The following is a 144,179-nucleotide window of genomic DNA, read 5'->3' as shown; positions in this document are numbered from 1 at the left end:
GTATTATCCACCTTGCCATTGTCAATTACAGGAAGAGCCATCTTAGAACAGTTTTTGGAACTGGGAAAGAGCCTAGTTTCAGGTTTCAGAAGAAAAATGACATATTGAACTAGGTATTTCTCCAATGCTGTTATGCTGAGGTTACTTTGCAAATGCAGGAAATCCATTTTAATTATGTAGACTGCCCTTGTCTACACAATCAGCCTGTCAAATTCTTAGTGTAGATGTATTTAGAGAGCTTGTAGAGCTACTCTGACAACCAACTTAACCTGAAAGAAACTGCTTGCTGCACAGTGACAGTACACTGCTCTTCAGCCATCAGCTTTCTATAGTAGAGTCGCGTACATAAGGCTTTAAGGTTATAAAGTTCCACCGAAGGCAACAGATGATTACAGTGTTTTGCATAGTAAAGAACGTAAGAAACATGCTTGTGATGCATCAGTAACAACTAAATCTTTTTACCCTGTCTTTATGTGCAAAACAACCAATAATTATTACTCTTTCTATTCAGGATCCACTGAAATCAGTACATTGAATTAATACATCAAAATTTAAGAGAAATTTAACTTTACAGAATAGCAATTGTAAAGCAACAACATTCCATCATATTACAAAAGAAGGACTTCCTGCTAGAAAAGTACATTTATCAAACTTAGAAGTACTATAAAGATCACAACAGGACTGGACACTAGAGGTGATGAACATTAATAATATTTTTCTGACTCAAAGCTGAGAAAAATAACATTTGACCCTGAGAAACTTGCTGTATTAAAACTTAGAAAGCTAAAAAAGATTTTGAAACTAAAAATCTATCCAAGAAAAGGGAAAGAGGAAAAAAAAAAAGAAAAATCAGAATCTGAAAGAATCAAGGCTCAGCCAGTTTCATTTCAGATTCTCACACTGTTAGGCTTTGGAAGAAAAAAAAAAGTTTGACATCTTAACAGAAATTATAAGACATATTTTCAATTAAAAAACCAAACATTTTAGGGTATCCATACTTTTGTATAATTTCATTCTCTTCAAGGCTTTCAACTAAAATTTAGCTTTTCAAGCTACATTTGAGACAAATAAAAAATTAAAAAATTGAGGTGGTTGAAAAAAAATTAAAGCTTAGATGTCTTTCATTCCCCAAATCATCTAGAAAACATAGTTATAGAAGCTAGCTTGTCATCCTTTATGACTAGAGAAGCTCTAGGCAAGTCCTTCATTCTCACACCAGTTAAACAATTCTCTAAAATATGGATTAAAATCAAAATAATGTCCAAAAAATACAATGCTTTCCAACATAGGATCTTGTTTAGATTATTATTTTAACAACTTAAATATTTAGGAAGGTTTAGGAACAGCAAAAGGAAATAAGTAGATGGAGACATAAGAAAACCTTAAAGATCTGGACAAAGAGAGAAAAAAAATCATCTGGGGGTTTTGGTACTACAGGTATGGAAACATATCGGAAGAGTTTCTACAAAAACTTGAGAGAAAAATTACCAATTACTGTGTCAGGCTGTTGATTTCAGGTCAGCTTATTTTCTACACTTATGTATGTGTTAAGGGCAAGAAAACAGTCCTTTCTTCAGTAGTCTGTTCCTTTCTACTAAGTGTAAACAAGATTCATTGAAATCATATGACCTAAAGTTTTTTGATATAAACTTCCACATTATTTTTATTCTGTACTGATAAAGCAGCATTCATATGCTATAATTTAAACTATTATCTAATTCCTCTTCCTAATGTTTTCACACCGTCATCAACTTCAGCCTACTCTGGTTTTGCCCTCTCCAACAACTTTACAAAAAAGTTATGTAGCTGGACCAGCTCCTTGGGCCAGCTTGACACACAACCACATAAGCACGAGCACTGAGCCAACAACGGGAGGAAGCAGGACTAGCTGACAACCCAAGTTTACGTCAATATGAACTGCTTTGGAACCACACCTTTTGAAGTGTCAATTCAAACCCAAGCATATTAAACATGAAGTGAAGCAGTAAAAAATGCAGTCTATTTTCTTTCCCTCTCCTGAAAGCTGTTGCTCAATGGCAGTGATGGCTGAGCAGAAGAAGAAACAATCCCAGTTCACAATTTCAAATATTGAGTGAAATAATGGGTGCCAAACTGGAATTTTATTATTACATCAGGCTTTAAAGAGATGTGAAAGCAGTTCCATACTACTCCTGACCTTGTCAGCAGTAGCTGAACTTCAGCCTTCAGGGGAAGCAGAGAATGGACAGCTACCAGCAGGAACTGATTCTATCACTCACGTGGAATCTGCTTGTGTCCTTAAGCATATATGAATTCAGGGTGCTGGTTTTACGTACAGAATCTTGCACAAAGATGGCTCCTCACATCCAGATGCATCTCAAGTCCTTTGAGACTCAAGTCCCTAGATCTGCCCTGCCAGGATGCAATGCTTATTGGCAAAAGAAAGGATATGTGACCAGACATCCGTAAACCAAAATAAGAAAACATCTGCCACCTTTAGTGATTTTGAAAGAAACACGTATGAAGTCTACAGAACACAGCACTCTCCTTTAGGAAAACACTAGAGTGAGTAAATACCTGAAAACCACCTCATGATACAAAGGACCAAATAAAGATCCAAGTTAAAATTTTTTTAAGCACTACTGAGACAAGACTCAAAAGGATGTAAGACTCCAGACTCCACTTGGGAAAATCCACCCACCCGATACTAAACATATATTCCTCCCCAAACATGAAGGACACTAAGATGAATAACACGAGCCTTTTTTCTTAGTATTTGTTGCTATCAAGATAAAGTCTATAAATGTGAGATGGGTAAGAGAAGAGACTAAGCGTAGATTTAAAAAGGGCCAACTAGAGAAACAGGGCTGAAGCTGCCCACTAGCACTGCCTGATATAGTCTGGATGCCTCCATGTCATGAGATATGTTCGCACAGCTCCACCTTCCCACCAAGCTCCCCTCAAACCTGTTCTGTAGGATCTCTGCTATGACCTTGGCCAACCTGCATTTTCTGTAAAACTGCAATTACTCTGCACTCTTGTAAATTCTTAGGAAATAGGCAAATGCTTTATTGTAAACCCTCCTAGCTTTATGAGGGCCAAGAAGACTTAAACTTGGTCTCATAAAGAACCTTTGTACAAAAGAATCTAAACAAAAAGGTCATAAGTAGCATTTAAAATAACCTATATTTAATATCTAAAAAATATAATCTTCTGCATAGAATAAAGAAAAGTGCAGCTACACCATAACATTCCATACCACAAGAAATGGCTAATTTACGAGTGGTATACAATTAACTGTTGTCTCTCATCACCGAGACTGCAGCAAATAAAGACATGTTTATTGGGAAAATCACATTTAAAAAAGGGATTAGGTTGTTTCATTATGTCTGTAAAGCAAGTGCAAACATTTAAAATTCTTTTTAAAATAAAGCAAAGCTGATAAATCATTTTTGAAAGTTAATTTTCTCTTGATATTGCTTGGAAAGATGAAATAGCCTTTGTTCTTTTAGAATTCAAATTAAAAATAAGTCCCCATTTGGCATCCGTTTTATGCGAAAAAAAAAATTTAGAAAGTTTGTAAATGTGCAAGCTTTATCTGTTCTATAAAAGTTGGATGTTTATAGGGTTATAACTCTTCATTCCCTTCTAACTTTTGTACTCTAATCCCCCTGGTAATCAAGCACAGAATAGTATTGAATAAGCCTGGGAGATTGATTTCCACTGCTCAGAGGAATAGAGAAAAGGCCTAAGAAGTGGAGAATCAGGAATTTTAGGAAAATGAAAGCCAAAAAACTATTGTCCACTTTTGATAGGAAGTAACTTTTAAATGTCTTTCTACTTCTCATATTTGCATGCCTAAATGCGAGAAAGAAAAGCGTATACCTAATCAGTTGTTAAAACATCTTCAATTTTGTTTTCTAATAAAAATCAGCTTACTTTATTGGCTATAACTTGGTACTACAATTTGGTAAATGAGACGTTTAAAATAAATAAAAATAAATATTGTATATATGTATCAAGATTTCTTGTTTCTATGATGAATTAGAGTCTGTATTATTAGATTTCATTTTGCTTAGCCTTCTTCAAGCTTTGTCGCCACTTACGAATGGCAGTTCCAGAACTACTAGCTACTACACAAAGGGCACCACCCACAGTCCACCAAGTTGGTAGATGATTGAGAAAAAGAATTTGTAAAATAAAAGCAAACACCACATCCATTGTTCTCATTATGGATACAGGTCCAGCTTTTTCGATCTGTAATGCTTTTGTGAGAAATATCTGACCTCCTAATCCTAATAAGCCTATTAATATTAGAAGAACCCTATCTTTACCACAATATGGTAAACGCCATTCATTCATAACGAACATTGCTATAACACATCCAATTAAACCAATGACTGCATAATACCAAATTGACAAGAAATAATGCACAGATTTTCCCATCTTCCTTAGTATAATAAAAGTCGAAGCTGCAGACACTGTGCTTGTAATTGCTGCTATAGTTCCTTTAAGGTGATCTGTGTAACTTCCTTCAACCTCTGTAACGCTTGACCCAAACAGAAAAGGTGGTCTGGCAATAAGAACCACTCCAATGATTGCAAAGAGGGTAAACAGAAGATCCCAAAGGCTGTATTTCTCTTTGAGAAAGATCCATGCCAGAAACGAAGTAAAAACAGGACTGCTAAAAGTTATAACAGTGGCATCAGCTAGTGGCATGACTTGGAACGCATAGTAGAGAAGAACCATTGCGAAAGAGCCAAGGAATCCTCGGAAGAAAAGAAAAATTCTTGTACCTTTTGGTCCCAAAAACCCTGTTCTGAAAAAAGAAATGTCACATTAATGTCACTGGCTTTCATGACCAATATCCAATCACATTTAATTGTGCACACCTCTCTAGATGAGGGACTGATCTCAAATGTTTTTAATTGATATAAATATAAATTAAATATTAATTGATAAATATTTTTAATTGATCACAGACCAATTTATTCCCATCACCACCCTAATCACATTGAGAGTCTGGAACCTATTCTTGTAGTTATTAATTTTTTGCTTGCAAAATAACCCAAGAGTAGCTACAAATTACCTTCTATTTTTTTCTAAGACCACCACTTCACAGATGAACATCAAAACATTTGATGTAATCCCTGTAGAAACTTTTACAATTCAGGGAGTTAAAAGATTTTCAGTTTTCTTAATTGTATTAAGAAACTATCAAGTAATCCAAAACAATGCAGTTATGCAATTGAAGTCTGAATTAAAATAATATTGCTATCTGATTTAAGTGAGTGGTAATTCCAGATCTATTTTTAAGAAATCACCTTAAAGTTAAACATTTGCTACACTTACTTGTAGTATATTAAACCAGGAAGAACGAATGCCATTTGGAAAACACATCGAAATGCACTCACTTCCACTGAATGTACACCTTCTATTTTTTTAAGAAATAAAGAAGCCACTGAGAAAAGGAAGGCAGACAGTACAGTATAAAACAGACCAAGTCCTGGACAGGCAGGTTTCTTCTTTGTTCCTGCAACAGAAAAACTCCAGTTAATAATGATCTATTAGATTTGTCAGGTCAGGCAGCCCTACATCCTGCAGTGTTCCATACATTTGTAGCTATTCTGTGCCAGAGGACAGAGGAAGGAAAAGAAACAAATGCAAATACAAATACCACGTGTATTTACCAGACCTACCTTGAACATATGTTTCACTGACCATCGTGGCTCTCCTTTTTTTCTTAAGACAGGATATATGAGATGAACTCTAACACTTTGGGTACAAAATAATTCCTAGACTTCTCAGAGTTATACGTAAGACTAGTTTGGGTGATTCACTATAGGATTAGTTGTATGATTCTGGCCACTGCCCAAGGACTAATAAATACAACTGACTGCAAAATGGTCCATGGTCAGATTCTGAAACACTGAAACTTATTACCTGGGAATCATCTGATTATTGAGTAAGTTAATTAAGGTTCCTAAGCAACAATTTAATTTCCTTTCTTGTAAACACACATGTAAAAATTGTGCACAGAACCTCACTTCTGTTATGTCTCATGTTTATTTTGCAGTTAAATCACGCTAAATTTGATCTAGACCTACAGAAGTCTTACATAATGTTTTTATCATGCTGCAAGAATATTTTCTTCAAATAAACATTTTTAAGCAGAAGAAATTTGACTGATTTTAAACATTATAGGCTTGTTTAAAGTACTGATACCTATCACAGTTCCATGCAGACCTTAGTTTCACCTTAGTTTATCAGACTTTCTCTTCCTGAAGTAGTTTCCCAAGTCTAATGGTTTCTATTCAAGCTTTCCCATTGCCTTAGGCCCTCTTCAGTGACATGGTCTTCCTCCTTCCTTGTTCCACTCATCTTCTCCACCCTCAACTATTAAAAAAAAGGAACGCAAACAGAGAGGGTGAACTGCTGAACTCAGGACTGTCTCCAAATAAATCAGCCTTTTTTGTTATTGCATTGCTGCATAAAAGGAACAGTTTTTCCACTGAATCTAGAGGTGAATACCACAGAAAAGAGAACCCATGAGAAATCTGAGTGGGATGTTACCTCACTATCTCTTTTTTTCTGTCCACATAAAACATTGGGAGTTACCTTTTCTTCTACAACACCCTCTAAAGATAACAGCAAGAAGTCCATGTCCCTGAGGCAGTGTTTTGGTAAAAGGGTGCCTCATGTCATGTTAGTGTGGGAGTGGAACGCCATGAGCCTTTTGCATCCTCTAAAACATAATCAGCAGGGCACTTCTGTGAGTTGCTTAGCAACTAAGTATGGTTTTGAGGGGAGGTTTGTTTTGTTTTGGGTGTGGGTTTTTTTTTAATGTAACAAAACTTGTCACAAACCATTTTGATCCTTCTTGAGATCTGCACTCAAGGCTGAGAAACTACTTACTACCTAAGAGCTGAGACTGTGGACTGATACAGAGTGTATAGCATTGGTTCTGGCTTTAACAGTTCCAGAGACCCAGGCTTTACAACTGAAATCAGAATTTAAGCAGGCAGAAGGCCTGCTTTTCAAGGAATCCGGCCACACTACAGCTGAAAAGGAATTACAGTTTCTACTAGAAGTATTTCTATTTAGCAACAGCCACTTACATAAAAGTGACTACAAAAACTACCAACAACCAACGCTGGACCAGGACATCTACCAACTATGAAACAGAGTGGATGTAAAAAATGTTCATGAATTATGCAATGCCCTAATCCACATAGTCACACAACAGAAGTACAAAATCAACCATGTCTCTAATACTAAAGCAAGAGGAATCAGTCTGGCCTATAACTGAAATGGGAAATCCAAACCCAGGCTGGCTTATGGATGAACACAGCACAAACAGAACTACTAACTTTTATTTCAGGCATGATAGCTTGCCCGATTACTTCAGAACAAAGCAAATGTAAATAATGAAAGTGTTGAAATGGAAAACCAATCAAACTAAAGCAAAGCAAGCTGAAAGGATCTTATACCCAGAACTAAGCTTTGGATTTGAAGGAACAAAGGAAAACCAGAAGGAACTCCTTTTTGTAAGCTACCTAATATACCAAGCCTATCAGAAACAATATCTTGTAATACTAGAATTTAAACTATCAACAGTTTATATTGCCAAAGCATGTACTCAGTGCAATGAGAAAGTATTTTATTTCCTTTTAAAAATAAAATGGTACAAGCTCTTCCACCAACAACAAGAATTGCAGTACTCTGAAGAGTACTTATTTCAAAATATGTTGGGAGGACAAGTTAGGTTAAGATAACATTTCCATCCCACAAAATATTAAGCCTCCAAACACTAGCCCAATGCCATCAAAATACTCAAGCACTCATGCTTTTTTGGAGTATAGCAGTGTGAAAATAAGAAAGTTTCAAGCAGCACCCAAGTTCTCTTTTCTGAGTGGCTACTGATTTGATATTCGGTTTTCCAATTTTATTCCCTGGCCATCTCCACACATAAGGCTTTCAAACAATCTTCCACTCCTGTTTTAAGTCCTAGTCAAATGCCTCCCATTGCACACCATTTCCTGTGTAAATTCTTTTTGTTTGCATTTTAATGCCAGGCTTTCTTGCAAACAGTTTTTATACTTGCAAAATGCATACAGGGTAGAAAATGACACTTCTCACATACATGCACCTTGAGAATAGTAGCAGAGGAAGAAGAGTACTGGCTATGGGGAAGGTGATCAGTAATAAGATGATTCTCCCAGACCTTCAGGAAAACCAGAAGAGGCTGATCCATTCTTCACACCATAAGAAGCGAAAGAACAGCGTGCTCTCAGACTTCAGGACAGCATTGGTAGCACAACAGCCTGCACACAAACTAACCATGGTCATGCAGACAAGATCTAGGTATGATTCATAAAGTTCAGCCATTGACTCAATTAACATTTTGCTAGACAGACTACCAAAAAAAAAAAAGAAAGAATTTTTTTGTGAATTCTTTGGTGGCAAGTTTCTTAGCATTTCAAATATTGGGTTTCTTTCCCAAGCTTTGCCTCAGAAGTAATACTAATGTGAATCTCACAGGTGAAGTACACCATCCCTTGGCCTTTCCACAACTCACCAGCTAACAAAAACTACTGTTTTATCCAGTAAACTTTTCTGCTGAAAAGTCAATTATAGTCCATATTTAATGCCAAACACATTGCCAGTGAAGTTGTTTAAAAGTGACGCATGCTGAAGTACTTCAGATAACAACTCCAAAAACTATTTTAAGATGGCATTTACGTTTTGAAAGGAAGGCACACTAAACTTACAAAGACACGTTGCGTGTTTCAGAGTAAGTTTATGGCTTTAAGAACTCAAAATGACCAAGAAGTGAAGCACAGATTAAGACAAAATAAAGAGTACACTGACACGAAAGCAAGACAAGGATTACCAAGGAAGCCATAGCTGCAAATACACGGACTTGTTGAAGAGCGCTCATGACCGTTCTCAACCTACTTACAGAGCCAGAAGTTCACACTGCTGGAAGGCACCTCGATTTACCCAAAACTGTCGAGTCTTACTTTAAAACTCTGACAGCAGAAGTGCTGTTTCCCCGAGGGATAAACGCTACCGAAGCTCTCACAGCCCTACGTGTAGAAGCCGCCGAGCAGCAGCCCGGCCCCCGGGCATGGGAGCGGGCGGCGCGCAGCCGGAGCGGCCCCGAGCGCTCTGCCCGCTCCCGGCGGGTCGCGGGGAGCGCGGGGGCCCGGCCCGGCGCACAAGCACACGGAGGAGGTCGTGCCCGCCACCGCACTTTCTTCACCAGGGGCCGACTTGTCCGGTGAAGAGGAGGGAGAGGAAGAGGGTGAGGCTGAATAGGCTCGCAGGGGGTCGGGTGTCGCCCGCCGGGCAGCAGGTGTGAGCCGCCACACCCGCGGACGGCTCGGAGGCTGCGAGGCTCCAGCTCGTCGCCCGCGGACAGCCGGCGGCGGGGCCGGCACCGGTGCCGGGCGCCCTCTGCGGCCGCCAAGCTCGCTCCGCGCCCCGCCGCCGGGCGCGGCGAGCCCCGGTGCCCTCGGGGCCGCTTCTTCTTCCTCCGCCCCTCCGGCAATGTCACCCCGAGAGCAGGTAGCCCAGCCAGGAGGGCGCTGCCCCCCCTGCCCCGCCTGCCAGACTCCCCCTCCTCACCGGGTGCCTTGCAGCAGCACGGCCAGGGCAAGCGCGAGCAGCAGCCACAAACGCGGCGCTCTTCGGCGCCCGTCGCCTCCACGCCGGGCTCCGGGCACAGGCACGGCTGCCCCGTACCCACATCGTCCTCCCGGCTCAGCGGCACCTCCGGCTCCTTCCCGTCCGCGGCCGGAACAGCGGCGGCCTCGCCGCCCTGACACAGCACCATGAGGACGCCGGGCTGCCCGCGATGCTACCGGCGCCTCCCGAGCCGGCAGGCACCTGGCCTCCTGCGCATGCGGTGCCACCGCCCAGCGCCGCCCGGCTCCCTCCCCCCGGCCCCGGCGCGCCGTTCTCCCGCGGGGCGTGGGGGCTGTACCGGGTCGCGCCGTCCGCCGCCCGAGGCAGGGTACCGCCTGGAACGAGCCGGCTTGCCAGTCCCCCTCCCACGGCAGATACCTGGCGAACAACCCGAAGGGAGCCAGACGCCCCTGCCGGGCAGCGCCCTGCCAGTTCCTCCCCCGGGTCCGCTCAGCCCGCGGTGGCCCGGGTGAGGGCCACGGCGCGGGCGGCGGGGAGCTCTGCCCGGTCGAGGGGCCTGGGCCGCGCCGGGGCTGGGCGGGGAGGAGCGAGGCTGCGGCGCCTCGGGAGGGGGAGCTCTCATCTCGCGGAGAGCGGAGCGGGGCTGGCGCGGCCGGTGCCGCCGGCCGGGGGGTGCTCGGTGGCCCGCGCGGTGCGGGGCCGCGCAGGCCGCGGCCGCTGCTGACCAGCTTTCTGAGGCGGGGCGCTTGGAAGGAAATAAAACTGGTAAACGATGGAGCAGAGTTATTTTGGGGGCGTTTTTGCGTCGTCTGAGCGCCTGAAATAGAAGTATATGGCTTTGACCGTACACGAGACGGATGGCTCACAGCATCGGCTCATCAGCCGGCAGGATCCGCGCAGAGATAATTGAGCTTTTATTACAGCTTCTCCATCTTCTGTGTGTCGCCGGTTGAAATCCTACTGGTCCAATCTCCGCACCGATTTAAATAGCTCGGCTTTCCTTCAGCGGGCCATTAACATTTAATTGCCCTGTCAGTGAGCAGTGGCGGCGGCATCATCATCATCATCATCTCTCTGTGGAAGAGCTGCTGCCTGCAACAGCCCCGTTCGCAGAGGAGAAGATGGAGCTGGGAACCTGGCGGGCGATTTAGTCATTCTGTGTGCATAGGATTGTTAGTAGGGTACAAAAATCATTTAACCACCTCGTATGTTTTCCTCAAAAAAAAACCAAACAATGCCGCCTGTGTCTTTGGGGGGAGCTGGCGCTAAGAAATAGAGGGTAGCCCCTTTTCCTTACCCATCAAAGAGTGCAGAGCAACAGAAGCAGAATAAATACCAAATGCTAAAATTCTTCCCTTTTGAGCAAGTTGAGCTGTTACCAGTGATTAAAATAGGGGGGAATTTCTATTCAAAGAATAGATTTATGCTCACACTTAATTTTTTAGCTGCATAAATTAATGCGTGTTTATTTCTTTATTCTTAACAAAGGGAAATGTAACCTATAGCTTTAGCAAAATGAGTACTAAATGGTAAATACAAGCTGTTTCACACAAACTATTTCAAGCTTTCCCTCAAGCTACCTCATAAAAGCTATTCCAAGCTTTCATTGTCTCTGATTTAGCACATTTTATAGTCCATGCTAACCCACCAGAGGCCATTTCATTATCTTGGAGCTAGCATTTGATTAATATGACCAGAATTATATCACAAATTATTCTTAACTAAAAATTAGATGTGTTCTATCAATTATTTAAAAAGAGAAATCAATTAAAAAGTTTGTGTTGAAATCAGGATTAATTCGTTCTAAAGATTTACATTATCTGAACTCCTCTTCCTATAAACCAAGAAAAGAAGGAGATATCTGCTGCACTAGATACAAAGTACTTTTATTAAAGCTCCTTTCAGCATAGTCCTCTACGAAGTCTATGTTGAAAGCTATACTACATTTTTCCTCTGTGGAGATGCATGTCCCACAAAGGAAAGAATCAGGTCAGCAAAATTTCCCAGACAGACACCCTTGATGAAGTTACTTTTGGCTGATGCTCTTCCCTCTCTCTCAGATTTTGGTTTAATTTAGAGAGGGAGGTGCAAATACACAAAGCCCACTGCTTTCCCAGGAAATTTACACTTCTCCCTACTCCAAGGCAGCTTTTACAGGTCACTGTTTCATGAAACGCCAACACGAAGTTAGAGCTGTCCTTCCCCAGAGAAGTTTTGGTGAAAGACAGCAGTGGAGGTTCTGCCTCTCACCAGCCATCCTGGGATGGCACTCCCACAGGTCTGTAGGAGGAGGATCCAGCAGGTGCCCTGGCCAGCGAGCATGAAGCAGGCTTGCAGAGTGCACACACCCACAAAAAGGCCTATCTTTGTGGTCACTAGATGGGTTACCTTTAGCCAACAACAGCAGCAGCAGCTGGTTAACTTGAGTCTTCAGTGAAGAAAACCAGAGCCTAAACATTTAATGCATAGTACAGACACAGAAGAAAAATTAGTGAGTTCCTATGACTTCTGGCTATTTGTTGATACACTTTGTTAAAATATGCAGCTTAATATATTTAGCTTATAATACTGCCACTATGAAACCCAAAGTAAAATTTTTAAGTGCCAGATACTGCGCTGTAGAGAGTTTGAAAGAGAATCTGCAGCAACCCCCTCTGCACCCCCCCGCGTCTGGCTTTGAAAGGGAACATCTAAGGGCAGTGTTTGTTTATGCCAAGATACATAAAGTGTTCTGTTTGCTCCTGGTCAAACTGCCAGGCTTGTCTCAGCTTGAGAGCTTCCAAGTTGTGTTTGTGAAGTACAACCCTCTTCTCTGAGTAAGGAGCACTTTCAAAATGACAGAGCAGTTACAGCTGCCCAAACTAACCAGTAGGCAAATGTAATTTGCAGTCACGCTGCCCTAGATTGGAAAATGAAATAGCTGTGTAAATGTGACAGGTCAACGTTTTATGTAGCGCTTTCAAGTACAGATTAAGCCTCCCCTGTGTAATACTGTGCTCAGAGCTGGCTGTTCCTTTCTCCAGCATGTTGCCAGCTTGCAACCAACAGTAGAGCAGTAAGGACCTCCTATAGTATCTTCCATGAGTGCAAAGTCCATAAGAAAAAGCTTTAGTGAACTTGGGCAATTTGACCATTGAAAATTAATCTGCAGCACCACCTAGAACGGCATTTGTCTGATTTCCATAATATTGTAAGTGCAGAGAGGGAGCCACCTTCTCCTACATAGTCACCACTTTCCATACAGAGAGTTTTCTTGGGTTACTCTTTTCAAAGGAGGAATATTGTCATTCCCATCCAGAATTTAGGCAGACAGTTTTTGTCATTATAAATGCCAGGAACAAGCCAGTGCTTCATCACAGGTTGAGATACAGACCTGACAGGTACTTTAGTAAAGTACTGTAATGAGTCACTGGTCTGGGTCTGTGGGCCTTGTGAGGGATCCTTTGGTGTTCACTTTCCATCTGCCTGCTTGCAAGTGCTGTCTCCGTCTCCTCAGAGTGGCTTTTCAGAAGCTCTACCAGAAACAGGCACAAATGACAAAGTGATTATCTCAGTTTTGTGGAGAACCGTGGGAGTTTTCTATGAGATTATAGGAACTTTATCCACTATCACATCATTTCTTTTATCCACCGCTGAGATATCCTGATAAGCTTTTTGAAACACTGCAGCCTCTTGGAGGTTTAGTGAGAACTAAATTATATAAATCCAGGGAGCCCTGGAACTGAACCAGCCCTTCCCTGCCTCACCAAAGGGCAGCTCTGGCTCTGCAGAGCACCGGTGGAAAAAACAGCAGGCTGGATTCCTGGGTACTGCATGTGGAACACCCTGGTGACGTTTATCTCAGTTTGATCTTAATATAGCTGTGCCAGCACTGTTACGTACTGCTTAATCTATAAAAAAAGTAGAAGATTTAAATCAAAACACAAATCCGTATTGATGGCTTTTATTCTCTAAAAATGCTAATTCTGTAAAACTACCGTTCAGATTTTAATTTGGGATTTAAGTTGTCTAGCAATAAATTCATTAAAACTAATGCAGGTTAGTGCAGAGGAAGTAACACAAAAATAATAAACTTGCATTTGTTCCTTTCCTTCTGAAAAGGTTTAACAAAAAAATAGATAAGAATTACTTTATCAGCTTCTGAAATGGATCCAGCCCTTAAGTGCATCGTAATAACCGTTTACCTCTGCACCTGAGTGCCATAAAACAGATTATTATTGCAGCACCAAGGAGCTTGATTGTCCCGGTCATTCATTTAAACTTCTGGTCAACCAAGAGTTGTTCGGGAATCAGAATAGCTGAGGTTGATGGGCACATCTGGTACCTTGAAAGGTTGTCTAGTCCAAATCCCCCTGCTCAAAGCAGGGTCAGATAGAGTTCAGGACTGTGTCCCTTAAGGTTTTGAATATCTCCGAGGATGGAGACTGCACCACCTCCCTGGGCAGCGTGCTCCAGTGATCAATCACCCTCACAGGTAAAAAAAAAAAAAGTTTGTTTTTTTTTTTTTTTTGTATTTCAGTTTCTACCCATTGCCTCTTGTCCTGTCAATGAATACCACTGAGGAGACCCTGGCTCCCTCTTCTTTATGCCCTTCCATCGGTTATTTATATTTATTGATCCTGATAATGCACGAAACCATGAGAGTGTTGTGCTTTGAAGACTGCTTGCAAGGCCCTCTTCTTTGCCTATGTTCTGTGTGAATTAAGAGAGTAAAAGTGCTTTGTCTTGCAAAACAGTGTCATTTTTTATCTTCCAGAGACAATGTCTTTGCACTGGACACTCACTGGAGTAGCCCTTCCAGTCTTGCAGCCCACTGAAGATACGGGCCATATGAGCTGGTGCCACTCCTTCAAAATTCCAATGTCTTTTATGTCCATCTTACATGCTAGAAGAGACCCATATTTTTCAGCTTCACTGTTAAGGTGGACGGTGAATGATGCTTAATTCTGCCATCACCACAAATTGCTTCCAGATGTATAACTGTTGTACAAACATTTAATCTTGTGTCAAAGAGTGTGTTTAGAGTATCACAGTTTTCATCCTCCTGAGTTGGTGGTTGTACTGAATAGCACTATAACAATTGGAGATAGGCTAGAACATTGTAACAATACGGAATCTTGCTCAATAGAGTGGAGGTCCTGGGGCTTTTTTAAACTGTGTTTTTTAGGTTGCACTATTAGTAGTTGCTGTTCAGGAGACTGAAAGTATTGATGCAAGTACATTTAGGTAGAAGTAAGGAGTATATGTAACAAAAAACTTCTGTGGTTTTCTGAATGATGGGGTTTTTTTACTTCTGAAGAAATTAAAAATAATGAATGGGCAGGACAATATGCAAAATATGCTTCTATACTCGTTACTCTACTTTCAATCTAGTGTTAAAGGTGTGCTGCTTAGCTGCTTTTGGTTGCATAAAGGTCATGCAGCATTGCTTCTATCCTCAGATGGCTCAACTACGCTGCTTGCTAAGCAATCAAGTCTCAGTAGCTAGTATTCATGGGAGGATAAATTAAAAATAATTTTCCATGTACACTAAACACTGTAAGCTTAGTGTTTTCTTTCTTGTATTTAACATAAACTTCTGAAGAATTTATGCAAATCTAGATGGTGATCCTTGAATTAAAAATATTATGTCATTTTTTGGTTCTCTTTAAGCATGTGGGAAAGGCTGTTATTCCAATACATCTTGGACAAAAAAAAAAAAAATATTTTAATCTCTTCTTAAAAAAGCTATCTGATTCTTTCTCTTTCTTTATCGTTTTGTGTACACTGAAGAACATAAGCATCTAAGCGAACCGATAGAGTGAACTTTAGTAGCTCACTGATAGACAAGAAAATGAATGGCAGTACTGGTTTTGTGGATCATAAATGTATTTGCCACAGGCCAAACCACCATAAGATTTGTAAATCATGGTGGCAGGTGGCATTTGGGTATTCGCCTTGGTAGTCAGAAGAAACAGTAGCACTTGCTGTCCTACTGCAGTGAAGCTTTACAGATAGTTGTCATCATGTAACAAGTATACCATGCTAAAATGGAAAAACTTACTGAGCTAGTCTCAATGAATAGAATTTTTAACTGTAAATGTATATTTACACTCCCTGTGTGCCTCTCTCTCAGATGTATCTCAAGTGCATACATATATATGTGGATGTACTTATTTTATACTGTGACACAGTGAAGGTAATGAACAGAACTCCTACATGTTTAAAACTAGCTGTGGCTGATAAAACATACATCGGCAAGGCTATTACTTCCACTTCTTTAGGAGAATCCTTATTTTGAATATAAACTTGGCAAAGCAACCAATGTGAAAGCCTGAATTTGGAAAAATCTCTTTTCTGGCAAGAGAAGCGTGGGTGGTGTTTTATTCAGGCATGTTGCTTCATTTAATTGGTTTAGGGTATCTGAGTCTTTATTATATGTAAAAAAATTCCAGGGAAGTGCATATATATATTTATTTTTTATACTAGAGGAACATGGATTCATCGTGACACAGTAACTCTCATCATTCCTTTTTCGTTTTTTTATTGGGGCCATTTAAGCAGTGAAGAGCTTGCAACCTTGGCATGTTCCCTTTCCCTTACTATTCTTTCTGATCTGAAGTGTCAGTACTATTGCTAGGAATGCAGAACATTGTGAGATTAGCTATAAAACTAACTAAGGCTCTGTTCCCTTTGAATAACTTGTTACTAATAAAGAGTAAGATTATCCAGTCTATACAGAAATGCACTGTAAACAAAAAGAAAGTAAGAGGAAAAAGGGACAGGGAATCTAGAAAAAAAGAAAACAAACATTGATGTCATTTGATGTATAGAAGAGAAGAAATGAGCATGCTAGCATTTATGTATGCATTGGCCTGGGTAAGTGTTTCTCCTGGTAAGCATCTCCTCCTGGTAGTTGCTTAAATTTAGATATTTCCAAAGTAAAATGCTTTATTTCGGAAATATCTAGATCTAATGTTTTGATGTTTTCAGCCCCCAGCATCTTTTAAATTAAAAATTATTTCCCAAATCCATCCTAATTTCTGGATCTTTCAAAAAATCGTGTTTGGCAATTTGATAACTTTAATTTTTTTTCCACTTATTTCTTGGAGAAGTTCTTGGAAATCGCCTAGGAACCTGTCCTGTTATTTAGTATAAACGGCCACTTACATATACCAGAGATTATTGTACAACATTGTTCAAGGCAGCTACCAAAGCCAAAGGTCTTGGAAGAGGGAAGGGCAGATATTCTTTGAACTGTAGATAGAAAAAACAGGAGTAGGCAGCTGCTGTCAGTTACCATTCTGCAACATGCTTGACTAGAAATAACATAATCATGAAATACATTCTCAATTAGCAGTAGACAAGGGGAAGTATTTTCTTCTTTCTTCATAGTAGTCAGCACTGTGGAGAGGAGAGAAGAGGAAGAGAAAAAATTATGTAACTTTAAAGTTCGTGGTGATTTTCCAGAGATTTCTTTTCTGGCAGGCAGTATAGTACAAAAATCAGATAGTAGAAGTAGGGCTTGAGTAGCATTGGGTGTTAGAGTTCCCTAGGAGGAGTGGAGGAAAGTGGAAATTGCTCACAGTTGCCACTGATTATTTGTGCTTGTTTTGTTTTGTTCTGTTCTAGAATGGCATTTGTGACTCTTTAAAGAAGTTAATTTGTTCAATTACATTTTTTCACTGTCACCCTAACTGATTTTTTGCAGCAATAGGAATGACTGAATGTATAGGAAGGGGAGGGAACTATTTCGATCAGCTGCATTTCTTGGCGCTTACACAGTATGTTTCCTATTCTCTAAGATATCTGCCTGGGTCTGCTCTGCACGGCCGGAAGAGGGAAACTTCCTTACTTGCAACTCCTATGAATTATTAAGCATTTGTTTACATGCCTTACTTGAAGGAGATCGTTCTTCCTTGGATTCTACTTTTCCCCAGAACAAAAATTACATACAATGTACATAACCTTGTCACAGGTGATGGATCAGTATTAGTGTACTGGACTCTAACATACATACATATATATATTATATTATATGAATGATATATTATTTATATAAAACATATTTCTGTTCTGTATTTATATACACATATGATATATATAAAACACTAATATGATTCAGCCTGTGCACCTCTCATCTTGTTCTGACATGCTAGTGCAACGTCTGCTCCTCTCAGTTTGCTTGTAGTAGTGTGTTCAAAGGTGGATGATCTGAAGTGCAACCTTAACTGTTGTTGTTACGGGAGGAAAACCCTGCAACACTGGTTTTAAAGCCTTTTCCATTTGCCAGAGTCACAGATATAAGAGGGGTCTTTTTTGTTTTCTTTTTAAGAGAAGTCAGTGCTCCTTCATTACCTCCAGGAGCTGCAAAGCAGAATAACATTCCTCATTATGGAAAAAAATCCCGCTGCTGCCATGCATGCAGAACGTACCAGTTCTAGGCATTTTGCAGTCCACAAGAATACTTCCTTTAGGCAGGAACCGTGGTTTCTTTTCCTTCTTTGCTGGAAACTGAGAGAGTATCCTGGGGAATCATCGTGTTGTATTTCCCATACTCTTTTTCTATAAGCATTGCTTCTGGCCAAGTAGGCAGGATGTTGGAGCACATGAACCCTGGTCTAAGTCCGAATGGTTATTTTTATGTCCCTGTAATCTCAGCTAGCTCAGATCCCGCTAACGGTGCCAGTGTGGCAGCCCCTCAGGAATGGGCTGACCAAGCTCTTGCAGCATGTGCTGATCTCTGCAATCTGTTCCTGGCTCCCCAGCAAGTGGATGCTAAGTGAGCTTGGGTTTGAGGACACACACAAGCTGATTACTCCCTCTGAAATACCAGCAAAACCAGGAACGTTCTGAAATGCAAGAGCTGGCATCTTCAAGACCCTGCTGAGTTGTCGCTGTCTCTGGGAGGAGTGCCTCCAGTCCGTGGCTGTACTTCAGGGAAATTGTCACTGTTGAGGCACACATGGAGCTTGTTCCCTTCCTCCAAGGGCAGCTTCTGCGCCGCCTGCTCCTTGTGCAGGCACAAGGAAGGATACAAAGGTACTCAGACAGGGAAACAGAACTTTGGAATTTACTGGCTTATGAGAGCTCTGGTTGTATACAGTTCATGTCATTAAATTGACTGTTTATTTTTCAATTTTACCTAGTTGCATTTATGCATGCTGTTAGGCAAGAGTGACAACTGCTCCAATAGTAGGATTTTCTGAGGAACAATTGAAATTAGCTTCCTCTTTTCTTATTCTTAGATCCTTTGATAGTGTCACTGCTCTCAAAAAAACTTTACAGAAACTCTGAAATGAGTTGTAATTCTGGATATTCGGTTCAAGCTAATACAATATGATTATCATACTGCTGTTGCAGTTTGATGTATTCCAGAACCCTGTATAGAGCTTTCCTAGTGGCTGCTGTACCAGGTATTTTTTCTTGGTCTCAGCCTTGAAGTGAGTTTATTTTGAAGGAGTTATTGTTGTCTTAAATAACGCTGAGGAAAAGTTAGATAGGGTTTAAGACTGGACTAATGCCAGTGCATATGGATTATTTAAAAGCAGTGGATTTTTATTGGTGTTTGCAGTTTATAATCCAGGTTGCTAATGCCTTCAAATGTAAACATTAAAAGGATGTTCTCTTTTCATTAATGTTCTATATATCGAAAAATTTTGACATTCACAGGTGCAATTAAACTTTCCAAAACCAAACAGATTTCCTGACCACAAATTATTGTTTGTGTTCCAGCTTTGTCCTTTTTCTTCCTTCGTTTTGCACTCTGGAGCAACATTTTTACTGGTGTTTTTCCTGAATGGGCAGTATCATTATGTTATTGCACATGAAGGACAAAAGGGGGGAGGATGGGGTTTTCAAATTTCACAGTTATTCAGGAATTGTGAAATTTGGGGTTGCTTATTTCTTTGTTTATTTGTTTATCCGAAATTGGTGATCTGTTCCTGTGTTTTAGAAACTACTCCCTCACAGGACAATGCTATTACGTGATTAATTGTAAGGTACTTTGCAACTAATTTTTCTACAGCTCTAACATTCAACTCTTAATAATAAGCATATAAAAAGGCTGAGTTCAGTTCTTCCCAAGGGAGCCTATGTCTGTCAAGACTTACATAGCTGAAGCCAGCCAAAGTTGTGCAATTACATTTTCAAGCACTTGCAAATAGTTTGCCAAAATTTTCTAATTGTTGACATCCTCGAAATATATGTTGTTGGTATCTTTCAGATTTTTTCAGTGTTCGTGTTCTTGGTATTGTAAATGCCTCTGAACAGATAATTTATATGTACATCTTACGTATTTTATTTTGTGAATCTCAGCAACAAAGTTGAGCTAATTACTGAGCAATGTGTCTCAAGGACTGAGAATAGGAAATGATGTACTGGAGCACAGTCATTATCCCAGCTGCTTGGCTATCCTCTTGTCCAAAATGGCTACAAACAGATGCTTCTGACAGAAGTGCAAAGAACCTCCTCTTCCCAAATAATTAGAAATTCTTTTAAGTACTAAAAAAAGAGAAATACAATTTTAATGTGATCTTTCCATGTTTGACTATTTTTCTGAATGTCATGGTCTTGTTCTCAACAACTGCCTATTGCAATGAACACCGCATTTTAATTTGAGGTGGAAGGTATTTTGGTTTATGGCTTGGTGTTTGCTAAAGTCAAGTGTCATCTTGTTCCACACCTTCAGTGAGTTTTTCCACATTCCCCCGAGTCCTTAATCATTTTGCAGTGTGTTTTTTGAGATGGCTACATTAGTACTGAATGCAGTATCTCAGATAAGGCAACAGCACTGATTTGCCATAACATGTAGTGCTGTACTCTCCCTACTATCCTGCACATGTCGTGACATCATTTGCGTTTTCCTGTAGCTGTATAGTGAGCTCAGTGTCTGTCTGAGTTGTTCACAACAATGTCAAGTTGCCTTTCTTTACTACTAATTTTAAACCTTGTGAGCATTTCTTTCCTATGTATAATATTTTGCTTTTCTGGACCCTAAACTTCACTAGTCAGCCTGTCCCGCTTGTTTAGTTACCTACTTTCCCCTGACCTTTTACACTTCCATTTTCGATTATCATTTCAATTATTCGACCAGATATAAATGCAGATCTTACTGGTCTGAAATGCCGCTGATTATCTCATGAACATCCTGTAAAAATAGACATGGTATCTGTTACTTCCAGTTCTTTTGCACATAAATGGTTTTTAATGAAGGACTGTGTATTCTTAGCAGATCAGCCTGTTTACGCAGAAGCTCTTTCAGCAGTCTGGGATATTCACCATCTGGGCAGGTTGACAACTTGCTAACATACTGCTGTCACTATCCAGGCCTTCAAACAGGAAGTGAGAATGGGTCATAAAGTCCTTTTTCAATAGAAATAATTCAGTAGGAAGCATAAAGTAAGGCTGAGTCAAGAACAACTTTTGAGAATTCAAAAATTCATTTGATGAATGGGAGATTGCAAACAGTAACATAATTATTACCATCATCCACTTCAGTTTATTTGGAGAATAAATAAACAATTATATGAATATAAATATGCTGATTTGGGAGCAAATTGCTTTCTATTGTAACAAATTTGAAAGCAGAAGTATTACAGTAGCATAACTAATTGGAGAGACTAAAAGTCTCAAAGCACAAATACAACACCACTTCTGTATAGCACACTGGAGGTCTTCTATAGTTCATTTCAGGAAAATTCCTGAATAGGAATAGGGTTAGGTTGGCCTCTAAGCACTTTGTTTTAGTGAACTATAAACAGAGACATGTCTGTAACACCAGCCATTAGAATTCAGAGTCATCAGTAATGAAGAAAATTTGCCATTAGCAGTAGGTCAGGTCATGTACCGCAGCTCAGTCTTGAGGAATCAAACTCCCCAAGACCTTGACATTTATCGGTTAGTTCCCGACCACAAAAAACATGTTTAGCCATTCTAATCAATAGGAGTCTAGATCACAGCTTTACTACCACGCTCAGGTCTCCAGATCGACAAGCATGAGAGGAGAAGGCTTGCAGGTATGTGAAAGGTAGCTATTAAGCTCTATTAAGATATCAGAGCGAAAACATGATAGGCAGTGGAAGAGGCACTAACAGCTGAGTGAACTGAATGTTTGGGTTTGGATTTTCTATCTGTTGAACCTTGCTTAACTTCTGTCCTGCTCTGACAGGGCCCTGGCCTTTTCCATGGCAGGTAGTCTGCTTACCACACCTTTCGTGTCACTGCTTGAGGCTGATGGAGACATGGAGATGTCAGAAGGAAAAACTGCCACAAATCAAGATCGTGGATGTAGTGCATTAAGTTTGTAAGCCTCTTGCTGTATTTTGCAAGAACTGGTTGATCATCAGGATTTTCAGGGGTCCTCGCTGAGGAGGAACACATTATTTGTTTCATGGTAAGGAAGGTGTTTCCTTGAAAGGGAAGAATCCTGAACTCTTGAGACTTGCTGTCGGTTTATATCCTGTTCCTAGTTGTAATGTTTCAGGCATGCTGACTTCACTGCTTTTTCTTGGTGCCATTATCAGTAGCGTTCATCAACAGTCTGACGACTGTTTGTTACTTATATGATTTAAATATTCTTTATTTTCCATGGAATACTAACACAATGTATTGTAAAGATCATATATATAAATACAGCTGTTAGACATTTACCTTCCCACTTGAACATATCAAAGCATATCACACATGTTATTAACTATGCTAATAATTGTTTCCCATCCTCAAGTGTACTTTGAATGTTTGTTATCACCCCTTCAAATAAAGTTAAAAAAATAAAAATAAGATAATTAAGAGAAGTTATAATTAAAATGCTACTCCAAACCAATAATACAATTTGTCCATATTTCTGTTTTGTTTGTACCTTACAGAACAAAATTTTTCCTTACTGAATTTTCTTCTTAGTAGGAAGAGTGCATTTTGGAATATTTTTTCAATGGAAAATAAGTAGAAACAAAAACCTGCAATTCCTAGACATTACAACAGACAAAGAAAAAAAGCTATACATGGTGCAATATCAGGTATTCTGAATGTATTTCACATATCCTTTCCAGAGTAGAGAGTTGTATTTTCTTTTATATTTGTGCTCCATTAAAAATATAATGAAGTAATCGTTGGAATACAGTACAATTCCATTAACAGTTTTTCTGTCTTAGTTATTAACATGACTAAGCAGCATCAAGGAGCAGCAGTATCCATTAATAACCTTCAATATTGTCTTCTATAATACTTTTAGTACTTTACATGCTCTGTCAGTCATAAACAAAATCATTAGAGAGTTCAGAAAATCCATTAAAACCACAGAAGGCCATCAGTCAGCCACAAGTAACATAGACTTTACTGAAAGAAATGGATTTTTTAAAACAACATTTTAAAAAAGTGTGAACATGTAAAAGATAAAAGGTCCTATTTTAGTTTTTGTCTGGGACTTCCACTGATACTAGAAGGAATACTAAGCAGAGAACTAGGATGGAATATGGCCTTAGAGGAGCTGTTAAAATGCCCAATCTCTGAAATTCAGAAAAACAGCATGAGGAGCTACCTAATGAGTCTTTACACTCTTCTACGTTAAGGATTATGAGTTCTGTTCTAAAAATACCCCAGTTCCTTATGTGGTGCAATGAAACGCTATACTTGCACAATAAGAAACTGGCTGTAGTCCCTGTGAATCTCCACCTGACATAAATTGACTCGAGAAAGGAATTTTAAAAAGAGAACAGATTTAGATTCAGCATTTTATAGTGATTATTTGACCTTCCAAAAACGATGTCGGCATTAAGAACTTCCCAAATCGTTAGTGCTTGACTCCAGGTAAAAGTTCCTGAAGGAACAACCAAACTGATAACACAGTTGCATACTTCAGCAGATTAACCCAGCAGATTAATCCCTTACCACCCTCCACGATACTGTGGCTAGTTTTACAGGTATTGTGAATGTAAAATTCTAGTGACCCGCATCCTTGCAGGCTTTTAAACTCAGGAGTAACAGTGAATTCCTGTAAATCCATCATATTATTTGAGAATAAATTAACTTGGGAAAACAAATATGGCACTACTATAGCATAGGGCATGGAGTTGGCTGGCTCTGAAATATAATTCCATGAAACACAGCCTTCTCAAGGTGCAGTTGTGAAGCAATGTACTAGGGTGTAGTGTTTGAAAATAAATGTTGGTAGCAGATTAGCAAGGTTATCCAACTCCACTTAAAATCAGCCAGATGTCCATAATATGTCCATAATGAGAAGGATACATAGCCATTATCTATATAATTTGATAAGGAGTGCATGTCGGCAAGTATAATGGGAGAAATCAGATCAAAATCAGTGCACATAATCCAATAGGACCTTAAGTAAAAGACTAAAACAAAATACAACATGAAGTAGAAAACACTTTGTGATTTGCTGGTAGATTTGAGATCGGCTCATGACTGCCCATGTTGTTCCTTTGCCATGCAAGGTGGATTGAAGAAGAGATGGACGAACTGTGGTGGCAGTCACAGATTTGCAGTCAACATTGAGAAATTATAAAAGAGATTATTTGGGTTCATCTGGGGTTTGAAATCATGCTCATATAAAAGCTAAACATTTATAAAAGGAAACCTGTCAAGCAAGTGATGACTTATCAAGATGATTTTTGGAAATGTATTTATTAAGAAAAAATTTGGAGGTTTCAACTGTGAAACATAGTTAAAAATCTTTCTGGTCACACTGTAAATACTTATGGAACAGGTAGTTATTAAGCCAAATACTGACCAGAGCATAGGCAGCTATGGATAAAAAGGCATCAGAAAAATGAACTTTAATTAGAGTAGTATTGTTCACATAGGATTTTCTTCTTTTCAAATAACATTTAATATAAAAAAAACCTCTACTCTTTATTAGAGAAGCATACTGTTTAGGACTGGCTTCTTAAAATATACATTATATGTCTTTTTTCTTAATGATTACTTTCCTGATGCAGGTGCTCTCAGCAGCACCATCATGCTTTGCCATTTTGAGGATCTCTGCAAGTACATGGAGCAGCCAGCTTGCAGAATCAGCTTGTGTGATAGGTGAGATGCATAGCATAAGTCTTATTTGCCAATCAACATCTGTGAATGTTAGAAATTTTAGAAATGTGCATAAACATATACAGTATTCACATGTATATCTTACAGATGGCACTGGAGCACAAGGCTTGATAACTTCAAGTGAAGTGCAAAAGTGTCTAAAATCGACTTGAGCTCTCTTCCTGCGCTGCACCAAATGATCTTCGGCAACAGTATAGGTTCCTCACAAGTGATGCACTAGATGTATGTAAACAAAAGACTATTTAACTTTGAGTTTGTAATAGATTTTCATGCCAAATTCAGACCTGGCGTAAATTAATAGATATAGGGGTAGCTTCCCTGGAGTTGTATATGCTACACCAACTGAATTTGTCCTGCCACATTCAAAGTTGCCTGAATTTCAGAAGTATCTGTTGCTAAACTTCATTGCAGGATAGTGGAAAAAAACAACTTCACATTCACTAGCTTCATTCAGAATAATGAATAAATTCATTGAAGATTAAATAATTACAATTACAATGGAAAGACTTGACAGGGACACACAGAATTCATGCAAGTGATGTGTGACAGCTCAGATATAGAAATTATGCTAGCTGAAAAATAAGCTGTGCTTTTAGCTTTCAGCACAGTAACAGCTCCAGTGTTATACCAGAGATTTGTTTTGTCCTGCTTCAGCATGAGGTGCAGAAAGACAGACCTTTACATCATCTTTTATTCTATTCATTTCTTTGTAAATTTTTAGAAAGTCAGGGACTTCCAGCTATACACAGTCCAAAGCCCCATCCTACCACTGGATCTATGTAACTGAACCCTCCATCCTACAACCAGATCTATATGATCGAATGCATTTTTCTGGGTGGAGTCCTGTTTAAATCATCGAAGCTTCACATAAATGCAAGGATATATCCAGGTGATAATTTATAGGATTGGGCTTCAATGCTGTATTTTTATCAAGAACTTCCTATCATATGTAAAACCCGCCTGATTTTCAATATCATGCATCTTGCATGCAGTACAACCCTGCATTGGCAATATGTGTTCTTGGGTTTATTTTATATGTGTATAATATATACACAAATAAAAATTATCTCCTGCAAATAATATTTGGAATGTGAAAGACACAAAATGTAAACATTTTATTTGGCAGTTGTTTCAAACAGGTGAATAAATAAATGGAAAAGTACATCTTAATATTCTTTATAGCAACGGATGCAGTTGCACACATATTTACATATTGTGGATGCAAAGAACAGTTAATTTAATTTCTTTTTGTTAAAAAATGCAACTTCCAACACCACTAGACTTGACAATTAAAGATGAAGATACTAGTAATACTTTGTTCTAGCAATCTCAACTTTTAAAGGCATTCATTTGGAAGTAAGATAAGAGAGTCATCATGCATTTAGTTCATTTTGTCCACTTACGGTAGAAAGTCTGATGTAATCTCAGAATTATGAGTGTCATGCGCTTAAGTCGACTATGACATGTTTATAAATCAATGTAGTTCCCTTAAAACTTGAAGCAAAGAGAAAATCTCGTTTATCGATGGAGACATGTATGAAAGATCTTGGTGCCTGTACGTTTAATTCTTGAAACTTCACAAATTTTGCCTTTTCAGCATCCCAATAATAGACTTGAGTGAAAGAATAATCACTTCCAAGAATGGCATATTGATAATTACGTATTTGAAGCGGTTGGAATACCATTGACCCTCGGGATGGCATCCTTTGTAAATCCAGAAATGCTGAACCACCCCATTTCATTACTTTAGAGTCCCCAATAAATCTTGTTAAGCAAATGTATACATCTTCCTTCACTTTGAAATGTTTCACTGCATATGCATCTTCCATATCTTGGATATCGAAACGCTTAACAAATTCATTTGTTCCTTTGTTCCACTGATATATTACAGGTCTTTGGGAACTACTTGACAGAATTAAATGTGGTTTGCCGGATATTTCAAGATACTCCACATCAGTATCTCTGTACCAGGCATGCAGAGACTGATGGGAATAAAATCCATTCCCATTCCATTTGTAAACCGTGGTGAAACCAGCCTTTGAACTGTCTGCAACAACAAAATACCAGTCTTCAGCAATCCTGAAAGTTTCAATGTCATTGGGTTTTCGGATTTTAAGGATTTCAATATCTTGAATTTTTATAAACTTATTAGCAAAAATATCTCTTTTATATATGTGGGAGCCTCCAAACAGTTGCGCGACAATGACATACAGCTGACTCTCAATAACTATAGGTTTACACACAACAGTTGAAGTACCTATGAAAAGAAAAGTAAAAGACAGGGTTAGCAACACTTTTTGGATCAGCTGTTGTAATGTCATTTGCCAAGCAGTGTCCATACCTGTAATGTTGTCGTAATTCCTGAACATCACTTCTACATGGTCCCATTCAAGAAAGATGCATTTTCCGGTAAAAGGCTGAGCAATAACCACATGTTCGTCATTCATATATGAGAAAGTATCTACTGACAGAGATTGGTATGGCAGGGACTGATAAACTTCAAATTCTGTAAAAGTGCACACAACATGTGATAATTACAGAGATACTTTCCATACTGTACTGAAAAAACATCTGCTTAATGGATACAAATTCATTACAAATTACAGTATTTCATCATTAGTCCAATTTTCCTGTGGATAAAGGAGCACTGCAACTTGTTTTTCAATCTTTCTCAATTAAAAGAGGTGCTGTTTTATGTCCCAGTTCTCCAAATCCTTATACATCATATTCAACTCTGAGTAGAAGCTGTAATACAAGATCCCACTACAAAGTGATTCGCATGTCAGACTTACACCTGCACAGAATTCATATTGATTTTAGTGGAAGCTCCATCCAGTATGCAGACTTCCTGCAAAAATGGACCCTAGATTAAAAAAAAATATATAGCTTTGACTTTAATTTAACAAGATTAAATAATTTGAAGCACATTACCTGTAATAATGCAATCAAATTCTTTCGGAGAGAGGCTATTGATTTTGCGCTTCTTATATTCTGGTGGGCTTTCACAGTAAATGTCTTCAACTGTTGCATTGGTGCTGCCCAGCCATTCCACTAACCACTTCAGTTTGCAGTCACAATTAAACGCGTTGCCTCTAAGATCTCTACAACAAATAAACCATGTATTGAAAATAAGTAGTCAGCTGAGGTATTCCTCCTTCCAGGACAATGCTAAACTAGGCTGTTGTTAAATATGTGCCCTTTTGCTTATTCTCAACTGATGCTTTCCTGGCATAATTTGTCCTGACCCACAGTTAAATCTACATACCAGAAACCACACAGATTTAATTATATTAAGGTAATCCAGGAGAATTTAACTTGATGATCAGGAGGAAATTTTTGTTGATTTCCCCAAGTTTACAGGTACACAAAAGCCTACCAAACTGCTGGCCCATATTTCAGGATGTTGTTTCTTTTGGATTACCTTTTCTCAATAAAAGCATTCTAGATAACAAAAACAATTAATGTAACCTGATGGTCAGCCAGTGACTATCTGCCATCACCTTTAGATACACTCATTTAGGGCTTTAGGAAACACAAGCAAAGGAGTTCTGTTCAAGTCTTTTACAGCTGTCTTTGGTCAGATTTCAGATCGTGTGTACAGGAACGGGCAAGCGCCAGGACCAGACTGTGGAACCACCTGGCCATGATCAGTCATGCCAACTAATGCTACCAGATACACTGACCATCCACACAATTTACTGCGGCAGCTCTACACCGGGAATTCAGCCTACCTTGTTAATACAGGTCTGCGCTCATTATCCCAAATCAGGCCAACCAGAATTTGGGGTGTTGTAAACAGAACATATTTCAGTGAAGAAACTGTAGGATTTCTCTGTTTATCTGTATTTTGTATTTTTACTGGTATTTATGTTATATATTTAAACAAGTTCATGTTTTGGTTTGGTTGCAATTAGATTTAGCATGGGATATGGTACTTATTAACACATGCTTTTGTGATAGAAGATAGCCTTTCCAGAAATTATTTGCACATAGAAATGTTACTCCATTAAATAACTTCCACCCTCCCCTCATGCCATGCTCTCTCATGCATCCCTAAGGATACTTCCTTCTCAGTCACTAAGTCTTAATGAACATGCAGCTCTCTTACATAACTGCTAACAATATTACTTGTCTTCATAACTGGTGGAATATTCAAAACTAAAGCAAATTACCAACAATAGCAGACAAAAACCAAGCCTACCCCTATTGGGTAGTCTCTGTCCAGTAATAAGATCCCATTACTGGCTATCGGTTTGAATGGTTACTCAGAACGCCACCTAAAATAATCTCTTTATATTTTTAGTATAATTAACAGATCAATTAATTGCTTTCTTACACATTTGTTAAAGAATCCAAGCCTTTGAATATGTCTTTTGGAAGCGATTGGAGATTATTATTTGCGAGACTCCTGTAAAAGAAGACACTTCATTATCAGTGCTAGTTCATGAAATTACACATTTTTGCAAGGTGTAATACTGTGTGGGGTTTTTTTCCTTAATGTAAAGAACCCTGGTATTCTCCAGCAATTAGTTCTAAAAGATTGCTTTTAAGAATATCTCGTTAACTTTATGACTCTTTCTCCCACTAAAATGCCATGCATTCTGCTTTTTGACTCTCCAGCAGCCTTGCAGCATTTACAATACTTCACTTAGCAGGGTAAAAAGTGCAATCACTCTGGTGTTTCGCCAACACCATTACTTTAAAACAATTAGTCATGATTGGATCTACTGATGTTTTCCTTATGAGATACCAATACATGGTATTCATATTACTGTGATTTCCCCACTTTCCTGTGTCTCTTCTGGAAGCAAAATCTTAACAGCAGGTTTCTTTCTGTTGGACTTAGGCTTAGCTCATAGTTTTTGGAAATATACTGTAATAGACAAGAAATTGCTGATGAGCATCAATTTCTTTCCTAAAATGTATGTGTGTGTGCACATATGTATGTATGAGACCAGCAAAAAACTGCCATTAATTCCCAATTGTTAATGTTAGGAAAGCTCCCTTAAATTTAGTGAGTATTCTAGCTAGTAAAAGTGACAAGGAAGTGCAGACAGGCTTTGAACAAGCAATATTTTACACTTCAGTCAGACACATCTGTGTGAGTCCACCAAAGGTCTTGGTTCTCTGACATATCACTGAGGCTGTGACAGGAAAAGAATAATGTAGGGTATAGCTTACACCTCTTTTGATTAACAATATTATTTACTACTTATGAGAAGTGAAAATGAAGAGAAATCATTCCAGTTTAAGATCCCAGTTAGAATCTGTAGCTTGTAAGTCTTAGAACCTCTTCTGTTTTCACTTGTAAACAAAGGAGTTACTTATTAACTACAATTTCTCTGGCCAAGCAAAACCACTTAGGCACATACTTAAATTCAAGAACAAGCCCAGACGTACTATGTCTACTGCCTCATTTAACATTAAGTGTTTGCCTTATCAGGAATAGTAAACACGGGATGATGCCATTAGTCCGTTCTGACATCACCGCTTTCAAAGTACATCTGATTGTAACACTGTTCGGTGTATGTATCATGTGCTTCACTTATGCTTAATTTTACACTTGAGCAATTCCTTAGAAGTCAAGTAACTCATATGGAGAAAGCTAAGTAGACTTGCAAGCTGACGCAGGTTTAATGCCTCTTTATGACCTGGATTATAGCAAACAGGAAGGGATGATGTACTTGGAAGTACCAGTGGTTCACCACTGCCATGGGAATACGACTGACAGAAAAATTTACATAAAGTTTAAGCATTTGCCAATTTTTGGATGAAAATTACATATTCCACTGTTAAACAGCATACTTATCTATCAGAAAACATTGGCTTGCCTAGATGGTGCTGTACATGGTATTTGGTTTATAATAAGAGAGTAAAGGTTGCATCAAACATGCAGTTAAACTTATGGTTGCAGTTCTGAAAGAAATGCAATCAAAATTATATGTTGTGCATAGAAATTACTGCCCAATCTCAACTGTAAGATTTTTACATTAAATCAGTAAATTAGTAAAAAAATGCTATTTTTCTTTAATTTTTCTGTTCTTAAATCCACACTGAGCAGAAAATAAATTGTGTTGCCTAACGATAAATACTAGATGGCTCTGTTTTACAATAAGGACACATGACAATTATCAAAGTTAATTGCATTATAAAAATACAAATGTTGGATAGCTTCCTGCATTGCAAAAGTTATGTTGTGAAAAGGAGGTAAATAGGATAAAGTTCATCTCCTCCTCTAATTTCATGGAACTAATTTGTATGCTTATTTACTAAGATTCTTTTTAGTATATTTTATGTGCACAAGTACTCTCCTGTTTCTTAAATGAGAAGTGCCTCAGGGTGCCAAATGATTATTCTTAACATGTATGTGCAATTTTCCCCAAAAGGTGGGGAGTGGTTCTGCAAGCAGATTAAACTAGTCACATTCTGTGGTTAATGGACCTGCCTTTGCAGTATTTTCTGCAAATTTCTCATTGTCTTCATGAATAGTGCTCCATGTGCAATAGCAGCATGATGCACAAATCTATGTCCCCAAAATGTGCATGCAACCACATGCAAACCACAGTGGCTCCTCAAATGTGGTTCTATCTTTTGCATATGTTTTCTCTTATGAAACTGCTGAAGCCTCCCGAGAAACCAATGTAACAGGCAAGACAAGATACTACTCTTGGACTGTATGCTCTGTGCAGAAGAAACTATGCCTTCCTCTGTGTTAGAAAAGCAATTTGCTCACTGACAGCAACAGCTACTAAATAAGTAAATGAATATGATAAATAATGTACTGGACCCATTTGTGAATACGAAGCTATTCATGTGCATGAATATTTTGAAGATAGGGTCCCAGTTACCAGCCTTATGCAATTATCTTCCCTTTTTAACAATATTGTAATTATACCTATATCTCTAATATGGATTTTTATGGGATATGCACAGCCTGTTTATATACCTTTTTCCCTCTCCTCTCTCTTTCCTCTTCCTCAGACCTAGAGTCAATCTATAAGTAACTTTATTGACACGAGTAGTCACAGTAGGCTTGGTTTCAGCCAGCTGTGAGGTTTGTTTGTTAAAGGGAAGAGTAAAGTGGTTTATGGTACATTTACTACGTGGTGCAGGATGTGGTGAATTGCAGTTCAACTATTATATTTATGCATTAACTATTTCAAATGGAACCTTTGCTTTCCTGTGTCAAAATATATGAAAGAAAATGTTAAATGACCCTGTTTCAAAAACCTATTGTGTTAGGGCCAAAAGGTCAGAATCCACTCCCCTGCCTATGACACACAGCCCAAGACATATGCTTCAGAATGCAAATGCTCAGAGCTGAGTATAAACCAATGTCAGGCACACCTCAGATGTTTTAGCCTCCTTTTCTTACAGTATTTTTGTATTTTTTATGTTTTCTTACAGTACATATTGTATTTTCAATAAATTTATTGCTTGCTAAAATAAAATTATTGCTAAAAGATTAACTTGATGTCAGATAAAGAGGCAAAAACCTGTCTAAAAGCTGTCTTGCTAGCTCAGAGTATAAGGATGCTGCTCTTGTGTCTGCAGTGAAACGTTACAGGTATTTGCTGCCAGCATGCGCTTCACCTGCACTTCACAGCGTGAGGAACGCCTCTGCTGGGATGAGCATGGGAAGCCTTGCTCCAAACAGCCACATTAGCATCCAGAGTGCCTCTGACTAATTTCCCCTCTCTGCTAATGCAGCGAGGGGGCTGCAGCATGTCAGAGGGCAAGGGTCTGGCTGTGTTTCCAGGATAGCTGAAGGGCTGAGCAGCAACACAAGGAATGTTAAGAAGACCCTGGTGTCAGCGTGTGACAGATTCCAACTGTGGGATGCTCTGGCTTGCGTGGAGGAGAGGACAGGGTGCAGTCTGGGGGTTCGAAGCCAATCCTGCTAAAGTCTAGAGGCTGATATGCCCTACAGTTAAGCAGAAGTGAATTGGTAAGTCATAATAAACGTGTCTTGTTGCAACTCTTCTATTTAAAATTGTTCTCTGTGGGAATTTTCAAATCTGATTTGGTCAAATTCTGCTGGATATGGGTACTGGCTGAAGTGGACACGGGTACAGACAGTGATGGCCGGTCCCAGGAATAGCTGTAATATTCTCCTGGATCCATGCCCGACTGGGGTACCTGGGCAGAGGTGTGTGTCCACCCCTCAGCCTCTCACCACCGTGGCACCTCAGTGCTGACCACAGCTCCCACCTTCCTGTTTCCAAGTCCCAAACTGGGACTCACCTTGTCAATTCCAAGCTTCTTGACCCATCCTGCTTGCTCCCTGTTTCAATGTGCTCATCTGGAAATCCCCAGTGCTCTGAGCAGAGAAAGTCAGGGAGCTACTGCCAAACGTGTACTGCTTGGAAGCTGTTTGGGTCCCGGCCCTCTACACAGACCATAGTTTGGAAGGCTTTGGTGGAAACACAAAGATTAACATTGTAGTTAAATGACTTAATACTGCTTAAACAAATGCGAACAGCTATATGTGTGAAAATGCAAAATTCAACAACACAGTGGTTCAGTTACGATATTAAATATACCAAGTAATATACTCAACCACTCTACTTACAGGTGAATTAAAGATTTCAGTCCTCTGAAAGTATTTCTTGAAATTGACTTAATGCTGTTGTTCTCTATGAACCTGTAATGGGTCGTAAAGTCATTCTGGTCAAAGCAATGCCTGGAACTTGGAAGCCCACCCACTCTATTCAATAATGCCAGGAAATATACTTTTGTCCACTCACAAATATTCTAGATGAGGAAGGCCCATGAAAGCATCATCGCTAATAACATCAAAAGTGTTGGATGTAAACAACCTGCATAGAGAGATGCAAAACAAAAAACCATTAGGTTATCAGCACCTTTAGAAAACAGTTCAGTAAGCCGTGGTGGGCCACATTTCCACTGCCTAGTTTCATGGTTTTGTTTGTGCAAGCGCTACAGGATCATAAGGCTGATACATTGCACTATAGCCTAGTGCAAAGGGAAGGACCCAACAACTCATTGTTTTGCCTACTGGGGTCATCTGATAAAATTCCATTGACTTCTGTGGGATGTAAACGTGGGTTTCTCATGCCAGTAAAACAATGGGATTATACAAGTGCCACTGGAGACATACTTGAACCACAATTAAATGTTCAACTACTACAGAAGACTAAGCTGTGTTGAAGAACGCTTACTTTTGATGACAACATCTAGTTAGCCAGACATCAGGCTGAATTTGCACCACTGACAGATAGGAAAATTCCTTAACTTATGAGTTAAACTTGTGAGTATATTTGACCTGAGGATACTGAGAAGTTACCGAGAAAAAAGTGGAAAATCTCTTAATTTAGTAAGTGTTCAAACCAGAATGATATTTAAGACCACATTATACTCACTGGAGATAGCTCTTAGTGTGTACATGTATTTTTCATCCATCTAGCAGTAAAAATACCAGCAATACATTTAATTTTATGTATTTTATAATCATTAAAAGTGGACTAGCATTGATTTTTCCAGCTTTATTTGTGCTTATCAGCCATGTTTGCATTTGTCCGTTTTAATTCAGCTCTGGACTGCCACACCCTTAATATGGTGAGGCATTGTCAAGTACAGTGAGCTTTACCCCAGTGGAATATAGATGCACATCTATATTTTCTTCAGTTAGACCTGATGGATAAATAGATTTACACTATGACATCTTTAGGCTTTAAGAAATCCAAGATTTCCAAGTATGAATTAATACACTTAATGAGTTAATATCTTATTTTGAAGTTTGCATTAAGAATAAATTGCAGTTGGTTTATTGTCTCACTTGGCTATTGCAGACTGTGTTTCTTCCACTTTAAATATGTTCCTATATATGTACAAAAGATATAAGCAGGAAATTCTTCCTTTTTGTTAGAAGCAATGAATACTTCTCTGTCTTAGAGAAAATAAGTATTTTTGTAAAATCTCTGAACCAGAAGACCCATTTACTAAATCTGCTGCCTGCAACTAATTTTACTTTTCTGATGTGATTTCACTGGATAATTTTTCCTTTTTGGTACTCTACGCTCCTTGTAATTTAAAGAACAGTGTGGTATGTCTTTAAATAGTATTGCTATTTTAGAGATTGCCAGGCTTATAGCATAGGTCTTGCACTTGGTGAGCTCATTTGCCTCCCATCTCGTATCTCCCCCAACGGCTGCCTCAGGCATATTTGATGCACAAAGTGTTTTTTCTCCCACTCTCTGGCCTCAAACACCAGATTTGGTTGATCTGTGACCCACCAGCTATCTGCCTGGGGGACAGAGGCTGAAGATGCTGTGCTGTGGCTAGGGACCATATCCCTTAGCAGAAACTGTATGCTGCTAGCAGGTACGGATCTTGGTGCCGTGATTACCTCCCTTCTTTCTATGGGCTTTCATGTCATCAGTTTATAAGGGCACCCTCAGCAAGTTGCTGATACACAAAGTTACAAGTGCTAGAGATGAAAGCAGGGAGATTTTTTCACAACATTCAGGGAACACTCCTGCTGCCACTTCACCGTAGCTGCGTAGGTCTTTCGTATTTTTGTTGTCACATGAAGAGCACAGAGCATACCATCCATACTATTCAAGAAGAAAAGCTCTTCTGGCCTGGGATTACAAGTAGCGTTTAGCACAATGAGAACATGATTTCTGCAGAGACCGTTGCTGCTACTACAGTAAAAACAGTAGTAAATAATAATAGCGGCAGATATATTCCACACTCAGCAATGTGTGACTGGCATAGTGGAGATACCAAGTTACATTTGGACTTCAAAAATGTAATGCTGGAGACTATTACATAAAAATACATATAGATTGTTAAATCTTGCTATTGGCTAAATTAAACCTACCAATACAGCTATAATCATGCAAAGCTAAAACTTACTGCAATGCTTAATTAACCTGAGTTTCCCACATTCTTATTTCCCTACTATCTTCTGCCAAAGGTGGAAATTTTTCTTTCCCCTGTACAAACTGGGGTATTGGCCCCACAGATACAATCCTGCTCCTGTGGTCCGTGTTTAAGGAGTCATTTGCCTGAGATCAGCAGCCTGACTTTCCAAAGATGGCAAGCAGCTCAGCTACCATGTTAGAAATATATCTGGAAAACAGATCACTCGCCGAAGCCCATAATGGAACAAAACCTGCTTTTCTGGGGTCAGAGCTTTTGTTGCAGCATTTATTAACAGCAGCTTAGAACGTGTGTTTCAGCGTATGGCAGACCATGCAAATTATTACCAACGCCGTAAGCCATTGCCAGACCCCACTGTGCCAGGCACTATAATAACTTAAAATAAGATGACTGTGTCTGTCCTACTCCACCCCACCCAATTCTGCCTCCCTGGCAGTGGGATCGCTAAGTGTAGGTGGTGTATCGTAGCCAAGAGAGATGATGTCCTACTCACTATCTTCAGATACAAGCTCCAGCATGCTGCTATGTCTTTTTTCTTTCCTTTGAAAGGCCCATTGCAGGAATTATGTGAAATGTGTCCCTTTTGCAATCTGTGACCACCTGGGAAAAGCTTCTCAGGAATAAAGCACCACAGAAAAGCATTTAGGTTTCCATAGTAACTGCATTTACCTATTTACCCTGTATCCAAAATTGTACAGTACGTCTGCACCTCCTTATCAGCTCCACTTGAGGTAGCAGAGTACAGCTGGGGTCAGGGCTTCAGCTATCGGGGCACCAGCAGTTTCATCTAACAGCTGTCGGGCTCCAATAGATCAACATTACACCTCTGACCACATCTGGAGTGCATGAGAAGTCAGTCTGGGACAGACGTCCAATTTTGATTTTGATCACTTCGGGGAGTCTGTCTTGATGGATTTCTGAGACAAATCTGGGTTTGTGTCAGGCTGGCAGCACATCCACTATAAACAGTGCAGGTTACACCCCCTCTACCTCTGTATAGCTCACAATTATATAATCGTATGCCCACATTTCTAGGAAAGCCTGTGAGCCTGTAAAAAGCCTGTATAGAAATGCATCTAATATTTAAACATCCAAAAATATTCTTTTTCTGCATATACCTCATCGCAGTATTTGGTTTTGAAATAACTCCTGAATTTTTTTTAATTGAAAGAAAATCTTCATTTCTTTTTTGGGTTTTTTTTTCAAAGAATATGAAATAATACACAGGGTCAAATCCAGGCGCTACGAAGGCAAAGCTCCTACTGAAGTGAGTAAACTTCCACAGAAGTCAATGGCAATTTTACAGGGAAAGGGACTTCAGGACCCGTCCCACTGCAATGAAGGGCCTGATCTGAGGGGCTCTGAGCTCGCAGTCGTTAAGAGTTGCAAACGGACAGCTTTATATTGGGATCAGGCCCCAGGATTGCAGAAAAGAAACAAGAATAGTTGTTGCAATGCTCAGATCCCTACTGTAATGTTAATTAAAGTATCATAAAGATAGCATACGTTCTGTCACTGAAAGCTTCAGCATGTAATCATTCAAAGTAGCACTGACAACAGATAGCCTTGCAAAATACTATGTAGATACACTGTGAAAAAATTAAACATGCACTATCTCTCAAATTGCTAAAAAGTCTTGTATTTTGTCATCTAATGAATCTCCTTTTGCTGTTTCTTATAAAATTAATACTGAGAGCCCTCCTATAATATTTAGGGATACATATACATTTCATAACAAAAATTATATCATATAAATATTTCTCACAGAAGCTGCAGAGATGGTGTGAGCAAAAAACTCCCTTCTGGGATTTTAGTAAAAGCAGATCTCACAAAGGATCTGGAAAGAAGAAAAAAACAACCTTATATTAATGTAGTCTCCTATATCAGTGGTTATAATACTGATCTGGTCATCACAGAGAAATTTATTTATGTAAGTAAAAAGAAATAAAACCAAAAAAATAAATGTTACAGGTTTCATGTAGTATAGAAGAAGGTATAAAATGGTATGTGTGCACATACACAGACAGACAGATAAAAAAGATGTAAAAATCAGGATTCAAGGATGCAGCACAATTTTAACACATTAGCTGATGATTCTGAATGCTGGAGGTACTCCCTGCAGCAAGCATCCTCCCGTATGCACTGAAAACACCACACATCCTAGTTCATTTTAAATCATAAATTAAATAACCAAATGCTTACAGCCCTTACAGTGAGATAACATCAGGCGGAACGCTGCGAGGAATAGATCTGGCATTTTCACATAAAGCATTATCTTTGGTACAAGTACACCAGGCAGGACATTTTGGCTTCACTGGTTTCTTCCCTTCAGTCAGCAAAAGCACAGATAAAAGGCATAAGAAATAAGCAATTCTTCTAAAGGGTCTGCTGGCATTTCCCATTCTTTTGATCCGCTCTCGTTCCAGTCAGTTGAAAGAATATCCCAAAACATGAACAGGGGTTCTTTATTCAGCCATTGGATGTCTTTCTATAAGTCCAGGTCAATATTTGTCTCTGCTTTCTCAAGCCTTTTCTTTCTCTTTCACTGTTTTTGTAGACAGAAACCTGCAGCTGATCGGTATGTTTCCACTCACTCAGGCAACGTACTGCTCAGAGAAGAGACCTGCGAGGTGCTGTAAGATGGGGAAAATCCAACCGGCTGAAGAAGGAAAAAAAAAAAGGGGAAAAAAAAAAAAAAAAGACTTGCATCACCACAAAAACACTGAGCACAACACAGCATTAGATTGCAAAGTGATGTAACTGAGAAATACACTGCTTTCTGTTTTCACAGGGAGGCCCTTTCCCTGTTACCAAAAATAGTACAGCATTATGTTTTGCTGGTGGGTGGGTGAGTGGGTGTGGGGTGGAGTGTATGTGTGTGGGGGGAGAAATCAGTCATCTCTTACTGGATCCCTACAACCTCGTGAACCTTTGAGAATTATTCACATATTGCAAGCAGCAGAACTAACGGCAGTATCCGCAGGAAAATGAAATCGAGTGAAACCATCAAAAGCATTGCTGCAAAAGCTGTTAGATTAATTTTTATCCTGAGCCCTTATTGCACATATTTCTATCACTGAAAAACAAGCTGCCACACATGGAAAATATTACAATGTATGAGAGAATGCCTACAACTGTCATTTCTAAACAAAATATTTTCTCATGCAAAATAGACCCCAACTGCTCCAACTGCCTTTTTTTTTTTTTTTTTAGAAAAAGAACTATTCTTATTTGCTCCGTGTTTTCTGAGGTGGTTAAATGAAGTGGATCAAGCACCGTCCAAAATGGACAACATTAATTAAATGTTCAAGTCAAAAAATGCATTTGCTTGGAGACTGGTTTGATCATTTTAGATGGAAAAAAGAAAATTGTTATTTAAACACCAGCTATGCGAAACGTGTCATTAAGAATGGACCTTCTTTGAAAAGTGACAGGGTAAGGACAGATCTGGATGGTAATAATGAATCTTTACAATACTGCCGGGAGGCTGCAATCGAAATTAGTGCTAGGTGCAGTATGAATACTCTGTAAGAAACAGTCCTCCGCCCGAAGACTCTACAGTAAACTACATTAAATATTTTATAGGGAACTTAAGCAGCACCTAAGTGTTATTGTATACAGAATGGTAAGACAGAACTAGTGAATGCCAAATAGCTGGAAAGCTGCATGGGTTGATTTTATTTTTTCCGATATAAGGTTCCTATTAGAAGAGTTTTTCAAACTTTAATTGGTCTTGACACTTCCCCATCAGACTCGCAGCACTGTTTGTCTAATACAGATCACAAAGTCTACCAGGGTTGACCTGATGGTACAGAAGTTTAATACAGTCATGCTCACTACTGGCTCCTTCACATTGGTGCCGACTCCTCATCAGGAGACACCCGTAAGCCAGAAGATCTCTCTTCACTGTTGGATGCTCCTCCTTTGATTCCACATGGCCACCTGGCTCTGGCCCATTGCTCCTGCTCTACAGGCCATGAAATCTCAAGACCAACACTGGGCCATGTCTGTCTTCCTCAGGAACAATGGCGGCAAGGCCCAGGTGCATACCCAGATATGGTTGCCCAGCAGGAATTTCATATGCTACAGGTGGAAGATGGCAAAAGGGAACAACAGCCTGCAAAATGGCAAGAAACTCAGTGTATGGATTCTAGGCAGGACCCCAATGTATCTGAATCCTTGCCTGGGCGGTGGCTGAGGTCTGTCTCCCTGGGGTGAACAAAGACCCACAAAGCTCACACCAGGTGGTGGGACTGCATCTTTGGAGTCACTGGGGATGGCCAGAAACCTCCAGAAAGCTTTCAGAGGCAGAGGGCCCCCTCCAAAGGCGCTGCTGGGAGAGGACTCCGGTGCCTGTGCATCGGCACGCTCCCTGCCTGGCACCCGTGCCTGCGGAGAAAAGGGCAGCTCACGCTTTCTCAGCTCCTTCGCTCCCTGCATTGTGTTTTTTTAAAGCTCGTTATTAATTTAAGTGTGGGCCCATGTTTTTGCTCTTAAGAAAATCTTCCCTGTCGGCAGTCTCTCCTGAAGCAGGATTGACTTCAACTAGGAGTGACACAGAGCTGCCTTATTTCTGAGCCCTTCCACCTTCTGTAAGAAAACAGTACAGAAGTACAGTAACCAAAGCTCTGAAATCATTATAAAGCAAATATTGATGTCTTCCCCTGGGTATAAAGGTTACTTCTTGCTCTGGAAATGATCTAATTGTATGACTGAGAATGGAGCTGGATTTGTGGGACTCGTGTAAGTAGGGTACACTATCTTCTCCCCTCCAAGATGTCCAAAAGCACAGACTTTGGTGAGGTGAGAACAGAAAATTCTCTCACTTTTTGCTGAAAGAGAAGCAGCCTGTTGTTGTTTGTTTGTTTATTCCTGGCAAAGCAACCCATTGCCATGGCAATATTTTGCCGTTGATGGTGTAACCCCGTGTTTCATTTCCTTCAGCTCATTCACTGAAATCCACCATCAATTACTTAGGCATTTCTTTTTATTTAATACTCCAGCCACATTGTGAACGTCCTGAAAACTTTGCAGCGTAGCGGTTTTTCGGTAACAAAAGCACATTCTGCAGCAGGGCAGTAACCTGATTCCAGTTTTGTCCGTGCAGAGAACCGCCTGGAAGTTAGTCTTCTATTCCAAACTACGTGCTAAAACAACTGCTTTTTCCGAAACTGCAAATATTATTAATATTTATGACAGCTCTGTCAAAAGAGAGGCATAGATCACATTTGCCAGGGTTCTTTTGTGCCAAGCTCAGTATCTCATTTCTTGCCGTGTAGTAGTTTAAAAACAAATTGGTTCGTGGATTTTCAGTGGCATAGCTGCTCTCCAGCCATTGCGACGTTTGGCTCACCCTTTACCTCTGCCATCGCCGTTTGTTTTCTGGCCAACGGAGCGGGCGATGACCTGCTGTGCCCACATCCCCATGCCTGCCTCTAGGCCCTTGCTAACTTGTTTTTGCTGGTTTTCAGGTACTGATTAGGCACAATGTGACTCAAGATTTATTTATTTTCTTATTATTTTATTTTCGGCAAGGTTTCAGCAGGGGGGGATGAGGGTGTTGTAGCTCGCGTTACTCTGGCTGCTTCCCATCATTTGACAACGTTTTAGCTGAAAAATCTTCACCTTTATTAATATGCTGTGATATTCCACCTCTTTAACTTTGACCAGGGCTAAGTAAGCCTTAGTGAATGATTATTTCCCACATTTTCCCTCTATACTATAGGAATCAAATAGCTTGTTTTGTCTAGTGTATCCAAATTGTTTGTTAACAACCATTTTTTATAATAATCAACCATCTACTAACAAGCTTGGTGCAGGTATATGATGGTCAAAATTAAAGATACTTTTGCTAGTTGTCACTAGAGACATTCACACCTACCGTTACTTGTGTTCTTTGGTCAGACCTAGCACAACTTTTGTGGCTTAGTTTCTAGAGCAAACATGCATTTATTATTACTAATATTTACTAAAAATACATTTTTAGCAAGTATTCTCAAATATCTGGTTAAAATGTGAATACTTCTATGAGTAAACCTGTTTGATAAAATATTTGAGGAAAGCAAACACAAACGGTCAGAACACAGAGCCAAAAATTATTTTTAAAAATATTTCATATTTTTTCGAGGGATTAACTCTGCTCCACTGACTATATTTGCATATTTGCATTAGCCCAATATGTTTTCATTACCAACATATGACAAAATTTTAATAAGCTTCCTGTGGTTACATGTTCCCTACATTTCCCTTTGCAGATACATATACTGTTACAGTTATCATTTATTTCATCTTGTTTTTAGAAAATTGTGTTGCCTTTTCTATGCTCAGGATGAGCTGCCTGCACATTAGGTGGCCTAATCCAAAACCCACGGGCAGTGATGTGAGACTTTAGTGAACTTTACTGTTCTTGGTGTTAAGCCCATATTGTTTCACCACACAGATGCGCAGTAGTCCAAATCACACCCCAATATTCACGAGTCTCCTAAAGAACAAAACATTGTCATTGCCACGTTACCACTGTGTTCGGAGCAGAAGGATTTTGAGATCAAAGACTCCTACAAATGTCTCATGAGTCCTGAGTTTTCGTTCTCCCAGTGGCACCCTTTTAACAAATTCTGCAGCAAATGGCAAATTTAAAGCAGCTGAGACCAAGGCTGTACTTTCAATAAACAAAACTAAGCCTTGTGAATTCTAAACAGTTCTGAAAAGACTATGCTTCCTGGTGGATCTGGCACCAAGAGCCATTGCCAGGAAGAGGCCTTCTGCAGGTTAGGCATAATAAAACTTGAGATGCCTTTACAACAGCTCATAGCACAGACTAGCTTGGGAATGATCACAGGGCTGCTCAGAACTTTTTATTTGGAAAGTTCTTCTGACTTTGCCCTATCCTGTCTATACAGGTCCGTATTACGGACATCCTTTTTTATTATACCACAAGAGTTTCATTAAAAGCGGAACAACCAGGCCAATCCCTGTGTCAAAAAGCTGAGGAAATGGCTACTTAATCGCTGCCAACTTTAGAGGAAAGAAAACCTTGGAGGGTGGTCTCCTTTCTGTTGCATAAAGTAGCCATCTCACAGTTCACTGGGGAGTTAGAAGTGATCACCTCTGAAGAGAGCAGGTCTTAGTTCTCATAGCCAAAACTGCATGGTGATGCAGAACACCTATGCCATTGCACATATCCTGGTGAGTGTGCAGGTGGCTCTAGGACTGGTTGCTGGCTTAGGTACAGCAGAATTTGACCACTGACAAAAAGTATGGCGGGAGAGACGGACTATTGTCTGAACTGTGATTTTTTAATAAAAACAGAAGCACAATGTATTTCATCCAAAGAGAAGCTAGACAAGATTCATCTATGTCTAGGTTTTATTTTGTTACCACCAAGGACTTCTGATATCTTTATGACCCTTAATGCTTTAGTTTCAATTGTAGGGTTTTAAGTAGTAGAGAATATTACCTCAGAAGACACTTTAAAGCTACAGGATTTCTACCCCTTGTGATTTCTGAAAGGCTCTCTCAGGCAGTGAAGGACCTAGGAAGGACACCTCATCCAACCTCCTGGGTAACCAAGAGGGATAAAGGCTCAGAAGTGAGATATGAAGTATCTAAAATCTATGTTTTGCTATCATACGACTTTTAAACCAGAATCACAAAATGTTAAGGTTCCAATCCATCATTTCTGAACAGTTGATATTGACAATACTGCTAATGTTCAATGTGTTTACACATTCAACTGGATGATGATGGTTCATGCCGATCTGACTATCTTCCAAGGCAGGCAGGTAAACGCCACAGGTCAGTAGATTTACCTTATATAAGTAAAGAAAAAGAACAGAACAAACTATCAAAGACGAAAATCTATTAATCATCCTTCAGGTCAGACATGGACATAACCTCAGCTACCGGATTGGCCCTTCACTATAAGCAAGGTCCCATGAATCCTACCGATCTTGTTATACATTGATCTTCAGTTTCCTTTGGGGTTGTCTATTCCTGCTCGTCCGAATGGGATTGGATGCCTATATAAATCCCAGAGCTGAGATTCCTCAGCTCTTCCCCAACTCCTGCCTTCTGTTTTTCAGCAGAGTGGGACCAGTTGCTTTCTCAGGTTTTCAAATGGCTCAAAAGCTCCGTTACAAAGTGGTATGCTTTGCAGCACAAAATCCAGTAGCATGAAGTTAACAGCCCTCCTGAATACTAGACACTTTTCTCCAGCTCTAAACAAATAATTCCCACTTTGTTTCTGTTGTCTGTGTTTTGCCTTGAAAATGCTGACAACGGATATTTCGAGATAGTGAGGGAAATGAAAACTGCAGACATATAAGCTCAAGAGCAAAAGAGAGCCCAATTCAAAGGTGTGTGAAGCTGTGCTACTTAATGGTTCATAGCATGAACTGAGACCACACCAAATTTAGAGGGAAGTGTTAAGAAAGGAAATAATAAAGAGGAAAAACAGGTTTTCACTTGTTGCAGAAATCTGCACTTTCTCAATATTTCAAAAAAAATTTCAAGAAAATTTATCAATAGAATTTAGACTCTGAGAAGATCAGCACCTCATGTGTGCAAGGTTGGAAATGGGGGCACTTTTCAGCCAGACAATATGCCCACCCACTTCAGTGGAACTGACATCAGACTCACCTCCTAGCGTGCATCCTACTGTAAGATTAAAGTGCCCTCTATAGGAACCTCTCAAAGAGCAAAAGTTGCATTCAAAAACGCAAGCTACTTTTTTGCCTTTTTTCCCCCTACATGGCCTGATCAGACATTAAAAGCATGACACAATTGAGAAAATCTATGGTTAATTTATAATTGGAAATGGTCTCATGACTTCTGAAGAAACTGACGTGGTGATATTAAGAACTTAGTTCTGTGTTCCTCAATGGGATGGTTTCTCTCTTCCCCACTCTTCCAAAGTCTCTTGCTTCTGCCTCTTCCACAGTTTGCTACCAGTGTTTCTGTCCCGAATGCTGTTCTCTAAACTGGATCAAATAAATGATCTGGTAAAAGAACAAAAACCAAATGAAGCCCTAAACAAGCCCGAATCCTTCCAAAACAAAACAAGAATTGCTAAAGCCAGAACAAGCAGCTGAGGACACAAGCGTGCAGGGACTATTGGCTTCACTGTTAGAGGAAATGTATAGGGAGCCACACGTTTGAGGGGCAGTTTCCTATTACAAATGCTCATAAACATTTAAATGACCCATAGGATAGAACTGGTGAGAAACTACCTCAGGCTGGACCAAACAGGATAAAATATGAACCTCATAAAATGCCCTGGTATTTAGCTAGCATTGTTTAAAAGTATCATCTAACTGGAGGGCAGACCTTCAAGAAGTGTATACAAACTGACACTTGATAATTATAATCTCCACCCTACCAGCCCCTTGCACTATTTATTAATTTAGAAGTTGTTCATAGGAGGCATCCTTCACGACTACAGCAAAAAATACAGAGGGATAGAAAATCCAGTCCAGTAAGAACTCTGTATCCAAAACAAAATGTCCCAGATTTTCTAGCATGAGCAAGTGCTTTCTACAGACCCAAAACAACATACCACTGTCACTGCAGCTAAATGCCATTTAATTGGCAGCTAGAAAAGTCTATAATACATTTCTTCATGGAAAAATGTTTGAGCTCTTCCAGTTTGCCAAGATGCTAATTAAAAACAGACGGCATGTTATAAAATCCTTTCCCTGACCTGTGCTATCTTACATTGCCCTTCTGTACTTTTTTTTATGGCATTGACTCCCTGCAGAATTATTCTAATCTTTATAAATTGTATTCAATTTTGTTATTTTTTGGACAGGAAAAAGTAATTAAATGTTATTTATTTAAATGTACATGGAACTTTATTTGTTACATGGCAGAGATAACAGGATTTTTAGAAGAGAATCTTTACTTGTCAAAACCAGAAGGTTTCTACATCCTGAATAATTCACGATGAAAGAAATCTCAGTGCCACCGAAGTCACTGAAATAGCTCAAGTAAAGGCCTCGCTGGAGGGCCACTGACATAACAAATTGCACAATGAGAGGGATGGGCCTCATCAAATGCTTACTATTGTTTCTTCATTGCTCATCAAAATGTCTTATGAAGCTGGGATTTGGATCAGCGCTGAAACATTTTAAGGGGTCGTTGGTGATAGCTCCACAAGTGTATTTCACTGATGTTTTTATGGTTCTTAACAACTCAAGAAATTTGGAAAAATACCTTATTTCAGTAAGAGTTAATCCCTTTTACCTCAAGCAAATACTACATCTGCCTGACACCCTACCCCTCCACATCCTATGGTGGGCACACTGCCACTGCACAAGCCCAGCACAGATTCTCCATCAAATAAGGTACCACACCAAGCTGAACTCCCCAGTCCCTTTTCCTTACGAACCACATCCCCCTGCAGAGGAGACTTTGGAGGGCTGAAGAAGTCCATCACATTTGTTTGCTCATATGCTAACATGCTATTTACTCAGTATAGCTTTAAGAAAGTATTTGCTCTTTTGGCTGCTGGCTCTCTCCCTCTGCAGTGGGAGAGCAAAACCAACACATCGTATCTAAGAACAGGCTGTAGTTTTTAATGTAATTTTCATAGCAACAGAGAGATACATGTTTTAGTTATGACTGCTCAGAAGCTAAAGGATTTTCTCTACCTTGAGGATGGTTAACATTCACATTTTGAGCTTACAATGCTTCCTATATATCACTTTTCTAAGACAGCAAACCAAATTCCATACAGCTGACTTTCTTTTAGACACCAATCACTTCTAGGCATCTGCAAGTTTCCACTGTTGCTGCCCTCGTGATTTAGGCAAAGAGTCATTAAAACTGGAGGGCCTAATTCCCAGCCTCAATATAATACACTAGTAAGAAATAATAAGCTTCTTCATGACGCAATATAGCTCCCCAGCTAAATAAGTAGCACACACTACTGACTAGACAAAAGCACATGGCTTTTTTTCCTAAGCATTTTTTTAAGCAAATGGATGAATATATAAGAGAAAAAGAGAAGGACAAGAAAACAGGAGTGGGAACTCAGAGAGCAGTAGAGACATCACAGAAACCAAGATCGTGGACCCCGGGCATTGGAAAGCGGCACCTGAGAAACATCCCTAGAGAACTTCTTGGAGCAAGTATCAGCTGAAAAAGCTTGGAGCTGCAAATAGTCTCCTGCTGTTCGATTTGCTCTTCACTCAGGGAAATGAATGCTATACATTCTTTGCAAATAAAGACTGAATCAAAGATACCTGATTCCATTAACCATTTATTTTCCTAAACAGAACAATCTGAAATAATGATTTTTTAGATAACTGCTCAGGTCAGAAGTAGCAATAATGCTCCACTCTATGTTTCTGACACCTCTGCCTCCCCTGAGGGAGGCAGATCTCCCTTTATATACACACAATATATATTAAGATCTCTCTCTCTCTTTTAAGAGCTAAATATAGCTTCTGCTCACAGGCGAGCACCACAACCTCTTATTCATTCTTTTCATGCTTTACCTGCTGAGCTGTTTTCAAGGCTGCCTTGATGCTAAAAATAGCTTCGCATATTAGAGGAGGGTTGCTATAGATTCAGAATGGGTGATGGTTAGGAAGACAGCTAAATCCTTCTTTGCTGAGGACATAGAGGATCTGCGTGGATGTGGCTGACGGGCAGCTGTATCTGTGAGCTGGGCTGCGGTGCCCTTTCATAAAAGATTCTCAGGCTCTGAGGTCGGGGTATTTGTATTGTTCTAAGACTGCACTGAACTGCAAATCAATACAAATCATGGATGTGGCTGTAAGTTTAAGGCTGTGTTTCTCATACTCTAGTGTTAGATCCCAATACAACAGTATCTTCATATATTAATAGCACATTAGCTTCTTTTTAACTGGGAAAACAATTTCCTATTTTGTTGTATGGGCATATTTTTCTGCAGGCATTGGCATGTCTCCAAGTAAGAAAGTATCAAAATGCTTCGCTAGTTGTTCTTACTACAGAGTTGAAAGAATGACAATTCATCATCTACTTGATTACTTTCAAGACAGCAATGAAACCACATTAAAAAATTGTTCTACATACCGTTGTTTTGAACTTCTGGCAGTGTATCCTCTGACAATGCTGACAAAGCTAATGTTAATTTTGGAAGTTACCTCCCTGTCTACAGTTTAATGGATAGTGCAAGTGAAAAACTGCTTATACATAACTTTCCAACTCATATACTGCATAAAACAGTGAAGTGTGCTACAGAAGTGTCATTTGATTGTTAAGGTTATGAAACCTACAAAATTTGTCTGACAAAAAATTTGGAATCATAGGAAAGATTTTGTCAAGCTTGAACATGCAGAAGTTTTTGAGGACCTGCCAAATACCGACTCTGTTAAGGCTGAGGTTCAAATAAAAGTTAGTTGTACAGGGAAAGAGTGGCATGGATTGACCAGAACAAGATTACGAAAATATATTAAAACAGATCCTAATATAACTACAAGTAATACAAGCCATCTTTTAAGAAATGTATATTTGAGGACAGTGTAATGCAAACTTGAAAGAAAATTCCATGGTATGCTAAAGAAAATGTTTTTTCACTCAAATCTCACTTCACGTCCTGACCCTTATCTTTCATGTTATTATGTTTCATTTCCATTCAGGAAAGGCAGTCATCTAGATATGTAACTGTTAACATTTTAACGTGTTGCTTGCAAATCGCTTGTGATTCCCCCAAGGTACAAGCTGGCTTATTTCTTTTTACTTGTTACAGACACTTTCCTCAGCAGTTTTTTGAGTCTGCCATTTTTACTTCTAGAGTCGTGAATATTGCACGGCTCAGTGTTGCTGGCTGTAACTAACATAACATGATATCTGAAACTAAGTTAGACTAATTGTTCCCCTTTAGGATAGTTATCCTTCCCACTCCACTTAGGTGCCATGGAATGAATAGTATCCTGGCAATACTTTCAATAGAAAGGTAGATAGTATTTCAGTTCTTGATGTCTGAATGATATTGGTGATTAAATAACACGAAATTGTATTTAATTTGAAATATAAACCCAATTATTTCCAAAATCTGGCAATCAATAGTATACTTTTACTAATGAAATGTCAGTTCTAACAGAATGGCTACGGTATATTAATTAAATGAGGTCTCACAGTAGTACTCTATAAGCATGTTCATAAAATAAAGTGAAATAGGAATTTTTACTGATTCATCTCACTTCACTGTTCAGAGCAGCCTCTTTATATCCTTGTATACTTCAGTTTCCACTGAATGATCAGCTATCGATCACCTCAACCCAGATACTATCAGCCTCTACATGCAGTCACTGTACTACTCGACTAAGTAAGTAATCCCACTGAAATCATAAGGTGGAACAAGGGCTGATTCTGTCACCGTTATGCCCTATTATGCTCTTATTTTAAAAAACCTATCTGCAAGATTCCTAACACTGACTATACCACCGTATATTGCAAATAATCTCTGCTATGAAATATTTCCTTAGCTTTAGGACAACCAGTGGAAAATACTGTGACGAACACGCTTGACCAGCTGCATTGTACAGTTTGCAGGACTGATCTTCTTGATTCCTGGGTTAAGATCTATACTTTTGGTTAAGCAACACACATCTAAAACAGAGTTTTTTTCTGAAACGTGCATGCAAGAGTAAGACCTTATTTTTCTATTACATTATATCTTAGACTCAGACTCTGAGGCACTTTTCCAGGTTTTCTATGCCAGGTATATGAGCAGTGCTTAACTGCTTCTATGACTCAAGACAGTGACTCGTCACTCACCTTTTTGTACAGAAGACTTAAGATTCCATACATTTGACTATAAATGATTAGTACCTTCTCTCAGTTCTCATCATAAGTGAATTATTAATGAATATATATACATGGTAGACATGATGCATAAAAACGTGTATCAGGAAACAAGGGAATGCGTATCTTTTCCACTGTGATTTAAAAGTGCAATGGACTGTAATTTTGCTCACATATTCTTCTTATTTTCACAAAACAAATCCAGCAGGAAACAATAGAATTTAAAGAAAACAAGTACATTGCTTGTCTGTTGGTTGGTTGGGGTTTTTTTTTTATTTCCACTTTACTATATTTTCTTTGTCTCTTGCTTATGATTTTCTTTCATTTTTCCCTCATATAATAACTCTGATATTAAACTGGAAAAAACAGATTTCCCTTTTTCTTGGATTTATGTATTTGAATACCATCAGTCGCTTTTCACCATAACAGATCTAGACATAAAAGTAGGATTAAGTGTTCTTTGCTCTCTTAGGAAAATGTTCATACTTTGGGGAATTTAAGCATAATGCATTTCTAAAATCTCAAATGAAAACTGGAATACACTGGAGGAATTAGTTTCTGTATTCCATTTATTTCAATGTACGTTGATAAAACTAAGTAGTAGTATTTTGTGCATATTGATAATTACTTTTTAATTAAATTCTTGATAGGCTGAAGCCACTATACTTGTTTATGCATGCCTACATGCATGTGTAATCTCTTAGTGAGCTTTGTTCTCAGAAGAGCTGCCAGACTGTAAGCTCTGGAGAACAAAATTACCTGCCACACAACAACTGTGGCAGTAGCCGTGACAATTAAAGGACAACAGACCGGAGTCTACATAATATATCTCTAGGGGATTTATCATGTAAAATTCTCTACTTTTTGTCAAAAAAACCCAGCCAACTGTAGAGATACTATGCGAGGGTTGCTTCCATGAATTATTTGTTGATGCAAGTCTGCCTTATTATTTCCATAACTGAATCAGTTAGTCTTTAGATGGCCATACTGGCTTTATTTACAATACACATATTAACAAGGGCTTGCAGCTTAGTTTATTTTAAAGATCTTTTTTGAAGTTCACAGAAGTTTTAGGATCTGCTATGGGTGCAACAGAATGAATGAATGAAACAATCTGGTTTCAAGATATTATGATAAGATTCTTACATAACTGTATCCATAAACAAGAAAACTAAAACAGATGTTAGAAATTAAAAGTTATAAGTTTTCATTTATCTGTGATTCATTAGCATGTTAAGAGTGTACGTGAGGTTACCATCAAATACAGTATTAAGCATGAATTAAACTAGCTCAGTCCATGATAATGAAGCAATTTCCTCATATTTTTCTTCTTGGAGATTTTCACATCAATTGAAAGTTTCAACTCCATTTTTAATAAAAGCCTTTGATATCTTTTTTTCTCCTATCAGCAGAATAAGGTTAACCAGGAGTTTGAGATGTGTACTATCCTCTCCTGAGGTTTGGATTAGTTTTTATAAAACTAATTCCCAAACTTTGATCTCAAAGTGCTTTGTAGACAGCCAACAGAACCACAGCCCTCAACAGATAAAAGTCTGACACTGCATTAGGCACTAAGCAGATGTAGAGGTCTGGAGTGATGTGTTCACCCTAGAAGTAAAGGAACCTGGAACAAGAAAGGTCCATGGATCAAATTCTACTTCATGTAGCCTTCTGAAATCCCATCATCTGTCGGCTCTGCCTTTAGTTATACAGAATCAGGGGCAGATTATCAAAAGAACCAAGTTTTCCAAATTGTTTATCATATTGGAAGCCTTAGTGTTCTAGAAATTCTGTCCCTACATGGTGTATTTGACATTGATCTCCGATGGTGTTAAACAGGAATAATTAAGAGGAAAATTCTCACCGATAATTGGAATTTAGGAATTCTATACTTTTATAATAGGATTAGGTATCATATTATTATCTCTATTTTATCTCATTAACAAATATCATGCAATACAATGATTGCAGTTATTTAGACAGAGATCTGGGATTTTGGAACAAGGGAGGAAACTGATGAACAATCAGATGCTATTTTTTCAAAGGCACTTTTCTGACAATGATTACACACTGAAATGGTAATTGCAACTCCAAAATAGCATAAAAGAGCACAGCTGCTCTTGAAATAATGGACACAGCACGAGCTTGTCTATGATATTTTTTTGTAACTCACTCAATAATACTAGAAAAAAAATTAAATCCAGAAGTGCTTTTATTTAATAATTATCAGCCAAACAAATAAAACTGCATTTGCCTTTTAGCACAATAACATTGACATCTAGTGGCTAGTTAAACTCCATGTCTGATATTCTTTATATAACAAAACACGTGGAACATAGTATTTACTCAATCTGACAAAATAAATAGGCATTTCAACAGCCTGCTCTCTTTACATAACCTCTAGATGATTACAGAATGACGGTAGTTTTTAATGACTAGTCTGTAGTGACCACTTCCAGTGATGGGAATTGCTGAGCAAAAGCCACTGCCCCTCAGCACAGCCCCACTGGTTTTCCCTGACTATCAGGAAGTCTTAGGCTTGGGTGTCAGCTGGCTGACAAGTATGTATCTTGCTCAGGGCTTGTCAGGAGGCACAGTGCATCCCTAAAGTTGCACACAGGAACATCAAAAGAAGAACAACTACACCTACTGAATGTAATGTTACTGGCATATGTGAATGTCTGTTTTTAGTTCTATGTGCTCTTCTTCAGAGGAGGGCCACAAAGATGATCCAGGGGCTGGAGCACCTCTGCTATGAGGACAGGTTGCGGGAGATGGGATTGTTCAGCCTTGAAAAGAGAAGACTTCGGGGGCACCCAATAGCTGCCTTCCATACCTGAAGGGAACCTACAGGAAGGCTGGGGAGGGACTTTTTACAAGAGTGTCCACCAATAAGACAAGGGGAAATGGGTTTAAGTTGAAGGAGAACAGATTTAGATTAGATCTTAGGAAGAAATTCTTCAGTACGAGGGTGGTAAGACTTTGGAATAAATTGCCCAGAGAAGTTGTGGATGCCCCCTCCCTGGAGGTGTTCAAGGCCAGGTTGGACAGAGCCTTGAGTAGCCTGATCTAGTTGAGAGGCGTCCCTGCCCATGACAGGGAGTTTGGATTAGATGATCTCTAAGGTCCCTTCCAGCCTATGCCATTCTATGATTCTATGATTCTACGATTCTATGATTCTAAAAATTACTAGGGGACTTCAGACAGAGGGAGATGAAAATCAGGAACACGACAGATGCCATGAGACTGTTCGCACTATGAAGACATGAAAATAAATTATTTGGCAACTTACTTCATAGACATGTAGAAGATAAGAAAGTGCCAATATCAAATAATGTTAGAAAGTCTAATTTCCTTGGTTTTCAACAAAATAACTGACTTAATGGAGAACAAGGAAAGATTACACATGATAAATCTCAGTTTTACTAGCATTCTTGATGTTTCCACATTACTTTCTCATAATCGAACTCAAACGTAGTCATACATGTCCTCTGCAAACAGCTCTTAAAATGGCTATGTTGTCAGTGACCACCTTGCCCTTGCTCTCCATACCAGTGGTAGCTGCCTCTTCTGACCTGATGACAAAGCTGCTTGATTTGCTTCATTAAAAACTGGACCAGTTTTTTAATCAGCTAACCAAACTAATTTTGATCAAACAAATCTGAGGCTGTTGAGTTTAAGCAATCTTACCAGAAGATCTTAGGAGGTAATGATCTCCTGCAGGAAGGTTGAAGTATTTCCTCCTACCTAAATACTGATAAGGACTAAATGGCTGTGCTCAGTGTTTCTTAAAAATATAGAGAGAAATCAGAGTCTGAAACAATAAAATACATAAGAGCTCTCAAAAATGTAACCTATATGGAAAAGATGAAATATTTTTATTTAATTATCTTCAAAAAGGGAAGAATGTGGGCATGTAAGTCTTCAAGCATTTAAAGATTCATTAATAAAATGATGACCAATTCTTGCGTTCTGTATTAACTAGTGTAGGGCATTAAGAAATTATCTCAAATAGCAACAAAGGAGATTTATCTTAGGTATTAGGAAAAAAAACCCTATATACCTAAGAGGTTAATAGATTAAGCTATTTATGCAGTGAAATCTCCTATACTGTAAGCTTTCAGGAATAGCCCCATCCCTGGAAACATTCAAGGTCAGGCTGGACAGGGCTCTGAGCAACCTGAGCTAGTTGAAGATATCCCTGCTCACTGCAGGGGAGTTGGACTAGATGACCTTTAAAGGTCCATTCCAACCCAAATCATTCTATGATTCTAAGTATGTCAGGTATGGTCCTTTGAATTCTGCATCTCTAGCATTTCATACCTTCTTTTGGTACATACACACTGATGAAAGTACCCTTTGTAAAAGTATGGGGGAAATAGATGAACAGGTTGCTTCAGTAAACATAATGCCATCCCAAAATGATAAGAAAGGTCAGAGGTCTGTCCTGAACACATCCCAGATGTTAAAATGCACATTTCGGTCTCCAGTACAAATGCCATGAGTCAATATGTATTCATAATGATGTCAGCAACAGTTTTGCCACCCATTTAATGTATTTGAATGGCTGAGAAACGGCAAATTCAATCAAATAAAACTGTCCCTTGTTGTCCATTTTTTTGTGTACTGAGGCTATCTCCATGGTCTGCATAATATGATTTGTGATTACATAGCTGACTGGAAGACAGAACAAATGTAAATAGAGAGAAGCTGATGAACTATTGGGAGTTATTTCAGAATCATGGACATTGTATTATTAAGAATATGCCTGGGAAGAATTTAGGGGGAAGAAATTTCCATTTCTTCTTCCCAAAACTTCCTATGGAACTGTCATACTAAGTCATTAGAAAAACTGAGGGACGAAAGTTGAGTAAAGAATATGTCAACAATTTGAAAACTTGGGAGGGAAAACATTTACTTCTTGAAGGTTTTAAAATCATGTCTGACTTAAGCTTTCTGGATACACTAGCTCTCATACTTAGCCCATTTCCAGATTTACGGCAGGAGTAAAGTAAGAACTACAGAGATGCTGTCTCCTTTGTGGGCCATGAAGTTCAAGGCTATTGTAATTGAAGAGTATAGCTTCACATTACTGTTAAGCTAATCTAATAGAGAGTTGCTGCTGAAAGGGCCACCCTTGTTCCACTCCTCCCCCTTCCATCCTGTCCCATCCCTCCATCCTTAACCTTTTTTTTGCACCAGTACTGTTACTCATCAGACACCACAGAAGGATAGCCAGAGGAGCTAGACTGGCAGAAAATTAAATACTGCCGTTCAACATAAGTGGTCAGACAAGCACCAATGCCAGTTCAAGAAGAGAAATGCTCTCTTCAGCAGCAAACCCATAGATTGATTTACCTCTAATGGAAAACTGTGCTCCTAAGGTTTGGTTATACAACCACTGAAATCAAATGTAAACCATAGTGCTTCCCACCCTGCAAAGAGCTATGCTCACCTCTTCTTTTTCCCATATCTTTCAGTTTTGTGGGACTTGGATGAGAGAACTGTCCTTTTGATGTCAAAGCATATGAATGTTAGATTTAAAATCTTGAGATAGGACCAAGCTGTAATCCATATACCAAGGGCTAAGGACAAGTCCAGTTTCAACTTCCAGTTTATTTAGGAGGCCATCTCTGATCCACTTCCCCAGCTGTAGCTTACTGTAGCCCACATAAAAAAAAAGCAGTCAGGTAATGTCTGAAAGTAGTACAGTCAAACATCAGAAAAGCATAACACAGTAAGATTTTATAAACAGAAAAGCTGTTTATAAAATAACTTCAGCATCTACAACAGTTGCTATAGTTGGACTCACTGCAGAACTTTCCTGTCCCAGAAACTTTATTTTTTCTATATGCAGGCTTTTGTGGCCACAGCACGATGCCAAGAGATTCAAGAATTGTAAATATTCCACCTTTCCCACTTCTCTTCAAAGTGCATAATCAATGATGTTGGCCCAGTTTCCAGAATCATGTCAGGATTCATTCACACTAAAGCGGTCTGCCATTTCCGTAAGACAGAAACAAAAAACAGATGCCTGCTATTACAGCTTCGTGGGTATATATTATTTATTTTGAGATATTTAATTATTCATTAGGATAATTCTACTTTTGCAACAGAGTCTCTGTCCTTTAGAGGAAACAGGCCACATTCACTAGACTTCAGTACAATAGTGCATGCACTCTAATAAGCAAATAGCCACTTGGTTCCTTTCCACGGGACACTTGAGCATCATCTTTATATCCCTTCAGAGTGATAATGGCAACACAAATACTAGGTCAGGAGAAAAAATACTTTTGCTTTTAAAACTGAAATTCAGTAGCCAAGGTGAAGATCGCCTTACTGCGTAACAACAACTAGCTACAACTTACATTTTACAACTTATATACTACAATGACAGTAGGATTTCAATTTTGAAAATTTCTCTGTATTAAGTGTATCTGTGGTTTAAGACTCTAGAAATCAATAACATGGTTGGAAACTCTGATACAGTCCAGAAGAAAGTATCTGTGATGGATGAAGGCATTTCAGACCTCGGCAGTCAAAACGCTGGTTCAGGTATTGTGTGCCTTAATGTCTGATGGGAAACGATATCAACTCCGTGACAGCTACTTGCCGTATCTGATGACTTAATGCTGAAGACTGGTTTTTTCCCAGCTAGCTTATGAGAACACAGTTTTGGTTTATAAAGCTTTCTCTGATGCAGCCCACAGACTCCCAAACTCTATCACCCAGTTGCCGTTGGTCCTCGCGGAGAAACTGGGTCACATACTGCCTGTCCTTCTTCTAACTGCGAGATGCGATTGAAAAGAAGAGAAACCGCCCAAGCACTCGTAAATCAATGTTACGTGTCACCTCGCCGAGGCTGCCAGGGGGCTAATGCGGCTGTGAACCGAGCCCTGTGCCGCGGCGAGGGCTGCGCGCACACCTACCGTATGAAGCGCGGCCACGGGGCCGCCCGGCAGCGCCCTCCCGCCGAGGGGCCTCCTCCAGAGCGACCCCCGCCTCCCCGAGCCCTCTCCGCGGGACCCCACCAAGTCCGGTGTCCGCCACCGGCTCTGAGCCGTTACGCCCCCTCCCCAGCTCAGCTCTTCCAACGGGGATTCCCTCCCTGAAAGCGCCGCGTGCGGTGCGGGGCCGAAGCGGAACGGGGAGGGGAGAGAGGGGCTCGCCAAGGCCTCCCTGGGACCCGCTGCAGCAGAGTCCTACCTTCCCAGAGGCGGAGACCGCCGCAGCCGGGGCCGCGCACCGGGTTCCCGGGCAGGGAGACTCCCCTGCCCTAAACATGATGAGCGGCTTTCCTCTCCCCTCCCCTGCCGGCACGGCTCGCCCTCGCCCTCCCCCGCCCGCCGGCGCCCCGCCGCGTTCCACCGCCTTCCCGCGCCCCTGTGCCCTGCGCCGCGCCGCGCCGCCCGCCAGCGGCGGAGGGAGGCAGGCCCCGGCGCGGCCCTGCTCCGCCTCTGCCCCCGGTTTCCAGGAGGGGCCTGTGGGAGCAGCTCGCGGAGCAGCGCCGCGGCTGGCGACCGGGGCCGGGCGGCACAGGCGGCCTTCCCCCGCGCCCCCAGCTCGCTGCCCCCGCCGGGCGGGCGGGCCGCGCCGACGCCATGGTGCCCAACCAGCTGCGCCTCTCCGCGGCCGTGAGTGGGGCCGGGAGGGAGGGACGAAGGGAGGCGGCCCGGCGGGGGCGGGCGGCGGCGCAGCGGCAGGCCGCGGCCTCCGCTGCGGCCTCCATGGCGGCGGGTTGGGGCCGGGGCCGGCGGAGGGGCCTGGCCGGGCCTGGCGGGGGAGAGGGGCGAGCGGCGATCCCCGTGCGGCCGGCGGGGGGTCCCGGCCCGTACCGTGCGGCCGCCGAGAGCCGCTCCGGTGGCGGCGGGCCGGGCGTGGCGGGCCGGTGCAGGGCTGGGCGGCGTTCCGGGCACGGGAACGGCTTCGGAAGACGTGTCAGACGCACGCGGGCCGGTTTTCGGATTGATTTTTCTCCGTGAAGCCCCGCACAGCGCTAATGCTCACGTCGTGGTCTGCTGTTATCTACCTTTTACTCCTCCTTCCATAGTTTTAGAGTTTTAATAAAGGGCAGTATCTTGTGGGTGTCTTTTCCCATTGTTAGAGGTGTTCGCTGTTCAGTATATGCAAGTACTCCTCGTAGTTGGTTTTACAAGGAAGAGTAGGTTTGAAATTAATTGTGGTTTTTTTTTTTTTCCCCCCAAGTAGGGGTTGCGAAATCTCAAAGACAGCATCAAGGTGGGAAAAGCATTTTGCAGTGGAGCATGCCGACCCTCCACATGGCACCCTTTATCCAGCCAGGATGGCACCTCAAGCCCTGTTCTAGATCCCATGCTCCCTTCAGCCTCTCCCAGGGTAGTCTGTTGGTACGAAAATGAGCACTTAGATCTGTTTTGGACCACGTCCAGGCTGTGAGCAGGCATGAGCACAGACCTGTGTGGTGGGCAGATAAAGGGAAGGATGGGAGCGATGCCTGCGAGGGGAGAGTAGCAAGATTAGGGCTGAGGTCAGGAGCCACAAGGTGGGATTTTAGGTGTAAGATTGTTTTGCCTCTTTTTTTTTCAACTGTCTTTTTCTGTTCAGCTACATGTTGTGATCAGGAGTTGACATGAACTATGATGTGTCCATTTCATTAGTGTACACTTAGCCCAGTGGAAATGGTTAAAGGAGGTGCCTTTTCTGGATGCAAATACCGCCTGTAAATGCGGTGCTGGGGAATCCAGCGATTTGGCATCAACAGTTGACATCTTCTCTGTCTGCCGTCAGTGGCGTGCCGTGTTCGTACATTTACTGTGTGTGTTAGGAGCTTTCAGTTAGTGGGCTTGGTTCTGTCTCCAATTGCTTTGCTATTAATTAATCCAAGATGTTGGGATTACTCAAATGGCAGTGATTTAAATGTATCCCAGAGCATATTGGTACTTGTTTTAGTTTTGTGGTTTCAGTTTGTTTTGTTGTTTGGGGAAAAAAGTTCAAAGTTGGTGCTACAGACAAAACACACTGTACCATTTAAGTTACGTAGCTTTCAGGTTCATGTTTTGATAAAATGTTTCATATTTACCTCACTAATTTACTAAAAGCATTCTGAGTTTCAGACAAATTCCATCAAAGCGAAGATTATATTAAAGGGTTTATCAAATAGTGAAAGTAGTTATTTTAAATTTGCTTGACAATTTTGCATGTCCATGTCTACATATGCCTCTCTTAAAATCTACTAGCTTGAGCATAAAGCTATGGTATCTGCCCCTCTCTTACTACAGTTAAATACATTTTCCTTATCTGAGATTGTTGTTTGGCTTTTTTTGTGCAGAAGGGGAGAAATCAGTCTTGAAATTTCACAACATTAAGCAGGTGTCTGTTTACACTGTCCTTCCAAAAGGGAAGATTAATTTATGGATAAGATTCTTTGATGGAGTTCATTTTTCTGTTTACCTAAAAGTCAGGTCATCTTGGTGTCATCCTAAGGCATCAGATCAGTAATTGTTCAGTCCCAGCCTCTAAGAGTGCTGTCCAGCACTGCTGGAGCTGCTGATGTCAAACCCAACTTCGGTACAGCACCTGCTCGTCCTGCTGTTGCCTTCGAAAGAGTGACCTAGAAGAGTCACGGTGTCAGTCATGGGTTGTACTCTTTTTCACTCTGAATTCATCGTTGATTGTAGTGATTCAGAGGAATGGCTGGAGCTGTGAAGAGTTTTTATGTCAGAAGAGCAGCTGCTCAGGACCTAGTCCTTAGCCACACCTGCCCTCATTGGCTGTCACAGCTTTCCGAAAGGCAGTCATTATCTTCTGAAGACCTACAGTGTGACTGTTGTAGCAGCTTTCCTTGCATCTTTTTTTGAGTCATTCCTGGAATCAGTTAGGAGCTGTTTACTGAGTATGTCGTCTTCTTTCCTGGGGCCCATCATCCAAGGGCAGCCACTTTGAGAAACTCATCTTTTATTTGAGCTTTTATCTTCTTGCCTGTTTTTATACTTCGTCTGTCTCGTGTTGACTTTCATGCACATTGTGTTGGCTTGGACTTTGTCCCCTTTCGAGTGTGAAGGAAGCGCTCAGTGTTCTTCTGGGAAGCATTACTTCTGCCATTTAAAACATTCCTGGATTACCATGATATTTATAAAATTTAGAGGCCAAATATAAATGTTTGCTGCACACTCATAATGCGTTCAGCCTTTTTAAAGACCGCATAAGCTTCATTAGTAAAATTAGCGCTTGACTTGCTGTTAGAACCGCCTCAGCTAGGAGACCTGCATCTGAACTGTGGATTATCATGGGACTACGCTGCGAGGACTTTGGACCGTTGCTGCTCTTTTTACCCATGTATGAGGCCAGCTTACACCAGACACTGCAGATATATGCTGCACGTTTTTTTTTTGGTAACTGATAATTTTTGTGTCTCCTGGGAAATAGAAAATAAAGGCATATCATAACGGCAAATCAGAAAGTTCTGATTTCAAGTCTCTGGTATGAGAGCTATGTCTTCAGAAGAGTTGAAGAGTGGAAGGAACATGACAGTATTAAAGCAAGGAAAAGGTACAGTTTGATTAATAATTTTTTTAAAATCTTAAAAATCAATCCTTCATCATCAGTGTGAGAAGGTAGTGTTTTACATACTCTGCACGAAACAGACCCGTTGTTGATGTCAGTAGAGGATACAGCTGGCTCTCCAGGATGGCATTTCTGGGAGGCATTTGAATCTGGAGAAGTCACCTCATACCTCATCAGAATCATCCTGAAGAGATGTATCTTTTTTGCAGATTTTGTTTTTCTCATTTGATTGTAACTAATTGGAGTGCATGGAGTGCACCCTCAGCAAGTTCGCAGATGACACCAAGCTGTGTGGTGCCGTCGACACGCTGGAAGGGAGGGATGCCATCCAGAGGGACCTCGACAGGCTGGAGAGGTGGGCCCGTACCAACCTCATGAAGTTTAACCAGGCCAAGTGCAAGGTCCTACATCTGGGTCGTGGCAATCCCAGGCACAAATACAGACTGGGCGGAGAATGGATCGAGAGCAGCCCTGAGGAGAAGGACTTGGGAGTGCTGGTGGACGAGAAGCTCAATATGAGCCGGCAATGTGCTCTTGCGGCCAGAAGGCCAACCGCATCCTGGGATGCATCAAGAGGAGCATGGCCAGCAGGTCGAGGGAGGTGATTCTCCCCCTCTACTCTGCCCTCGTGAGACCTCACCTGGAGTATTGCGTCCAGTTCTGGAGTCCCCGACATAAGAAGGACATGGACCAGTTGGAGAGGGTCCAGAGGAGGGCCATGAAGATGATAAGAGGGCTGGAGCACCTTTCCTATGAGGACAGGCTGAAAGAGTTGGGGCTTTTCAGCCTGGAGAAGAGGAGGCTCCGGGGTGACCTTATAGCGGTCTTCCAGTACCTCAAGGGGGCCTACGAGAAAGATGGGGAGAGGCTGTTCAGGAGGGCCAGTTGTGATAGGACAAGGGGTAATGGTTTTAAAATAGAGGGAGGTAGATTCAGGTTGGATATTAGGAAAAAATTTTTTACCATGAGAGTTGTAGAACACTGGAACAGGTTGCCCAGAGGTGGTGGATGCTCCATCCCTGGAGACGTTCAAGGCCTGGTTGGATGAGGCCCTGAGCAACCTGATCTAGTTGGAGATATCCCTGTTCCTTGCAGGGGGGTTGGACTAGATGACCTTTGAAGGTCCCTTCCAGCCCTAACGATTCTATGATTCTATGATTCTAATGCAAGCATCAGCAATGCTGAATCAAATACACTGGTTTTCTAACTCGGTTTCTTTTCTCATCCACTATCTGAATTACCAAGATGTACATGTCAAACCTTTCCCCATCCAGATATGTAATAGCCATCCCTCTTGCTTTTAGCTCATCTGTGTACATGTTCCAGTTCTGTAAATGCTTTTTTGCTGTCAGTTTACACAGTTCCCAGCACTGGCTGTTCTTTTCCTGTACTACCCCTCCAGCTGGCTGGTGTAGCTGCTTGGGGTTCTGGATGAACTGTCAGGGAACTTATCTGCGTTAAAAATAATCTTTTTTGGAAAGGATCCTTTGTAACTTGGGTGAGTTGTTTGATCTGGTTTCATGTGTAGTCTCACAACTGTAAATGAGCAACTGGAAGGAAGGTACCAGACTAGGAGTGAGGGAGAGGAGGTGGGATCTACTTAAGCCATTACTTCTGCTGAAAGAATTGGAAATGTAACTGTGCCTTGAAAAACGGAGGTGATAGATCTGCGAATCAGTCAGTGCTTGGTTGTCTGATGGCATTAGGATATGGGATATTTTGGGTTTCTTATCTGCATTAATTTGACATTGTAGTCCCAAAGTGTGTGGAAAAAAATACTTCGTTTCATGGTCAGAATGTTGTGCTGAATAGACAGTACAATTTTGCAGGCATATTGTAATTTTCCAGCTCCCAATGTAAGATCTAATGATCTAAAATTGGTCCTACACGTGGGTTGGGGCAATCCCAAGTACAAGTACAGTCTGGGCAGAGAATGGATTGAGAGCAGCCCGGAGGAAAAGGACTGGGAGTGCTGGTGGACGAGAAGCTCAACATGAGCCGGCAATGTGCGCTGGCAGCCCAGAAAGCCACCATATCCTGGGCTGCATCCAAAGGAGTGTGGCCAGCAGGTCGACGGAGGTGATTCTCCCCCTCTACTCAGCTCTCGTGAGACCCCACCTGCAATACTGTGTTCAGTTCTGGAGTCCTCAACACAAGAAGGACATGGAGCTGCTGGAGCAAGTCCAGAGGAGGGCCACGAAGATGATCCGAGGGCTGGAGCACCTCTGCTATGAAGACAGGCTGAGAGAGTTGGGGCTGTTCAGCCTGGAGAAGAGAAGGCTCCAGGGTGATCTTATAGCAGCCTCCAGTACTTAAAGGGGGCCTACAGGAAAGCTGGAGAGGGACTTTTACAAGGGTATATGGTGATAAGACATGGGGCAATGGATTTAAACTGAAAGAGGGACGATTTAGATTAGATATAAGGAAGAAATTTTCACTCAGAGGGTGGTGAGACACTGGAACAGATTGCCCAGAGAAGTTGCAGATGCCCCATCCCTGGAGGTGTTCAAGGCCAGGTTGGATGAGGCTTTGGGCAACCTGGTGTAGTGGAGGATTTCTCTGCCCATGGCAGGGGGGTTGGAACTAGATGATCTTTGAGGTCCCTTCCAACCCAAGCCATTCTATGATTCTAAAATGCTGTACCACAGCCCAAGAAACTTTTGTTCTCTTCTTTATTTGTTTATAAAAGTGAGCACATCAGTTGCTGTCCTCCAGCCCTCTGAAAGAGTGGCTCCTGGGGAAAATACTCACCTTTTTCTTATATAAGGGAGATTGTTTCAAAGTAAAGACCAAATGTGTTATCGTACTTCTGGTTATCTGCATCTATGTGAAGATTAAATATGGGGACATCTGCATATGAAGTAATATTTTGAAAGACTGACAATGTCTTTCTTTGCCCTGTGTTATCTGGAATATACTTTGCATTGTCTGTTGAATTTGCTTTGGTTTAGACATATGTGAGAATTTGCACCGTGCTCTTTGTCTTTCTCTCTTTTTATTTCTCCATGATGGACAGTACTGATTTCTAGTTATGCCATATTACATTAGCAGGTATACTGACTGTATTGTCTATTACTTTCAGGCACGTGGCCATGGAGGCTATGAGTCTGATTTTAGTGATGAGGAGAATGGAGAGAAGTCTGTGCAAAAGGCTAAAAGGTAATGTAGTACAGAATTAACCACTTTGCATTGTGTATTTTGTGCAAATGGCCTATTACTGTGTATAGAAGATTATCCTGTGGTATGTAAAGTCCGGTGCTGAAATGGTTTTCGAAAATCAATCTCTTCGATTCCTACATCTCTTCATGTCAAGCTTGCCGAAGCATGTTGTCTCCCAGGGGCAGCTGATTAAGATCCATTCTGCCACGTCCATCTGGTGTCTATATGCCCCTTGGTTCTTGGAGCAGAGTGTTTCTTTTTTTCTGAGCATAGTATCAACTGCTGGGATTTGGCTGCGCTGTTCACTTCACTTCGCTGTGATCCATCAGGACACGTGGAACTACTAAGACAGCATGGCAAGAAAGGCCAAGTGGCAGCAGGTTTTGTAGATATAAACACCTGCTTGGAGGAAGTGAAGAGCTGATGCTGTTTGTTTATTATTTAATTTGTGAAAAGACCTGGGAATTGGTGAATTGTGTTGTACTCAATCCTTGAAGCGTAACTACATGTCTCTTACTTGAGATCACCTTTGCCAGTTTTTCAGTGGCTCGCACAATTAGTGACCTTGATTTTTGTAGTCTGATCTCATTATATTATTAAGAGGTTTATTTATGGGTGTATTGTGGTTTGACACCATAATGCTTCGACACCTCCTGCACCGTACTGAACATTTTGCCTACATGATGCATATATTTTTCTTAGCTTTTCCTGTGTCTCCCTTGCTCTGTTATTGGACTTTATTTAAGAAGGCTTTCTGGAAACTCTCCTAGGACTCTTGCATATTTTCCTTTGTAGTAAAAGTAAAAGAATGGGTTTTGTAGTATCTGACTGCATTCTGGGGGAAAAAAAATCGTATTTTAATCATTGGAATAATAGCAGGCATTGTGCTGTTCTATTTATTTTACACGTATTGCTGGGGTTTTTTTATGACTGGTTTTGTTCAGTTTTCGTTTTCTTTAAAAGAACATTTCATATTGCACCATTCCACTTCTAGGTGGAATATTAGCTAACCATCAGGAGCCTTTCAAAAATACCATCATTTTCCTTGTTCTGGCACACTGCTACTGATTCCCAATCGGGCTCTTATGTGGGTTCACTGTATGTGTATATATCCTTTCCTTGCTCTATGAAGATATTTATTTTCACTATAAGGAAAATAGTAATCTTAAGTTTTCTACATATTGCTGTTTTATGGAGTCTCCTTATGGGAATTTTGTGCCTACAGATCCTTTTGAGCAGATAATACCCTGAGTTTCTAGAGTCCTATATTCCATAGCTTGAAATATAAATCCCTGGCTTGCTTTCTACAGACTTCTCACTTCCATTCTTTCTGCCAGCTGATAATTATGGAAACATCTTTTCTTCACCTCTATTGAGGAATGAAACTAACTAAATATACCTTTTACTAAAGTGCGTCACTTTATATTTAGCTTTCTATTACTTTGTTGAATTCTGAAAGTGTTTTTAGCTGCCCACTGACAAGTTTGGTTCACAACACAGTACTTAAGTTTTAAATTAGTGACTTTTGTGATTACACTAAGAGAGGCAGAGCTGTTTAATGAGGTGTTGAGACATTAGGCTGAAAGGATGGGATAGGGTACTAGCAGTCAGTTATTCAGTGAACATACTGTCCTTCCTGTTCCTACTTGGGTGAGTAGCTGAGATTTATAGAGGGCTTTAAATGCCGAGTGAAACTGAGGGATCTTCAGGGTTTTTTTCGTTGTGGTTCTATAGTGATAATATTGATAAAAATAAATATTACAAATTGCTTTTTAAAGCAATTTTCTTTAAATGCTAACTGTAAGCAAAGCATCTTCCGATTTTGTTCTGCAAATGAAGTCTAAGCTGATGTTGTTCTAAGTGTGGTTTTATTCACATAGAAAATGGCAATATAACAGGTTTTGTTATTCAAGTTAGTTCAGAGTTTGGCATGTGGAAATTTTATGCTTACAAAAATGCTTGACTAACTTTTCTTCCTTTTCCCTCTACCTTAGTATAAAGGAAGATGGCCTTCTGATAAAGCCATTCCAAAGGCAAAACAAGGCGGTGTGGTTCACAGACACTTTGCAGCTGAAGAATGGGATAGGTATCTTATCAATTGCTTTTGTGAGACACTTTTCCCTTAATGTGAACATAGCTTTCACTCAAACATACTTGTTTTTAACAGGGAAGAAGCAAGAAAAAGAAGATTTCACTTGATAGCGATGGATGCCGTATCCTTTTTCTTCAGGTTTGAAGATGGGGCACAGGTTATCCATTATGGTGAATACTTGGATTTCACAGTTATCACAGCAGTTGACAGTGCGACACCAGATACTGAGTTGTTCTTCAAATTAGCTTCGTTTTGTTGCTGAGATGTCTCTGAGAATGCTGTACGAGTAGAGGCATTTCCAAATTCTTCCTGTATGCTGATTTGTCCTGTTTGGTACAAAATTATTATACGGTGAATTTTATTTAGACTGGCACAAAGACACTTTGCTCTTTCAGTTGAGTTTATGCAGAACGTAACTCTCTATAAGGCTGCTATTAACTGTGGACAAATACGTTTCTACTGGAAATTTAAAAATGCGTTAGTTAATTCAAAAGTCTATTCAAAACAGTCTCTCTCCAGTAATATCTTCTACAGATGCTCTAATGTAAGCCTGTTTAATATCATGTGCAGTTTTATTTTATTTTTTTTAATCCTCTTATGCATATTGCATGCATAATTTGTAAACTATTTTTATAACTACTACCTTATTTAGATTACAATCTTTCTTCTTCTATTTAATTTTACTTGGTGCAGTCATTACATGTTTTGACTGAGTGTATCTGAAATACCATCAGTTCCTTGTTTGTTTAAATAGCTGTTCTTCAGCAGTACTAGTTAATAAATAGGAAAGTAAAGACTAATTAAATACGGAAAGACTTACTTAAATCTGGAAACTCAATAAACAGAAAGGCAACTTCTCCTAACCTGCTTAGAATTTGGCCAGGCTCTACATAAACCATTGCCTGCCTGTAAAGTGGACATATCTTCGTCAGTCTCACTGACATTGTAGGCTGTCATTAGCCACAGAAAGCCTGTTTATTCTGGAATGACTACAAACTTATTGTGTAGAGACTTTTATGAATTTCTGCTAATGTTTTGACTGGTTCCTATTAAAACCTTAGTGTTATGCAATTTTAACACCTAGTCGCTCAAGTGGCAGCACAAAATGATATATTGTGTCAATATGTTTAATTGTGCCAGTTAAACCTTCTGGGCTTGCTTCTCTTTTCCTTCTGTTGGTGGTAGAAAGAGAAAAAAAGACACGTGCTGAGGTTAAATTAACTTTTTGGGGGCCTTTGGAAAATAAAATGTTTTCTCAATAAAATTCTAATGCATGCCAGAACAGCATGTTGATACAAATTATTCACACTGATGCAGTAGTTGCTAGGATATGTTCCAGGAGATAATGTATTTCCTAATTTGCTGCTTCAGAAACACCATACAAGTTAATTGGAAATATTTTTAAGTAGCCATATATGATGTTTTATTTGTGAAGACACTTATTTTCTGAATAAGTAATTACACATTTTTTCTCAAATTATGGTGCAAAATGTGTTTCAAATCATTCATCTGAGGCCAAGTTTTCTAAAAAAGCATTACATATTTTCATCTTCAAACTAAACCAGATAACTTTTATTTGTATGTTGATGGTAAAATGTAATAAATTTTTCCATTTTAATAGCCAGACTATTTTTGTTTATTCGTATAATAAAATACAAACCTGTTTTAAACCAAAACTGCATATACTAAGAAGCTATTGTCTAAAGTCCAGCTGAAAAAATGAATCTAGTTTCTGTGTATATGTGTACAGAGCATCTTTGATAAAGGAAGACAACTTTATAAAAGTCTGGCAACTGAATGAGATTTTAAAGATGAAATTGCCTTGAATTCATGCATTTGGAAAGCAGCTTTATGAGAGGTTATTAAGTAAAGAATGCTACTTAATTCCTTTCTTCCTGGAAATTACTGGATTAGGTTTTGCATAAAAACTCTTTCTGTTAAGTGTATAAAAAGTTGTGGTTTTTTTATTTTAAACTATGGTAAAATAAAAGAAGACAAGTTCTGGAACAATCCTTAATTGCTTTATTCAGTATGAAAGACATAAAAGTTTGTGAATGACCTACATTTTATACTATGGTGGCAAAATAGAGGATTTCCGACGTTCTAGGTAAAAACCATTAGCTGTCTTTCCCCTCATGCCCCCAAAGCTACCCTGTTCTGTAAAGCTGTTAAATATGTATTATAGGTTTGGGGGGAGTGGGGATGAGGCTATGTATGAAATTACTAATTCTTTCGGTTACAAATAGTAACTGCAATCATTGTAAATATCCAAAACAAGAATTGGCCTTGTTTCATTTTGCATCATTGTTTTTATGTAAGGATCTTACCATGAGCTGAACTGTTCTTGTTTTGTATGTAAAAGAAAAGATGGCAGGTGCGCATTACTGAGGGTACATTGAGAAATCTCTGGCAGTACCTTCAAATAACAATCTGAATGCTTCTTGAAATGTGCAGAATTGCTATCGTTGTCCAGAATAATGATAACCTTCTTTAGAGCTATCTATAACTGCCTTCTAACATTACTATCTTCAGTAAAAAATATTAAAAGTATTTTCAGGACCGGAATCAAGTCATCTACAGTTTCAGTGGCCCATTTCCCACTGTGAATTTTTCACTTGGGAAGAAGTATGCCAAGGAATCACTTTTTTTGTAGTTTTTATTCCATAGCAACATACTTCTTCATGTGGTGAGGTGGAGATCACAACTGTGAAGTACTGATGTTTGCCAAATTATTATTTGTCTGCTTTGCATTTAGTGTTACATTGTACTAAATAAATGTGTCCTTTGTAGTGCAAATGACAAGACGGACCTTGATGTTATTAGAGGAAAACCATAGATTCCTGTGGAATGAAGATGATGAAGCAGACATGAATTGGTACCTGGAACTATTATAGAACATGTTATTTTTAGATCGCTTGTACTAAATTTGTGACATCCCCTACTAATTAAGAATACTGTGCATACTTAGTGATCATTCTTTGATCTTTAATGCATTTAAAAATGAAAGACCTTTAGGAGGTCCTTCCTCTTGGAATATCACTCAGTGCCAAAAGGAATTTATGACAGAAAAACTGAGAAATATTTGTGCCTTCTCTGAGATCCAAATGACTGTTCTGAACACTCTGAAGGAAGCTTAGTTTGAAAAAATATAGTTTAATTTGTGCTGTAGATATATTTTAGATTTATTTTTCCGATTTTACGGAAATTACCCCTTAGCTCAATGTGTGTATTTGTTTTGCATGAAAGATGAAGCAACGTGTCTTGGTCTTGCTAATGTCATTACAATGTAAATGAATTGTATCAGGTTCTGTATTTAATAAAAATAATACCTTTTGTTATAGGGAGAAGAGACTTGCAAAGAAGTATTATGATAAATTGTTCAAAGAATACTGTATAGCAGATCTCAGTAGATACAAAGAGAATAAGGTATGTGTGATTATTGTAATTGTCTTGGTTTTTAAAGTACGTCCTTTTTTTTTAGAAATTGCTTATGATTGTGGATATGTTTGAAACCAGAATGTTAGTACCCCTTCCCTAGAAAGAGAGTTGTGAGACTTGTCAAGTTATTTAATAAGCAGCAGCAGTTTGAATCCAAGCATTGTTGCTGCCCCAAGAATGTGCTTCTGTGGGAATAGGAGCATTTTTGTCAGATGGTGTGAAGAGGTACATTGTGTGTAAGAAAGACAGAAAGGCAGAGCGGTTAAGGAGAAAAGGCTAGAGAAGTTTGCCTGGAGAGAAGCAGGAGATGAAGCTACAAAAAACCCTGGGAATGTTACTGTTTTAAAAAAAAAAACAAAAAAAACAGGAGTCTAAAAAGGGAGAGTTTTGTACTTGAATGCTGGCAGAACGATTTTGGAAATGTCTGTTCTAAGCAGCGTCTTTTGCTGGTTGTTCTTTTCTGTTTATGGAAAGAGGATTTGTATGTTCTTTGTAAATAAATAGATTTCTTAAGAGAAACAGCCTAGTTCCAGCACCAGTTTTTCTTCTCAACCAGAGCAGCCTTTGTTGTTTCCAATTTTTTGACTAACTCTTAGTCAAGAAGAATATGTCAGTTTTCTGTTGTAATTTTGCTAAGAGTGTTGCAGAAACTCAGATGCATCTTAGTGTTGTTAGCACATAGTAACAACACAGCTCTGCAAACAGTGTCTATATAAAGTTCTTTGAAATTATTTATAATATTGAAAGTTACAATCACTGGTAATATTTGGCAAGGACTAGGCTTAAACTCTAATATTAGGCAGAAAAGATTACAGCCTTCTAAAGAAAATTAGAACAGAAAAATGAAAAACATTAAATGACAATTAACAATAAGTAAAATGCTGAAAATGTCTTACCTCTTTTTTTGAGTAAATTTGGTTTAATTTTCCTATGGCTGTTTCGTATCCATCAATCTCCACCCCACCCCCCCAACTCATTTTTCCCTTGAGCATGCTTACAGATTTGTTTCTTTCACTACTGTGCCAAGTTTTCCATATGTTTGCTATCTTTTGTGGGAAACTGTTCTGCCCCAGTTTCCTTTTTTGTGTGTGTGGTGTGTGTGTTGTGTGAACAGTGTTTCCCTGTCAGACTTCAATGTGGCTGTCCTGACTTTGAGGTCACTCTGAATTCCTATTTCTGCTCATAAGTCGGTACCTATATTTTTGGAATTGCCATGTCAGCATAACTCTGCTGTATCATGTAATTTGTTCTCTTACATTAGGTTATACTTTCTGTTCTTGAAGATGTTCTGACCATGTGAGAGTCCTTTCTAGAAATTCATAGAAAAATAGAAAAAATGAGATTTTTCTCAATTACTGACTTATCCATGCCCATGTTTGGTAGAGAAGGATGTCAAAGCAGTTTTTTTCTTGGAAGTCAGAAATAGGCTGCTGATCCCATTCACACCAATGGAATGCAGTCTGTGCTTCCAGATTCTTTCCTGCCTTGATTTTTTTTCTGTGTTTCCAGAAACTGGAAGTTGGTTTGTCTTTAGCCCCATCGTGCCTTCTGTTTGGCAGTGCTGATTTATGAGAGGAGCAGGGTGGGTAAGAAGCTTCTCAGCTGGCCAGTATTTTGAATATAGTTGTTGATGCTCTACATGTATGATGCTTCATCTTGATATAGTAAAGAATCTTTACAGTGAGAACATTAATTCACTGAAAACAACCAACCCAGTGACGTGGTGAAGTCTCCCATCACTGGAGATTTTCAAGATGCGATTGCACAGGGTGCTAGATAATCTCATCAGGCTCCTGTTCCCATGGAGGCTGGACCAGATGATCTTTCAAGGTTCTTTCCAACCTGGGCTGTTTTGTGTTCTATATCCTGCTAGGTGGTGTCAAGTAAAGTTGGAGATCAGTTTCTGTGATGTTTTTTAAATATATATATATACCACACATAGTATATTTGTATAGTTTGGACTTGCACATACGTACTTATCTGTCTTTTCACAACTGTAATTGTTTTGATACTAGCCAAAATCTTCTAGCCAGCTAATTCTTCTAAAGATCTCTGCATAGAGATTTTAGCTCAAATCTAATTTATAACTTTTCTTCTGAGAAAAAAAACCACTGTTTTCCTAAGTACGAGATAATGATAAGAACCAATTTTATTGGGGGGCCTCCCTCAAGGTCTGAAAAATAAACAGAGCACCTTGTCAAAGACAGAAACTCGAAAGAAAACAGTAAGAAGCCCCAAGACATTTAAACACCAAGGCTACAGCTGAACTCCAGTTGCTGGTCAAAATACTTCACTCACATATGCGCATACATATACACATACGCACACAGAGAGATGGCTGTGATTCCCCTGGTCCCATAGCAGACCCCTCCCTGTGCTCTCACACTCAGAACTGGTTGGTGCAGATCCACTCACCCTCCTTGCTCCCAGGCCACTTTACCTAGCTGATGGCTAGTCTGGCTTGGTCCTCACTGGTGCTCACACACTCACTTGCACACCTGCACTCACCTCGGTTGCTGGCACTGTAGGCAAATGGGACCCTGTGACCTACAATCCTGCTTTTCTTTGTGAAGCTGGGACATACAATCTTTTTGTTCTCTTTTAATTAGAAATGTCAAGGTGACCCTCTGGTGTGAGGCTACTTAGAGACACTGGAAGAGTGTGCTCTGACAGTTCTTGTTTGTGATGGATCTATTACATTTTCCTTAGATCAGAATTTTCTAGGTCGAGATTGTCCTTGAATCTTCAGTGCATCTTGTCTGCAAGCTTTGAGGCTGATAAATAACTGTCTGTATTGTCAGATAGTTTAGTTCTATTGTCAGTTTTGCAATGCAGTAAGGGAGAGTGCTCTGCATCTAAGTTATACTTTGATACACATTGGACTAGAAATGTCCTCTTGTCTTTGTTGTCTTATTTTCCTAGAAAGGTTCTTATTTGCTGTCTCTGTGCTTTTTTTTGTAGCTTAACAGATTGGAAATGTCTCCTATTTGCTAAGAAATGAAATCTGTTTGACACCTGGTCGTTAAATAGAATACATTTTATTCTTTTGTTTTTATTTCTAGGCCAACTTGTCTTCCACTTGGTAATGTTAATGTGTTCGTTTTTGTAGTTGATTTTAAGCATGGAGGCTTTCTTGTGAAAACAAAAATATTTAAAATCTCTATGGCATTTTTTCATAGGGTTGTCTAAATTAATACATTTCATTTTTTCTGAAAGAGGTGACTATGACATGTTGTTGCTGCAGCGAATGCATATTACACAAGCAGTCCGTATTTAATTTGGGAATTTTATTGTTTATGGATATTAAATGGTCTTTCGCATTTTTAAAACTATCACTTCTTATTAAGTTATCCACTTGATACTCTTGTAAAGCATCTGTTTTGGAATTGTTCTACTTGGTGTTGGTCTACCTTGTAGAAATAGCTCATTTAGCATCTTATTGAACTCAAACAAAGAAGATGAGGCAGAATAAATGCTGTCTGCCAATGATACTTTTGCATTCCTTAATATTGAAGAATCTACCCTAATTTTAAATTTTCCTATATAGTTTAATCTGTTCCTGATATTTTAGCTTAATTGAAGGCATTAAATTGTATTTATTTTTTATTTTATTGTTTCTTCTTAGCCTTGGTCACTGTCACTTTCCTCTAGTTGGTGGAAGAGTGATTGGCAAAAATGAATATGGATGAGTACAACTTTTGTTGTAGATGTACAACAGGTGGTTCTGGCTCCCTCCTTTCTTTTATTTTGCCTATTTTTCTTGATATCATTACATAAATACAGTGTAAGGATATAATCTGATTTATATCTTATTGAGGAGTCAAGATTGAACTGCGAGAGAAAATTTATATAAAAGTCTACTTCAGTAGCAAACGTGAGCATGGATAACTTGATGATTGGTGAAGTAGCAGGTGAACTACTAAAAAGCAAACATACAGATAAGGTCAAATTGTTTTTTACTCTTTAATGTCAGCAGCACACATGCAAAATTGGTGCCAAAATACTGTTGATGTTTAGTCGTAAACTTGCAGGATTTTTCAGTTGCATCACAAGCTTTTTAGAATTAGAATACCCTGTAAAACAGCAAACAGCCTTTAAAAGAGCAAAACCAATTACCATCACTTTTTGGATCTTCTGGTTTCCATAATTAATTCTACATTTACAGGTGTATTTTACATTTTGTTTTTGCCGAACTGTTCAGCGCGGTTCTTGGTTTTTTTATGATTGATTGATTTCTGTTTGAGTGAAGCATGAGTGGTATAATGGTACTTTAGACCACACTGCAGATTTATAGAGTAGGCCAAGCACAACCTGATCCAGTCTTAGCAAACTGTCATCATACACAGTACGATAGCAGAACCTGATATTCTCCTGTGACTTTTTTACCAGTGAAACCAGTAGGTATGAAAACATTTAAAAATTAGTGGACTGATTTAAAGAGAGAAGTATTTTGTTGGTGTGAAAATTTTTAGTTTTCTTGGACTTTTTTATGTAATATATTGACTTGAGGAAAATCAGTGCCAACAAAACTTTTGGCTACTGATGTCTTTCTGTACAGTTTTTTCAGCTTTGTTATTAAGGTGCAAAGCATTTATGTGAGTGTGGCACATTCTTAAAAGCCAAAACTTTTGTTTTTCTGATGGTCTTTGGACCACATACCACTTTGTGCATGAGAACTCCATGCTGTTGCCCTTCAGATAAAGTATTATTATGGTTTATTAAAAAAACAACAATGTTAAAGACCACACACAGCAATAGATAGCTGTATTTCTGAACAGTGTTTAAAATTAGATTAAAACCATTGAAAATCAATCCAGTATATAACAAAATTTATGGCACTGCATCTACAAAATGCATATTTGGATGGGTTTAGTCTATGAGTGCACCAAGGGAAGGCTCATATTCCAAAGGGCACTTTGGAACTCAGGAGCCAGAGATGGGCTTTGCAGCCATTTTGTACCTCTTTGGTTTTGTAACCTTTCTTTCCCCTCTTCCCTCGCCATCTTTACATGAAGTTCAGAATCTTCTGTGCTTTGCTTACAGAGCAGCAATTTTATCTTGTTGTCATCCTGTGTTCATGAATTTTAAATGAAATACAAAATAGCCCTTTTCGAAGAAGTTATATTCCTCTGATTTTTATCCCTTCTTTCTACTTGTTAGTGAAAATAAAATTGTTTTTTCCCAGGCTGTTCTCACTGTCTTCCATCTTCAATCTTTCACTAGGCTACTTGCCATTTTGAGATGATGAAGGCAGATTTTACTGGAAGACAAAAATAGTAGATGGATTATCTACGTGTGAAGTTTCTAGGCAATGTAAAGAGAAATACAACTTAGTTGTTGGGGTTTTTCTTTGATCTTAGCCTTTAGGGTATAAGAGGTGATACATTGATAGGAGCTAGTATGACTTTCCAGCATTCTGGTGGTCTTCCTCAGTTTTTAGTGTGGCCAAAAATTGCAATGAAGTATCTAGTAAAGTCAGTTTATCCTGATGTCCTATTTGTTCTTCTGCCTGCTATGAAGCCTTTTAGAAGGGCTTCTACTGGAATTTGAATTGTATGTGTAAATGGGAATCCTGGTGAGCAGAGCAGAAAGATATTTTTAATTAACAGAGAAATAAATTAATTTTACTAAGCATAATTAAATGGATGAACCACATGCAGGAAATCAATCAACTGAAATTAGTCTTTACATTACTGAATACGTTGACTAGTCACAAGTTAATTTGGGTTCTTATCTTATAGTTTGGTTTTAGATGGCGACATGAGAAAGAAGTAATTTCAGGGAAAAGGTAATGCTGTCTTTTATTTTATATTAAATTTCTCCCTGGTGCTTTTCTTGCTGCTGTTTGAGATAACTTTGTTAGTATTGAAAATACCAGTAATTTTTAATCAGATAATAACGAACAATAAATTTACCTAACTTCGCTGTTTTATGACACATAGCGCTGGAGTGCACACTGATCTGCGTATTTTAAAATTAAGAGAACGTGATTTATTTTCACAAGGTCAGATTTGTAATGAACACCAACATAATGCATTTGATAATGTCGAATTTCATGGATATGTTTTTTAGCTGCTTTTCTGCAGTAATTCAATGTTACGTCATTAGTCTTGGATACCTTTGATTGAGGTCTCTCAATACTTTTTCTCAGGAAATAATTTTCTTAATAGTTTCTCCAATGTTGTTTTGTAAAACTTAACTTTTTATTAAAGTTCCATGTGTGATGTCTTGTTTAGGGCTAAACTGGTTTTGAAAGATTCAGTGGGAATGACTGTCATGTCCTCCCAATCCTGTTTCTAAATCAGTAGCTTGTTCCGACTGCTTCTGTATATGAGTTCTCACCAATGTGTTATTGGGACTTTGCACAGTGGTTCCCATTCCATGGCCTCGGCACATGGACTTTTTCAAGTAGCTGAACAAGCAAGGAAATGGTGTGAATGTATTGCTACTCCTGTGGGCAGGTCTTCGTACACGACATAATGTTTTCAGAAGTTGTGCATGCACACACAAGAAAATTGCACAGAGTGATACTATTGATCAGAACAGTTCTGTAAACAGCTCTATTATAATATATTACAAGAAGCTAGAAATACACTTGTTTTTAAAGAAAATTTATATCATATTTCACAGGAGGAAACGTGGACATTAATGGTGGGTTTTTTTGACCTATGAAGATTAAAGCTCCTAAAGGTGGTTGTAGGCATATGTTGCATTCAGCGTTACAGATTATATTAACAGATAGTTACATTTGATATATTTACATACTTTATTGAATGCTTTAAAAAGAAAATTAAATGAGATATTAGTAATTTAGGAAAAATAATGTCTTCATGGGGAAAAATAATTTAAAGCTGCATTGTACTTTAATGCCTGGTACTCTGTATTTAAAAATGTGGGAGAAACTGCAGAATTACACACTCTAAGCTTTTTCATGAAATCCTAATGGAAAGCGTTCCATTGAAACAGAACTGAGAAATAGTATCTGTCACCACTAAGGGGCGCAAGAATTCAGCCTTATCCCCTGTATGAGCCGCTCTTCCCAAGTGCCGTTTCAAATGGTCATTTTAAAAGAGGCACGAATCTTTAATGCCTTTCTTTTGCTATTTTTATGTATAAATCAGTAATGGAAATGGGTTTAATTAAACGTGATAAAGCATTAATACCTACCTGCTTGATAATTCATATTAATGAAGGGAGAGCATGAGCTTTTTTCAGCTGTGACAAAAATAATGGTGATGAGAACCACTGCTGGTGCACTGTGCTGCAGTTTAGGGTGTGTTGAGAACGGAACATTGGAATGAGTGAGTTACATTTGGTTGCTTTGTTTTTGATGTTTGTCTTTGTAGATCGTGGAGAAGAAGAGTTAGGATGAGTGAAAGAGAGATATCCCTTATATTACTAATTATAAATGCCAGATTATTTCTTTCTCTTCTTTCTTTCGCACTCCAATCTTTTGCCATAGGTGTTTTGAAAGGAGGTCATAGAGATTGCTGTTATATCACCTCAAATTTAAAATGTAACCTTAATGGCTGTTAGTGGTGTTGTATGTTGCCAGTTTCAATAAATGGTTCCACAAAATGGGCATTTTCTTAATTAAATCTTAAGGTAGAAACCCTCCTTTACATTTTATAAGTCAATGAATAGTAGGCACATGAGTTAGTGGGTCTGAAAATAAATCCTTAAAATGAAAAGCTTTTAAGCTATTTCAAAAATGTATTTGACATGCCTTCCCAAATACTTTTTCTCTTCTTTGAAAGCACGAATAGTAAGGTATGGTATGGCATAAAATTATTAAAATAAAAGGTATTTTTGCAAAAGGCAATAGTGGTAAAAGTTTTCTGTGGGAAAACTGTAACAAGTTCATTGGGTAGAGATGAAATAGATTTTTTCAGCAATATACAGACAGAGTAAAGCTGAAAATATGGGTATATTTGCTATTTTCTACTTACTTGTATTTGTAGATTAAATAGTAAATACTCATACCAGACATTATTTGGCATAATAGGGTTTAATACCTGCAGATTGATCTACTCTCTGTTTTTTCACTATTTCATTGAACTGGCATATCACTTTTAGCATAGTATTGTCTTTCTTAGCCTATTTATATATGTGTAAATACACATATAGTATGCTTTACCTTATTTAAACAAATGTTCTTCCAAACTTGTTTTCGTTTACTTCTCTCAGTAATTTCCTCTATGGAAACAGTCTGGATATCAGTACCCAGATAGTGCACCGTGTGTCCATGTACTCATCTGGTACATCTGAGTACTGATAAAAATGCATTGAAATCAGTCTTTTGGCTCTCTAGAATTCCTTAGTATATGTAATTTTCAGTACTTCATTTAGCTTGTAGTACTTATATATATTCCACCTATTCTGCTCTTCTGCAAGAAGCAGAAGGTGCTAATAGTTTTTGAAAGCACAGCTTTAACAGCCAGATTATAGGAGTTATAATTCTGAACATGAAGGCAATAACTTCCTGCAGCTCATAGAAAGGTGACAAAATTTGGGATGGAAATGGAATTTTGGACACATATTTTTCTTGCTAATTAAATTGGGTGACTGTCAGCTCTAACACACTCGTTTCCGTGTCTTCCTTTATTGGACATCTAACTGTTGGAGTCATGTTCCAAGTACTGAATAATCTGATCCATAGTTCCCTTTGATTTGGGTTCTCCATACACACAATGGGGATTATAATGATCTCTTTGCAAAAAAATGGGGTTTAGTGCTTTTATGACTTTCAGATATGCTATAATGATGAATACTGCTGAAAAAGCCTTCAGAAGGAGTAGAATTCTGTATTCAAGGTCAAGGTTGAATATCTGTTGTAGGGATTGCAGTGTGAAGGAAGAGTAGAGAAGCCTTCTGGCCTCCACTTGGACATCAAGCTGTTGACCACAACTCTTTGAGTGCAACCATCCGGCCAATTCCTTATCCAATGAGTGATCCATCTGTCAAATCCATGTCTCTCCAATTTAGAGATGAGGATATCATGTGGGACAGTGTCAAATGCTTTGCACAAGTCCAAGTAGATGATGTAGATTGCTCTTCCTTTATCCACCAGGACTGTAACCCCATCATAGAAGGCCACCAAATTTGTCAGGCACGATTTGGCCCTTTGTGAAGCCATGTTGGCTGTCTCCAATCACCTCCTTTTTTGCCATGTGCCTTAGCATAGTTTCCAGGAGGATCTGCTCCATGATCTTGCTGGGCACAGAGGTGAGACTGACTGGCCTTTAGTTCCCTGGGTCTCCTTTTTTATATTTTTTAAATATAAGGGTAATATTTCCCCTTTTTCCAGTTGGTGGGAACTTCACTGACTGCCACAACTTCTCAAATATGATGGATAGTGAATTAGCAACCTCATCCGCCAGTTCCCTCAGGACCCATGGGTGCATCTCATCACGTCTCATGGGCTTTTGCACCTTCAGGTTCCTTAGATGGTCTCGAACCAGAACTTCTCTTACAGAGGGTGGTTCTTCATTCTCCCAGTCCCTGCCTTTGCCTTCTGTGACTTGGGCAGTGCGGGTAGAGCACCTGCTGGTGAAGACTGAGGCAAAAAAGTCATTGAGTACCGCAGCCTTCTTCATATCCTGTGTAGCCACGTCTCCCTTTCATTCCGGAGAGGGCCCATGCTTTCCCTAGTCCTCCTTTCATTCTCATGAACATATCCAGTTTCACATCCAAAATGTAGAATATCCAAAGTGAATTTTACATGCTGCAAAGAGCAGCTAATATAACTAAAGCTGATGTGTCTCTCCTCTCTCTTCCTGTTTTTTCTGAGTTTGTTTTGGAATGTTTTTTGGAAGTAAACAGAGCCTGGTTAAGTTGCAAAAAGTTTTATATAGAATAAATTTTTCCTTGTACATTTTTACTTCTCTAGAACAGATACAAATTATTAAAATTATTTTTGATGACACAGGGTACTGATAGTCATACCTTACATAGAGTTAAACATACTTAATGTGTACTAATTTGAAACTTTTTTTTTTAATGGAAGTCCTGGGTTTTTTTTGGTTCAAGTGTAAGCATTGCAAGTTCATTTTACATTGCAGAACAGAAGTCTCTGAGGACACTGCCAATCCATTAGTTAGAAGCTTAAGCAGAATGTTCTGAGGTTAATCATTCACCAACAGTCCTGCTTGTGAGCCTCTTAATACGCATCTTTATCGCCAGCTCTGCATACAAATCAGTCTTCTGCAAAGGGAATATATGTATCTTATTCCTGCAATATTGAGAACCTGGTAGTGTAAACAACATTGATTATGTGCAAATTGTTTTAAAATTAGTTTTGTATTTAACATAATAAACCCAAGGAAGCTTTAAAGCTGCTGTATATTTTCTCATAGAATTGGATTTCCTTTTCTTTAAAGAAAATTGTTTATGGAAGGTCATCAGAATACAAATTGTATGTCCAGTATATCAGGTAAACTAGTAAGGTAGTAAGAACATCGGCGTCTTAATTTTGTACATACTTAATACTTTGAATAGTTTGATGTTGTTAAAGATGAATGTCTGAATCGCACCTCCTGATCCATCAGCCTCTGCTGAGTAAGTAATCATTTAAAGTATAGAACGTTTCCTTATGACATTCGTTTCTTCAGAGTTCAGTATTAGTCTTACTGTTTCATAACATATGCCTTCCTCTATTATGCATTGTGAAACACAGTTCAGGTTATGTTCTTTCTTTGCAAATATGCAATGTTAGACATGTATGATTGATTGTTATTGTGTCCTTAATCTAGATGTTACTTTTAGATTTGGGCTTCTGTATTTGAAAGAAGTGAAAAACAAAAAGCAAAAAGTGAGCAAAACTGGACATGACAACCCAAACATATGCTTGTTAATCATTGAACCATTTGCTGTTTTTGACCTCTTAAAGGTCAGTTTTCCTGTGGAAATAAGCGCTGTGATGACAAAGAAGGCCTTAAGAGCTGGGAGGTGAATTTGGTTACGTTGAACATGGTGAAAAGAGGAATGCACTTGTGAAATTGAGTAAGTCAACCCTTCAAGGATACGTACACTTAAAAGAAGACAAATATCTTGTGCTTTAAAAGCTATCAAGTGAGACCCAATGGCAATGGTATCAGTTCATGCAAAATGGAAAATGCTGAATAGGAGATAATTTTGTTAAATTAATTACAGGTAGTATGATGGTCTTGATTTCAAGAGAATGGTTATTATCGTTATATATGACAAAGTTGTTACAGGTTGAGCACTTCGCGTTGTATATTGGTGTTATAAAATTAGCATAACTGACTATAAGCTGTTTTGTATACAAGCTTGTCTGGTTTTAACAGCCAGTATTGCGTTGCAAGGAGGGTTTTGTCATTGTTGTTGTTTAATCAGTTACATGGCTTAGGAATCCTTAGGGCTTTGGATGAGACAACTTTTTGCACACCTTCAGCTCTACTAAGTCTTGTCTCTTGACAAGTCTAAGAGACTTACAAGTCTTCAGTGTAATTGTAGAATAATTTGATCTGTTCACAAAGATCCGTAAGATGGGATATCTACATGATAAGTATTGATACTTTTTTTAATGAAGAGTTGCCAGTGCTAAACCAGCGATCTTTTCTCTAGGTTTAGTAAAATCTGGCTTTGTACTGAATACTTTTTATCTTGGTATTTTTCTCAACCGTGGCTGCAATTAAACTGTAACTTTTGTTTTGAAGGAAAAGTTGCTGAAATTGGAAGATAGCCTTCTATCTAGTTTTATATATATATTAATAAATTTTGTTAACTGTGCTTATCAAATACATGGGTGTAATGTTCTCCCTCTGTCTTTTTCAGGACTATGTCCAGAATGTTCCTACAAACTAAACTTTCATCACCGGTAATGAAATACTTTGAAAATACGAGGGCTGAATTATTGCTAGATTACAGATATGATGAACAGCAAATAGGGGGAAGACTTCAACTAGATGATTAGGAACTTCATTTATGCTGAAATAGATTCTGTTCTGGAAGTCTTACAAAGTCACTGGATTGACACTGTTTAGAGTTTGATATTGTTGTGCTAATGAAAGTACAAAGCCCTTCAAACTGGAATAATTCTATCCCCACCACAACAAAAGTTTCCTTTGCTTAATTTCAGCCCAGTGATTATTTTTCTTTTCTGAAAGTTTATGCAAAACACTGTCTTTTTTATTTTCCCTCTTACTGTGTTTAAGAGCTGGAATGCTTTTCCTTTTCTCAAAAATAGTGGGTTTATGTGTGAGACAAGTGACTGTGCTTTGAATTTTTGAGTTTGAGTATTTGTTCTTCTTTGAGAATCACTTATTAAGGAGAGAAAAGTAGTGAATTTTAAACCTGTAAAATGTGTGCATTAAGATTTGATTTGTTTTTTATTATTATCTATAATCTTAGTAAATTCCACAACTATTGATACTCAGTGTTTATGATTTTCTGAATCTCAATGTGGCATTAACTTAGTTGCACGGCTCAGTAATTAAGCTGTACAATTATGTGAAAAGCATATGAAAGGGAAACCTTTGAGCTAGGAAATGATGATTTCTTTTTTAAAGTAACACAAAGGTGCATCTAGATGAGTGTATCCAAGATAGATAATTAGTCCATTTCAAAAGTTAGTTCATATCCAATTTCATTAAAGCACTGTGTAGGCACATATTAAGGACAATTAATTAACTGAGATTAGTTTGATTTGTCTTGCTTCTTTTTTGAACCAAAATTGTAAAACTAAAATTGTAAACCCACTTGTTTAGAATAAGCCTGGTTAAACATTTCCTCTTTGTCAACTGCGAGTATTACTTTGAAACAATTTTAGTGACTTCTTTGTGCAGAGAAGCAGGACAAAGTTAGCCTATTTCATACAATAAGCCTATTCTATAAGTAATGCTGGAAATAAAATGCATGGGTTGTTGGTCTGCAGCAGGTTCTTAGGCTTGAGATTCTTGACCTCAGGTTTTGTCACTATCAAATATGAAATATATTTTAAAATCTATATTAACCGTTTTTCTCATTACATATATACAAAATTGTTTAGTTTTTTTTTCACTATATATATATACGAAATTGTTTGCTAAAACAAAAAATAAGATTTCAATATAAATAAGGGTTTGACATGTAATTAAATTATTTTCTATATTTAATCTTTGATTGCCAATTCACTGCCAATTTTAGCAGCTTTAGCATTTCCTGTCCTTCGTTTTTGGCTATAGAGCTTTAGTGTTTCTATAGCACACTTCATTTTAACTAAATTGATTCGTTTCAGTTTAACTAGTGATATGTTTCAGAAAAAAATGACAACTGTTTGACTGAACTAAATATTTAAGATTTACTGTTGCTTGAGGAGTACATATAATAGAGAAGGTGTCCTTTTTTTTTTTTTTTAAAGGAGGAAAGAAGTCAAAGCATGCAAGAAAAGAGGCACAACTGCACCGGGGTCTAAAGAACCAAAAATTAAGAAGACAAAATTATCTCGTTCAGCAAAAAAGAAGTCAAAAAAAAAGACCCATAAAGGTAAATTTAAATTTTATACCTCCTTCAATTTTTAAAATAGTAAAATATGTTAGTTGAGTCTTAGTTTTGCTATAGCTCATTATGTGTAGCCATAAATATATAATTATGTATAAATACAGATATGTAACATTCTTGACTGTGTAACACAGGTAGTCAAAAAGATAAATTTCTTCGGTAAAATTTCCTAGGTGCACAAAAAAGATAAATTTAGAGAAAAAGAAAATTCTTATATTTTACACAGAGAGAGGGACCCTTTTGAAAAATATGCATTGCATGGAAAATTTGTCCAAGAATTGGACACTGCATACCAGAAACGGTGGTGAAGTATTTAAATCCTTGAGGCTTTGGGGTTCAAAGCCTTTTGGAAATCACAGATAACCTTTTTACAGCAGAGATCTTGTGATAACATATTTGAGCTCCAACTGATGACTTTCGAACTCCTGCAAAAAAAAATCTTATTACTCCAGTGTTTGCTTGCTTTCTTTGAATGTATGGTGTTTGCGTGCAGGTACACGTTTATGTGTAATATATTGTGACAGAAATATCCTTGTAAACAATTTAAGATAACAGATAAAACTAAGATAAATTTAATATTTTTAAATTTTAAATATTATAAAAATATTGTTAAAATACTATAAAAATGTTTTTAATATTTTAATATTTCTTTCCAGATCAGGTTTCTTCAGAAGATTCAGATAATTCTGATAAAGGTAAAGTATTTGAATATCTTCTGTGTTTTATGGTTTTGTAATAACTTGTATTATTTCATGGTCATTTGTCATTGGTCTTAGTTTTATTCTCTGGCAGTTTTAATATTTTATAAGACGATAAGAATGCTGTCTGAAAACAAGCAGAGATATGAAGGGTCAAAATAATTACTTACAAATTCTTGGAGAAAAACTGTAAGGAGTTTTAAAAAGGAAATCTTTTTAAGTTTAAGTAAGGAATAAAAATGTGGGCAGATAACAGAATGGAAATAATCAGAAAAATTGGAGGTCAGGTTGTTCCAGAAAAGAGTAGAGGGTGCAAAAATCGGTACATTGTTAGTAATTGCATGGGTCTATGTGTTGTGTAACGTGTGCTGTGTAAAGAAAGTACTTTTCTGATATAGTAACTACTACATTCACTTTAAGGGAGTGATAATAATATGTACACTACTCAAAAAATTAATAGATTTTAAGTAAACCCTAGGCTTTAACTAAAGTCTTTTCCAGCTACCACCTGTAGTACCTCAGAGACTTACTTGTTTTGAGTAGATGCACTCAGAATGTCAGTGAGTCCTTAGGCACTAGTTGTCTCTAGCTCAGTAATTCCAGTCCCCAGTTTCTTTTTTGATGAAACAAGCCCCATCTCTTGGTCATGCCAATTCTTGCTGCAGACTGTCTGAAAGGATTGAGTGTTTCTACTGATTGCTCTGCTGTGATGTGCATTTTTAGGAATATCCTCAGCACCTACGTTTTCCCAGCTAGGTACAGGAAGACCTGAAGCAGTTTACTTACTACTCGAACCATGCCCTAAGTCTTTGTTTTGTTAGGAAACTTCTATTGGAAGACTGGGTTTTTTTAGGTCAGGCCATATTTCTGAAAACAAGGTTTTTTTTGTTTTCACTCGTATGTGTACTTACATGAAAGAGTTATGCAGCAGTTTCCTGACAACTTCACTGATAAATTACAACTGATAAAAGTTGTCATTCAAGTAGAAGTAAAGTAATTGATTCATTTAATATCATAAGTTGAAACTGTATTGTAATTCTGGGTTTGTGAATATAAACCCTTAATTTTAGGAACAAAGTGCTATGCTGCTGTTGTGTCAAGATCAGTGTTTTGACATGATTGTTGTTATGTTTGACCAGAATATTAGTTCAGGATATAGAAGAGGTTTTTTGATGCTGTATTGAATAATATTGAAAAATGTTTTCGATTTTACTTTGTGCAAAGTGTTCTTTTTATTCTCATGGTTACAATTAAACATTGCTCCTAGCATTATACTATCTAAATAAAAAAAGATTAATTATTTTAAAATGTCTTTCATAAGCACTTCAAATTTTTCAACAGATTCAGATAACAGCGATGCACAAGATGGTCCTTCAGATGCTGACTTTTGGAAAGGTCCTTTACAAGAAGCAGATGAAAAATCACGGTTAGTTTCATCTAGTGAATTTGTAGCTAGTAAAACATAGTGTGTCTGTTCAGAACTGAAAAGGCAGAAATTTTTTCCTGAGCATTTTAATGAATATTCTGACATTTTAAATTATGTTAGATCTCCTTCCACGTAGTGAACCTAAGTATTAGTTTTTAAAAGAGAAGACATAACACAACACTGGAGGAGAAGACTTTGTCAAGCCACTACTATGCCACTGCTGTCTTACCCCCTGTTGTGCCATTAACTATCTTAGAAGTAAATCCTAACAGTCTACTCCCTGCTGTTGCACAGAAGAGGAAATGGGAAGGATATTGGAATGTATTGAAAAAGTCAAAATGGTCTATACCAGCTACAAATTCTGATCGGAAGCCTGCTGAATCTTTTTCATACAAAGATTATCTCATAGGTACTCATCCACTTTTTTTTTTTTTTTTTTTCAGGGAAGAGGAGTTCGATGAGTATTTTCAAGACTTGTTTCTCTGAAACTTGAAATTGATGTAGGCTGATTTTCTTCATGAATTGTCAAGATGAAAGTCTGGAAATCCAGTCATAATTAGAGACCAGAGAGCTCTTTCTGCCAGCATTCCTTTTCTACAGTCACTCATATGGACCATCTCAGTAGATTACCTTTGTAGAAGACTTAGGTCTAGAAACTTTCTTTTTCTTGTGGTAGGCTGTATATTCATGAAATAAGAGCAAGTATTTTTTCAGTTCATTGAAAAAAATACGTGGCACCCAAACTTAAAAGTAGGAAGGATGTAAACAAATAAGAATATAGTTCATTGAGATTACCTTAAGGAAGTTGGCTGCTTTTTATTTTACCTCACACTTCAGTTTTTGTCAGATTTTTGTAAAGGGGCATTTTGGAAGATTCTGCCATTAGTTTAAAGCCATACACTTTAATATATCTAATTTATTAAACAAGAGTTAATAGCCTTAAATTTATTTGTCATGTAGACATTAATATTCAGGTATTAGTCTTTGTAAGTATTTTCTAATGCTATTGGAGAAGTTCAGTTTTTATCAAATATGTATTTTGCTTTGATTAAGTAAACAATATGTGAAATGTTTCCCCTGCTTCTTAGAAAAGTTTAGTTCATTGTGACGTTGTTTTAAATTTTAGTTATAATATGATGTGAGTGATAATTCCACTTACAGAAATCTGGTTGGCTGGTAAAATTTTTGGTATTAAAAATAAAGGTGTGTGGCTTCCTATTGGAGATGTACATGTGACCTGTATGTTATCTGTGGTTTCTGATCTCCTTAACATTGATTGAATGTTAATCCTTCTTTAAAGTGTAATCCTAAATATACAAGTAAAGAATGTATGTTGCTTGAGAAACTTACTGGATTCATCTTCCTCTTCAAATTGCAACACAACTTTAAACATTCTTTATTTTATGTTTCCAAAGAAACAGTCTGCACGTGAATAGTTATAGTGGCTATTTTCTTTATCGATGAAAATTACTTTGGGTATAAAGAACAAACTTTTTTTAACTAAGTGTTCATGTTAATCTGAAGAAAGTTAATGTTGTATAAAATATATTTTTGATAAGTGCTTCCCACTGTAGATATATTTATAGAAAGTATATATAATAAGTATTTGATGTGGAAAATATAACAGCAGAGATGGTTGCAGTGTATTTATGAACATTTTACACGCACCCATATGAATAAGTTGAGAACTCTATTTACAAGTATTACTTAACATAATTACATTTTAAACACTTTGTACTTACATAATAGATGACAGTAGAAGGACATATTTAGGGTGTCCTTGAGTAAGAAATAAACGTAGCCTTGCATGAAGGCTTCTTTAGGTAAGAAGGTGGATTTAAAGGTTAATTCTCTGTCATCTAGCAAGCCTGGTGGAGAGTCAAATCCAATCTGCAGCAATCTGCTTACATGCATGCAACTTGCCCCAAGGGGCTTTTGTTGAATGTGTTGCTATATTTGTTGCTTCAGGTATTGTATATTATGTGTTCTGGATAACGAACTTCTCTTTGCGTCTTCAAATACAGTTATGAAATGGTACAATATACATATTAAATACATCATTTAATACAGTTTGAATAAAATTACATGATTAAACAACCTTGAAATAGCTTTCTTTAGTGTCTGCATTTAGTACAGAAAATAATACATGATACCCAGTTTTGTCACAAAAAGTTTGCGTAAAATATTTGGCCCGTTTATAAATAAGGATGTTGTAAGTGGGATTTTTTTTGTGGATTCCTTTAATTTGGGGTGATAGTTGTACCCAGTACCTGTGTTCGTAGAGTATTGTTAGAAAGGTATACAGTATGACAAATTATTCAGTCATTCTCCCTTCTCTCTGGATGCTGAGGGCCCTTCAGAAATAAAAGAAAGTATGAGTCTGCTTTCTTTAAAGGGAGAAGAAAACTGTCAGAATTGAGTCTGCATGTCAGACTTGTTTGTTACAGGGATTGCATTTGACATCTGTCTCCTCTTAGATTTGGAACTGATTCCACTAAATATCCGTGTATAATATACTAGCCATTTTCCTTCCTTCATCTGCAGGAGGAGCTGGATTTGTGGGACCTGAGTAGAAGGTATGGAGTGGACTCTGTCATTCTTCAAGATCAGAAGGTTTTGGTAGGGAGATCGTTGTTCATGAACAGCTAATTTGTGTGCAATCTGTCTTCTTGGTTGAAGAAAGAGAGGTAATTTGAGTTCTGATGTGCTCTACTTCTGCTGTCTTCTCCTTCTCGAGATTAAATTGGTGCCAGTTCATTGGTTTTAAAGTACTTTCATTTACTGCATTTTGAAAAAGGTGCGTTGGGAGTACGCGAGCCTTTTAAAATATCTTTGAATGTAGATCCTGCTTTAGAGGGATAGGTATCTTAATAAACTCTTCTGCCTTTTTACATTTTTACAATAAAAGGTGGTCAGTTTAGGAACTGCAGTCAGCTATTTGCATATGGGCAAAAAAAGTCGTTTCTCTCAGCCACGGCTTCAATTTATGGGTTTATTCTTAGTAGTTTTGAAAAAATACTGTGTATCATGGTCCTGTTTTTAATAAATATGAGCCAGGGAGTTGTGTTGAACACTCCTAAAGTGAAGGAGATGTTTGCTCTAGAATTGTATATAGTATTGGGAATGAAGGAAAAGGACAATTCCAGATTAAGGAAATACACAGAATATAAAATCTAAATATACAAGTTATGAAAATTGCAATTTTTTGTTTGAATTGTACATGTTAGATTTCATTCAGTAATTTCATATAAGATCTGTCATATTTATGTTTTTTCTGGACAGTGTGCAGAAGTAACATATTTTAATAAAAACACTGTATATAAATTGAGTGACATGAAAAAATATCTAGAGTGCACAGTTAACTCATTTTGCACCATTATTTTTTCTTTTAATTTTCCAGTTTTTAATTGTAACTTTGTTTACTCCATTAAAAATTATTTCCAACAAATGGCAAGTGTTTAAGAGGATTAGGAGATCGATCTATACTATTCTATGCGAAGCAGAAATCCACTGGGGCTTATTGAAGTTCTTTCTAGATGACTTTTCTGTAGCAGAAACAGTGTCTGAGACAAAAAATTACAAAATTATACATGTTTTGGATTTTCCATCCTCTCCGCTTCCGCCACCGCCTCCAGCTGCATTTTCAGCTAAAAAACAGAGAAGGAAAGGAAAGTGAGTATATTCTCTTAATTTTAGCTGCTCTAATTTTTTTGTTAAAAAGATGTTGCTTTTGTGATACATATAGTATGTGTGTTTGATCTTCTGAAATTTGAACGTGCTTTCACTACACGTCTGGGAAAATGGAATAAGGAACAAATAACACATGCTATATATACATATGTGTATATAGTGTAGCAGCTGATACCAACATTTCTTAAAGGACCAAACACACACTGAACCACTCTTACTGGAAAGTTTCAGTACTTAAATATATATAACTGTCCCACACATACAAAACTGAGGTATGCAAGCCATGCAAAAGACATAAACTCTTGGGTCAATATAATCTATGAATCTATTTTTGAAGCAGATGATACAAAAACTTTAATTTGACCTAATTGTGTAAGCCTTTATCCAACCCTGCATTAATCCCTTTGTAATTACCAATTAAGAGAGAGATGCTTTTTATGTTTGTTATCTATAGCTACTGATTCTGTTACTGTCTCTCTCAAATGATTCCACAGATGTTCATTGGTCATAGTTAAGATTCTTTCAATGTAATAAATTGTGTTTCCAGGTTCATTTAAGGTAAGATACCAATATTAGAATTAAAACTTACATTTGAAAGCTGTGGATCACCATGTTACTAGGTCATTTTCGACCCTTTCCACCTGCATTGAAACATGTCACATAATCAGTGTCCTACCCTCTGTAATTTGTGGATATAATCAACACTATGTTACTAACTATGTATTTTATTTTCTTAGTTTAATACTGTATTCTGTTGTCGTTTCTGTTCTGAACTTTCCACTGTAGTGGTTCAGCAAATATGTTTATTTTGGTTTCTGTCTGCTGAATGGATAAGAATAGCCAGGTCAGTGTGATCTAGAGAAACCACCGTGGTTCAGCATGTATCAAATTATTGTTTGTATGCGCTGGCTTAACAAACCCATATATTTACATGGCCTTGATTTGACAGTGCCAGATTTGTTCTCCACGAATGTGCATGGCCTCATTCAGTGCACATTTAGAAAGATGCAAAATAATTCACTTACATTTTGTGATACCAGTTATGATGTGCAAAGGTCAGATCCTTAGCTCCTGCAAATCAGCCTGTCCATGCTTGCCTGTGTAAGATTCCTTGTGGGAAAATACTTCTTTCTTTCTTTTACTTAGTCAGTGACTAAGTGATTCTGAGAAACCTGTGATGTAAGATGGTCCTAACTTCAAGTGGGAGTAGAAATACCTGAGTCTTCCTAAATGTATAATTTAATTTTTATTTAAGAACTTTATGCTTAAGAGCATCGGATCAGACTTTAGTAGCTATACTCTTTGCCAAGAAAGCAAATGTATAGGGAGGTTTGTGTGTAGGCCCTGTTTTGTTTTGTTTTGCTTTGGTTTGCTGGTATTTCTCTTCAGATGCTTACATTCCAGTGTAAGGAAAGAGTACTTTGTTCGTACTCGCAACCAGTTAGTTCTCAGGAATATCTCAGGAATAAATTAATCTTAAATAAGTAAGATGATATGATTAATTGCAGGTAAGTGTCTTGAAAAATAAATTTAGCAGACAATGAGGTGGGCAGAATTTCTGTGAAAGTGTGTGTAAGTGGTATCACAGTGTGAACAGGCCAAATATTTCTTACAGTAATAATATTTGACTCATTTTATTAAACTGCTCTTTCAAAAATCTGCTTTCATTAAATCATGTAACTTACAGTACTTTTTTTAACCGCTTTGCAACAACTTTTTTTTTTTTTTTTCTTTTTAGCCTAGTGACATTTATTTTAGGAACCAATAACTCTCTAGTTCCACTTCACACTCTGACAATAACTTGATGCGTGGCCTTGAGTAGTCTCTTGTTTGTGTGAAAAGTGAAGAATACTCACCTATTTCCCACAGGCACTGATTAACAAATAAATTATTGGGTACTGTTTTAAAGATGTGAAACACACACTTAGAGGAAACTAACTTTTTTCCTTCAAACTAGCTGACAATAGATCATTCTGTGGTAATCAGATGTGTTTATGTTTTAATCTCTGAACCTTTTCAGTCATCTCAGCTGATTGGCAAGAGCTGTTGACCTGCTGTTCCGCATGCAGCACAGAATAAAAATAACTGACTCATTTTACTTTTACACTTGAGTGATAGGTTCTCAGTTTCTATAAAATCAGATTCTCTTCTAGATTATCATATGCAGAACCATAGTTTCAATTTTAGGACTTGGGCTATCTTTGGAAGACTAGTGTTAAATTTGTAATTATGAGAAACTGATCATAGAGAACCAGAGCCAAAAGCTTTATCTTAAACTTGGAAGAGAAGTGGGGACTTTCAGTACTTTTTTATGTTCTAAATACTATCCATTCCCATCTCTTTTCCTTATGCTTTTCATTTTCAGCTTACACAAAGCACCTGAATATATTTGGGGCTGAGGCTACACAGAACATTGATACATCTCTGGTATTTCAGGTGATTGCAGCATTCACAGATAAGTAAGTGTTTAATTACATTCAGTTTTAAGTCTTAAGACAAAAGAAGTTTTACATTCCCTTCACTTTTGTGATGGTCATATTTTCCATAATTCTACAGTTTAGAACATGAGGTCAGTGTACTGGATTTGTGTAATCTTTAAAGGCTACTCCTCTTCCAAGTAAAGATAAAGCTAATTTGGCTAATTCAGAACTTGCATACCCTTAGTATATAAGTTTAATAGAATATTGCAGAAGTGCACTGCATGTGAGAATTTGAGAGAAAAAGAATATGTTGACTGCCTTACAAAAATATATAAATGAAAACCTTAGAAGTTACTTAACCTTTTTTGGCAGCTGCTTCTTCTTCCTGTTTCTTTTGTTCCTCAATAACTTTCATCTTCTCTTCATATTCATCAGCTCGTGTTTTCCATTCAACCCTGTTGTTTTGAAGACCATCAAACATAGGTGTAATTTCCTTGTGAAACCTTGAGAATTCCTATACAAACAATTTAAATTAGTAAATTAGAAATTTGTAAAGTCTGATGATTTGTAAAGTCTGAATTTGTGGAAATACTGCTGCTTTGGAGAGAAAATATTAGCTTTCCTCTTTCTATTAAATCTAATTCAGTATGTACGCTAGATTAATTAATTTTATTTGTTTTCACATTTTTTTCAAGCACTTGTTCCATCTCTGGTAGTGGGTTTTCTGTAGAAGAGAAAAAAACTTAAAAGAGCTTGAGTACCTGCTGGTGCACATTTGAAGGCATGTTCTTGGCCATGCAGTGGTGGCATATTGTTGGAAATACTGTGTTGGGATAATAATGCCCTATTCTCCACATAGTCATTTAGAAAAGATCTGATTTACATCCTGCACATTTTAGTATCTTCCCTAATCCCACATTTGATAGTCCAATTCATGTAATACAATTATAACTATGATACATGTTGTTTTATCATATGATTATCAGGATATCAAAAAAAAGTCTAGTATCCTATAGTATATTCCAAACAGTTGAGGATGTATCTGAAGATGTTTTTTGCATGATGTTTTGGGATAATATTAAAAGCTAGACAGAGATTAATAATGTTGGCATTTCAGTGCCTTACAGAAGACATAGAATATCTGTGTTTTCAGAATATTGCAAGTTTCCTATTCCTCTTGCTGTGCCATTAACTGTTTTCTGTAGCCATCCGCATGTTGAATACTTATTATTAAATTGGACTGTGAAGAATCAGACTGAGGTTTCTAACTCAGTCTTTCAAGCACTCTGAAGTTTCACTGAGATCTTCGCTTTTTATGAATTTGCATCACATCTCTTGAATTTACTTTGTGGGAGCAATTCTTCTATGTAACAAAAGATTGAAAAATTGTGGTGGTTGCAATAGTTGTTTACCCTGTGAACAAGAGTCCTGATGCTGTCTGGAATTTTTTACTGCCATAGATTGTCACTTATTGTACCATTGGAACTGCTGCAGCAGGAAAACAAAAAAAATTATTCTTACCTTGTACACAAATGTACACACAAAATCTATGAAACCAACTTGGAGCTTAGGTAGTTCATCTCCTTTATTTCTGTCCATCATAGGCTAGAAGGGAATAGCAGTAATTTAGATTATGTAGATATCATGCTTTTTGGTATAATGATCTAGTAAGCATCATGGACCATTATCTCTTCAATGTTTTAATAACTGTTAATATTGCTTAAAACAGTTAAATTATTTAGTACTTACAATTGGTTGCTGCTGTAGCACAGTTCTTTCCAGGTCACCTTGCTCCCAGAATTCGTTTGCAACCATAAGGGCAACCTGAACAATCACAATTCAGTGGAAGTGTCAGCAGAAAGCCGTAAATTTAAATGAATAAATAAGAGAACAGGCTTTCTAGAAAATGTGAAAGTGTTGATTAACCAAGAACTGACCTATTACTGTTTACTACTTAACCATTATTACTAACTTCCCTTCCACAAAGAGAGGACTTATTTCTTGCTAGCAGCGTTATCTCTGGGTAGTTCAAAAAGTCAGTTTTGCTCAAACCCAATAGAATTCCACTCTTTAATCCCTGTAGAGAGAGCCAAGTGTTTCCTTCAAAAAGTACAGACAGTCTGGTGTACTTAAGGCTTTTTCCAGTTAATTATCTCTAATGTTCTGGTGCATGCTGAGTAAATGATAGATTATTGTCAACAGGAACAAGACAATATGAGCAATATAACAGAATCTTCCAGTACCTGTAATATGTATCACTTAGAAGGCTCACAAGCATCTTGCAGTTGTATTTTAATTATGCATTGTTAAAACCTATTTCTGTAAGGCTAAGTGGTGAGCTTCAGCGTGATGGTCAATATGTACTGAAGTACTTATGTACAAAGCAGTTGTCACACTATATTACAGAATATATTTTTAGTGTGTTTAAGCTACTTTGAAATGGCAGCAAGATCTACAGAATAGACATGATTAATTCAAATCATACTGTTGTTAAATCTGTACCTTAAATATACCTGAAAAATAGCAAAAGTTGGATAGCACAAAAATAACTGAGTGATTTTAAGGGTATCTAGAACAGCTGACAGAATCAGAGATGCCAGTTTTAAATGAAGGACAAGTAGAGAAGGGTGGAACAAATGTAGAGTGGTTGGGGAGAGGCATCATGGAACCTTTACACTCAAAGTGACAGAAAAAACCCATAGTTGAGTGCAGATACTTAAATATCTGTAAAATTATATATATTTTTTTAAATGATCATGCACCAAATAGGCAGTAAAACAGATAGCAAATGCAGTATTGTCTGTTCAAAAAGTACGTACCTTACTTTGCACTTCCCAAGGCTTGGTTATAGCAGACAAGTCACATCCAGTCATCATCATAGCCCTTTGAAAACACAAAACAGGACTATGGTTAGGATGATGATAGAAAAAAAAAAAACCTAGATTTTTTAAGGAATTTAAAATGCACATTTTGAGAAGATTGTAGACATTTATTTCTAATTTAAAATCATAGCTATGCTCATCATCGGACAATAACACCAAGTCTTAATTTACATGTTTAGGTTCCCAAATTCTTTAAAATCTGGTCCTAGATAGCTGATTGAATAAAGAGTAAAATATTAACCACCTACATGATGACTTCTTTTTTGGTTGGGTCAATAGATATATATTTAATTGCCTCCTCTTCTGTTTCCATTTTTTCAATTGCATCCACAATCTTTTGAAACATAGTTCTTTTCCTGTTAAAACATACCAATAAACAATATATAGTTCCTGCATTCGAAGTGAAATAGAAAGCCATATTTCTAATATTTATACTTTTCCAAAGCAGTATTCTAGTCATAGTAGTATGAAAGTGACAACTTCTTCCTCTTGAACTCAATCTTTTCAGGTGACCTAGCACGTTTAGATTTTGCTATATACCACTGACATATAAAGTATTATGTCAGAATTCCTGACAAAGAAACAAATAACCCATTTCCTAACTCTTCGTGTTAAACTGTTTGGGGTGACATTCTTATTTCTTTAGTATTACGTTTGTTACTTCCTGTAACATAATGAATGGTGAAAAGTGAAGCAAAAACTAGTAAATGTTCTTCCACTCCCTCCCATCAAAAACCCAAAGAAGCACTAAGACCTGACTGAGAAGAACTTTGAAAAACATAAACATGTCTTGCTATTGCTTAACAAATGTTTTAGTTTGCATTTAGAATTAATTAAATAATGAAATTACTGTTCACTGAAATTTAATAGCTGCCATTGAACAACTTACTGAATTTTTTCCTCTCTCCTGGCTTTATATTGTCCCAGTCATAAGACATCTGGACCAAAACAAAATGCTTAGGAATAGGATGGATGATTTAATATTTAGAGTCTTTGGCAACTTTAGCACTGGGATCAGTTGATGTCTGCAGTTTTGTTTTTAAACTAACATCTTCATTTCCATGTCATGAGCGTGCTCCTGTTTAGTATGAGTAATTGTAGTATGGTATGCTGAATATACACACATGCACACAACCTTATGATTAGGCTACAGAATCCACACTTCTGAAATAGTGTTTGCTGTAACTAAAAGTGTATTTGAATGACCTACTAAATGTGTACCAAGTATTATATACATTTATGTGTTCTCTAGTTCGAAAGCTTATAATGAATCTAAGAATGTCTCTTCTTTTTACAAGAATTAGACTTCATAACAATTTTAAATATAGCTCTGTACTCTGCATGTGAACATCTCTGTACTCTGCTTATAAACAACTAAAAACAGTTACAAATTGTATAGGATTGACATTTTTTTAGTAGGAAGTTATACAGACTTTAGTACTTACTTGAAATACAAAGCCAAGTCAGTTGCTATTATTGCAACTTCAAATAAGTGTAGAACAGTTTCAAACTGGCGCTTATTTAGGTTCTGGAAGATGTTTAAACTCTGCAAGATGGAAAGTTTACGAATTCAATTCCTTTTATAACACTGTCTTAGGTTTGTACTATACAGGTTGTCTCAGAATAGTATAACAAAATTGGCCAACTACCATCCCTAAATTAAAATAATGCTACAAATGAAAAATTATTCAATTGGTAAAGATGGCCCTTATGCATGGCTAATAAATGGCTAAGTAACTGTGTGAATGGCAGGTGGATCAAAGATGCTGCCCCAGAGGCTGCACAAATAACTAAATCCACAGTGACTCAAACAGTTGTAAGTCCTGCTATTGCCATATATAAATCAAAACCAAAGAAAACCACCTGTATTCCACATAATTAGTAAAGAAATGGCAGTTGTTCATAATTTCTTTACAGTTCACATTCCATAAACCTAATTTTCCTGGATTTTTTAATGCTTCAGAGCAGATACCTTTTCCTCCTGTTAACCCGGGTCAGCACAATCGCCTGTGGTGCTGTTAGGGACCTGCTGTACTGAGTGCGGTGGCCTTTTCCCCAGGCAAAGGGAACGAGAGCAGCACACTCAGCACTTTTCTGAGTGCCCTGGTTTTCCTTCCTTCCTTCTTTAACTGAGGGGACAATAGCTATGAGAGCACAGGGCATGGTGATGCTGCTGTTGAGAGCCTCCAGAGATCCTGACAACTTCTACAACAAGGAGCAGGGATTAGTGCCCGGCGTCTCGCACTTGAAAAAGTACATCACCATCAATAAAACTAAAGGTGGTTTCTGGTTTTTTAGATCATTTATCTTCTGCATTTTTTATTATCATTGTGGTACTGGTTAGTGTAAGGATTTATTTGGTGGCCTCACGAGATCAGGAAATAGCACCGCCGTAGGGATTAGAAAATGAAAAATGAGGGTGGAAGTGGGTGCCTGCCACGCCGCTGCCAACAAATGGGATGGAAGGGGCATGTGTGTTCAAGCCTTGCCTGTTAAATCTCTTATTCCCTGCAAATTACATAGTAAAGAGTTGTAAATAGTCTCTTCCCTCGTAGCCAGGACAGAGCCAGGCACCCCTGCGGGAAGGACAGCCGATCCCTGCCAGAGACTGCAGAGGGGAGTCTCATTCCACAGCTGCCGAGGGTGTCTGCCTGATTCAGGGAAGATCAGTGATAAGAGCTGCAGCAGAGCCTGGTGATACCACCTTCTCTGTTTTAGCAAGGTAAGGTGTGGGGAGGGTCTGGCCTGGGGTACAGGGGCCCTCCATCAGCATCTCCATCCCTTCGCTTCTCAGCTACCAGAGCCAGCAGCTGAACGCAGACTTCCTGAACTAGGGGCAGCAGTTCAATTACAACATGTTGTAAGCAGGTATGGTATTTTCTGCTTTGGTTTCAACATCAGCTGTTTTGTTAGTGGAAAAAACCTGAGGAGTGTAAGTGAGGCCCAGAAGAAAAGCTTTTCTATCTTGAGTGAGTCTATTTCTGACATAATTACTGATGTTTCTCTAAAAGTGAAGAATGCATGAGAATTTGGCTTCAACTTCTGAATTTTAGCATAACTTTCTAATCCAGACCTCAAGGAATGAATGAGACACAGTGAAATTTGGAGCATCATAAGTTAATTGGATCTTTTATGTTGATGAGTGTGAGCGGAAGATTCATGCAGACGTACCTCATCTTGCAGTAGGGTTTTACTGTACTCTAGGTGATGCCTTTCTAAAATGGAAGAGCCGTGAAGTTTTGCTAGTGGAGCAGCTGACCTGTTGAAAAAGAAACAATTCCTTATGATATTTTTAAGGCAATGTTTTTGATTCAAGATTCAGATTTTTAGGATTAAATTGCTTTTGATCTGCATGTTCAATAGTTTATGTATCTTAACCACCACATTAAAGTCGAAGGCATGGCTAGATGCCTTAAAACTCAAAAACTGTTTTTTAAAACATGCCTCTATTTTGTCTTGCACATTCATTTCTGCTGTTTGTGTAATCTACGCACCTTCTGTGTACCTTAAAAACAGCCTTTATGCATCTTTTAGTATTGTGTGGCATGGCTTTTGAACTCTTATCTGGCTGTAATGACTGTAGGCCATGTCTCCTGTGAATCCAACTTACTGTAAGTAAATTAAATCTAAAGTAACAGTATAATGGAGTTTAATTCCTCTAATGCTGTTGGGCTCCTCCCCTCTCCCAAAGTCATCGTTTTATGTACTGCACAAGTCCTGACAGCTCAGCGGTGTTCAGTCTCATCACAGAGCTCAAAGCATTCCTCTGACGTTGGGCTAAGCTTCAAGCAGAGGAAATTCTGCATCAGACAATGGTAGTGGGAGGAAGTGTCCTGTCTACATAGGCTCCAGGTGGTTCTGCTGTTTGGAAGTGTATTTCCTCCTTTCTTCCCTTCACTAATAACTCTGTGCCTCACATAACCCAAGGCAGATTGCTACATGACACCCGTATTTTCTGAGTTGTGATTACGACTGTCGTGGTAAAGCCTGATAACTTATTTATAAATAGCTTTACTGCGTATGACCTCATGTAGAGGGCTTTCAGCAAGGGAAGACCACGGTAGGAAGATTTAAAACCTTCCTTAAACTTATTTGGATGAGAGGCAGTCCGCTGAATAAGAATCAGCAGCTGTCATTCTCTCTCTCCTACGTCACTTGGAGAATCCCTGGCAATAATCAGAAAATCCCCTCGCGTCACTGCTCCAGCATGCACACTGAAACACCTCTCCTGGGAGGAGTGTGTCCAGGGTCAGAGGAGGATGAATCGTTCTGGAGATACAGTTGGTGGGAAACTGTACTCAGAAAATTATGATTATGATCTTCTGGTACTTGTGATGTTCTGAGAAATCTGTGTTCTCTGGCTAGCACATAGAAACAAGCCCTAACAGATCACGTAAAAGACTAAATGGTAGATTGTTCATTGTTCAGTCTTCAGGGGAAGAGTGGGTCTCACCATGATTTGTAATACTGTAATAAAAAGGTAAGTTTAAAACAAAATGAATTAATATTGCTTTGTAACAAGCATCTACTAATTAATGTTGTTTCATAACAGACGAGAAAAATCACAAAGAAATCCTTTAGAATATTTTCTCAGAAAAAAAAAAAAAGATCATGAATTGCAAAGCTGAACCTCATTATGTGTAACTTACTGGGATGTGGACCCAGTGGCAGAACACCAGCTCTTTAGCTCAGAATCCTGTATAACATGAGATTACACCTCACAAAGGGCCCACATCAATCAGTAAACTGAGTGGGGGGGGGAACAACTGAGCTAGTCGAACCAAACAGTAGGAAACAGAGAAAAAGACTGCATCTTAAATCCTGTCTCCCTCTAAACTGGCTCTTGTCTATGCCACATCCTGAATCCGTCTCCAGAAAAGTGCTTATGCCCTGTCTTGAAAAAAACTATTCCAGTCAGGGTTTTTAATTTTCTCATTTCTTTGTGGCCTTGTGCATGAGGCTTGACTACAATCCAAGCATTGCAAGAGCTTAATCTCTCTGAAAAATGAATTGCAGCTCCAGGAGATCCCTCTAAGATTCTGCTTTCGCATTTTGTGTTTCAGCTGTCATGGCAAATGCTCTGAGTCAGAAATCTTCTGTAGGATAAATGTTCATTCATGCCAGACGAATGTGGAATATATACCTTATATTTTTGCAAGTTTTAACATGTTTCTTTTGTTTGCCACTAAAAATACTACATGTCCATGTATTCGAGCATTCGTACTTACTTCATCTGATACAAGTTATTGGTCCCTCTGTGATCAATGTCATGACAAAAAGCAGCAGCAACCATGGCAAAGGCTTCTAGATCAGTATAGTATTTCTTTATTTTGCCTGTCTGTAAAAGAAAACAGACAGTTCTGAGTGTGTACCTTCCTGAATTTTCCAGTTGCAATTAAAAGGAAAACAGAATAATGAATGTAAGGTTAATATTAGCAACATTACCATCAGCAGAGTAAACATTGTTTGTCCCACATTGAATCCATGTCGCCAGTTGTGGTAAGTGATATCTCGATAACCCTTCCTGACTGTGTACATCCATCTTGTAAGGACCTGTTATGAACAAAGTGGTTAAGACTGTGCTGTTTATTGAAATAAAATGATGGAATTCCTATAGAATTACTGAAATACACTGAAATTACTGTAATAGTAAATTCTATGGAAATAATTGCTTTTCATTGAATTAAACATTGAAACAACAAATTGTTCTTATGTAAATGCATGTTGATTTAATTCGTTCCACAGCTCTCACAATTTCAGGATTAGTTTTAAGTCTTTATGGAAAATATACAAATATTTAATTAAGAATGGAAGATCGTTACCCATATCACTAGTATTTCAGTCTTGCCTACTGCTATATTAAAGTACCTACATTCAGCTATTTTTCTTCTATCTTAAAATAAATATAAACAAGACAAAATAAATCAGACCTCAGCTGGGACTTTGAACTTTTCAACAACATTTATCTCAAAGAACAGCCGTATTCCACAAGTTATCAGGCCATGCTCTGTAACAGGGAAGTCACTGAAGCGGAATTCGTACAGTTCTAAATCTTTGGGATCAGGTAATTCTTCTTTCTGTTAGGAAAAGTCAAAAACACAAGGGTTTTTTCTGGCAAGAACAAAGTTGAAAAAACTTTTTTATTTTCTTTTCTGGCTTTAGTAGAAATATTGCCCAAGGACAGTAGGCTTAGTGTATCTTCAAAGGCCTCAGATTTCAGTACAAACTAAAGTATATTAAGTTATGAAACACAATCATGGTACTGCTGGCTTTCTTCTCAAAGAAGATAGGTAAAAATCTTGGCCAAATGGTGTTTCTTCCTACTCTGAATTCCAACACAATCTGTTATGACCATCTCAACATTTCCTTAGTTGAGAAATCTCAGGCCTTTGAATTTCTCGTTCGTAGTATAAAATCCTACCATTCTCCCGTTTTTAGCCTGGTCTCAAGGCTGCAGTTTGTATTGTTTACAACTAAAATTATTCTTGTTAAGTGTTGTTCTGCCCTTTTGGATCTTATGAATAGTGATGAATATAGTGACCAAAAACAACCTGTCTAGAACAAAACATTTTTACTTTACTGTAGAATAAAGTATAACAACTTTTTTTTTTTTAATAACAAAAGGGTTGCTTGCATGCCTACCTACCCATAGCCTTGTCTTCTCTTGAAGAGACTATAGGCATGCAAAGATTCCTGTATATTTTTAACCTCTGGAGTGTTGGTGGCTTGTTTCTGCTTCACAACCAACTCTCAAAATTACTCTGTCTTACCTTGTCTCCTGTGACAGTCTCTCTTTGTCTGTCAAAGCCTATATACACTTAATAGACAAACCTGTAAGATTGATTTGGTACATGGAAAGTGGACTGGAAAATCCTACAAGATCAGATGTAAAAATTCACATATTGTATTTGTGTTCTTATTTGTCTGCTTGCTTGAATGATCTCAGTATATGCATAAAGTATGAGTTTGTCATCAGCCAAAACCCTCAAGTCCTTCCCATCAGGGCTGCTCTCAATCCATTTTCCACCCAGCCTGTATTTGTTCTTGGGATTGCCCTGACCCATGTGCAGGACCTTGCACTTAGTCTTGTTGAACGTCATGAGGTTCACAGAGACCCATCTCTCAAGTCTGTCAAGGTCCTTCTGGCTGGCATCCCTTCCTTCCCTCCAGTGTGTCGAGCACACCACGCAGCTTGGTGTCATCGACAAACTTCACATTGAATAGTGTAACTGGTAATAGCTATATTAGTGAACTATTCTATAATGCTTTTCATCTGTATATTCCAAACCCTAGGGAGAGCGGTGTTATATTTTAAAGGGTGCACCCCAATCCAAAAAAGAATTAGTTCAGGGAAGTCTGATGCAACACAAAAAGTAGATTATATGATTACAATTATTCCCTTCCTCCACAGTAGTCTATAAATGATCTCTATTTTACGGATAAGGAAAAATGATGACTGAATGTATGCATATATTTCCACAAATAAGCCTGAACATCCATGCAATAGTATTTCCTTCTGCCTGGTATTTTTCTTTATATCTACTCTGATCTGAGGTCAAGGACAAGGAAACCTGGAGCAGTGATGTTTTAAGACCCATTACTTTGTGAATCATCAGATCTAGAAACACCTGCTTTATCCCATTAGCTATCTGGGATTCCAGGTCTTATAATAGGATAAAGCATTTGCATGTAGCCTTGGAAGTGCAGAAGATATTAGACCTTTGAATTTGTGACTCCACAATGTTAGAGAACTCATTTTAATTGCTTTTTTGAGATTTAAAAATTCATACCAGTATTATGTTTTTATGTTTGGAGCCTGTAGCGTAATAATCACTTGTTGCTCTACCAGTAGAGAGATTTTATAGTGTTTATTTTTTTTTAATTCTTCATGCAGCTAAATTAAATTTGCTTTAAAAGGTATGTGAAGCTATATACGATCTGTTGATGTTTTTTGGTTTCACCACTTGTAAGCTGTGTGAGCATCTGTTTTGTGGAAGCCAGTAAAACCTTAACATCATTGCATTCTGGCATTCATGTGTACATAACTAAAAATAGTTTAATGAGATCTTTTCCCTATGGCTATGTCTACATTAGCAAATGTGGTGTCATAGGAGGAAATATGTAAAGTGGTCAGTACTGGAAGTCAACAGATTTGTGTGCATTTGCATCTTCAGCCTAGCTCTGTTTTGGTCAGTGGACAGAGGGAGTTCATTCAGTGTTTTCCTGGAGCACATCTTTGAGTTTTGTTTTAGATGAAGTAAACCAGTGCATGTGCTCCAGGACTGCTCCACAAGAAAAAATGAAATGCACTAAGTGAGCACCAACAGGAGTTTTCCTCCAAAAAGGCACTCCCTTTATAGTTTAAATACTAGGCCAGCCAGAGGACTACACAGTCTGGAAGAGAAAGTTACTCATTTTTGGTTTAGTAGTAGCAGAGCTTTAACTCATTAGGTCAAATCTGTTTCATCACTGTGAAGTCACTGATCACTGTCTTTGGACTCCTCTGCCTAAGGAAATGCAGGAAAATCAGTCTGAAAGTAGGTTAGTTCCACTGGACACTCCTATATGTGTTCTCTTCCTCAGAATGAAAGTGACCTTAGATCAATGTCCCTTTTATTTTCAAAATTTAATAAATTCAGTTATAGTTATAGCACTATCCCCATGGGTATTTAAAAAGTTAAACTCTTTAAAAGTCAATTGCTATAAACCTTTCTATATAACTCTTAATGTACAAGTCTATTGACACATATTTGGGACAGAATGTTTCCCTGTAGGAAACAGTGGGATCTGCACATAGAAGTACCAATGAGGTTGAAGATGTATTATTAAATCAACTCCATCTAGTTTTTGGAACTGATAGGTAAAATCAATTGTATTAATCAGGATTTGGCTATACACAACTTTTTCTATAAGGAGAACGCATTAGTATCTGATATAAACATGCTACCAGAATTTTCAGTTTAATGACTTACCAAAATCCTGATAAGATCCTTTTGATCACATTCTTCTATACTATTGACATTTAATTTCTCCTTGTATTTCTAAAAATGAAAACGCATAAGAAATTCAGTTTTTGTGTAGCAAATTTCTGACTTTAATTTTATGACTGTGGACAGAAACTTACCAGTATAGATTCAACTTCAGATGGGGTGGCCTTTGTCTGGTACATAAGCATTTCCTGAGCGATGTCTTTCCTGTTTTCAAGCTTGTTCATTTTGTCGTAAGTGTCGGTATTTAAAACGGACCACCCCAGGAACTGTGTGAGAGTCTGGAAAAAAAGGCAAGCAAAGTGGAGATGACACCATAACAATAAAATTAAACTGGCAATTTGAACTTACTTTTCTTAAACTCCAGTTTCTGGTAGTGCCCTCTGAAAAGCAATGTGTAACTCTACTTGTTAGAGGCCTTTACCTTCCTGAGGTTCTTTTTACACCTCACAGCTTTTAATGATGTTGTTTGTCTCAACCTAGTAATTAAGGGCCCATATTCCCATTTACATACAGGACTTTGAGGCTTATGAAGATTAAGTTAGCTGAGTGGACTTGGATAAGCTGTGTAGCATCTTATCTTGCCCAAATGAATGCATCGTGCACGCTTTGGGAACATCCATGATCACAGGCCTGATATCTATTGACAAGCAGCATGCCATACCTGCTTACCCACTGCTAATTAAGAGATGCTGACCATCACTAAAAAGTCAAATGATTAAAAATAAAATGATATCTGACTTTTGGTCATTATTGGAATGTAAATGATCTCATAAACTTTCAGGTTTATAAAGGGAAACACAATTTCTGATTCTTAAGAAACTGTATAATGAAGAAGATATTCAGTTAGATGTTGATATAGCCTATTTGAAAATTTTTAGACATTTTAAAATTGCTTTTTACAACAATATTTTTATTAACATTATATGGCTCCTTAAAGCTTCTAATCTTATTAAGCTTACTTCAATGATCTGTTCATCATACTCATCAAAAGGTTTTCCATCTTTCCTATTGTAAAATGTTGCAACTCCCACTATTTCTTCTTTTTTGTTGACAATAGGCAATGACAGGACATTTTTGATAACCCATCCGGTTTCATCCACTGGTCCTTTCTGTTGGAAAGCCAAAGAACAGGAAACGTATATTTCTTTGAAAGTAGTAACACAGCTATTGAAACAGACAATGCAACACTAAGACCCATGCATCACAAAGGATAAATTATTTATGTAATCAACTGTATAACTAATTGTTGGAAAGTATTAGCATATTTTTTCTACAGTATCTATAATTATTAACATTACTGGAATTACCTGAAATGTGAAATATTCATCTGCTGGTGCATTCATCATGTTACAAATCTGCAGCATAAAGAAAAGGAGACATTGTTTAAATGGAGTATAATGTGCACCAAGGCTTGGCCTGATATTTTAAAAATGCGTGTTTATTTTCTAAGCAAACAATAGTGAGCACCCTAGCTAGCTACAGAAACTAAAATTGTTCCTATAAATTAGATGTGGTTATTCTAACAGACGTTATTCTGGATTGCTTGTAGCAAAGTCCCTCATGTATGATGTGTCACAGTACGTAAACATAATGGTTAAGAAAATCACTTCCAGTTTAAAATGACATGGGGGGTTATATAAAGAAATAACTGAGTACTAAGGGCTCTGTCCTTACTGCTATTAGGATTATTAGTAACTGTCATACATCACATCTTTGTATTACATGTATTGTTCATGCAAGAAGAGATAAGAAAAAAGAAAATTTTAAAACTGTGTATATAACAATTTTCTTACTTTGATATTTTGTTGTGAGGTTTAGCACACCTGGAAAGTGACATCTGACACATACATTATTCCTCCGATATCACCACAATCAGAGGGAAATTTTCCTGATGTTTTGGCCATTTGTGCTGAGGACTTGTCTCCATCCAGACTACTGATTCACATGATTTCACTGGGAACCAATGGCACTGGCAGCAGCATGTATTTTTGTAGAGGTTTTGGTCATGGGGAAGTTTGGGATTTTTTTTGTTCCATCAGAAGAACTGCATGAACTAAAACTTTTAGTTTTATTTTTGCTATGAACTTACAAATCCATTTTCAGCAACATATGTTGGCAATCCACTGATGAGACACCAGTGATCTGCTGGAGGTGACCTTTAGAGAGAGAATGAAATTAAATTATTTCTACCATACAGACATGTTATTATTCTATCCCAGCAATATATCTAATTACCACACATTTGCAGGCTGGCAATGAATACTCACGGAATGACTTTGATTTCTTCTTTTCCGTGTAAAATATAGTCAATAATCTTATAAAAGTTGACTTCCTAAATAAAAAGAGAAAAACATGCTGATGACTTTACAAACTCAGTGTCAAAATTAAGATTAATGAAATGAAAAATTAATATCCTCACTCGTCCATCAGGTGTCTTGGGGCCTTTGTAAGGCTCTGCCTCCCCTAGCCGGATTGGCCACTCATCGTAGAACTCCTGAGAAAATGATACATAGGATTTAGCAAAAGGCAAAAAAAAAAGTTTTGCGTTCAGAGATAACATGACATCTGTGGATAGCAATTTTATTTTTCCTTCTCCATAGCTATACTATGGCTGCATTTCAAACAGTATTAAGAAAAGATTTTTAAATATATTCCAGGCAAGAAATATTTGCCAGTAAATTGCAGGCTAATCTAAAGCTCATCTCTGCACAGTTGTACAGCTTAATTGTTGTTTTAAAGGGCAGATATTTGTAAACCAATAATCAGACCTGCACTTCTACCATTTCTCATATGAAATTATGAATAATTATTTCAGAAGTAGCCTTTATGTTTATCATGGTTGTATCCTTTGCCACACATATTTTTCATGTAATTTTTGTAACATGGTTAGATTTTATATAGATTATCTCAAAGGGTTAGAAAGCATGGTAACTTTGTGTCTTAGAGAGACATGCACTAGAATTATGTAGAACACATAGAATGTAGAATTATGTAGAACACATGAATTAGAAGGATGGATTTTATGACTTAAAGTTGGGAGTAGCACATTTCTAGTAAGTAGGTAAATAATTGTTACCTTCTCTTTAGTCATGTCCAGCAGACCAACAGAGTATCTTTCACAATTCAAATACATTCGGATAGTATACAGTGCTTTGTGAAACTGCCGTTCTATATCTGTTAGCTCTTCAAATACTTTGTTAGCAGACCACAAAAGCATCTATTTACAACAAAAGAGGAAGAGAGTAAGCATTCACAACAGTAAGATAACACAAACATATGAATCCTAGGCATTCCAGAATAAAATGATAAGGTGCATTGCTATTACCAAATTTAAAAAATTCAATAGATACTATCCTTACTTCAATAAGCTTGCAAGAATTAAAAATAGTGGGAATAATAACGATGTCACACAAAAATGAAGTATTATCATTAACAATTTTTTCTTTACCTGACTTCTTCGGGATTCAATATTGTAGAGATATGTTGTATGATGATTTCTTAGGATCAAAGATATAAAGTTGAGGTATTTTTTAAAGACCTAAAAATGACAGAGAGCAAAAATAAGACGAAAGTGTCAAATCAAGAGATTCTCTCAAACTACTTGTTGAACTAGCAGCTGTACTGTTGTGTGACATTTGAGGTTATTACCTCTTCATCCTCTTTTGAGAACTCAGTGGCATTTAATTTGTTGAGTGCCATCACAACAGCAAGCACTTCTTTACCCTGCGTAATGGGGTTTGCCATCATATTGATTGTTGTATAACCAGTTTTTTTGTCCAGAAAGTCAGAAAAATGATTGTTCTGAAAGAAAAGAAAAAAAGAAAACCACAAATGAAATGCATAACAATTAGTTACCATGCTAAGACCAAACAATCATTTCATTTGATAATTTCTGTTTGCCATGCTATGAGCACAGTTTCACAGTGCAGTAGGTTTATACTCGAAAAAAAATGTTGTTATTTAACCCAATCTTGCAGAGTTACATGTACAAGCCTAACTTAGGCATTGGTTATGAATATAGCTTCTGAACCAAGTTCTTCTGTGCAAGTTTTTATAAGAATGATGAGGAATTCGAGGAATTCAAAATATGGGAAATTCTAGAATAAAAGAGAAAGTAATATGACTTGGCTACCTGAGAGTTTTAATATATATGACTTGCATGTAAGAGAACTACTTCATAGCTATGTCAATATTTATTTTTATTTAATTATTTCTGTAGATAAAATCATTATACTGTCCTATTACACAATGTTTTAAAACTACCATCTCTCCTGAATTAACATAGCTAAAATGCTTCTGGTGAGAGAGACATCCCCAGCAGGTATGCATCTGGCTGAGCCATTTCTTACTCCTTCCTGTCTGACAGAACTCCCATTCCTGCCGCTCCCAGCCCAACATGCGCTTCTGGTGAATGACGGTGTAGGACCAAAGGGATCAGGACACAGAGCTGCTTTTGTTGGGTGTGTGTTCCTGTGGGAATGAGACCACGTGACTAATAAATGAGCACAACTAACTGCCTCATCGATTTCATCCTTGAAACCGAGTGCTGAGGAGACTTAGTAGAAGCTATTCTTTTCCTTCTTTTATGTAAAAAGTACTGAGGAGCTAGTTCATGTTTCGTGGAAATCTTCCATTTTCTCTTATCAAAGAAATTCTTGGTGTTTCTTTGAAACACTTTGGTGTTCTCTTTAACTTAAAAAAGGGATTTGAAATTTGTCAGGGAAATCTATTTGTCAAGTTGTTGTGTTTTGTGATGTTCTTAAGATAATACATCTAATGAGCTGAGTTATGAGTTAGGGGCTTGAAATCCGTCAATATATGTATACTGAGAAGTGACATGGTTCTACAAAGCAGCTAAATAGCCAGACTCTGTCTTCACTGAGCCTTTTCCATCCCCTCACAACTGCCACTTCTAACAAGTCAGTGCTCAAACTTTTTCTTCAGAGAGATGAGCGCTCAAGTCCTGGTCTACAGTCAACAACAGATTCTCCCTGAATTTCCTTTTACAGATCTGCTTCTGATTTCTCAAGGTGATGAGCTAAATGCTAAATAAGAATGTCAAGAGGTGGCAAGCGGCCTGATAATTAGGGAAGGTCAGACTACATTATAACACCTTGGATAGGATGGCAGCTGGCCAGAGAGAGGCCAAAGGAGTCCTGTTTTAAGGACATCCACCTGGAACCAATTTTCCTGAACCTTACCAATCCCCTGCTGTTAGCAAATATTTGTGAACTCACAAAGTGACTGATTTTAGAGCGTGTCTACCCATAGAGCTGACACGTATTACTGCTATTAATTACTGTATTAGCTTAGGCAGCCAAGATCTGCATGGTGGATTTCAAGGTCTCTTTCTTGTTGAGGGGGCTGGAAAATATTGCAGGATTGCCGCATAATGGAATTTCTACTTTCATAAATTATTCACAAAGCTACTTAACAAACAAACAAAACAAACATTTTCTAGCTTGTAAAATCAAGCATGAAAAGGCTAGGAAGTTCCTGAACTACAAATTATTTATGTCTACTATTTGGACTTTCCTCTTAATTTCTCTTTTCCCCTCTTCCCTCTTTAGCAATTGTTTCTGGTGTAGGTTGAATATTTATATATATTTATAGCATATACAACTCTGAGAAGGTAGACTGGATTTTGTTACGTGTTCCAAATGTTAGGTGTTTTTTTTTTTCTTCATGTTTTCGTAGTCCTTAGCCCCATCTTTTACGTTCGCATTTTACATTTCTTTCTAGGACTGCGTTTCTGTGAAAGGAATTAAATGTGTGGAACTAACTCGGAAATGTCTTTTCTATATTTACTGACTGGCTCTTTTGCAGAGAATTAATTCTTTTAAGGCTGTATTTGAGTCCCTGGAAAGTGTAGCCAGTTCTGAATATATTGTCCCAGGTGAAGAGGGGATGTTTTCTCTATTTCTGTCAAACTTCCCAATGTTGTTTTCTATTTTTCTTGGAGAAAAGTATAAGGGTATCTCACATAACAGACATCTAGGAAAATGCAGTCAATCTGTCTCTTCTATGTAAGCATCAAATACTGTCCTGCAGTCTGCTAAACAAGTATGTTATTACATGGAAATATTTTACTTTCTCTGAGATGTATTACCTACTGACACAACCATTTTTGGTTTGGGTGTGGTTTTGGGCCTCAGTAACAATTTTTGAATCTCTGACTGGTTTAGGCATTCAAAATAAGGTAAATCAGATAGATAGTGAATTTTAGCCAGTATTGTAGTCCCCCTGCCTCACCAAGTACATCTAACATGGTGGCAAGGCCCAAGTTCCTGGTTTTAGAATGCTGCATGCTGCTGTGAGGGAATAAAGAAAAATTTCAGACCACTCCTCTATTTCTGAATACTTAAAATCAATCTGTATACACCAAGTGAGCTGAATCAGCAGGACACAGCTGAGTCTTAGTTTATTTAGTAACTCCAACTAGACTGAAGGTAGAAGCAGTGGTGTTCAGAAGTGCTCAGAAGAAGCACTTTGGTCATAAAATTTTTGCAGAGAATAGAAAAATTTTAAAGAATGCAAGTCTGTGTTCATAAACTAAAGGTTCAGTAACCACAAACAATCCTGAGTTGTACCTAGATAGTGCAATGCAGAAAGATATAAATACCTTGCAACACATTGGCAGCATTCCCACAGTATATACAAGACTCCTATTGCCCATGTTTTACATATACAAGCAAAAATTTGTTGCTTAGACTTAGGCTTTTCATTATTGAACATTCTGCACATAATTGCTAGGAGTTTTGGAGCCTTTATTTCCAATCAAGGCTTTAAAATATTTTCTCTTGAGAACATAAGCTCCTTTTGTTTCAAAGAAAATCACTTTTCACAATGTATGGAAAATCATGTTCATAGACAAATAAGCCAGAAGTATGCTCTGCAGTACCAGAGCCAGAAGACCATCTTGGTCCTCCCATGGATATATGAATGTGGACGCTTAGTCTATTTGAGACTGATCCTTTGAATCCAATCATCTTTCAGAGCCAGGTTTGAACTTTCAAGTCTCAACAAGTCATAAAATAGGCTTTTTTAAAAAAAAAGAGAGAAAAGTGGTCTGTGGATAACTCCCTAACTGTAGTACATTTGCAAGCATTTTCTACGAGCTCCATTTAAAGCTAACATACCTAGCCAGTTACTGTACCATGATCAGTTCTGTAGATATATCCAAAGATGTGCAACATGCACTAAGCTAGCACCAGCATACAGGAGTGGAAAATTAGGACACCTTTTTGTGTTCATCTTTGTGCTATAGGTGATAGGAGGTAACTGGAGAGGGGCTTGGCAGGCTACTGTGAATCTAGCCTATACACTTGAAATTAGTATCTAATTCATGTTTCTTGATTCTTCATTTTTTTGATTCTCTAAACCGTGACACCAGTTTTATTGCACTGTAACTTACCAACATTATGACACGTTATTATTATAAACCTCTTACCAATGAAATATCAGTATAATTCTCTATGTTTAGATCATTTGGCCTCAACTTTTCAATTCCTTTGACTTTTAGAAACCTAATTTACATCTTATAGCTAGCAGTGGAATTTACAAAATCAGAAGTCACTGTTGTGAAAATAGTGTGATTACACCTCTGTGAAAGGGAAAAATAAGGCCATTCTTTCTAAAAATCTTTTTTATTGTCCTCATATGGCAGTTACTAATAAATTTGCTTACTGAGACTATACCACATCTGGTTCTGAATGTAACTACACAACTGTAAGTTCATGTATACAATAAGATAAAATAAATATAAATGAGAAAAACTCACTCCCCTGGGAACCACAGGCATTTTGAGAAGAAAGTTAACTTTAAAAGACTGCATGAGCAGATAATACTTTACAATTATGTAGTTTGTTTTTTTTAAAAAAACAATATTGCTTATTGTTTCTGAAAAGTTTTTATTGATGGACTGCCCAGAAGAAGGGACCGTCTTGTGTCTATCATTTCAAGGCTCTCCCTGCAGATCTCATTTCCTTTCTTGGAAGTGATATGCTCTTCTGTGTTTCCTTTTACAAGTTTTTTAAGACCTTATTTCTTTCTTGATGAATTCTCCTTTAATGGCTGGTTTTAGATATCCCACAATTCTTTCAGCAAACTGTGAAAAAGAGCTCTGCAAAAATGTCTAACCTTTCACAGGCTTTATTCTATGCTAAGCTTAAAAAGCAATGAAGACCATCATTCTAATGTTCATTGACCTGCCCTACAGTATTTAATAAAGGAAGTACATCTCCCAATTCATAATGTTATCTTAAGATTTGTTACACTGTTCTCCAGAACACCGAGCTAAGCTTTGAGCATTTCTGATTGGATTAACAACAAAATGCAGCTTGAGGCAAGTGAGTTTGACACTATTGGAAACTCCAGGTCAAAGTCTGCAGTGTAAGTTTTTTTGTTGAGTGCAAATTTGATCAGAAAATGCAAAAACTATTGTAGTAATGAGATAGTGTAACCCTTGTTAATTTGGTTTCCATTGCACATGCAAAAGTGTGTAATTTATACAAATGCAGGAAATACAGAGAAATTTGAAGAGAAGTATGAAAAGCAACTCAAAACAAAAATATAAAGGAATAAGACTCTGTCTTCCCTATTTGGCTACTCAGGATAAAGATTCACTGCTCTGGTTCATTCGAGGTAATAGGAACAGCAGTTTAAAGTTGTTAGTACTGAGGCTTCTCACATCTCCAGTATACTTGTTTATTCCCATTTGCTTTTAATTTGGCATTCAGCATCTTCGTTACACATGTGGTTTGACATGTCAGGAAATGAGACTTTCCCATCAACCTTTCCTTCCTTGACTGGGGGCCTTGCTAAGAAGCAGCATGATGTCCCACATACGGCATTTACACCTTGGTTTTCATATCACCATCACCATTACTCCCATTCAAAAAACTTAACTGTTTCGTCCTTCTTATGTCATCTCTGAGTGACATGTCAGTATCTGCTGTGCAGCCTACCTCTCCATTTTGAGTTTGGTGAAGTGCATCGAATATCACAGCTAAAGAAATGTGATAAGATTAATCCTGCGGCTGAGGTGATAGTGCCAAGAGAGCAGATGCCTATTTTCCTCCACCTCTTTTATCTTGTAAAGCATAGAGGAAGAATGGCTTTCTGGGACCCCTTGCAGTCATGACTACTTTGCTTGTGTTGGGCTGAAGGTTCTGGGTTGTATAGATGAGCTCAGGCTGGTCAAAATACATCATCCTTTGGATGCGTGATGACCAGGCGTGGGTCTGGAGCACTACTGGAACAGGAACCACAGGAACCTCTGACATCAGGAGTTGGTGTCCCACTCTCATCATTAGCACTAATTTCTTTGCACCATCTTTATATGCTTCCATTTTCCTTTCTGGTAGCCCTGCAGTATTTTCTCCTATTCATAATATTTTATTCTCCCACTGATTGTCTTTCATTGGCTCAGATTTCTCAAAACAAATTTTTACCACGGTGTTCTATATTGCCTCATCTCTTATTTCTGCTAATCCTAATTTCAACTCATGCATGTTTTGTTTCATAAGATATAATTGAGCATGAATGGAAAATAAAAATCACCTACCATTAACTATGAAAATGTCATAAGCCTGATTCAAAACCAAAACCAATAAGGTAAATGAGTTGGCTGCTCATTAGGCCAAACTCAGAAAATTTTGTATTGTGAGGGATGTAAACTACATTTTGACATGTAACTTACTAGCATTGCAGAACAAATTTGGTATCTTCAAAATCACTAGAGTTTTGAAACTGAATCAAGTACAAATTAATATATATTTAACAGCATTTGAGGGTTGAACTTTTCAGTTATGTAACTGAAATGTCTACTTATTTGCCATACGTGTTGGCTATTTTGCAACTTTTTGAATTTGAATCTGTATTATATTGCTTTAAGTATTTTTTTCACATAAACCAATAAAATTAGGCTAAAAGGGAGCTTTTCATTATAATTTTTAATGTGGTTTTTTTCAATTTTGAGGGCTTTCCTCTTTTAACACAAGGTAATTCAAGGAAAGAATTAAAGGTTTGGGTTTTTCTTCTCAAAGGCATGATTAATAGAAATTTATTCCTGTGTTAAAATATTTTCTTGCAAGTTGACTGAATCGTCTGTGTAACAGATTGGGACTCATTTCCATTTTTTTAGTTAATATTACTATCTTGAGTGTGAGTTTATGACAATCTGTTTTTTATTATCAAGATGATAAGATAAAATGGAGGAGCAGATGTTAACATTTACAACGCAGGTTCTTCACAGGTAAAAGGCTACCTCTCCATTTTTTCCCCATTTTTAGTTTATCTTAGAGTTGTTTCTTTCAATTCTCATTACTTTTCAGACATTCAGGATGGCAGTACTTCTGTAGTGTTGTGTATCTTTGCTCTCATTTCTTCTCATTTAACAACTCTTAAGTTTGTTTCTTAAGAGCTTCCCTCTGAAATTACTTTAACAGTCTTCCTCTGGCTTTTGAAAATTTTTCAACATACTCTGCCTTGTCAATATGTTGGATATTTGGATTTCCTCTCCAAGATCACATTGTTAGAGGTCTAGCAGAACACGAATTAAGAACTGAGACATCTTATTAGCAAGTAACTGCCCTACTACAAGTTCCACCACAAACTGACTCCATTCTTTCAATTTTCAGGGCAACCAGTTGTGTCATTGACCATCTTTCTCTCTCCTGTGCTTTCCACTGCTTCATATTTCTGACATGGATGCGCCTGATTTCAGCAACGTCTTCTTGCCCTAGGAGAGAGTCTAAGACTACTGCCAGGTCCTAGGACCACTGCTGTGTGTCACCAGAGCAACTGTTTACACACAGCAGCTGGATAACATTTCAGTGTCCAAGTCTCCTCACTGCCACACAGGAGTTTGAACCACTGAGCTGCAAAACCATGCTTCCCTTCACACTTTTATCTTCTCTCTTCAAATAATCTTTTATTTATTTTACAATTTGGTGTAGATTCAATAAAAGGGATGGAGTGTCTCTTCTTCCTCGTTCCAGGCTCAGACAGCCAGGAGTCTGGGGACCAGAACATTCCCACGAATGTAAAACTCCTGTCACTTCAGACAGGCTTGGAATTAAAGTCTCTTCCACCCTTGCATTAAAAAGAAGTAGAGCTCCCAGAAAAAAAGACTTATGCAAGCTGAAGATGGATCAATTTACAAAGGGATGATACAAGCTCTTGCAACTTGAAGATATATTTAAGTTGGCTTGTACCGTAGGATTCCAGTGGTTAAGTTAGGTGCCACAATGATCACTGCTCTGGCTGCTTAGTCTGAGTTGGAAGCACCAAATCTCTCCACACTCTGTTGTTTCTTCACTTCGCTGGGGCTTGTGGATTCCAGTGCAGGATCTCTAAAAACGAGGGCTTGTTATTTCAACATTAGAACATTTGAGTCCCTTTATGGACCTAATCCAAAAGCTTTCTCTTCTTCTGAAGCATTTTTTTCACCATTTATATAATTTTATACTCTACTGTAACTTGAGTTTTCAATCCTCAGTTAAATCTTTGTCTTCAGATATCTCTGAATTAAAGGGAATAATGCAATAATTTAAATACATGATGAATTAAAGCAATATATATAGTCTTTATTATTGGTTCTTACAGGCTGAGAATGTGAGATTTTGATTCCCCAGAAGAAAAGCTCCTCGTTTAACTATATCTTAGTTCTTAGTTTATTTGGAAATAATGCCTTAGTAAAAGATATAAGGTAATTGTGCTCTTCATCATGTTGTCTGTGTTACCATTTAATATTTAAAGAATGTTAATAGACTTATCAAACTTTATGCAGTCTCTTATTTTACTTTGGAATATTTGAGTCACATACTCTGCCAGACTCTGGGAATAATGTGAGGCAAATTGTTAGGGTGATGGTCCTGCCTGGACTCCTGTTTCTCACTACTGTTAAATCCTGGATTAAACACTATTAGCTCTCACAGTCAACAGGTCCATAATCTTGTGGGGGTAGACTGTTCTGCCTACTAAGTTAATTACGGAAGGTCTGTATCTTTTCCTCTGCTTTTCTTTTCTGAAGTGTTAGTCAGGATGAGGAGCTTCCTCACGTTTATTGGTACCTTTCCAGGGCGAAGAAGGAACTAATCCCTAAAGAACTGGCTACCAGGCACTAAAAGTGGAGTCTTACATTTTTCCAATGATTTATTGCTGTTGTGGTCTTTCACTACATGCACTCTTGTTATAAAGGGGTGGTGATTGAAGCATGAAAATGTCTTACGGTGGGTTTGTCGATGTTGTCATGTACTTAAGACATAAAAAACACTATGCTGTTTGGACATGGATTGTGTCAACAATAGAAAGTGGTTAGACATGGCATCTCTAACACACTGTAGCCATCTAGAATTATTCCTGGTGCATTTTATGTTCTGACAAGGCAGTAGGGGCAAAATTCCTCTCTGGCTTAACTCTGCTTGTTATTTTTGGCTCAGGATTTGGGTAGCAGACAATCTAGTTTCACTGAAGTGCATACAAACTGATCTGAAAAATGATCGTCTTTTCAAAAAACGTGATAAAGGCTTCAATGGCTGCCTATTTCTGCTGCCATGGACTAATTATGTTCCTTAACTGTTACTGACTAAAGCTGCAGTTCTGGGTTCCTTATGGAAATAAAGATTCTGGCAACATTAGTGGGAGCTTTGCCTGTGTGAGGAGTGAAGATTTGGACACTTGACTTTTTTTACAAATAGAATGGAAATAGTGAGAATTTTGAGACCTTCAGAGTTGCTTTCAAACAATAAATCTTGGTCCCAGAGAAGTCTCTGGGAGTTTTGCGATTAGCTTATAAAATGTCAATGTTTTGATGATGTCTAGTTACCAAATGTGCATTAATGGCACCATGATTTAACTACATTTTTAAGTATGGGCCTAATGGCATAGACCTCAGTAATCCTAAGGGAGTAAACGGATGCCTAAGTAAAGATTACCTTAGAATGACTGAATAATAGTTGGACAGATATTCAGCTGACATGAATTAATTTATGAGTGCAGAATATATACATGGCAGGATTAGAGGGACAGAAAGGTTCTCCTATTTAAGCATATTCAAATTGCATTTGTCACAGAATTTTGAACAAATCCTATTGCAAATGCAGAAATATTTGGGGAGCCCTGCTCTGGGCACCTCTCACATAATGATATGAAGGAGCAGTGCGGTGTCTGATAGAAGTCACATCTTTCTGATCCTCCTGATCTTTTCTCATGTAATCAGCCTTATGAATTTAGAAGGATTATCCTCCAATCTCCCCATGTGCTCGTAAGAGACAGTAAGTCAGATGCTTCTTGTCAGAACAGCAGCCATTGAAGAAAGCATCTTAGTGGTCAGTTGAAAATTGACTGATTTGTTTTCTCAAATCTGAGATAGTTTACTATATATTGGAATGTTCTTTTCACATATATATACATTTTCATTTGTTTCTGAGCTTGAAAAGTAATCGTTTTTTTCTTTATGCCTGCCAACTTTTAACATGATAAAATATATTACTTTTTGTTTACTTCCTGGAAAACATAGATAATCGCAGTGTACAAAGATTTTATTATTTACATTGAGTTTAGGACGCTGAGGTGGTTTCCATCTTTACAATGGCCCAGAATTTTAAATTGACTACATAGGAAATACTGAGAAGCCAGTCTGTCATCTTGTATAATTATCTTAGCATCGTTTGATTATGCTGAGCTTTTCTACATAAGACTAAAAAGAGATGAAGATGTCACCATTTGATAATATAAGGTTAGCTGTCACCATTTGATAGTATAAGGTTAGCTGTTTTTAAAGAAATCTACAACAGTCAAAGCGTATTTATGTTTCCCCATGTATTTCAGAGTAGTTTCTAAAGCAGTTCTTATTAATGCATGTTTAATTTCTGTTAGGTCACTTATCATTTTAATTAACGTTTGCAATAACCATTATCAGCACCATAACTAAAGAAGGTGATTCTGTGCAAATTCAACAGGAACTTTGAAAATGTCAGAGCATCTCTGACTCATTAATTTTCTACAGACAGTTCTGAACAAAAGCCCCAGATCTGGACATACTTTAATAATTTGGAGGCATTTTAAATTCAAAGACAGACTTGAAGCTGAAGCATCTTTATCTGGCTTCATTCACCTACTTAGAAGAAAGCATCCTCAGTACAAAAGCTTCACATCAATTCTATTCAGAGGTGCATGTATGGCAGCACGGAATGATAAGGGAGAACACTTGCAAGCCCATACTGGAAAACTGAATAGGAGCCTGCCTTGTTCAACAGAAATACAAGTATTTATTGGTCTCTATTAATCTAATATTCTCCTCCCTTATTATAGTAAATTACATTACAACTATTGTGCAAGAATACTGGAAATACCTCACTAAGCTACATGATGTGGTTCTACTGGATTTTAAGCAAACTCTGCTGCTGCTTTTCTCATGCTTTCGATCTGGATTTCTGTCTCTGGGATGTTTTTGAAGAATGACTCTGTACTATAAACCCTGTGCAGGAAGCTGAGTAAACAAATGCACAGAAACCCATTCCTCAAGAGAAGTCACTTACCTTTTTCACATCGGGTATATTAAAAAACTTCTTCGTATGAGCAACCCATCCCGCTATCCCGATGTCCAGAGGAAAAACAGTCTCGTTGTCTGGATTCACCAAATTCTCCTCAAAGCTGGAAGTTGGAGTGACATTGAGAAGCCTGGTGGCTACCTCTGGAATACCATTTCGGGAGCGACAAATAACATACTACACCGATCAGCTGCCAGCAGCTGTGCCAGCCTCTGCAGGGCCTTGTGCACTATCTTTTCCATAGTGCCTCCTTCGTCCTGGATTTCTGTTAGAAGCTCAAAAAGTATGTCACACTCCTCCAGACGGGACATGTCTTTGAAGCTGACTCCTTCCTTCACATCTCCAGGGCTCACTTTAAAAATATTTCCCAGCACTTCTGCCCTCATTTTCGGTCGAAATACTCCTTGGCAAACTGAGGATTGTTCTCCAAGTATTTTTCAACGGCATCTTTATTACCTTCACCATTTTTACTGGATTGTTCTTAGGATTTCTTTTAGAACTGCATCACCGTCAAAGCAGGAGTGGTAGCAAGAAGTCCTAATTCGATACTAGTAAGAAAACAGTACTTTGACATATTGTATAGCTCACAGGCATAGTACATTCGCCTTCATCTGTGGCTTCCAAGCCTTCTGAAACTCTTGAGATATGACAGAAGGCACTGGCTTAGCATCTTCTTAGGTGAGATTCTGGAGACTGCTAATTAAAGAGAGTCAGGACACTAAACCCTGGAGCATTCTTAGCTCATAAATCCTAAGGGAATCATTTTAGCATTTTAAACTAACCAATTAATTCTTAGACCTTGTAAAATTGTCTGATGTGTAGATATGTATACCTGTATGTTATCTCCTTCATTCACAATATCTATATTGTACTATAAACACAAAAGTTCCCCATTGAAACTTAATATGAGAAATTCCACTTAGATACTTAGCCCACGTTATACACGTGCACAGATGTACACACGTGTATTTGTGAGAGGTACTTAAGGGGACAAAACCAGAATGCTACAGAGGAAAATTCTAAAATGACCAAAATTGAGTTTTCCTTTAAATACTCATTAGAAGATTGAAATTGGATTATTAAAAGTATATAATTATGAAGTTATACATGAATAAATTTGTGAAATCCTAAAGACTTTACAAAAGTCTGAGCTTGCTCGAGTGATTTACCCGGATGAAGGTGGAGTAAATAGTTAGAATTTGACTCAGCACAGCCAGATATGACTTATATATAACTTTTTTCAAAATAGATAATCTAAAAGAAAGAGTAAAATCAGAAAATGGCTTGAATTCAATTGAAGTTCAGCATTACTCACATGAATGGAAAAGGAATGATGAAAACTGTGTGAATTTTAGGAGCAAACACCCCAGGGCTATGTGAGTGAGAAGGCTGAGTTTGAGTGCCAACTATGACAGCAATTATCTCTGTTCATTGAAACCAAACTGAATTTCAGCACGGAAGGAGGACTGCAATACGGTTCATCTTATTTCTATTTGTGGCATCCGCATTGATCAGAAAGCAGGAAGAGATTCTTGATATAAGGAAAATAGACCATGTACCCTTTGGCAATTCTTAATTTGAAAAGAGTAGTTGTCAAAGTACAGCTAGTATCTGTCTGCCAGAGGCCACAGTGTGTCAACATCCATTTTTATCAACAGATCCAAAAGAATCAACATGGGCAGCTGACACTGATCCTCTCATGCACAAAGAACAGGTCAGTGGTTGGTCTGTAACGGCAGCTAACTCAGTACATTCGTTTCCCTCACAATGTGATATGAAATGCTGTGTGAACGTTAGTTTTTGCCAGACTGGCATTGCCATAAGGATTTAAAATGCACATGAAAAATCATCACAGTGTGGACACATTCTGGCCTGGTTCCTTTTCTCCAGCTGGGTTACTTATCTCTAGCAGCATGAGGGCAGCATAGGACCCTCACTGGTGAGAGTATGAGGTTGCAGGATCTGCTTTACGGGTATGAACTGGTGATAATAACTTTGTGGCAGGACTGTGCAACTGCAGCACAGCGAGGTGTTCTCACCATAATACACATGTACGGATCACAAGAAACAGCAGAAGAAATGCACGTGTATCTAAGTCTTTGAATAGGCTTTTTTCATAATTTGATCAATACGTATAGAAGTAATAAAGACTTGAAAATAATTGTATATGTATTTACACATAGAGTTTAAATTATTTCTCTTCATCTGTCATCTTAATTTGTAGCTCAATACTTTTCATGCTGCTCTCTAAAAAAGAGGATGTTGAAGAGCTCAAATGAAATTGTGTGAAGGAATAGTAACTTTTTCTGCATTACTTGTTCAATCATATTTTCTTACTGACTTTGGAACGTTCTGCATAGTAGTTTCTTTGAAGTAGAAAGGGTTTGTAGTGGATCCGTCTCATGCCCAACTAAAACATTCCAGAAAATTATCTTCTATATAAGATTTACACGTTCATCTTTATCACATAAGAGAAATCACCTTTACAAACATTAGTTGTTCTTTATATTGTGATTACATTAATTCTATGAAATAGAGCAGCCTGTCACATTCTGGAGGGACGGTAAGTGGAGAGGCAACCTGACAGTGTTGCACTGTTTTTCTCGGGACGTGGGAGGATTATTGGGTTAACATTTTGTAAGTGAATAATTTTACTATCAGTGTGCCCATTTTTTTCAATATGCAATGCAATTTCAAATGCTTATCATGGTTCCACCACATCTCCCTCATGCCCAGCTTTTTTACAGATCATAAATTACACTATTTGTACTTTGAGATATCAAATAAAGATCATATTTTAATTAGGCACCAATGTAAGGTGATAAAACAAAATATTTCAGATGTAGCTGGGCTGTCCTATAATAATTCTTAAATCGTCACGCCTTTTGTTTTTTTTCTTCCTTAGTTTAGATTCACTCTTACAATTGTACTCTTGCTCTGTAAAATGTTTGTGAAATGACATGGAAAGAAATATCAGAAAGCAATAGACCTTCTTTATAAAGTTTATGTTTGCAAGACAGTTAAGTTGGCTTTTTTTCAATGATTACTATATTAGTTATGTTATGTTTGTTGTGAACTCTATGCACATATTGATTAACCATGAATAATTATGGCAAACCAAGAAGTTGAAGTGATTGATAGAAATTCAAATGTAGTTTGGTACATAAATGTACCTTACATTTATGTAAGTCCTCATTTTACAGTTAGGAAAACAGAGTGTATTTGTATTGATGAGTTTTGTTTTTCTATATTAGTATCTTAATGAATTTTGTAAATTAGACCATTTAAACATTTTGGAGCACTAGCATTGTGATGAATTTTAAAGTTTCTGTGCTGGAATAAGACATATATTTTCTATTCTATCTTCTTTACTCTCATTTTCCACAGTATTGAACATTTTATCTTTAGTAATGCTAATTCCCATTTGTATTAGGTTTCTTACAAGAAAATATAACAAAAAATTATTTCACATTTCTGGCACTTTCAAACACGATTTGGTATCGTCTTTCCTAGCATTTTTTCAGTAAGATCACCTATTAAGAAAATACATTTTAATGTAGGATCCATTATATCCATGGAGGTTTAACTTTGGAGACTAACCTTGCACAGTCGTTTTCACTGCTCTTTAAAGGCAAAAATAATGTGAATTTGGCTTTCGTTGTTTTCCATGTGGTTTGATTTAAAAACATGAGCTGGGTGCTATATCATCCAAATTGTTTTGATTTCAGACAATATCAGAAATACGCGTGCTTTGTGATTTTTAATACGTATGATGCCATTTGCCTTTGACGTTGATAGTTACTACAGAAATCAAACTATTTATGGAGTAGAAGACCATTCCTGAGCCCTTGTGATACACGGAAACTCCTAAGAAGGATAACTGACAGACGTGGTTATTTAAATAGATTCAAGCGGCACGTAAATGTCAAAGGTATTTATAAGGTTTCCCAGTTCAGCTCAGTGTTTGTATCTGAGCATCTCTGTCCATCTTGATAGCAATTAATGTGGTACATTCAGTTAAGATTTTCTAAAGAAACACAGATCATATGTGTTTATTTAAATTGCACAGCTTTTGATGTGGATAATTTTGTGACCGCTTCCAAGAAATTAATATTCAGAAATACTGATTTTTTCCAAATGATGAGATTGCGAGAGTGAATTCTGTAGGTATTTACAACAGGTACTGTGTGCTCCTAATATAGCCAGTTTTTGGCTCTGAAATGTTTTGGTCTCATCGATCTGATAAGTTTTGGGGACCTTCATAAACAGCCTCAACTTTTATGTTTCTTTTAAAATATTTTTCTGTACTTTTCTTACAAACATAACCTTAAACTGCAAACACTGAAGACAGTAAGTTAGCTGCTTTTTTCCATACAGCTGCAAATTTTCATCGTCCCTTAAAACTACCAATTATTAGCTCTGAGGATTCATGGAATATGTAGTCAACAGAGATTTTAGCTTCTAGAGGAGAGTTCTGAAGTCAATGGCCAGTCTAGCATGAACAGGTTAAACTGGGTTGCCAGATGCACTGTAGCTTTGACCATGAGCATGCGTTTTTTTCGTAGCTGACATGAATTTTATTATACAGATTGAGCAAAGGACAGCAGCCTTTTAACCTCATCCCTCTCACATTTACTCCCCAGTGATCTTAGATTACCTGACCATTTTTTATTATGAAGAACGTTACTAAGCACTACTGAGAAGGGTCTAACTCTGTCTTCTTCATACCCTGCTGCCAGATATTTATACACTTGATAAGATCCCCCCGAGCCCTTTTCAAGCTGAACAGTCTCAGCTCTCTCAGCCACTCCTTTTGTCAGATTCTCTTATTGCTCAATGATCTTCACGGCTCTTCGCTGGACTCGCTTCTGTATGTCTGTGTCTTTCATCATTCATAGTTTAAAGCTCTTCTCACTAGCCTGGCCAGCCTGTTGGCAAACCTGATGTCTTTGTTTCAAGTTGTTTCTGTTTTAGTAATACATCTAGTAAAACATTTCCCTTGAGAATCAAAATCCTCACTAAAATTTGCTAAACAGAGTAAAGGTACCATTTTAAACTAGGTTTGTTTAAATACTGTTTATAAAGAGTTCAATGTAAATTTACTTCTTAAGCAGAATATGACATCATTAGATTACAAAAACAGGTAGCACGCAGGCTGCACAGTGCAAAGGCCAATCTTTTTAATTCCATTCTGTCCTTGACCTCTCTATTCAGAGTGCCACCAAGGGGAATACCTGGATGGTGACAGTGTACATAGCTGTCCTTTACAAAGTACATGGTGCTTCTTGGCTCAGCTCATGCCATTTGTTTTCGTGTGTTAATATGACTCCGGTTCCACAGGGCAGTGGCTACATGTGGATCTACTACTCTGTGCACACAGCAGTCATTCATTCCCCTGCAAAATCTGCCTCTGAGTTTAACAGATACCCATGTTTGTGAATGGCACTCTATAGACAAATAGCCATAAGACAGCAAAAAGTCTTTCAATCTATATGCAGTCTGACTGGAAATGGATGCCCCATTTCCTATTACCAGTTCTTTAAGTCAGCTTTCTCCTAAGAGCTAGACTTACTCTTGTGACCACAAATAAAATTCTAGTTCTTCTAATATTTAAAGCTTCAATGTTGCAGTGTTAAAAATGTTTTAAATAGTAATTTGACTCTTGGTTCTTCCTTTCATTGTAAAGTCATAATTGAAACTAAAATAACTCCTACAATGAAAGCTTTTTTCTGCCATTTCCTTTGAAAATCTGACCTTTTCTGTGTATTTTCTGTTGCTATTCCTAATAGAAAATATTGCAGAATTTTACAGGCTATAACATAAAAAATATTTCAATCACAGAATCACTGCCTAAAGTTAGCCCCTTTTTTGGCCTCTTGGCAAAATTCAAAGGTAGAATACTTTTTTCCTCTTCAATTAAATACAAATAGATACTGACTTTTAAAAAACTTTCTATATTATTCAAAATATGCTGCCAGCTTCAAACATCAGAATGGGAAGTCATATATGAAATTTATCAAGCTTGGTGTTGAATTTAGCATGTTTTGTAAATATATGCTTTACATTAGAGGTTATTTGCATGTTTATGTGCTGTCAGTATTTTAACAATTCTTTTAAATTTAATTGTCTGAGCTTTCCCAGAACCCAACAATTATTTGATGCCATTGCTCTCAGAATCAATTGAAATCCTGGCCCGAATTCTCTTCCTTTCTGTTTGCATGAGAAATACAAATCTGCAAGGGATATATCCAGGTTCTGAAGATCCAGATGAGGATCGCTTGCTAGCATCATTTCTCAACTGAAGTCATAGCCCAAGTTAATCCAAATGATGTTTAACTGAGGCAAAGATTACACTGTTTATGAGTTTACATAGTTGTGCTGGCATAGCTACATCTGTTAGGACTGAGAAAAAATTCACCCTTGAATTGCCCTAACAATGCCAGTCTGCCAGCAACCTTGCATCCCTCCTTCAATACACTCCCAGTGTAGATGTAACTGACAACAGAGGACCCTTTTTGCCTGAAAAGCTTGTCTCATTGAACCAACAAAGTGCTTCAGCAGTATTTGTGAAACGATTTCATTAATGTAAGCTCCATCTCAGGTAGGCAGAGTTGGAAGTATAGCTAACCAGAGGAGGCATAGAGCCAAACTTTAACTATGTAACCTTTAATTTGTACTGACTTGCCCAGGTCCTCTTTTGCAGTTGTTGAAATCTGACTGGGAAATACCCGTGTGACTTCAGTGTAATTGCGCTCCCACAAATCTACAATGATAACAGTTCAAAAGATTTTTCTCAGGCATTGTTTAGAATTTGTAGAGATCCCAGACTTGAGGAACTGAATGAATTAAAAGTTATAATTATTAAGTGTCTGCCAGGCATCTACGAGTTGCCAAGCTGTAGAGATCAGTGGAGGCACACAATTAAAAAAATGCTCTGCCGTGGCTAATACAAAACTACAAGTTTCTGATTTGTTTTTGTTGATGACCGCAGACTAATTTAAGAGACTGTAATGGCTCTTGCACATATTTAGAACTGATCTTTTTAAAAATTAGTAACAGAAGTAAATTTTTGTTTCCGAGAAACCTGGACTGATCTCCTGTCTGTAAAACTGCTGAGGACAACATGCAGCAAGTATAAAAGGACTACTGACCTAGATTTCAGAGATGGTCAAATCTCATCAGGTTTTGATTCATTTGGATGAGTCTGTAGTCTCCTTTGAAAACTTCTCCCATAGAATTTTCGTGGATAATTATGTTATTGACAAAATTTCATAGGAATAGATTTGATCCTGAAAGAACCTCTCTGGGAATACAAAGTAGTATACAGATTATTGAAGAGGACAAACCTAGGAGAAATAATATTTCAAAAATTGGCAGAGAATAAAGAAATAGTTGTTTTCTTCGGTATTAAAGAAAGTAGTAGATTTAAAGCTTACAAATTAAGCTATAATTCCTCTTCTTACTATCAGTTGTGTGAGACACTGAACAAAGAAGATCTATGTTGATTTTGATCTTGTAAGTATGATGAATTCATATATTAAGGGTAGTGAGTGTTTTGTAAAAGTTTTGTAAAAATGCATATATATATATAACTGGCATCACCATAGCCAGGGGCTGGAGCAAGGTTCTAAAAGCCACCAAAGGGATATAGATTGCTGTTTCTTTTCAGTTTCTTTGGGAATTAGCAAACTTGAAAATCTTAGTTTAGAAATGGAAATGTTGGCTTATTGAAAGACTGTTATTGAAAGTTGCAAGACAATTAATATGCATCAATCTTTCTGGTTACCTGTGTTACATATATTCTTTACTCCAAGTAGAAGCTTAATATTAAACATAATGGGATTTTTAGAGCAGACGTGGAACAGCCCTGAGCGTTTAACATTTGAGAAAGTGAACAAAAACTTACTGTCTATGCAAAAAGGCCCCAACACGAAGCAGAAAAGAAAGAATGACAGATAACTCAGACTGTGCCACTGTTTGCATTGCATATGAAAAAGATTGTAAAGGGCAGGAATCGTAAAAAATTTCATGTTTTATTAATATACATGAAAGGAATAGAAGGCTGAAGCAAATTTCACCATGCTGAATAAATTGTTTTAATTCTGTACATCAGCTACTATTGAATTATTTTTTATACTACATTGGTATCTCCATATTTAAGTTATATTTTTGCTTAATTCTTAAAGTAATGAGCACAGACCTTTAACTAACAGACTTCTGCCTTTATTCTTTCAAAACTGGGAGGTGAAAAAGTAGGTGAATTAGTTCTCTTGGTAACAATCATTCCTGTCGTGCTCTGGTTACATGTCTAGAAAATAATTAACAGGTTTTCTCTAATGCCTCCTAAAGATGTTGAAACTATAGAACAAATATTGACTGAAAGGCAGCAAAACTTGCCTGAACAAGAGAAAACAATAATGGTTATATAACTGAAAACAGTTTGCCAAAACCAGAATAGAAATTTTGGAAGCTCTGATTTAAATTGATGTCAAAAGGGCCAGATGTGGTGCATACATGCACTTGAGTATTTGCAGGTCACATATATATCCTGTCACCTTTGCAGTACCACACAGAAGTGCTCTTTTGCCTTCCTGAAGATTTGCAGGGCCCCAGATCCTGGCCCTGGTAGCTGATCATGAGATGATTTAGCACTCAAGCCAGCCTTTGGGAAGCAAGAGGGAACCAGTCATGAGGACCTGAAGAGGTTCTGAAATGACATAACCAGGCTTTCAGAGACATCAGCAGAAACTTGCAAGTATGATGTTTGCCACTGTTTATCAGAGAAAGAGAAGAAAGGAATTTGGGGAGGAGGTGGAGGAAACAAGTCTACATCTTGTAACTGGGTTGAGCACATTGGGTAAGAAGGACTTTGGACTGCAGCGTGTAAAATCACAGAGGAGGTGGAGGAAGTTTACTCTCCCCTGTGCAAAGATGGGTGCTCCTCTTTTCCTTTGTTCTCACACACACACGCACACCCCTTCCCGTGGATGTGTGCTCCGCCTTTGGGTTAGGAAAGCTAGAGAGGCATTTGCCCCTAGCGCCTGCATGGCTACAGGTCAGGGTCAAAGACCGCCTGAGCCCATGGGTGTTATGCAAGAGGCTGTTGTGAAGGGGGCCCCGCCGGCAGCACACACATCACCCACCTCCCTACTCCCCCTTCCATGCTGGCTTTGCACCTCAGGGGGTTGCGAAAGCCCCGGGACTACATAAAGCATTCCCTGTCTGGGCACTCTGACCCTGCCATCAACGCTCAGGCTCTCAAGAGGCTACAGAGACCAGCGCTGTCTGTAAGGGACCCTGCTGTGGTGGGCTGGGGACAGCTGGGTGCCTCGCCTGCACATGCACCAGGGAAAGCTGCACAATCCAATGGGGACCCATCAGGGCAGCTTTCCTCCCTTCCCCGCTTGCGTGACAGAGCCTCCTTCTGATGCCCTTCTCTGTCTGTTTGCTGTTGCTGCAGGGACGAGATGGCCCACATGGAGAGAGCTCTGCCCTGGCTGCTGCTGCTGGCCTTGCTGGCCTTGCTGAGCAGCAGCACGGCAGAGAGGGACTGCCGAGTAAGCAGCTTCAAAGTCAAGGAGAACTTCGACAAGACCAGGGTAATTCTTTCTCTCCTGGATCTGTGATGTCTTGCCTAACTCCTCTTCCTGGGCTACAATATCTGGCATTTGGTAGCACCAGTGTGTTCACATTTTTCACTCAAAGTCACAGACTGCGATACTGGGAAATGGCAGAACTGTGTGATGTTGCCCACACCTCCACACATCATAGAATCATAGAATGGTTAGGATTGGAAGGGACCTCAAAGAGATGCTGGATCCTGATGCACTTGATAAAGGAATACTGCAGAAACTGAGGTTTAGGAGACTGGTGTCAAACTGTATGGTCTAAACAGAAAAGGAGTGTAGTGACTTGTTTGTTTCTATAAAGAATTAATGCTTTGGTGTTTTCAGACATCATTGCCAGGAAACATAATTACACATAGATCTGTCAAGATCTGCCAGTAGTTATCCTCTTCCCATCAAATTTTTTATTCTAAATACTGGGAAAATGCAGATACAAATAACATTCCAAAAAATGTCAATTCTTTCACAAACTCTGGCTGCACTCGGACGTATCAGTGGGTTTATGCTGCTGGAACAGCTGAATTTGTTTCTCCAGTACAACTTTGAGGCATGGTGTCAAAGATCTGCATGTCCTCCACTCTGTCACCTCTCCTAGTTTGTAATGTCTGTTTGTAATGTTTTCCATACTTCCAGGTCTAACTGCAGCCTTTCTTATTTCCTTGCAGTACAGTGGCACCTGGTATGCCATGGCAAAAAAAGACCCTGAGGGGCTGTTTCTGCAGGACAACGTGGTAGCCCAGTTCACCATGGATGAGAACGGACAAATGAGTGCCACTGCAAAGGGCAGAGTCAGACTCTTCAAGTAAGTTGTTTGCAGTTTTCCTCTTGTTCCATTTCACTAAGCTTCTGCTTCGCTTACTGGTGCTCTGATCCTACCTGCTGTCACGCAGCCACACTGAATCTGCGCTGTTAGGTTTGAATGTGATGTTTTCTTTCTCTCTGGCTACAGTAACTGGGATGTCTGTGCTGACATGATTGGCTCTTTCACTGACACAGAGGATCCTGCCAAATTCAAGATGAAGTACTGGGGTGTTGCCTCTTTTCTGCAGAAAGGAAGTGAGTACGTAGCTACAGAAGATGAAGAACTACTTGGGAGCCTAGTTATATTATCTGTCCATGCTGGGGAAGGAAAAAGTAGTGTTGGATTTCTTAAACGCATTTAAAACACATAATAACTATCATACAGGAAAACCTTAACGTGAACAAGGTAATCACTATTTTTTATGTGAAACAGCTGGTTGGCTTTCTTTAAACAAGTGAAGACCAGGCCTTTGTATATCTTTGTATTTCCTCTGTTTGTTACAGAACAATATAATCAAAGGTCATTGTTTAGAAAGAAATGAAAGGCAAATGAAGTATTTTAAATCTTGTTTTAGTTCAGAACTCACTTACTGGATGCTTCTGTTCTCTCTGAAAAGTCTAACGTCAGACTTGGCCAAGCAGGGAAGAGGATTTAGCAATTGTTCCTTTGCTTGGTCTCGTGTCTGCAAATGTAGAGATTTATCTGTTTTAAGAAACAAATATGATCCCATATATATATGTATATATTCATATTTTCCTGTTATCTGTCACACCCTATGCAAAATCAGTTTATTGAGCCAAATAGAGATTCAGACACTTGTAGCTCAAGATATTTCCATGGATTGTTTCCAAGAGAGGCAGGTGGAATTCGGAAGTGATTGGAGCTCCATTCTCTCCAAAAATAGTTATAAAGAATGCTTTGGATGCCAATTACTCTTGAATTATTCCTGAATCTCCTCACAACATGCTACTGAATCATGTTTTCACGGATACTTCAGATTGCTGGCTGACCCCAGACTCTACCTTTTTAAAAACCATGATCCCGAGCCACAGGAGGAACAAGGAAGAGAACATACAGTGTTGCCTTCACCAGCGTAGACATAGTGCAAGGGAGGATCTTTTGCTCCAGGACAGAAAGGTGCAGAGATGACACGTTTTACTGCAAACACTTAGGTTCGCTTTTGTTAGCACAAGGTGTCTGTGTAACCAGGTGTTTATCAGATTACCTAGCTAAATAGTTAAGAATTCTCTGAAATTGTAACTGTGTTTTGAGAAGAGGATTTATGATAGAGCTTGTAGCAAGAACACTTCTAACACACACGGAAACCGCATGATAATCTTTTTCCTTAAAAATACAGTTTAAGTAACATCCCTGGTAGGAAAATAGTTACGGTTTTGAGTAACCTGGAACATGACTAGCGTGACCAAGAGCACATTTACCTTCTCTATTTGTTTATTTAACTATTTTCTGTCTGACTGATCCTCTTTTTTGGTTAAAATAAGAAAACTTTCTTTGTATTTTCTGGTAGCTAGCACACAGTTCTTTTTTTATGTTTTTTGCTACATTTTAAAATGATGTTCAGGCATGAATTTACAAGGCATTTATTAGCATTTCTTCATGCTGCTCTTGTTCTTGCCAATGTTAGAGGAGAAGCAGTGGTGCCAACCATTTCCTCTTCTCTCCATCACTGTCCCTGATAAATATCCTTATTTTCTTAAAAAAAAAACTCCTCCCAAAACATGGAATTAAATACTGGATACAGGAATAAACTAAGAGCTAATCTGTTGTCATTTATACCAATCTTCATCATATTATTTTCTTTACAGAGTTATGGCAAGAATCTCTTTAGATTTACTAGATTTTACTTGTGTCTCTAACACCTTTGCTTTTTTACTATGGTTTCTTCCAGATGATGATCACTGGGTCGTGGACACGGATTATGATACGTATGCTCTTCATTACTCCTGCCGTCAACTAAATGAAGATGGCACTTGTGCTGATAGCTATTCCTTTGTGTTCTCCCGGGACCCCAAGGGATTGCCTCCAGAGGCACAGAAAATTGTCAGACAAAGGCAGATAGACCTCTGCTTGGACAGAAAATACAGAGTTATCATTCATAACGGTAAGAACATTTTTTTCTGAAGAATTTTATTTCAGGGTTTAATGACTAAAACACTGGGAGTCTCTTGCTCATTACATAGCAAATGCATGAAGTCTTTTACTTAGTGACTGTAATATTATATTTCAAAAACTGAAGCTTATAGTAAGTTATTTCCAACTTTTACTTCCCTCATCTGAAGGAGGGCTAAGGTGTATAGCTTTTTATGTGGCATATCACATCAACTGAAACAATAATTAGAGGAAGTTGTAAAACAATTAAATCAATGTAGTATGAGTAAACATAGTAAGGATAAACTTCACAGTTGCTGTAAAAAGAATTCGTGTCTTTCTATTCAGAACTCTTTGCCTTTCTCAACAAAATAGTTGTTGAAGGGAGTAGAATGTATTTTCAAAAACTATTTTCAAAAATTCTTCATAAAAGGCTTTTAAGGAAAATCAAAAGTCTTGGAAAGGATACCTTATAGCAGAACCTTTCTCTCAGGTCTTCATGTCAACCATCTCACAAAGGGTTGTGGAAGAGGGACATATCCCTCATACTGGAGGTATGACCCTATCTTGAGTCATGTAGTCAGGCTGAGCTTGCAACAGAGAGAGAGCTGCAGATTAGCTCACTTGTGCTTAAGCATATTAGAAAAGCCCAAATGGTAATTTATGCTACTTTAATCAATGAGATAGAAGGAAACATAACGTACTTATTAATAAAGATTACACCCAGAGTGGGGAATAGTAAAGAATGAAGAAGACAGATTAGAATATTTAGGACAAATAAAACAGTAGTGTACCCATCCCTACCCCCCACCCTCACATTCTGGAAGACACGGTATCTACAGAAGACTTGGCTGGTGAATCAGCTGAACGTGAACTCCCAACATAATGCTGTGGCCAAAAGACTTTATGCGATTCTTGGATGCATAAACCAAGGATGCAAAAGATGAATTTAGAGACTTATGTGAGACTGTTGTGCTTGGCATAGGTCTGCTTGCTATGTCACATTTGATGATAATCGTAACTGTAAAGGGTACCGAGGATGAATTAGAAGTTTCAAAGAAGAGCAGAGAAAATGACTGAAAGTTTGTAAAATGTGTCCTCTAGTGAATGCTTCAAAGACCTTGATCTTTCTCATCAGAAAGAGGTTAAAGGCTGACCCGAGCAAAGTCTGTGCTTGCCCACACAAGCAATGGGAATTGGATAATAAAGGACTTGCAAACATAGGAATAATAAATTAAAATGAATGGAACTTTAAACTGGACACATTCAGAGCAGAAATAAATAACCATTTGTTTAACTCCAAAGGTCATTAACCTTTGGAACAGTTTACCAAGAGCTGTTGTATGTTCTTCATCACCAAAATCTGTAAATCAAGATTAAAGGCTTTTCTAAATGACATGTTAGAATAAACTGGGATTGACTGAAGGAACTTTTGTGTATGATAAAGTCAGAACAGATGAGCACAGTCAGCTCTGGTGGCTCTAATACCTGTTTATCTGATCCATAAACAGAGTAATATATTGCCATGTTGTAAAGTAGGTATGCTGATAACAGAGTACCTGAAAGATCTGCTAAGGTGGGTGGTGTTTAGAGTACTGATTAGTGACCTGGAAAAAGTGCCTGACAACAGTGAAAATAAAAATTTTATCTGGAATGAGAAATTTGGAGACAAATAAAAGACAGTTGAGATTTAAGGCAGTCAAGACTAAGAGACATCATAAATGCAAATGAAATAGGCTTTTGTGAATGATGTGTAGGATTGCATACAGGATAGTATAGAAAAGAAACTGTCATTATATAAATTGATGATACTTTCTTGTTTTGAATGCTGCATTCACTGCTCAAATGAAGTACAGCGAGAATAAAAATTTCTGAAGATGAGAAAACAAAATAATGAGATGATTAGGGATGGTTTTGTATTAAATCTAAGATAAATTGTAGATATACAGCTGTTGTGCTGTGACTTTGAGAGGTGTGTGTTATGGTGGTTCCTTGCATTTCTTTCAAACCCTGAGAAAGTACTATCCCACTGTAAAATCAGGATATTGGGCTAGTCCAAGTACTGGTCCGATTCAGCATGGTGGAATCTGTGTATCTATTATTTCTATGCTATATAAGACTTGCAAGGCAAGAAAGTATAAAACAACAACAACAAAAAAATGCGTATATTAATTTATTCAAAATTTGTGATATAACTTTTTCAAATATCTCAGAACTTCTGTATAATAGAATGCTTGCATTTTTTTCACAGAATATAGAACCAATAGTGTAATTTAAAAATAAAAGCTCAGAATGTCTTTTGAAAGTTCAGCCTTAAATATTCTTTCATTTCCTAACCTTAATTTAAAATTTGATCATGCTGCCTCTAGTTTGTTATAGAAATATCAAATCTACCCAGCTGCACTGAGTGCTGTACTCTTTGTCTGCTATCCTAATTTATATTCAGATGTTAGGTGTTGAGCGCAGTGTCTGATAAGACTGTGTGAGTTCCATATTGTCTGATTGTAAATGAAAAATAGTAGCCCGGGTCCTTAATGCTGTCTGCTTTTTATTGAGGATTATGCCAGAGTTTATCTTTATGAGCCCAAAGTATAAATGAAACTCAAAGCCAGCAATTTACATTTTCCCCTTACTGTGATCAGTAATTGCCATGGTGTTAGTTGATTCTGACCACTCCAGTATCATTAAGCCAAAGTTCCCGCAAAGCAAGGAGATTTGGGAATGAGAGAATGATTGTGAGCTACACTGAAAAAACAAAACAAAACAAACAAAAAAAACCCCAAACATTTATTGAAATCTTCATATCAGAAACTCTTACAAAATTTGCTTATAATACCTTGTGTGAAGTGGAAGTCTTGCTACTTTAGTTTTAATTCCACTATTAAGGGCTACAGAATCAGTAGCAAAAAAAGCCAACTTCAATTGTCTGTACTGACCCGCATTCCGTTGCTGTTGCGGTAAAATTCTGACTGATATTAATAGATGCTGCAAGAATAGGCTTCAAAGATTTTTCATTAGCGTTTTAAATTAATACTGTACTCAAATTTTAAGTTCAAAAAAAAAACCCTAATAGATGTACAAAACTTATCTTGATGGAAAAAAAAAAACAACCTAAAATATCTGTTCTTCGTATACTGGCTCTATAAGGCAAAATAGAAGCCTAGGAAATTATGAGGTTTTTGGTTGTAACTTACATTGCGTTTCTGATGGCAGCTCCTTTCCAAATACGGATTGGGCTATGATACACTTAGTCTCTCAGAGTAATAGCTCAAGTTACTTTAAGTTACAAATTGTGAGTGTGGATATCGCAGTGGGACTACTTGTAAATACAATACGATGTCATCTTAGAGTTGGAAGCTGAATCTGCTGTTAGCATTTGCTAGAAGCAAAAATTGTGAATTAAAGAGTGGGATATCCTTCAGCTAATTTGCTATTCCCATTAGAAGTTTTGGAGGTCAGGAAATTCTTATTTTGTTGAAATATATTATTACATTAATAATTTTTAAAAGGCAAATAATTCGAAGCTTGTTAAAGTAATTGTATCACTGATCTATCCAGGACCTTCTTTTCCAAAGTACTAAAATGCTTAGGACAAGTGTAACAGATTGGATGAATTCCTATTTTGGTCTGAGGTGAAAATTCTTTGGAATTATAAACTGCAGAGCAAGGTACTGGCATTATCATTGCAAGTAACAGACTGTTACTTGTAATGCATTTTAAAAAAATAGATATATATGCATTTTAAATTTAGTGAAAGTTTATATATTTAAATTTTGTCTAGCATGGTTGAAAAATGAACTTTTGGGTTTTGTGTGTTTCAGGATTTTGCTCTTAAGAAGATTCAAAACTGTGGAAAGAAACCATGTAACAGCACCATGGATGTAAAGTTAACACATTGATCGGATGTTCTCTTGAAAACCTTTTCAATGGCTTCATTTAGATTTTGAGTATATTTATCTGAGCTGTGTAGCTCACCTTAATAAACCAATGAAACATTTTAATAAACTTGGATTACAGGGGATGCAAATTGTTTGTATGAACATCTGTACATATGTAGGCATTTGTTTTATTAGCAAACTGTTATCTTTATGCACTATATTGAATTGGTGACAGATGGCGATAATTAAGAATTTAATTTAATTTCTTTTTTTAGTGGTTTCAATTTCTGACTAAAAGAGTTTTAATTAAAAAAAAAAAACAAAAATATATTTATTTGCTTTCTACAACTTTAAATTTGTTTTAAAATACAATGTCATCTCTTTCCTAGGAAATACTGGAAATCGTTCCCAATAGCATTTTAGAAAAGAGGAAGGAATTTCAGTAACCCTATATATCACCAATTAATTCTATTATATGACTACTGAAGACATAAAAAATATGCATCTTTTTTAAATAACTATTTTACAAACAACAATTAAACATTTATTTATTTATTTATTATTTATAAATTAACAGGCATTATGTCTATATTTTTAATTCGAGATGTAACCAAATTTATCATTCGCTTGGCGATAATACTTGTTTATCATCTTATTTCCTACATGAAATTGGTTAGTCTGATGTTCAGTCAGTTATCTAAGTGCATAACCAAGTATCTTTTTTAAATGGGATTTAAAAAAAGAACAGATACTTTACGAGGATGTACATTTTCACTAGAAAGTTTGTCTCTCTCAGTAGAAAATAGAGTAAAATGGATCAAGCACCCTCTTGATATAGAGTCACTATAACCTCATTAAAGTTAATGAGGTTTATGCCAACTCAAAATGTACCCTCGTAGAAAGTAATTTGCCTGGTAAGTACTTATTTCAACTATTTCACATTCACCAAGTTCACTGTCATATTCTATTTACTTCAATGCAATTGGAGAATTCAATCTATTGGATTAAATTGTCCAAAATCTTACTGAGGCAAAGCAGTGAATTCAAGAGAATTTACATGCAGGAATTAAAAATACAGATATAGCTGGGGTTTTTTCCCTTCTCTGGCATATAATACTATAACATCGTGACTCATTCAACCTGGGATAGTGCTGTCATTAACATCCAAAGTGTGGCACAGCTCAGACTTTAAATAATTATCTGGTGATGAAAGACAAATTTGGTTTTTCATGGTTACTTCTTCTTGCAGTGGTTTCTGTACCAGTCCCATGCCTTACAGGGTTCCCTGTACAACAGAGAAGAATTTCCTGACATTTACGTCTGAAATAGGCAACATTATACAAAATTGGATTGACAGCAGAGTTGGCAAAAGTGAATAACACTATCCAGAAGAAAACTGATGGCAAAATATTTAAATCTTGTTTGTAGTTCCGGACTAAAATTAAAAGAATAATTATGATGATTGGGCTCCACATGATGAAGAAAGAGATCATCAGCACAAAGAGGGATCGGAATAGTTTGTAGTCTTGCTGGGAAACACGAATCTGATGATTTTCTGAGTAGGCTAAACCAGCATTTAAACTCCTTCTTGATGCTTTTGTAATCTGAAGTAACAGAGAAGAAAGTAACTTTCATTGAAACCTAGAAGAATTATTAACACATTTTTACAAGCACAAAAGTATATCTTGGCATATGATGATCGTATTTTGAGAAGCGACTACAAAAAAAAGACATTGCAGAGTTCCATTTTTACCTTTTGTCAATGGTTCCATTTCAAACATTCTCACTTTACTAGCTCTTTTTTTTCCCTCTCAGCTGTGAACTTGCCTCAATATTAGTCAATGTGGTTGTTCTCCACATGGCTCTCTAACAGCCATAAATACTTTTCAGCATAAAATAGAGCCTTAATTACTCATGAAATCACATTAACTTCAAACTATGACCTCATTTGTTCTGTCTAAAAAAAACCCACTGATTTTTTTCACAAATGCAAACTGGAACATAGTTAACAATCCTGTTGATGTGCAAGAAGGAACACAATCCAATTCTCTTACAGCCATGCTGATATAGTAAGGTAGGTGTTAGAAGGAGCATGAATTTATTATAGTATTGAAACATTTTAAATTTGAATGAGATTTTACATTGTTTTGTATATACTTTTAGTTTTTCAGTCAGTAATCAGAATTGCTTTCTATGAACTAACACAAAATCTTACAGATCCTTTTGTCACTATGAAAATCTGTGTCTTGCAAAAGTACCATCTGATGTAATAAACTAGATGACTATGGGTAGTTTGGGAATCTAACATGTAAGCATGTAACTTCCAGAACGTGAATGTCTCTACTAGTTCTAGGCTCTCATTCTTTCCTGAGAGGGGGAGCAGTGCAAAACCAAATAATTACAAATCATGGCTTCTAATCTGTCACTTTTGCCAGGGTTCTAGAAAGTGTTACGTAAAAATAATACTCAGTTTCAGACTAAATTGCAAAGTATACATTTGTAGCGTATATTTGTTAACAGATTTGAGGTCTTATATCTGAATGAATCATCATCATGATAGATGCTGTGTTATTTGAATGCATGAATGCTTTGAACTGCTTCCAGTAACACCTAGCATTGTACTCTGTGTGTACTGGCATCATTGAGCGTTCTCACAAAGTGAGAGTGAATCTGCTCTTGGGAATGACTCAGAGATTAAGACATTCTTCAGCTGAGTTCTATTTGCTTCCTGGAGAGCTGTGTGAGAGAGAAGATTTGATTGTAACAGATGGGATCATTCTATGGGCCTCGTTCCTTTTTCAGTTCAGAAGAAATGGTAACGCATCTTAGCATCTGTGTTACCAAGCTGGAAAAGAAACGTGAGCATGACAGCACGGGGCTGTCTTGTAATCCAGAATTCCAAACACTGTTTCAGGCTTCTAGCTCCCTGCATGCCATTGTGTTTTCTAAATTTACCTGTTGTAATCTAGATTCTACAAGGACAAGAACACCACCATTCCTGTCCTGATCTCTGACCAAGGACTGTGGCATTCCTTAGCCTGCAGTTTTCTGCAGTTCTTTCAAAGAGCTCAGACTCACCACTGAGTTACTGCATGTTCTTTGCCTACAGCAAATAGGAGGTTGCAAAAGGCAAGTACTTCACTAGGTTTGCCTAATGCATTTAACTCAAGGTTATAACAAGCTAATAGAGTGTACAGAAACTAAGAGCTGATGATTTTGACTACGAGTTTAAGCCTGATCAATAGGCAAGTACATGTAGAGCTCAGATTCTAGGTCCTAGGTTCATGGAAACATCTAAGTGCAGCTCTGGCGCATGCACCCTCAGCCCTCTTGGCACTCAGCATTTCATCAGTTAATTCCCTGCTCAATGATCCGTGTATTTTGAGGTTCCTTTCCAAAACCTTTAATTTTCCTTATATACAGCATGAGAATTTTTAATTACCTAATACAGGAATCAAGAATCTTTTGGAGGCAGTTGTTAAAAATTATGCATTGCAGTGCCTAATTTGAAGATTTCTAGCTCCTTCTCACTCTGTTTTTGGAAGAGGAAGGGATATGAAATGAGATGTTTTAAAAGGAATTTAGGTAACTAATATCACACTTGCTAGAATATAGATTAAAACTCTGTGGTGCCTGGTGTCTTGGCGTACATTTCAACAGTTCAACAACATCCACTCAGAAAGAAAGTGGAAGCAGAGTGCTTAATTTACAGTTTTTGTTTGCAAAGTTTGAAATTGTGGAGGAAAAAGTACATTCTAACAAGATCTGTGTACTAAAAATACATGCATAAAACCAGTAGATCTAAAATGGGATGGATTTTTTTATAGTCCTGCCTCTCTTTGCTTTCTTACAAATCCCTTGTGACTCTGGAGTCTCATTTTATATCACATACTTACCATTTACTGAGCAAACGATGTCTATTCCCTTTAGGTGTATTTCTATTCAGTGACAACATGTCGATGCCTAGTGAGTTACTGCTTACTTCCCTTTGTTCTGTATCAAAATTTAAAGGAAAATCATACCTGTAGGATTTTGGAATAACTGATGACAATGACTAATCCTGGTATTAGAAAGAAAACAATGACAAAGGTCACATCCCAAACTGTTTCTCCTGCAGTGCTGGGCCAAACCAAGGTGCAAATCTGAATCTCCTGTTTACAAAGAATAAAGAAGAAAATTAACATTGTAGAGTTATTTTCACTACAAAGCGAAAGCCTAAACAATTACAAATAGATGTGTTGTCCACAGTCTAAATATTGCCATAAATTTCATACCAAATGCTAAAAGCAACTTTAAAATTGAAACTTACAGACTTGAGATTTAATCATGTACTTGAGTGTCACGGTGGGTGCACTTTTGTACACATTTCAAAATACCAGGCAGAAAAATGGGTGCATGCCCAGTTCGTACGGAGGCAACCTCATGTGCAGGGCAGCTACTCGGCTCTCCCAAGCTGCCGATGCCTCGACAGGTGGGAAGACTGCTGAAAAGGGCATTTCCGAGATGCACTGGGGAATGCAACAAAAGTCCCAGCCGATCTAACTGGAAGGCCCGCCGGGGGAGCGGCACGGGCCGGGGGAGCGGCACGGGCCGGGGGAGCGGCACGGGCCGGGGGAGCGGCACGGGCCGGGGGAGCGGCACGGGCCGGGGGAGCGGCACGGGCCGGGGGAGCGGCACGGGCCGGGGGAGCGGCACGGGCCGGGCGAGCGGCACGGGCCGGGCGAGCGGCACGGGCCGGGCGAGCGGCACGGGCCGGGCGAGCGGCACGGGCCGGGCGAGCGGCACGGGAGAGGACGGCGGCGCGGCCGACGGCGACGGGTCTCCCGGGCTGCCCTGCCGGGGGGGGAGCCCCGGCCGCTCCTCCGGGCACAGCCTCGCCACCCGCCCGCTCCCCAGAAGCAGCCTCCTCTGCGTGCCAGAGGCGGACGAGTCCCGCTCGCCGTGCGGCCCCGCTCCCGCTTGACTCCTGCCGCCCGCTGGCGCCCGCTCTGCCCCGGCCCGGGCCGCCCAGCGCCGGGCTGCTGCGGCAGCGGGCGCCCCGCGGGCCCTCACCCTCACCTCGCCGCCGGCGGCGGGCAGCTGCACCACGGTGAAGAAGCAGCAGAGCGGCAGGGTGCCGAGGGCGGCGAAGCCCCAGATGAGGAGGGCGGCGGCCAGCGCCTTGCGGCGGCGGAAGGCGGCGTGGCGCAGCCGGGCGATGCTGACGACGCGCTCCAGGCTGACGGCCGAGAGGGAGAGGATGACAACGGTGCCGCTGAGGCTCACCACGTAGAAGAGCATGTGGCAGACGACGTCGCCCAGCTGCCAGGACTCGGTCCAGCGCACGACGGCGATGAAGGGGATGGCAGTGATGAAAAGCAGGTCGGCGCAGAAGAGGTTGAGGACGAGGCAGCTGGCGGTGCGCAGCCGGTGCTGCTGCCGCACCAGCATGCAGATGCCCCAGATGTTCCCCACCAAGGCGAGCAGGAAGATGGAGGCCAGGGCGGACGACTCGCCGATGCGCAGGGCCGTCACATTGCGGCCTCTGAAGTCTGAGAAGAAGGGGAAGTAGGTCCGGTTCCCCCCTTGTGCGCCCCTGGACCCCGGCATGAGGGTGGCCAGCGGGCATGAGAGACCCACCGCATGTGGCGGCACCAGCCCTAGGGGAAGGGCTGCACTCCCACCCACCACGGCGGCACCCAGGGTGCCCTCCTGGCCCGGAGCAGGGGGCTGGCCGCCATCCCCCTCCCTCCTCTTCCTCCTGCCAGTGCCACTGAGGGCTCAGCTGTGCCAGCCGGGCGGTTTATGGCCCTCACGCAGGAGTGGAACAAGGAAGTGGGAGGGCAAACACTGCGCAGCTCACACAAAGGCGAGGCTGAGGCCGCCATGCGTGGGGAGGCAGCGAGGGGCCAGGGACGAGCAGGGCTGCCTGTTGCCTCCCCAGGGAGGGCGCGGGTGGGCACGCTGGCACCACTGTGCTGAGGGGCCCTGGCCTGGCCACCGCCTCCAGGGCCAGCCCTGGTCTGCTCCGCTCTACGGGCAGGCCCCTGGGGTGCTGAAAAACTGAAGGGTGGCTGTCAGACTGCTCCGAGAGCTCTTCTCGGGAGCCCTGGATAACCAGCGCTGCTCTAAGGTAAAAAAAAAGAGGAATTTACACATCACCTTGTGTCTTGACAGTGGCACTTGGAAACAGTGGTCCTGTGTATTGCTTGTGCCAACTGTGCTGCCGTGGAGGGGAAGCATCACTGTCTTGATTTTTGGGATCTGTTTACTAAGTTGATCCAGTAGATCAGTTATCTGTCGATTGAATCCAGTTACCTGCCTGAGTTCTTGCTGAAGAAGCCTGGTAAATTAAGACATACCTACAAAATACCATCTTTTCTCTGGCCTTAAATTCCTGAAAGCAGTTGCTCAAATTGTAAATGAAAGTAGGCCTTTCTGCCTATGCTCTTCATTCCAGATGATTTAGAAATGGACTGGGAATGAAGTGCACAAATTGTCAGAGATGAGTAGATAATGTCTCATAAAATAAGCTAAAATGTTTTCACAAAGTATATAAACAATTGTGTAACCTTACAGGGCTCTGGATGAATTCATTTGACCCAGTGCCAGTGTTGGTGCTTAAGGGTGCAGTTACAGGCTTGGCCGTATGGAGCTACACCTTTTGATTAGGTGAGAGTTATTCCAAACCTGTGTGCCAGTGGGACCGGGTGACCAGGCGGTGCTTCCGCGGTACCCTGGGTGTGACCCTGCCATCAACTGCTTACGCAATGGCATTAGTGGGGATTCCAGATTAGTTGGGATTCCAGAAACTCCGTTCTTCTAGGGGACGATCTCCTAATGAGAAATGACAAGAGTGAGATCTTTCCTGGACCGCTTCCCATGTCTTTGCCAGTGCAGAATTTACACTGATTTTAATTAGCATGTTTTCTCTTGAGCTGTAAGTAGTTCTAACGCTCTATGCTGTCTCATCAAACAGAGAGTTTGCAAGGCAGCATAAACAGGTGGATGAGATGCTCCTACTAATTCCTGCTGATTTCTTTGTGTGAATTGTGGGCAGATTTGCTGTGGAATGGGTGGCTGCTATGAACTCGAATGAAGACAATAAGAAAACTTGCAAAGTTTATTTTTTTGGCAGCCAGCAACACAAGTAACTGGCAAGTGGCTGGAAACATATATTTTATTCTACATCATTTGCTGGGAGAAAAACCTCTGCACTCATATAGAAAAAGTTTAAGCAATTTTAATAGAACTACTGAGGATGACTATTCATATTTATCACCAAAGCTTGACATATCTAGCCACAATTTATGTTGGCTCCACTATGGACCGATTCTGTAAAATGATTAGCAAATATTGAAATACAGCAGATATCTTCCAATTGCCACAACCTCACAGGTCAGGGACTTTATACAAGCTCACAAACTAGCCCTGAAGTTCTGGGCAGCTGGCAGTAGCAGTGATGTGGTCAGCTCTGAATAGAGGCTGGGATTTGGGAAAGAGCCATCATTAGAAGTCTGTTTGTACCTGTGTGAGAACTTGGAAGGCATTAACGGATGGGTTGGGGCAATGGAAATGGTAGCACAGATAAATGCAAATTGTGCTATGAATGAAATCTTTAGCCCTTTTGACATTAGTGGAAAATGAAATCAGAAGCTGGTCCTATCAACTCAGAGTAAAGTAAACATATTTGATACAGAATAGGTGAAGGAAAACAGGGAGAGAAACATCCAAAGCAGCACTATTGAAGAAATGAAGATATTTTTCAGTCAGGAAGGAAAGGAATACCATAGAGGAGCAGAAGGTCTGAAAATGAGATAATGTGTGGAAGTATCTGGATAGACCCTTTATCTTCTTTAGAAAGGATCACCTATAGCTTTGGTCCTTAGGTGTGAATGAGAACCTTACTTACTTGGCATAAGCCTGTTGTTTGCTCAGGAGAACCAAAGCAAAATGCTGCTTTTATTATACTCTTAGAGAGCTTTACACTGACCTGTGTACAAAATTATGTGCATGGGGGCAGCAGAGGTGTGAAGAGACATGCACGTTTCCATGACGTTTAATCAAATGAATGGGAGCTCCTTGCAGGAGTAAAAACAGTCTGATTACTCACGGGTCTAATGGATCCATTATCTAAAAAAATAGTTTTCCCTCCCATGAGGTACAAAAGCTGTATTTGCAGTTGGGTAGCTACAATTGTAGCAACCATCACAACATGAAATCTGAGGAAGGGAGGAATCATAACCTCAATAGAGCTACTCTGGCGTTACTGTAATAGGTGGATGCTATGTGCAGTATATGCTCCACATGTGCTTATTATGACAAGGAAGTGATTAACAGAATGCTTAGACACCTGTTACGATTACTTAACTTACACCATTTTTTCAACCTGTGTGGTCTTTTATGCTCAGAAGTGGTGAAACGTGGAGTCAACTCAGATTTCATTGTTCATTAAATGACAGTTGTGGGGACCTCTGTGGAGCTGGTTAGCTAGCCTAGCAGTGAAAAATCTTGTTTCCTTTTTTTGTGTTTTTTTTTTGTCCTGAATGAAAGTCTTAATTATTTGCCTTCTCTGTGGAAGATAAGGGCTGTGTTAGCTGGTGCCGTTAAGTCAAGCTCTGTTTTTCAGATGTTCCCTTGACAACCATGAACTGTCACGACAGATGGGGATAGTTCACCTTATTTATTTCTTGGGTATAAGATATCTTCCCCAAGAGAGGGTCCTCCTAGGCTAAGTGATGCTGGGAGATGGAGATTCTTGTTCCATTTGGACATGACCTAGTAAAGGTTTTTGCCTTATTTACGCATCCTCTTGCATGTAGATTGGTGTTTAAGTCTTTGGGTCTATTTTCATGCACCTGTATCACAATGAGTAAATAGTACTGACTTCTGTAACAGATGTATTGCATGTTTCATGTTTGCTAAATGATTTAAATTCATTGCATTAGAAATGTTGACTCTTCATCTTCACAAAAGAGGTTCCAAGCTTGTAGGTGACATATTATAGACTGTGTCTATAACAAGGGTTTTAGCATAAGTTGCAGCCAGGGTTAGCTTTCTATTTTCTTTTTCACTTTCACATACCGTACTGCAGCTGTTCTGCTTCTTGACACTATTAACTCAGTGCTTAGAAGAAGTTATGCCATTGTAAGGTTTGTTTCAAATACAAATCTGTTTCAATTTATTTTGCTTGTATGAAGTTTTTCTAACCGCTTAGTCCCTGTATACTTTTGTATCAGTGAGTTGAAGCATTTACACCAATGTCCAAGGGATAATTTTAAACTTGTAGTGCAAATATAAGTGCATCTGTTTGTCTTCATGTAGCAGCAAGCTCACCCATGCCAGTGTCCACAGAAAGTAATAGATGCTTCTATGGATCTGTGTGATCATGTCAAGTACTGGTGCCTGTTTCTTCTGAGGAGTGAGCAAGTCACTGTTTCTTCTGAGGAGTCTTATTTTCCTGTGGTCAGTATCCATCAGAAGCTGGCATTCTTCCTGGGATATGTGCCAGTGGTGCTGTAGCTTCAAGCTCTAGCAGTAGCACTACTGACCAATGCCTCAGTCAAAGCAGAGCTGCTGATAATACTCTCAGTAGATATACTCTCTAATTAAAGACCTGGATCAGGTTTTTGTTTTCAAGACCTCCAGAAGTTTTGCCAACAGCAACGCTGAACTATTTCCTCATGACTTACTGTAAGGGAGGGATTTTTCTCTGAACCAGGTGCAAATCTAAGTACATAATCCATGTACCAGAGAATTCCCCTTGGAAGGTCATGATCTCTGTTATGCTGCTCGCTAACCAGGCTTCAGCCTGGGTGACTCAGCTAGACTGTTCTAACTAAATGAGTTGTTTCTTAACAGTTTCAGATACTGTATTACACTTAAATATCTAGCCCATGGATTTAGGGAGTCTGTCAGTGAATACAGGATATCACACTGGTTCATTTGGACATTCTGGTAGAACACTCTTGCCAAGGAACCGAGTGAGATTTACGTGGAGAATTATAGTCTGATATTTAAGTGCTTTGCTGACTTTCAGGTGTGCTTAAAGTTACTTACACTCCTGCTGATGAGCTTTAATGCAGAGCCATCAAAGCAAATACTGTGCTGTGCCTCTGAAGGATTTACAAAGAAAGCTTTTCACCAACTTCTCTTGCTCATGAGACAGACATTCCCTGAACACATTAGTCTGCTGGGTTGCGTGCAGTTTAGAAATCACAGGTGTCATTGTTTTCCTTGATTTTCAAGAACCCAGTGATTAGAGAATGCTCTTATTCGTGAGGTGTAAGGAGAATCGGCTTACTTTTTTTCCCTTATGTGTCATCTTATAAGAGTAACTTGTTGGGAGCAACACGTATATTCAGGTCAGAATCAAGATAAAAGCTTTACTTTTAGAAGGCAGGCATTTCTGAAATTAGGTTTACAGAGTGCCTGTCTGCTGCAAAGAAAATCTGTCCATATTGGAAGGAAAGGCTTGTGCTTAGCTAGCATTAACCTAGGGGCCGGAGATACAGAACAGACATTCTTGCAACACCAATTAGAGAAAGTACAGATAACGCTTTAAATTCTGCTATAAACCCTCTGACTTCCCAAGTGTAATGCTAAATCATATTATTTCCCACACTGTTCATGTTTTTAATTATCAGTGGCTGTTTGGGGTCTGGTTGCATTATAACTTAATATGAGATGATTAAAGAGTTGTGACTTAGAGCTTCTGATAAACCGTGTCCAGAAAGCACGGATGCCTAAAATAGGCTGTAGAGTTTTCTGTCTAGTTGAATGAGATAATGCTGACCGGATCACACTTGTTACATGGATACAATTTGCGCTTTTGCTGACGCATTGTGCTTATTCACCAGTTTTGTGTTGGCCAGGGAAATTAAACTTGACTGCGCTTCTGTCAAGAAGCAAGCTGAATATCACTATGATACGGTCTCAGGCTTGTTTCTTACAGGATGTTCTGAGGCACCTTATCTTGCTCTCTCTTTTCGAAACTATCAATCCAGAATGAAATATCTAAAC

General features: G+C 38.4%; 6 protein-coding genes across 8 annotated transcripts; 2 read left to right on the top strand and 4 right to left on the bottom strand.

Moving 5' to 3' along the window:
- Nucleotides 1-4,038: 4,038 nt before the first annotated feature.
- Nucleotides 4,039-9,817, bottom strand: SLC35G1 (solute carrier family 35 member G1). The gene is made up of 3 exons (XM_086616812.1): nucleotides 9,610-9,817; nucleotides 5,332-5,512; nucleotides 4,039-4,798 (listed from the first exon to the last, which is right to left on the bottom strand). Exons 1-3 carry the CDS (start codon nucleotides 9,815-9,817, stop codon nucleotides 4,039-4,041), a joined length of 1,149 nt encoding a protein of 382 aa, XP_086472938.1.
- A 16,294-nt stretch (nucleotides 9,818-26,111) lies between these two features.
- On the bottom strand, nucleotides 26,112-38,000 carry LGI1 (leucine rich glioma inactivated 1). Of its 2 annotated transcripts, XM_009992953.2 has the most exons (8): nucleotides 37,792-38,000; nucleotides 37,346-37,417; nucleotides 33,420-33,491; nucleotides 33,245-33,316; nucleotides 29,009-29,080; nucleotides 27,604-27,773; nucleotides 27,014-27,178; nucleotides 26,112-26,929 (listed from the first exon to the last, which is right to left on the bottom strand). In XM_009992953.2, exons 1-8 carry the CDS (start codon nucleotides 37,980-37,982, stop codon nucleotides 26,112-26,114), a joined length of 1,632 nt encoding a protein of 543 aa, XP_009991255.1. In that variant the 5' UTR covers nucleotides 37,983-38,000. The 2 variants fall into 2 exon arrangements, with proteins under 2 accessions (XP_009991255.1, XP_086472681.1); XM_086616555.1 differs by lacking the exons at nucleotides 33,245-33,316; nucleotides 33,420-33,491.
- Nucleotides 38,001-56,972: 18,972 nt separating this feature from the next.
- Nucleotides 56,973-86,315, top strand: LOC104369707 (protein FRA10AC1). The gene is given in 17 exon segments (XM_086616510.1): nucleotides 56,973-57,002; nucleotides 62,996-63,072; nucleotides 65,067-65,098; nucleotides 65,101-65,158; nucleotides 65,240-65,285; nucleotides 67,195-67,271; nucleotides 67,955-67,988; nucleotides 67,990-68,039; nucleotides 68,506-68,590; nucleotides 74,344-74,384; nucleotides 79,486-79,550; nucleotides 79,553-79,603; nucleotides 80,399-80,441; nucleotides 81,963-82,087; nucleotides 82,759-82,797; nucleotides 84,148-84,226; nucleotides 84,670-86,315. Coding segments are annotated over 17 exon segments (975 nt in total). The 3' UTR covers nucleotides 84,713-86,315.
- A 1,487-nt stretch (nucleotides 86,316-87,802) lies between these two features.
- PDE6C (phosphodiesterase 6C) lies at nucleotides 87,803-105,314 on the bottom strand. 2 transcript variants are annotated; one of them, XM_086616218.1, is made up of 19 exons: nucleotides 105,285-105,314; nucleotides 104,628-104,702; nucleotides 104,476-104,540; nucleotides 104,298-104,364; nucleotides 103,516-103,563; nucleotides 103,168-103,317; nucleotides 102,343-102,486; nucleotides 102,191-102,259; nucleotides 99,149-99,295; nucleotides 98,664-98,771; nucleotides 98,447-98,556; nucleotides 96,390-96,477; nucleotides 94,664-94,764; nucleotides 93,467-93,574; nucleotides 93,156-93,219; nucleotides 92,086-92,160; nucleotides 91,858-91,941; nucleotides 90,697-90,850; nucleotides 87,803-87,873 (listed from the first exon to the last, which is right to left on the bottom strand). In XM_086616218.1, the coding sequence occupies exons 1-19, from the start codon at nucleotides 105,297-105,299 to the stop codon at nucleotides 87,803-87,805; spliced, it is 1,743 nt and encodes a 580-aa protein (XP_086472344.1). In that variant the 5' UTR covers nucleotides 105,300-105,314. The 2 variants fall into 2 exon arrangements, with proteins under 2 accessions (XP_086472344.1, XP_086472345.1); XM_086616219.1 differs by lacking the exon at nucleotides 87,803-87,873 and adding an exon at nucleotides 88,538-88,557.
- Nucleotides 95,920-130,380, top strand: RBP4 (retinol binding protein 4). The gene is made up of 6 exons (XM_009990513.2): nucleotides 95,920-95,940; nucleotides 126,224-126,362; nucleotides 127,055-127,191; nucleotides 127,339-127,445; nucleotides 129,101-129,313; nucleotides 130,286-130,380. The coding sequence occupies exons 2-6, from the start codon at nucleotides 126,231-126,233 to the stop codon at nucleotides 130,378-130,380; spliced, it is 684 nt and encodes a 227-aa protein (XP_009988815.2). The 5' UTR covers nucleotides 95,920-95,940; nucleotides 126,224-126,230.
- A 3,994-nt stretch (nucleotides 130,381-134,374) lies between these two features.
- Nucleotides 134,375-138,767, bottom strand: FFAR4 (free fatty acid receptor 4). Its single transcript, XM_086616872.1, has 3 exons — nucleotides 138,237-138,767; nucleotides 137,201-137,329; nucleotides 134,375-134,782 (listed from the first exon to the last, which is right to left on the bottom strand). Exons 1-3 carry the CDS (start codon nucleotides 138,765-138,767, stop codon nucleotides 134,375-134,377), a joined length of 1,068 nt encoding a protein of 355 aa, XP_086472998.1.
- Nucleotides 138,768-144,179: the final 5,412 nt, after the last annotated feature.

The sequence above is a fragment of the Tauraco erythrolophus genome, chromosome 9 (assembly GCF_009769465.1).
Source record: "Tauraco erythrolophus isolate bTauEry1 chromosome 9, bTauEry1.pri, whole genome shotgun sequence".
NCBI classification, from domain to species: domain Eukaryota; kingdom Metazoa; phylum Chordata; class Aves; order Musophagiformes; family Musophagidae; genus Tauraco; species Tauraco erythrolophus.
Note: the sequence above shows the minus strand (reverse complement) of the source record. Positions and strands in the feature narration are given on the sequence as shown.

What these genes read in the sequence shown, in the direction of transcription:
- SLC35G1 (XM_086616812.1), bottom strand. Translation starts at nt 9,817, where the DNA reads ATGGTGCTGTGTCAGGGCGGCGAGGCCGCCGCTGTTCCGGCCGCGGAC. An exon ending in GTGCTGCTGCAAGGCACCCG is followed by an intron (nt 5,513 to 9,609) that starts GTGAGGAGGGGG and finishes TTTCTGTTGCAG; the next exon opens with GAACAAAGAAGAAACCTGCC. An exon ending in CCTGGTTTAATATACTACAA is followed by an intron (nt 4,799 to 5,331) that starts GTAAGTGTAGCA and finishes TTCTTTTTTCAG; the next exon opens with AACAGGGTTTTTGGGACCAA.
- LGI1 (XM_009992953.2), bottom strand. Translation starts at nt 37,982, where the DNA reads ATGGGAAATGCCAGCAGACCCTTTAGAAGAATTGCTTATTTCTTATGC. An exon ending in CTTCCTCATCTAGAATATTT is followed by an intron (nt 33,317 to 33,419) that starts GTGAGTGGACAA and finishes GACCCATTACAG; the next exon opens with GTTCATAGAGAACAACAGCA. An exon ending in TTGGATTCTTTAACAAATGT is followed by an intron (nt 27,774 to 29,008) that starts GTAAGAAAGCAA and finishes TATTTGTTGTAG; the next exon opens with AGATCTTAGAGGCAACGCGT.
- PDE6C (XM_086616218.1), bottom strand. An exon ending in CCAAGACACCTGATGGACGA is followed by an intron (nt 104,541 to 104,627) that starts GTGAGGATATTA and finishes CTTTTTATTTAG; the next exon opens with GAAGTCAACTTTTATAAGAT. An exon ending in ATGTTGCTGAAAATGGATTT is followed by an intron (nt 103,564 to 104,297) that starts GTAAGTTCATAG and finishes TTTATGCTGCAG; the next exon opens with ATTTGTAACATGATGAATGC.
- RBP4 (XM_009990513.2), top strand. Translation starts at nt 126,231, where the DNA reads ATGGCCCACATGGAGAGAGCTCTGCCCTGGCTGCTGCTGCTGGCCTTG. An exon ending in CTCTTTTCTGCAGAAAGGAA is followed by an intron (nt 127,446 to 129,100) that starts GTGAGTACGTAG and finishes GGTTTCTTCCAG; the next exon opens with ATGATGATCACTGGGTCGTG. An exon ending in CAGAGTTATCATTCATAACG is followed by an intron (nt 129,314 to 130,285) that starts GTAAGAACATTT and finishes TGCTTGGCATAG; the next exon opens with GTCTGCTTGCTATGTCACAT.
- FFAR4 (XM_086616872.1), bottom strand. Translation starts at nt 138,767, where the DNA reads ATGCCGGGGTCCAGGGGCGCACAAGGGGGGAACCGGACCTACTTCCCC. An exon ending in TGCCCGCCGCCGGCGGCGAG is followed by an intron (nt 137,330 to 138,236) that starts GTGAGGGTGAGG and finishes CTTTGTAAACAG; the next exon opens with GAGATTCAGATTTGCACCTT. An exon ending in GTTATTCCAAAATCCTACAG is followed by an intron (nt 134,783 to 137,200) that starts GTATGATTTTCC and finishes CTGTTACTTCAG; the next exon opens with ATTACAAAAGCATCAAGAAG.